At 40.0% G+C, this 130,254-nt stretch overlaps 4 protein-coding genes and 1 long non-coding RNA gene across 10 annotated transcripts in view; 3 read left to right on the top strand and 2 right to left on the bottom strand.

Moving 5' to 3' along the window:
• Positions 1 to 821: 821 nt before the first annotated feature.
• Positions 822 to 5,373, bottom strand: LOC121313674 (betaine--homocysteine S-methyltransferase 1). Of its 2 annotated transcripts, XM_041246462.1 has the most exons (9): positions 5,268 to 5,344; positions 5,036 to 5,053; positions 4,461 to 4,593; positions 4,233 to 4,351; positions 3,481 to 3,672; positions 2,931 to 3,078; positions 2,189 to 2,371; positions 1,447 to 1,675; positions 822 to 1,260 (listed from the first exon to the last, which is right to left on the bottom strand). In XM_041246462.1, the coding sequence occupies exons 1-9, from the start codon at positions 5,280 to 5,282 to the stop codon at positions 1,074 to 1,076; spliced, it is 1,224 nt and encodes a 407-aa protein (XP_041102396.1). In that variant the 5' UTR covers positions 5,283 to 5,344; the 3' UTR covers positions 822 to 1,073. The 2 variants fall into 2 exon arrangements, with proteins under 2 accessions (XP_041102396.1, XP_041102403.1); XM_041246469.1 differs by lacking the exon at positions 5,036 to 5,053 and having other exon boundaries at positions 5,268 to 5,373.
• A 7,816-nt stretch (positions 5,374 to 13,189) lies between these two features.
• Positions 13,190 to 19,625, top strand: LOC121313671. The gene is made up of 3 exons (XR_005950022.1): positions 13,190 to 13,478; positions 17,638 to 17,790; positions 18,896 to 19,625. It is a non-coding gene; the product is annotated as an uncharacterized LOC121313671 (long non-coding RNA).
• A 2,275-nt stretch (positions 19,626 to 21,900) lies between these two features.
• Positions 21,901 to 49,540, top strand: LOC121313665 (arylsulfatase B-like). Its single transcript, XM_041246442.1, has 8 exons — positions 21,901 to 22,342; positions 23,648 to 23,834; positions 24,208 to 24,398; positions 24,939 to 25,146; positions 31,853 to 32,096; positions 36,847 to 36,917; positions 47,056 to 47,187; positions 48,833 to 49,540. The coding sequence occupies exons 1-8, from the start codon at positions 22,067 to 22,069 to the stop codon at positions 49,096 to 49,098; spliced, it is 1,575 nt and encodes a 524-aa protein (XP_041102376.1). The 5' UTR covers positions 21,901 to 22,066; the 3' UTR covers positions 49,099 to 49,540.
• Positions 49,541 to 55,611: 6,071 nt separating this feature from the next.
• On the top strand, positions 55,612 to 121,502 carry LOC121313646 (LHFPL tetraspan subfamily member 2 protein-like). Of its 5 annotated transcripts, XM_041246389.1 has the most exons (5): positions 55,612 to 55,835; positions 73,548 to 73,638; positions 78,087 to 78,149; positions 107,187 to 107,978; positions 117,344 to 121,502. In XM_041246389.1, exons 4-5 carry the CDS (start codon positions 107,573 to 107,575, stop codon positions 117,598 to 117,600), a joined length of 663 nt encoding a protein of 220 aa, XP_041102323.1. In that variant the 5' UTR covers positions 55,612 to 55,835; positions 73,548 to 73,638; positions 78,087 to 78,149; positions 107,187 to 107,572; the 3' UTR covers positions 117,601 to 121,502. The 5 variants fall into 5 exon arrangements, with proteins under 5 accessions (XP_041102323.1, XP_041102343.1, XP_041102333.1 ...); XM_041246409.1 differs by lacking the exon at positions 73,548 to 73,638; XM_041246399.1 differs by lacking the exon at positions 78,087 to 78,149.
• A 6,436-nt stretch (positions 121,503 to 127,938) lies between these two features.
• The window catches only part of LOC121313639 (secretory carrier-associated membrane protein 1-like), a 23,750-nt gene continuing 21,434 nt past the window's right edge, over positions 127,939 to 130,254 (bottom strand). Inside the window, exons 6-9 of the mRNA XM_041246378.1 lie at positions 130,197 to 130,254; positions 129,673 to 129,774; positions 129,247 to 129,364; positions 127,939 to 128,684 (exon numbers count right to left, since the gene is read on the bottom strand). The exon at positions 130,197 to 130,254 is cut by the window's right edge and continues 102 nt beyond it. Coding sequence (XP_041102312.1) covers positions 128,532 to 128,684; positions 129,247 to 129,364; positions 129,673 to 129,774; positions 130,197 to 130,254 — 431 coding nt within the window. The 3' untranslated portion in view covers positions 127,939 to 128,531. The remainder of the gene's footprint in view (positions 128,685 to 129,246; positions 129,365 to 129,672; positions 129,775 to 130,196) is intronic.

Raw genomic sequence — 130,254 nt, 5'->3', positions numbered from 1 at the left:
ACATCTGCATCAACAAACTTAGATTTAACAATGTTTAACATCAATACAGTGAGGACCTAAAACAAAGTGATAAATGTATTTTTCATTCTGTAAATAGTATGTGAATAAGTTTCCTAGACACTGTTGTATCAGTTTAAATTGAGGGTGAGGTTTCTGTTCAAGTTTCTGACATTGTTTTTCATAGTTTCACCTCAGAACGGATGATTGGACAATTATATAAGTCATAGATCAACATCCATTATAATGTATACCACTGTGACGGGGTCAATATCCTCCTCCCTCACTAAAAACATTACTGCCGCAATGCTAGCAGGACTGTATAATGCAGTTTAAAAAACTGACAAAATGGGACACTGAGCATTTGAATATAATGGACTCGAGATTTCATTTCATTTGAAAATAAAATATTGGTGGCATTTGTCTGTGTGGGTTCAGCAAAAAAAAAAATAAAAAAACAGTGTTAGTAAACCAGCAAAGTAAATCAAAGTTTAAAGGGTTCGCACTGTTATTAAACTGATCTCGCAGGTGCGAATGTTCATGTTTAAATGTTCAAATGCCAGGGGTATATTTGCTTGCTAAATATGTACGATTTATACGCATGTTTAATATATATATATATATATAAATAAATATATATGAATGCGTTTCAAACTGCAAAACGTTTAGATTTTGTTTGTGTTTTTTTTTTGTTTAATAATAAAATGATGTACTTAAATTACATCTATTTGAAGTTCTTGTCTGCTTCTTGCAAACCACAAGTGCACGGCAATCCCTCTCAACCACATATCAACAACTAATACAGCAAGTAAATAAAGAACATGACAACTGAGATTTTTTTAATGAAACCAAATGTATTACATTTGGGTTCAATTGAATGGTCCAAGAATTAAACACAGAAAATCAGTCAGCAGTCAGTGCTTAATATCGGAACGCTGAAATGGGAATGGGGATGGGGGGCGGGGGGGTGGGGGGGCGTCATTCCCCTGCCAAGCCCCTAATCCAAGGAAAGCCCACCCCTCTGTGTTACTGCGCTCAGCGGCTGCTGTACAGCCCACCCCTCTGCATTACGACGCTCAGTGGCTGGTGTTTTCCTTCTGCTTCTGGAACAGGTCCTTCAGCTGCTGCTCAGATGTTGCCTCTTTCTGTTGCACCAGATCTGCATGTCCTTTGGTCACCCCCCAGCTGTCTGGATGAGACATGGAAGAGCAAAACGGCCGGCCAGAAGCAGGGGCCAGTTTCTCCCAGTAATCCCGGCGAGCCCTTGGAAAGGAGAGGTGGATTGAGTTGGTATTCTCTGAATGCAACTTCACATACAAAAATCTGTACAGTATATTAACAGAACAGCCCTTGTGCCATACCTAGCTTTGACCCTGGGCTCGTGTGCATTTCCAGATCTATACAGCATATTAACAGAACAGTCTGTACTGAAGAGCTCTCATGCCATACCTGGCTCTGACCCAGGGCTTGGTGTGCATTTCCAGGCCGCTGCCCCAGCTGCCGTGCTTCTCCGAGGCCTTGGGCAGGAAGCCCCTCTCTGGTGCCAGCTCCTCTGCGACGGCTCTGATGTGGTAGGGCTCGAACCCACAGCAGCCACCAATGTAGCGAATTCCCAGACTATAGGCCTCCCTGGCGTACTTGTGCATGTCCCATCTAGTGAGGACTCTTGGTTCCAATCCTACAGGATAGTACATATATCTATATATATATATACTATATATATATATATATATATACATACACACACACACACACACACACACACACACACACACACAAAGATCAAACATTCAGTTAATATATTACGTTTATTTAAACTACATTGCAAGTTCTACATAGAACCCCCATAGTTTATAACACTGTAATCTGTAGAACTTAAATAAAACCCACACTAATCACCATAACTTGATCCAACCACTTTATTGCAATCGTAGCGTGTCCTGTAAGAGCTATTTCTGTGAGCTTTCAGACATCCATGTGCTGTTACTTTAGAAAGAGTTTTAATATATTTTCATAAAGTAGCCTCTGAATGCTGGCCGTTATGCTCTGTACTGGACAGCTGCCCTTCCAGAGGAAATAAAGTGAATCTGTATCTTGAGCAGTGAAAATGTCACAGTGATGTCAAGCTAAGGTTAGGGATAGGAATATGGATATTAAATCCTTTGTGACATCACCTGTCAAGGTCTCTTACCAAAGGGGAACTCTGGCAGGTCAATGAAGCCCTGGTGGTTGCAGTCAGGGGTGTGGTAAGCAAGGGGCTGGACCATTAGGTGGGCTTTCAGTTTCGCTGCTTCCAAGCCTGCCTTCATGAGCTTCATGGTCTCCAAGCAGGTCATCGGATCAAAATGGCAATTGATTCCAACAATCTGAGCCCCTGGAGGAAAAAAAGATTAATTCTGCCTGAAGTTCACGGCACAGTTCAAGTTCAGGGTCACTGTGTGGTAGTCCTAGTACTGTACTTATCCACCCTGTTATAGTTATGGCTGTAACTGGGGGACAAATGCTACCCTGTGTCTCACACACAAGCACTCTACACACTACCCTAAAATAAGGTCTGTTTCCACCCAGCTTTGTCGGCAACACTGTTGGTGAATTTAGTTGTTTGCAAAAATCTGTTATGTTCCTTCCCCCAAATCATTTTATCTGTCATGTGTACCAAAGATCTGATAACATATTATAGCAGTCAAATGATACTTATTGTAAGATATTTTGCAGATCAGTAGTATATAATTATCTTTATATAATATAATCTTTTTTTTTTTTTGTTTTGCATAAGACAAAGTTTTAATAAATGAAAACACGGTTTTTCTGTCTAATCATGGGAATGCAATAATCCACTGTAGCAACTGATGGAAAAAAAAGGACGCCAACATACACAAAGAGTGGGGCAATGTTCTACATAACCGACATGACTGGCCAACAATATACCCTACCAGCTTTGACCAACTTGACGGCACAGTCCCCTGGAGACACTCCATTCAGGTCACCAGTAGGTCCAATGCACAGAGTGGCTGCAACTGGCTTCCCACTGCCCTTCAGAACTTGAACTGCCCACTCAGCCTCCTCTACATGCTCAAAATACTAAACAATGAAACAAACACACGGCAAATTAAGCATTGTTTTATGGTTAAAATATGTACTATAGGTGTAAGTATGATGGCATTCCAACATCACAACTGAACATCATTTCAAAGTGTGTTATTCTGCCATTTGCGCTCTATAATGTACAGCTTAGCACCACCTCATCACTCTCAATATATGGCAACCTGGTACTGCAGAGCAGGCTGCAAGAAGTGCTTTGATACATCAGTTTGACATCTTTATACATTCAGACCATGTCATTAATTAGCATCGTCTTACATTTTAACTATGCTAACAATCAACATTTTACAAAGGCTTCTCCTATAAAAACAGTCTGTTAATTAAACTTTCAGTTCCAAGACTACCTGAATTCAGGGATATGCTTTTAGCGTGCCGGCTCACCTCAGCAATCATGAAGTCCACATTCTTTTTCACAAACACGTCCAGTTGCTTCTTGAAAATGGCCTTCACATCGGCCTCGCTCTTGCAGCTCAGGTAAGAGGGGGTCTGGCTCACACCTCCAGCCACCAGTGCATCTCCTTCATCAGCCACCTCCCTGGCAATGTCGCAAGCAGCCTCGTTCACTTTTTGGCCCTGCGGAGAAATTAAAGTAGTTTTTACTGAAAGCTATTTTGTAATAGTTTCCAAGGAAGCAACACGTGTACAGTAAAGAATCATTAAAAAAAACAAAACCAAAAAAAAAACCACAAAACACCACAATACAGGTACATGAATACAAGGAATTTACTGTCTATCAAATGTCCAAATCAATTCCCAAGATATTACCTTCATTGCTCAGATGCTCCAGATACAGCAAAAATGCAATTATGCTACAGTAAGAACACACTTTCCTTTACCAGGGATAATGAACACTTACTGCAGTATGCATCTGCAGATAGGCCTATAGACAGTGACCAATACATACAATTATTTTTCTACCCTCATCCAGAATGATTTTTCTTTTTTTTTTTTTTTTTTTTGACTGATCATGTGGTTGAATGGTGTTGTCACCTCAATTGTCAAAAAACATGCTGCTGCTGCAAAAAGTAATTTCACATAAAAGTATTTGCATTCATCCAAATCACTGGATCTGAACACATAACCGGCCTTTGATTACTGAGCTAAACCTACAGCAGCAATGTGACAGCTCTCACCGAAAACTTCTGTGCCACATAATTGCCCCTGTTCTCCAGCTTATCATCACTGGCATAGAATGTGAAAGTCTGCATCACATCAGATCCAGATCTCAGGAACTCTCGGTGCAGCTGGCGGACTGCAATGCAACAGCAAACCAAAAATGAGTATCATTTTACAAGCCATCAGTACCTGTAAAATATTGCATACAGTGCTGGATTACAATAATGTCTACAAGCATGTCTTACCAGCTTCAGGGTGCTCCACTGCGGCCTCGGGGGTCCATGGCCCTGCTTTCACATAACCTCTCTTTTCCAGAGCAAACACAAACCCCCCGTCTCCAATAACAACTTCCCCTGCATCCAGACGTGCAAGAATCCCCTGGAATACACAGTTATGGAAGAAGGTCAGCATCGCATTGTGTAAACTGAAAGACAGTTCCACCTGCTATCCTTGCAAAGAAATCCTAGCACCGCTCTGGAAGCAGCAACTGTGATGCAGTACTGTAAATTAGACAGACCATAATAATCACCCCGTACAGCTACAGCACGTTACAGCATTACACAGTTCAAACATGTCTGTGTATATCCTCACAGCAAGAACCGTCTTATCACTTTCTTCAGTCGCCATATTTCAAGGGCTGTTTTCAATTTAAACTGAAACTATAAAAAAGAAAAAAAAAGCACAAGAATAACTATTTAACCGTTTGCAAAGTATTTTTGGTACAGTAGTATTACTGTAAACCTTGTACCTTATGTACACTGCATTCAAAAGTTGCTGGTACCAAATACAAATACATACAGTTAATTTAAAGTTTAATTACCTTACGTGTGTAATACACCTGAAAATCGAGACACAAGTTAGCATTAACAAACTGTCTCCCAGCTTTGCCTTATTCACTCAAGTCAAAAGCCGCTCAGTTTACCTTCCATACTCGACGATCTTTGACGGGTACTAATGTTAGGGGTTGACGGTTCTATTATGCAGTAGACCCGTAATGTAGAATTATCACCTGACAGTGACAATGCTAATCAGAACATTAAAACTTTACCTACCTTTTTAGGTGCCATTTCTTCCCAAGATAAGCGTTAATTGGAAGCACTTCAACAGCTGCTAACCCGAAGCCCTAATTTAGCTGTACTGTAAAGCAAACCGCTTATCTTCTATATATTGCAAGGGGCCCGGTGGGCGGGTCTGATGTCACCAGAAGACGTCTGTGTGATTGGTAATTAACATCTGGATACAAGAAGTGTACGGAAAACTATCTGTAATATATAGAAAACGTCATTGACATGTTTGAACCTGTTTACAAAATGGTATTGTATATGTTGTTAAATATTCTTTAAATAACTAAGCTGTTTGAATAGGAATCTTTATTTCTATTATACATGATGTACTGATGATGATGTATTATTATATTCAACTTTACTTAAGCCCAGCGATTAAAAAAACAAAAACAAAACGTTTTATTTGTTTAATCCGTTATCGTTTGATCTTGGTGTCTTGCTAATTAATCAAACGATTATTTCTGAACTTGGTTAAAGTCGGTGAAGCAGGCAGTGGGAAGGTTCAGTAAACTCTGAATATGTCAGTCGCAGTTCATAGTTCAGCATGACTATGAGTGTACGTGGAATCACGGTAGTTTTCCTTGCTTGTATTGCCCTGTAACACCTGTAAGTTGCCTTGGATAAAGGCATCTGCCAAATAATAACATTATTATTATTATTATTATTATTATTATTATTATTATTATTATTAATAATAATAATAATGCTTTTACTATACTTGCTATGTTTAGCCATGGAACACTGCATGCAGTTAAACTTACTAAGGACAGAATCATCTGAATTTGGTTGAACTTGCCAGATTTGTTGCGTCTATTGGATAACTATAAATCCCAAATTGTGATATCCTTGCTCCTGTTAGTTTGCCTTTACTGAGCCTTCAAAGTTCAACATTGTCACTGGAAAACTGGAAAATCAACAAGCCTACAGGACCACGTTTTGAAATTTTATATATATATATATATATATATATATATATATATATATATATATATATATATATATATATATATATATATATATATATATATATATATATATGTAGATATGGTTTTATGTTTCTGCAGGTGACAGATTGTTGCAGCAGGCATCACAATACCATATGAACTGTATGCTACAAGGGGTACCTACTGTAATGGTTTTTATATTAAAAATGAGCAGAGAGGACACTTAATCTATAACATGGCCTTTGCAGCAATACCCTGGGGGAATACTGTCAGCAAAAGCATTCCTTTATCAAACTCAAAAGAGATGACCATGTCTTTATAGTTCAATAAAATATACACTATTGTAATGTATACATAACAGAAGAGCTCAAGGTCAAGCAAATGTAAAAACAGGATCCCCCACCCCCCCAAATGTCCCGGTAGACTTTGGAATGGGAGACTTCAGGAGGGCATCACCCTTGTCCTCAGTTTATCTTTCCTTAACCAGTTCTTGCTGGAATTCCCAGACAGATTCATGAAAAGCCTATTTGAGGTTCATTCGAGGACCAACTCTGTGTCATTCACATAAAAATGGTATCTCACTTAAACAGCACCAAGTAGCAAGATTTCAAAATGTGCTGCGTTAGGGGTTTTCCAGTGCCAGAGTGCAGACCTTGAAACGTGAAGGTGCTGCAATTACAAAGTAACAGGAGCTACAATCCCATATTCTCAGTACATAGGAACAACAAACCGGTTTCTTAAAAAATGGACACGCCAAGAGCACCACACAGCTGCTTGTTTAAAAAAATGGACAAAAATAAGCAGAATATTTCCAGGTTTACTTGCAGCTTTTCTCTCCCAAACGTGCATTCTTCCCTTTTTACTTACATGGTAGGTACAGTATATCAAGTATACTGTAATATGAATAACCCTGAAAATGTGGAGAATATTTCATTTTAAGAAATCATTTTGCAGCATAAAATGATACATTTTCAAATCCTTCCCAATTCTAATTGAACTTTCACCCTTGTGGCTGTTTCTGAACACCACGTGGCTCCCTTCATTTGCATGTAACATAACATAATTGGATATCAGTTGAGTTTTGTATTGCCTTTAGGACTCTTAACATGAACAATTATTTTGTTTAGCATATAAACTTATTACCAAGGAGATTAACTGCAGAAGCTAAAAAATATATAGCAAGGGTGGTAATTAATTAGAATTGTTACAACCTTTTTACTGTAAAACTCTGGGCAAATTGTCTAGATCCTTTTCCAATGGAAAGTATTTGTGTCACCAGTGATGCCAATGGCTGGATCCAACTGGCATGCTGTATAGAATTCACTTTTTTCTGTTTATCAATGGAACCCTAGTCCCTGATTAGCCCTGAGAAAATACAATAACTCTTCCCTCTGCTTAACATGGGCAAGGTAAGCTTTAGCATTACCGGACATGCAATCAGGTAGACTAAGGCAGTGAAGATATATTTGAAATGTACTTCTGAAATGTAAAATACTGCTCTGCATTGCACAGGTCCTGGCAGGGCTCTATAACCCAGGAGATGGACACTTTGATTTCTACTCTCTGACCATGCCTCTAGCAGCTGGAGCTAGGCAGCATGGGGCCAAGCTCTACTTCCCTGCCCCAGTGACTGGACTCGCACCCACAGCTGAGGGGAAGTGGGATGTGGAAACTCCACAAGGGACAATGAGAGCCAACCGCATTGTTAATGCTACAGGTTAGTTTTTCATGCATTTAGTGCAATTATTCCTCATCTCTGAGGTTCTGTTTAGTAAATGTACTTGCATAAACATCCCAGATGCAGTACATGTTTTGTTCAGCGTGTTTCTTTGTAGAGAACCTATTGCAAATGAGTACTATTTTGATTGGTTGGAATGTGAGATAGTAGATGCTTCACCCTGGATTCCGCCTGTTCTTGTGTGCAGTGGGTGGGTGCAGTGTGGAGCGGGTGCTTAGTTCTCTCACCCATCTGTTCCTGCTTTGCAGATGTCATCTGACTGACCCTTGCACGATGAGAATGTTGTACTTTGAACAGCGTCACTTCTTTGTAGGTAAAATTTGGTCTGTACCAGTTTAGGGTGGACTTTGTTGCTCACAGTCCCAGGGACTTTTAGTTTGTTGACATAATGTCATAAGCGCAATTTTTTTTCAGAAAGGAAAAAGACACAGAACACAAAGTTACTAAGCAGAATTACACAATGGGGACATTTCATTTTGGGTCGAGTAAGCAGTCCTGAATTGTTGTTGTTGTTTTAATTAGGTTTTAGAATTGTAATTGGTGGGTTTCCCTTTCAGAAGAAATTGTGCTGATGATGATTTGGAATACATAGCTTTGAGAATCCAGCCCCTTCTTTGTTCATGCTTCATACTCTTGAGGTGGAGGGGCTTTCCATATATAGTGCCTATAGCAAGTCTACACCCCCTTTCAAAATTTTCACCTTTTGTTGCCTTATAGCCTGGAATTAAAATGCATTAAAACAGTTTTTTTTTTAATTTATCTACACATCCTACCCAACAACTTCCAAGTGAAAAAAATATGTAGAGAAAAAAATAAAAACTGAAATAGCTTGGTTGGATAAGTGTCCATCCTCCTTGTAATAGCAATCCTAAATTAGCTCAGGTTTAACCAATCACCTTCAAAATCACACACCAAGTTAAGTGGCCTCCACCTGTCTTAAATTGTAGTGATTCTCATGATTTCAGGATAAATTCTGCAGTTCCTGTAGGTTCCCTCTGCTGGGTAGTGCATTTCAAAGCAAAGACCATGAGTACCAAGGCGCTTTCAAAAGAACTCCGGGACAAATTTGTTGAAAGGCACAGATCAGGGTATGGGTATAAAAATATATGAAAGGCCTTGAATATCCCTTGGAGCATGGTCAAGACGATTATTAAGAATTGGATGGGGTATGACACCACCAAGACCCTGCCAAGATCAGGCCATCCCTCCAAACTGGATGACTGAGCAAGAAGGAGACTGATCAGAGAGGCTACCAAGAGGCCAATGACAACTTTGCAAGGGCTACAGGCTTTTAAGTCGAAGACTGGTCAAAGTGTGCATGTGACAACAATATCCCAAGCACTCCACAAATCTGGCCTGTATGGTAGGGTGGCAAGAAGGAAGCCATTACTCAAGAAAGCCCACCTTGAATCCTGTTTTGAAGTATGCAAAAAAACATTCTGTAGCCATGTGGCAAAAAGTTTTGTGGTCTGACGAAACTAAAATATCTGAAAGTATCCTTTTTGTCCTAAATGCAAAGCGTTGTGTTTGGCACAAACCCAACACAGCGCATCACCCAAAGAACACCACCCCTACTGTGGAGCATGGTGGTGGCAGCATCATGTTATGGGGATGTTTCTCATTGGCAGGGACTGGGGCACTTGTCAGGAAAAAAGAGAAAATGAATGGAGCAAAGTACAGAGAAGTCCTTGAGGAAAACCTGCTGCTCTCTGCAAGAAAGCTGAAACTGGGACGGAAGTTCACCTTCCAGCATAACAACGACCCAAAGCACACAGCCAAAGCTACACTGGAGTGGCTAAGGAACAAAAAGGGAAATGTCCCTGAGTGGCCCAGTTAGAGCACCGACCTAAATCCAATCGAAAATTTGTGGCATTACTTGAAGATTGCTGTCCATCAACACCCCCAAGGAACTTGACAGAGCTTGAACAGTTTTTTAAAGAAGAATGGTCAAACATTGCTAAATCTAGGTGTGCAAAGTTGGTAGAGACCTATCCCAACAGACTCACAGCTGTAATTGCTGCCAAAGGTGCTTCCACCAAGTATTAACTCAGGGGGGTGGAGACTTATCCAATTATGATCTTTCAGTTTTGTATTTTTAATATATAATTACACACACCACACACACACACACACACACACACACACACACACACACACACACACACACACACACACACACACACACACACACACACACACACACACTTCCAAGAAACCTGAATAATCTCCAGAGAACAAACATTTCATTTGAATCAGATGACATGAGCAAATGAATAACACATTACCAGTGGAAATAAAATGACAGCACCACAGGTATGCAGCACAAACTGTTTTGGAGTAAAAGGCTGGTTAACGTTGGGGGAAGGGGGGGGGAACGACCACTATTTGACCTCTCTGTAACTATTGACTCCTTTAAACTTGATTTCCTGAAATAACCCCAAGAACCAAGCTGGGTGTAAATCGGAGATGGTGTGATTTGTCACGGAATGACCCTAATACCAGATGCATTGTGTCTTCTGAAGCCTGGCTAATAATCTCCAGTGTATGTGCTTACCATTACCTTTTATTATTGTTATTCGTCTGGCTGCCTGATAGAAAGTTTTTCAAAAGCTGTTGTTTTCCAGATGAATTTTCGAGTACAGAGGATCAGGCAGCTTGCCACATCAAAACCATTGATAGTTGTGCAATGTATCTGTGCTCCACAGCATCGTTGTGTAGAAAAAAAAAAAAAAAAAAAAAAAACTTTTATAAACTAAAAACTGGAACAGAGTTGCTCAATGGAGTATTATTTGAGGCTTTTAACTTCTAGGTCGCTGGTTCAAATTCAACTCAAGGTTACTGCAAAAGTGATAAAAAGTCCTATTGATTTGATGGCTGTTGCAAAAGGAAATACTATTGTATTTGAGTAGTATTTCTAAAGGAAATACTACTCAAATACAATGCAAAGCCCCATAAACATTCTGAATTACATAGTTTGTTAAAAAAAACAAAAAAACTTGCATTGTTGAAATAATGCTTTAGTATGTAAAACATTATATAGTAAGTTAGTATGGTTCTCATTTGTCAAATAATCAAACAATTAATCAAATCAATCTTTATTTTATATAGCGCCTTTCATAGTGGACCACCATCACAAAGCACTTTACAAGATGCAGTAACAACAAGAAAATCCATAATACTTCAAATACAGATAAATGCATAATACATGATTTACTGTTTCAAAAAAAAGCATAATACATTAAATACACTGGAAAGTGCATAATACATGATAGTAGCATAATACATGAAATAGTACATTAAATACAGTGGAATTTGCATATGCATATTAATGTTTTACAATGTTACCAAGTTTTCTTTCCATACTTATCTGACATTATCCTTGCTTGCCTGTGCTTTACTGTGCTTTCACTGTGATTTACATCACTTGCTGTTTACTTTTATTGACTTGTTTTGCTTTAACAAAACAATATTGCATGCAGGAGTGAAGTGGTTTGGTAATAAATAAGCCTTGTGCTGCTTTGTAAAACATTAAATCGAAGCAGTTTTTGTCATACATTTAGTTACTCATCAGTACACAGAGACACAGGTAACTCATTATTTTTGTGTTGGAAATCAATTTTTGACCTAATTCTAATGGGAGCCAATCCTGGTCTGCCACAATATCCATTTCAGCCAACCTGGGGCCATGGTTTTAATCCCGCCTCCCTGCTCACAGTTAATGTGTGCTTCTGCAGCCAGATGTACAAGAGTGTACATTTCTGTGTCACCTGATCATCCAATCCCTCAACAGCAAGGCTCCCAAGAACCAGCTAGGTCCATAGTCCTTGGTTTGCTTGACATATGAAACTTTTGGTTAATGGTTGTGCTGCTTTCCTAGCAAAGTCTATAGAGACATTTCTATTATAATTTTTTATCACAAATCAGTTTCCATTGCTGCCGCTGCCATGTTTAACATGGACATGTGCTAATATTATTGGGTCCAGTGATAGAAGCTCCTTGCATTGTAATTATAGAAGGCTGTGTGGTGCAGTGGTTAAAGAAAGGGGCTTGTACCCATGAGGTCCCTGGTTCAAATCCCAGCTCAGCCATTGACTCATTGTGTGACCCTGAGGAAGTCACTTAACCTCTTTGTGCTACCTCTTTCAGGTGAGATGTTGTTGTAAGTGACTCTACAACTGATGTATAATTCACACACCCTAGTCTCATATCTTGTGAAGTGCTTTTTGATGGTGGTCCACTATGAAAGGCGCTACATAAAAATAAAGATTGTTGTTGTTATTATTATTATTATTGGATGCACTGATGAGTAACACCCAATCAGAGGGCTAAACAGTACTCTCTGGTTTCAATGAGTGTTAGGAAAGGTTCTTGTTGTTGTGGAAGAAAATCGTGGTGAGCTGCTGTTGTGTTGTGCTGCTGACACCTGTGCTGTGCTATTGACTGTATTTCCATGTTTGGTGATGATATGTAAAAGTCTGAGTAGACTTTGGAATGGGAGGTTTCAGGAGGGCATCTCCCTTCTCCACAGTTGCTTTCCTGAACCAGTTTTTGCTAGAATTCCCAGACAGATTCATGAAGCGCCCATTTGAGGTTCATTCATGTAAAAATGTCATCTCACTTGAAGCCACGCCAGGTAATAAGATTTCAAAATGTGCTGCACTGAGGGATTTTTCAGTACCAGAGAGCAGACCTTGAAACACGAAGGTGCCCTGTAAACAAAGTAACAGAAGCTACGATCGCATATTCTCAGTATATAGGAGCAACAAACCAGGTTCTTAAAGAAAAAAAAGGGCTTCCCAAGAGCTTTTCTTTTTCCATTAGCAAACAATATTCTTCAGCTGTCATATTGACTAAAGCACTGGCCATGGTATGTGCACCCTCTTTAGCTATAGGTCTGATCCCACCCCATCCTCCTTCACTGAAAACATTCAGGGATCATATATTTACCAAAGAGAGGCAAGTTCAGGGGCAACATCCCAGTGGGAGGTCCACTGACCAAGTTGAAATAGTAGATCCCTGACTGGACTAGCTGTTTGATCGCTTATTGCCTTTTATATGATACAGAGACATTGCTGTGGTTAAAGCTAGGTTTGCAGTAACAACTTAAAACACCAGCAACATTTATGTAGCCAGTGATTGACAAAATCCAACCCATATGCATTGCCCACAGTTCAGATACAGGGTTCACATTACACAGCGGGTTCTCCCAAGAAGAGCTGCTTGTTTCTCTGATGTAAGATGACCCAGAGGAACTTGCTTGCTATTTCACTGGCTCAGCAGGCACTGGGTTCAGAAGAAAGCAAGGCTGCAGCTGTCACCTTCACAGGGTGGAGTGGAGAGTAAGCAGAAAGACTGTGCTGCTTTGTGTTGCGGTTTATGGACTATGCCATAGATAACAGGATACAGTTCCAGCAGCAGGTTTCTGATATTGGATTGGGCAGTCAGAGGATTTGTACACTAGTTACTAGCTCAACGGGATTCAAGTTTAAATGAATGGAGGTGTTGTCTACAGCTAAAGTAAGTGTAAGCATTGATAAGAGGGCACTGCCAAAGTTATAAATGAATGGGAGGAGTGCAGCCCATATAAGGGGAGCTGTAGAATAAATCTGTTGGGGAGAGGGAATGCTAAGTTAGGCTGCTCATGCATTTTATTTCTGTCTTGGCTTCTCGATGTCAACATGTTCACAACCATTCCCAGGATCAAGTTGCAAAGTATAATTTCATGTACTTCAATCCTTGTTGTTTGCGCTCATCACACGCATAAATCACTTAGTTTCCTTCAAACGTGATGTTTGAAACACATATTCTCCTTGCTTTAACCGGGCTAATCTTTATACAGTGCCCTCCATAAGTATTGGGGACAGTGAAGTCAAAATTGATATTTTTGCTGTACACTCAAGCAATATGAAAATATGAGTAAAAGATGAATATGAGGCAAAAGTACAGAATGTCACCTTTTATTTCTGGCATTTTCAATACATACATGTTTTACCAACTAAGAATAACAGCACTTTCATAGTTACATCCCCCCATTTTATGTGAGCAAAATTATTGGGACAATTCAACTTAAACAAATATAAGAAGTATAAAAGTTAGTATTTGGTCGCAAATCCCTTGCATGCAATAACAGCAGCGAGTCTGCGACCCATTGACATCACCAAACCCTTGATATCATCTTTTGACATGCTTTGCCAAGTCTTTACTGCAGCCATTTTCAGCTGTTGCTTGTTTTGGGGAGTTTCTGACTTCAGTCTTCTGTTCAGCAAGTGAAATGCATGTTCAATCTGATTTAAATCAGGAGATTGACTTGGCCAATCTAAAACTTTCCACTTTTTTTCCCCAGATGAACTCCTTGGTTGCGTTGACAGTGTGTTTTGGTTCGTTGTCCTGTTGCATTGTGAAGCGCTGCCCAATGAGTCTGGTGACATTTCCTTGTACATTGGTAGCCAAGATGCTTCTGTACACTTCTGAAGTCATTATATTGCTGCCGTCATTCGTTACATCATCAATTAAGATGAGTGAACCCATTCCAGAGGCAGCCATGCATGCCCATGCCATGACACTACCTCCACCATCCTTCACAGACGAGGTGGTATTCTTTGGATCATCTGCAGTCCCTTTTATCTACACACTTTTGCCTTCCCATCACTTTGATAAAGGTTAATCTTTATCTCATCTGTCCATAAAACTATGGCCTTTCTGTTTTTGCTGCTGATCAGAGGTTTGCATCTTGCAGTGTAGCCTTTGTAATTCTGCTGCTAAAGTCTTCTGCAAACATTAGATGGTGACATTTTCACCCCAGCATTCTGGAGGTTGTTGGTGATTTCACTGACACTTGTTTGAGGGTTCTTTCCACAGTTCTGGTCATTGTTCTGTCATCAACTGCTGTTGTTTTCCTTGGCCGACCTTGTCGTTTCTGATTGCTGAAGACACCAGTGGTTTCTTTCTTTTTCAGGACATTCCAAACTGTTGATTTGGCTATGCCCAACTTTCGTGCTATGGTTCTAATTGAGTTCCTGTTTTCTTTTATACTTTCCAAATCACTTGCTTTTCTTTCATAGACAGCTCCTTAGTCTTCATGTTGGATTATGCCTACTGGCATCAAATGCAGACTCCAAAGGCAAAAGCAAAGGATAGAACTGAGACTACACATTCACAGCTCTTTTATGTGTGAACAATCAATGCAACAGCAAACACCTGATCAATTAGAAACACCTGTGAGCCAAATGTCCCAACACTTATGCTCACAAACAATGGGGGGATGGAACTCTGAAAGTGCTGCTATTCTTAGTTGGTAAAACATATGTGTGTTGAAACAGCCAGAAGTGAAAGGTGACATTTTGTACTTTTACTCATATTTTCATGTTGCTTGAGTGTACAGCAAAAATAGCAATTTTTACGTCACTGTCCCCATATTTATGGAAGGCACTGTGTATGTTTCAGTAGTTTGGGACAAACACCAATCACGAAATGTCTTAGTACAACTATTTATTGTGGAGAATGTGGAGTATGTGATTTTACAGAGAATTATGTTGTATATACACTTTCATTCATCAAACCTAACTTGGTTTGAGGGCTTGCTGCCTTGCCGAGTGGACGGGGGGGAGACCCTCACTGATAAAATATAGAAATAGTTTTTAAGAAAGGTGGAGAAGGGGAGGTGGCGGGTTACAATGAAATCGAAACGCAACTGAGGGAGGTAAGTGAAGAGGGTATTTACAGTGCTAACAATCTTATTTAGCTAATGTGTAAATTGAATGATTCAGTTTGGTGACGCAGAGATTGGTGTCTGACCCTCCTCCCGAACTTTAATTATAAATTTCATTAAGAAGCTTGCCCTTTTAAGCCTCTTCTCCTGCCCTTGTGCATGTTAATAGGTTACAATGTTGACATTCTAAAAGTGGGATGGAAGGCACACTCAGCAGACTTTCTGGAGCTATATCAAGTTTCCTTTGCTCCAAGGCTCAAGACAGATTGTTTATGTGTTAATTATAAAATGACAGTTAACAACAAATGGTGGTAATAATAATAATAATAATAATAATAATAATAATAATAATAATAATAATAATAATAATAATTTAGAAATTAACCCTACCCCAGCCAGTGAACCTCCACATTCTCATTGCTGGATCCATCCAGCCTCGAGATCCACATGAGTTTCTTGCATCATGCAGTCCTTGGTGTCAATGCCAATTCAATTCTTTCAATGAAACAAATGTTAAGAGGACTAATGAATTGCATACAATATGGTCCAGACCCCCATTCTTGGTTGCAGTGATTCTTCTTGGGACAGGCAAGTGAGTAGAGTGAGACGAAGGTAAAAAATGGGGGGTGTACCAGTAGATGTACCAGAAACCCTTGCAATGTTCAAAATGGGCAGTACAGACCCAGAGCAGGGATCCTCTGTAAACATGGGCTCGAACACTTTCAGCAGGTAGTACATGGTCATGGTCCTGGGGCTCACTCAATCCCAAGCTGATCTGGAATTCAGATACTGTCACCTGAGAAGACTCAAAATTGTATGACATTACCAGTCTACAACCTGGTGTCCTGATGTGTTGGCAAGAGTGGTGAAAAGCGTAAATCGATATGGAGCGAACTTCATATCCAGCTTGGCAGAAATAGCAACATGGCCCAACAGCTGTGACAAATGGTCACTGTTTCAGAACTGGTCTCTACAGATTTTTACCAGTGTTTTAAAAGCAAACAGCAGGAGTTATCTGACTCGAGGGCTTTCACAACTAAACAGGTTTACTGCCTGGGCCAGTAGCCAGCATACCGGATAGTAGCGAGTGCATGGAGACGTGTGAATGCAAAATATGGGAGCGGAGTGGCGGCAGCCGCATTGCTTGTTGTGTCTGTATCTGTAGCCATTTGTTTTCAATGTGTAATTCACATGAATGTTTTTCTTTGTTTATTATTTCATGTCTGGTTGTCCCCATGCCTGGTTGGGGTTGCAGTGTGTGGTCGGTTCTTGACCTGTGTACATTGTGAATAAAAGTGCCTGTTCATTTTACACACTGACTCCTCCTTTACTTCTCAGCTCTAGTCTGTTACAATATGTTAAACAAGACGTTTGTAGAGTGACAACCATGGGATGAGTCATTGGTAGAATTATACCACAGTAATAATAGGTATTAAGCTCATATTTTGGACATTCTAATGTTGGGAAAGAATACATATTGTTCTAAATCACTGACCTCTGAAGGACCAAATGACCATGCTAGCAATGCTGTGGCTTGCTGATGGTTCTTCAAGGGCTTTAGCAGGTTTATAATGGTCTCCCAATGGTATATGTTTCACCATTTCTGTAAGGTCAAACTCACTTTAAATCTGGAAGTCCCTGTTGATGCCTCATTGCTCTCTCTCTCTCTCTCTCTCTCTCTCTCTCTCTCTCTCTCTCTCTCTCTCTCTCTCTCTCTCTCTCTCTCTCTCTCTCTCTCTCTCTCTCTCTCTCTCCCTCCCTGTGTGTTGTTAGGGTTTTGGAAGTCCTTGTTGATTTCATATTGCTCCCTGTTTCTCTGTGTTTGTTAGGGTTTTGGAAGTCCTTGTTGATGTCGCATTGCTCTCTCTCTCTCTCTCTCTCTCTCTCTGTCTCTCTCTCCCTTGTGTGTTGTTAGGGTTTTGGAAGTCCTTGTTGGTGTCTCATTGCTCTCTGTCTCTCTGTCTTTAGGGTTTTGGCCTCGTGAAGTGGGGAAGCTGGTTGGGTTTCAGCATCCTGTCATTCCCGTACATCACCAGTACGTCATCACAGCGTCCGTCCCCGAGGTGAAGGTGCAGAAAATGAAGCTGCAGGAATCCTGGGTAACAGACCGTGTCCCGCCAGGTATGCATGTAAACTGCTAATGATTGCTTGTGTGATTTGTGCATCATAAAAGAAATAAGAAAGATCAGAACAAAGTTTCTACCTTTTGTGTAAACGTTATTTGTAGGTAATGTTGAAACAATTCCTTATTCAGAAGATAATTTAAAAATTAAACATAGCTATTATGTCTGTGACATTCCTTCCCTGCCACAGCTGTAAATATCAAATCAGTATATTACTATCAGTAACATGGAAAAGTCTCACCATGCAAACCGATGACATTGATCCAGAGGGGAACGAAACCGTGTGGCACAACGGCAAGGTCAGGGTTGTATTTTGTTTTGTTTTTTAAACTGAATTAGGGGTACTGTGACATCAGTGGTTGGGTTTAAAAGGTTAAACAGTCAAGGAAAGATGTTTGCTGCTCAAGATAAAGAGCCTACAGCTGAGTAGGGTGTCGGAACTGGCTTTGGTTGGAACACTGCTGACACAACTGGAAACACAAGGTTTAGCTGCTCACACACATTTAGGCAACCTATATAAGACATGCATTTGAGAATGCTTTTGAGAAGTATTCAGGATCCTCCATAAACACGCACCAGCCCAATGCTTCCCCAGAGGTTAGGAACAGGGTCAAATGATAATGATTATGCTGTTACTGTGTCACTTTATTATTGGAATCAATAAAGTAATCGTGTTATATTCTGCTTGATTCTTTGCTGTATGTGTGTGTGCTCCTTCACACAGGAACACATACATAATTTAGTTTCCTTACAATCTAATAATCATTTTCAACCTCAAGATGCTGTTTCATTATATACAGTACATACAACAATCCTATGTATACATACGCACGCGTATATAATATATATATAATATATATATATATATATATATATATATATATATATATATTATATATATAGATATATATTATATATATTATATATTATATATATATATTATCCTAACGACATACATGTGATCATATTTGTTAGTCTTCTCAGTACAGAGTAAGTTCGTAAAGGTGTGGTCCGAAGTGGTTGGTTCGTGGTGTGAAGCCTTCCAATAACTGTTCTATTATACATTTTCCAGTATTTGAACTTTAGTGTCTATCTCGTTTCAGATTGTTGGTAACACGACTTCTGGAGCCTACAGCTACTCCAGTCAGCAGAGTGTGGCCTTTGCCTACGTCCCCACAAAACTCAATTCAATAGGCCAGAAGGTAGAGGTTGGGCTTCTGGGCAAAAACTATGAAGCAACTATTACAGAAGAGCCACTGATACTCACAGAGCCCACAAGAACCCGCCTGCAGAAAAAGAGCAAGGCCACCAAGTGAGAGAGAAGACTAGTGTGTCTCCAGCCTGAACGAGTCTATCAAGGAAAAACAACAAGGAACAATGTGTTTCCACAACACTGGAAACTGGGAGCGGTTTTTAAAGGAAGCTTCTTTTAAACAAAAAACAGAAGGAATGATATTACACACTGGGAGTCCACAGGATTGGAAGGATGGAAAAATAATATTTTCACAATGAGTAAAATCTTACTGTAAGACTGGGATTGGTAACAAAAAAAAAAAAAAACTTATTTCAGTATCATAGTAATAAAAACCTAGCATTGCAGTGGCCCTTGTGCTAACTTAGCTTCTTGTCTGTAGTGTCACTGCATACCTAGTGATGAGAGTCTGGGAAGGACAGTCAGAAGCTGGATATGCACCTTCAATTGTCAGGATTTGAACTGTAAATACAGACCTTCAGTGGGGAAAGAAACTAACTGAGATCCATTGTTTTGCATAGTGAAATAAGCACACATGAATGCAATTAACTGTATAGTTTGAATGCAGTATTACAAAGTGGACCCTATTTCTTGTAAGTTAGTCAATAAAAATAAAAAGTTTGCTTTCCTTGAAATTAGCTACTGATATAGAAAGTACCATTTTTGTAGAGGAACAAAAGTGCTTCACAAAACATGTGTGTTACATAAAAAGGGTTCCAGGACAGATGATTGCTGCAAAGATAAATGAAGTTACAGTAATAGACCATGCACAGTTCAGTCTCATTTACAAAACGAACGTGTGTGTGTGTGTGTATGTGTGTGTGTGTGTGTGTGTGTTTCACCATGAAGGCAGAAAGCTGTACAGAATTTAGTGTTCAATGTTTAAAGGTTTGGATGAACTGAAAATCTATTTCACATTTTAACTGAGTGATGCAAAGTCATATCTTCAAGGAGACATTCCTGCGGTCTTCAGTTTGTACAGGATTTGGAAAAAGTGCCAAGTCTCAAAGTGTGCTTTGTTGCAGCGAGTCTCCTCAAAGGGAAGGGAACTCATATCAGTGAAGTGTACAACAGCTTCTACACTACAAGAGCTAACCAGTACAACAGCTTCTACACTACAAGAGCTAACCAGTACAACAGCTTCTACACTAGCTCTAACCAGTACAACAGCCTCTACACTAGAAGAGCTAACCAGTACAACAGCCTCTACACTAGCTCTAACCAGTACAACAGCCTCTACCCTAGAAGAGCTAACCAGTACAACAGCCTCTACACTAGCTCTAACCAGTACAACAGCCTCTACACTAGAAGAGCTAACCAGTACAACAGCTTCTACACTACAAGAGCTAACCAGTACAACAGCTTCTACACTGCAAGAGCTAACCAGTACAACAGCTTCTACACTACAAGAGCTAACCAGTACAACAGCTTCTACACTAGAAGAGCTAACCAGAACAGCCTCTACACTAGCTCTAACCAGTACAACAGCCTCTACACTAGAAGAGCTAACCAGTACAACAGCTTCTACACTAGCTCTAACCAGTACAACAGCTTCTACACTAGCTCTAACCAGTACAACAGCTTCTACACTAGCTCTAACCAGTACAACAGCTTCTACACTAGAAGAGCTAACCAGTACAACAGCTTCTACACTAGAAGAGCTAACCAGTACAACAGCATCTACAATAGCTCTAACCAGTACAACAGCCTCTACACTAGCTCTAACCAGTACAACAGCCTCTACACTAGAAGAGCTAACTAGTACAACAGCCTCTACACTAGCTCTAACCAGTACAACAGCCTCTACACTAGAAGAGCTAACTAGTACAACAGCTTCTACACTAGAAGCTCTAATCGGTGTTACCCTGTGATGCGGTAGTGAAGCGGCACTAGTTTCCCAGCTCAGCTCCTGACTGGTAAGATGATTGGTTATTTGGCAGTGATGTGCTGGAGAAGGCTATTTCAGGTCCAACTTCTCACTCAAAGCTGCTGCTGCTGCACCTCATTTCAATGTCCTATAAATTCTCAAAGTGCAGTCAGTAAGTCAGCTCTCTTCAATATTTTTCAGTTCTGAAGAAAAAATGATTGCATTAAAATACATCTGCTGAATGCATGTCACATACTCACACAACTGAGACATCTATTAATGTACCTTTATATCTGTAAAGCTATTTAAACACATATCATATGAAACTGGTTCTGATTTAACAATGACTTTTCTTTTAAACATTATTTTCCCCACTATTCCATATAGTATGCATGCACTTGGATTGTGTTTTATTTCAATCTCCCACAGTCACCTGTTGCGTTCTCTCTTCTAAGCTCTGACTATATCAACCGACTGAGCATTACCTACAGTACCTACTTCTAAAAATGCACTTCCTTCTTTTGCCATCAGCTGCCCTTTGTTTTCTTGATTGTGTTTATTGCAGCGGGAAAAGAGGCTATTGGTCACCATGGAAACTGATTCAAATGGTCATGATGACCAATATTCAAGATCGTCTTGCAAACCACCAACTATTTAAGGTAAATATAAAAACAAAAAACAAATAAGAAACATATATGTACACACAGAAACTCTCAGAGTTTCTGCACTGACCCAGTTGTAGCAAATAATACAATCTTATTAGATTTTTCATTATTTGTTACCATATTGTAGTTAAGCATTTTTTTATTTTTTTTTTTGCATTCAACTTGATCAGACGGCAGACCTAATTTACTTTCTAGTTTTGTATGAGCTCCTTCGTACCTTTACAGCTGTTTGCCGATGTCTTTCTAGAAGCCTCCTGCTCCCATCACAGCAGTCATTTATTTACAAGTTGCAAAACACTATATTATAGTGCGGAGCTCACAGCCTTTAGGAATGCACAGTGCTTCTGGACAGTCCTACTAGGTTAGTGTTTTTTACGCGCATACTCAGGTCGTGTTTGTGTACGCCTGTGTCTTTAAGATTGAGGCAGTGGAGGACGCAGCGATTTCCTTGTTCAGTTTTAGTTCAGGAAGAGCACATCTCGAAAGCAGTATGCAGTCTGCCAGAGAAACTAAACTCACGGTGCTAGCGGTTCATTTACTGTACTGTTGTGTGCTTGTCGTTTCAAAAGAGGGTACACCAAAGCCGCCTCACGTGGTTTTCATCCTGGCAGACGACTACGGGTGGAATGATGTGGGTTTTCACGGATCGCAAATTAAAACTCCGAATCTGGACAAACTGTCCGCTCAAGGTGTCCAGTTGGACAACTACTACGTGCAGCCACTGTGTACACCGTCCCGAAGCCAACTCATGACAGGCAGATACCAGGTAAGAATCAAACAACGCTACCGGTCTGCGGTAATAGGGTTAGTTAACGGTTCATCCTACGGTGCTGCATAAATCTAACATTGCAACCGCGCAAAGCATAAAACTGAATTCAAAGCTGAATAAACGCAGGTAAATAAAACTATAACTGTTTTGTAAACTGATTTCGTGTTACCCCTTTGTTAATGTAAATGTACGTCTTGGAAGGGCTCCGTTTCATTGAGTGTACGGTACAATCGTTAAGGCAGAACAGCGCAGCTGCAGTCATGTGATTAGATGCAGGCTCGGCGTCCTTGAGTTAACTCTTTGCTAACCAGTGTACTGCGATGCAGTTAGTTTGCACAAAAACACGGAGTAAGGTCATTAAAAATGCACAGCAAACAGATCACGCTGTGTATTTCTATTCATGAGACATTTTTAACAAATCCATAAATAAATACATACATAAATAAATAATGCTGGTTGTCCAGTCCTGTCATGCGATAACCCAACACATTGATGATTACTACTCTTCAGCTTTCCCTAAAAGTATTCCAGTAAAAGCCACCCTATAGTTAGGAAAAAAGCAAAATGATGTAATAAGGTGAGGGTGGTCAATCGCAACCCTGGCTGAAAAACTTTAACCCTTTCATGCATGGCAACCTCATATGTGGATGGATAAAAACAACTCTCTTCTAGTCTTTATATGGGGACATATGGGAAATGCAAATGCGAACAATAACCTGCTAAAATATGTGTACAGCAGTACATGATGAACAACGTAAGGTTAATAAATACTTTTCTACATACTGTAGCGTTCTGCGCAGACAAGCAGGGAACATAAGAACATAAAGTTTACAAACGAGAGGAGGCCATTCGGCCCATCTTGCTCGTTTGGTTGTTAGTAGCTTATTGATCCCCGATTCTCATCAAGCAGCTTCTTGAAGGATCCTAGGGTGTCAGCTTCAACAACATTACAGGGGAGTTGGTTCCAGACCCTCACGATTCTCTGTGTAAAAAAGTGCCTCCTATTTTCTGTTCTGAATGCCCCTTTGTCTAATCTCCATTTGTGACCCCTGGTTCTTGTTTCTTTTTTCAGGTCTTTTCATTGTGAATACCTTTTTATTTTATATAATATATAAAATAACATGTTAAAAAGGATCACTGTATTGGAGTGGTTCTGTTTTTAAGCGTGTGTGTTGTACCTTATGCTCTATGGACGGGATGAAATGTTGATGAAACTGATTTAAGATTTTCAGATCTCGCAGCCTCATTGGTCAGCGAACACCGGTCCTGCTGGCTGCTGACTTGCGCTCTCTTCACTGACAGATCCACACAGGCATGCAGCACCAGATCATCTGGCCCTGTCAGCCATACTGTGTTCCCCTGGACGAGAAGATGCTCCCGGAGCTGCTCAAGGAGGCTGGCTACTCCACACACATGGTGGGCAAGTGGCACCTGGGCATGTACAAGAAACACTGCCTTCCCACCCGCAGAGGGTTCGACACCTACTTTGGTAATAAGGGCACTGCCTCACAAAGCTTTACCTCGTGAACTTTTAAAAAAGGTTTTATTTTTAAATGAATCAAATGTTGATGAACTTGTTGTCGACTGCTGTTTTTTTAAACAGTAGAACAGTTTTATGATTTTCAAACTCCGTTTTATTCATAAAAACTCATGCAGCTTTTTCTAATCCTCACACAATAGCTGGGAAGTAGTGTCACTAAAGAACAACCGTCCCTAACAGAGCAACTGAGAGTGAAAGTGGGATCTCCTGGTTTGCAGGCCAGCGTGGTGTTGGCTGAAAGAGCCAGGCTTTATCAGCAGAGCATCTCTCAAGGAGCCTGTTCCTCGCTCGGCTGTTGACAGCTCTTGGTCTCTGGTTGCAGGTTATCTAACCGGAAGTGAGGATTACTTCTCTCACCGTCGCTGCGCATTCATCGCTCCCCTCAACGTGACCCGCTGTGCTTTAGACCTCAGAGACGGAGAGGAAGTGGCCACGGGATTTACAGGCATGTACTCAACACACATCTTCACTGAGAGAGCCACAGAACTCATAGCCAAGCACGACCCTCACAAGGTAAATCTGCACTAAGCTGTGGGCTTCCATGTTAACACATACATGTAGCTAACGACAGTAAAGTAAGTGATATTGTGGAATTGAACTGAACACTGGTAAAACAGTGATTCCCATTTGCAGCAGTGAGCAACACAGAATGTACTGAAATAAAGTAGGCAAGTAACAACAAACCAGTTTAGTAATGTACTGGACAGATTTCGTAGTTTCCATTTCTGAGTTGCATTGAAACGTTATTAAATGGAAAAGTGTTTAGTGGTAGTTAAACTCGATTCCCATACACTACATTGTAAGACAGTGTACATTTGATTTGTGCTGCCTGACTGGATTGATAACATTTTGTTAGTTTAGCATCCAGAATAAGCTTAGCAGTTTAATTTCGGTGCACATTGCAGTTAAAGACCCTAAGGAAGCTGGCCACCCCTGTGCTATTGCCTCTCATTAATGAGACATGCCTTTATGAGATTTACCAGTTACTAATGTTTTACCAAAATGAAATGAATGAGAACTCAGGCCCTTCCTTCCTGTGGCTTGTCCATGCAGCCTCTGTTCCTGTACGTGGCAATGCAGGCTGTCCACGCCCCCCTGCAGGTGCCCGAGCGCTACCTGGAGCCTTACCGCTTCATCCAGGATGAGAACAGGAGGCACTACGCTGGCATGGTGTCTGCGATGGACCAGGCTGTGGGCAACATCACTGAGGCTCTGCACACCAGTGGGCTCTGGAACAACACTGTGCTGGTCTTCTCTACAGGTACTGCACAATATATGCACTGTAGATGTTTATGCAGATCTTAAAAAGCACAAATGAGACTTCCCCAGATGCTTTGTTGTCATTCACTGGATGAGTTGAGGGGCTGTAAGGGAAAGCATTATCGTTCAGATAACACAGTTGCACAAGTGTTATACAGTATGTGACAGGATTTCCAACAGGTGCTGTGTCAGTTTCCTCTAGGTTGTTTTTTGCATTATGTTTTACTGTTGGGACACTGGACAAACACCACTGAAACATGAAACTTTTAACATTATCTCATGCAGCTGTTGCATGACCAAACATAGCACTTCTCCAGTCCCATTAGTGTATTCATACTGAAGTAAATGCAGTGTAACAGTAGTTGTCAACCTGAGGGCTAATCTGTAATGTTGACTACTGTTAATAACTATTAACTGATTTGAGTGCCTATTCATTACGATATTGCTGAAACAGTAATTGAAACAGTAAGACAGTGTGGCCCACAGGACAGCTGGGTGCCTCATGTATCTGTACAATAAAAAAGAAAAACAATATTAGTTATTTGTTATTAGTTATTATTAATATAAGATTTGAATATCAAAAGTAAAATTTTCTTAAATCTACACACTCAGTACTGTGTGTGTGTGTGTGTGTGTGTGTGTGTGCGTGCGTTCGTGTGTGTGTGTGTTAATAGCAGGGATATATTCACAGGATTCTGGCAAAAGGCAAAAGCTGCTTTGTGTCTGGAGAGAGTGTCACAGCTAAACAGAAGGCAGAACTGTCTGTTTACCTTGTGAAAAGGCCCATCCAATTGTCTTGAAGCACAATAATCCCAGATTGTCCAACAGCAGTTCAGCATGTTGCTTAAGGTTTGTGCAGTGATGTGTAATGCGGTTTTGAAAGTAGACCACACATACTGCAGTCACACCAGCGTGAGGCCTTCATCTGCACCATTCGCTCTGCATTTCCGCCACATGCAGGCTTTGCCCAGTACCGAGGGAGGTTAACATGACCCACAGAGGGTCTCTGGAGAGACGCTTGGTTCTCCCCTTCTTTAATTCAACACAATGGACTCGGTGCTAAAAGTGACCTACCTGTTGCGGAGGACCAACACCCTTTTTGGGTTATGAAACCTAGTCTTTCTACACAGGTTGGTGTTGCAGTTCAGTTTAACCGTTTCCTGCTGCAGCGTTATGAACGCAGTGGTGAAACCCAAAGGAATGCAGTGTCATTGCTGCAGCTGACATCTGTCTGTCAGACATGCAGAAGATGGCTCATATGAGGATGACATATTTTCCCCATATCAAGCAATGGAATAAAAAAATGTAAAGAAGAATATGCTTGTGTCCCAAAACTACTGTTTTGTCAGTTATTTTCAATATTTCATGCATGAAAGGGTTACAGTGGCTTTGCCTCAGAAGCTGTGTGTAAAGTAAGCCTTCTCATTAGAGAAGTGACACTTTCTTTCACAAAAGTGGGGTTGTTACCAGCACAGCAGTTGTCTTTGCTGAATCATAGCAAGGGAAGGAAGTGGTACTTGGGACACACACAACCACAATACCCCAGAAAAGATGCTATTAGTATTACCAATGTATTCCCTTTAGATACATTTAAGAATGAATTGAACCAGCTTCCCCTTGTGGTCTTGACCCCTGAAAGTACAGAAGGACTGTGTTCAGGTCAGGAAGGAGCAGTGCTGTACTTGTCCTCCAGCAGAAACACTGCAATCAGTGCCAGTGCTTTACCTGTCCTCTCCAGCTGTCCTTGTATTGGAAGTATCATGGCAACTAACTGTAGTCTAATGCACATGGACATGGGTTTCTTTGTGCAGTTAGCTATGTGCACAAGCCAGCAGCACGCATGCTGTTTTTATGTGTTTTATTTGGTGGATGTTTGTTTTTATGAAAGCTTGTGTCTCTTAACTTGTAAACAACGTGTGGGATTGATTTTAAAATGTATATATGTAGGTGCAGGTATTTAAACAGGACTAACAGTTTGTTCTAAGCAGTCTACAGTCTGTAAAGAGAGAGGCTGCCATTGTGAAGAGAGCTCACCAAAGGTAATGTGTAAACCTTTTTGTTTGTGTGTGAAGAAAAGTTTCGTTAATACTCCATGTGTGAGTTAGTTTTATGTCCTGTTTAAATACCTGCCTGGTAATTCCAGACAGGTAACACAAATTAAATTAAATAAATCAAACACACCTACACAACATATTTCTCTGGCAGGGACAGAAATTAACCCTGAACTTGCCAAACCCCAACATTTTCCTTCCAGACAGGGATCTGCCATGCTGCACACTATAATAATAATAATAATAATAATAATAATAATAATAATAATAATAATAATAATAATAATAATGCCTTTATAAATATGTTCAAATAATAATTTTTAGTAAAGAAAAAACACTTTTTCCCCACAAGAGGTCTCATATAGCCAAGGCTACCCACATCAGGGGACTGTTTCTTCATACTAGTGCCCTCTAGTGGTGTATTTACAGTTCAACATTGGAATGCAATCTTTCATACTGTATGTGGTGTGTTCAGGGTACTTGTGGAGATTTCATACAAAAGCAATTTCAATCGGTTACAAATCACTTTTTATTATTGTATGAAATAAGAAGCAATACATAATCCTGAATGCAGATCTTTGTTTTTGATATGAACCTTTTAAATTTCCTTTAGAAGAATTGAGGAGTTAGATATTTCTTTAGTTGAAACAAGTCAGCTGCTGTGTACAGACACAAAGAGCGAGACCTACAGTAGCAGTCTGGGTGGGTATTTAAAGACTCTGATCTGAGGTCTTTTAACCTTTAAACATACTCACTATTTCTCTACTGATGCCCAGCAATGCTAATATTTCAACACTACATCTGTATCCTTGCTTTAATTTCACCCCTCAATTCCCACTTCCCTGGTTCTGTATAACTCAGCAGTCACACAGACCTCTGTTTGCCATGGCTACAGTACTGCTGTTCGCTTTATGGACAGCCAAGTTTGCAAGTGACCTAGAAAAGTAACTTAAGTAACGGGGCCTTTAACTCTTCGTAACCTTCCCGTTTCCATCTTAAACAACTGAAGGCATCATAAGTCCCATTTGTTTGAAAAGAACATTTGAATTTACTAATGATCTGTTATTGTAATAAGAATGGTCCTTCACTGTTATACTGTAAGTCTATTACACTGTAGCTCAATATGAGTGAGGAGCAAACTGGTATAATGGGGCTGTTCTTACAAATTTCCCCTGGTCTTTAATTCACTCCTATTTTGTGAACGAGTTGAAACACCAGTTTTTGAAAACTAGACCCAAACAACTAAGCAATATAATCCAAGTTTAAAGCACTTTGTGATGGTGATCCACTGTGAAAGGCGCTATATAAAGTAAAGATTGATTTGAAGTTCTCTTAAGCATTCTGAAGGTGTTTGTTTCTCATGGTATAATATGTATGTGATTTTTTTTCTCCTTTCAAAAACTAGGAGTTAATTAAAGACCAGAGGAGGCACTTTGAAAACATGGCCTAGCATCCTAAATGTGTTGGTGACTGTGACATTGAGTGCTGGCCTAACATGGCAGATATATTGAGCTTTTTAAGTTCCTGCAGTAGAGACAGTACCTTGTCAGTTATTGTCCTGATGTGTGGGCCACATCTGTATTCTTTGATTTTCTTAGTGAAGTTGCATTATCGGTACTGTCCAGAAAACCGCTCCTTTACCTGTCGTACACTCTGCAGCTCTCGTGTGGTTTTGAACATTCACATTTATAAATAACACCCGGTACCATAATACAGCTTGCATACTTTACTTTCAGTAGTGTGTCACTAGCTCACTGGCTGTAAACCATGTCAGTCATTATGGGAAAGCAGCTTATTGGTTAATGACAGGAAAGGCAATGTTGAAGGGGCATGGACAATTTCACGCTCCAGCTGAAATGACAAAAGAAGTTCAAATCTTCACAGCAGTAAGGCATGCCATCAGATCTTTCTTTAAACTACCAACTGTTTGTTTAATGTTTGACCTACATAGTGAATGGAGGATTTCTCAAATAACTGCATTAACCACTTTTATCATTTAAGGTACAAGGGACATATGTGTCCCACAAATAAAATGATGCTAACTTTTTCTTATTTTTTTTTGCAATGAGGTGCATGAAACAGGGTTTTGTACTGACAGGTTGGATCTGGTCATCCAAATGGTCAGTTTCCTCGTGATAGTTGAGTCACTCTCAAATGTATTTTTAGAAGAAACAGTTTGAACAATCGCTCAGTTCCTTGTGCACCTTCAAAGGTGAACCTGTTGTCATATCAATGACACAGACAACATGTTTAAATGGTACACAGTGACAGCTTGCTGCTTTCATACCAGCTGTTACAGATGTTTTCTTATGGCAATTCTTTGTTGGAACACCTCCATTCATAGCTGTTGCTCGAGTAAAAGGAGTCTTTCAGCCTATCAAATCGCACATGCGCATCTGCACACGTTCACTATTAGTTCAGGAGTGATCAGCCAATGTCTCAACATTTCCAAAATCAAGCATATACTGAGCAGATTGGTTTAATTTTGCTGCCAGCGGCTGTTAAAATGGTTTAAAGCAGGACAGCTTGGTTTATCGTCTAGTCAAATGGATATCTGGTAACGCATATAGCAAAGACGTTTTACATTCAATACCTTGTGAGTGAGCTTTCTCTGTCTGTCCAACAAGCATTTGCACTTGATTACAACAAATATATAATGTTTTTTTTTTTTGTATACAGTAATTATACCAATAAAAACTTTTTCCCTTTAAGCCAAAGATGTGGAACAAAAATGTAAAACAACTTTTGCTTTTATGTAATGTTATTTTCAGGCTGGGAGCTTTCATACAGCTCATATGTATTGTTTGAGAATGGGAGAGGTTGTAATAACTAACTAAGATGGCATGCCTTGTTTTGCTAGGAGGTATCTTGATTTGAAGCAGTGTGTTCTGATCCTCCCATGTGTGAGGTCTTTCATAGCAAAACAACTGGAAGACCACCCAAGAAAATCTATAACACTAGCACAGATACTACACTGTTAGTCCACACTGCAATCTATCTGCGTTAAAAAAACTATCTTTAATCCTAAGGGAGGAGGACAGGCTGGGGAGCACCTCCCCAGTGTTTATTTAATGCCAGTATTACTCAAGGAAAGCCTATTTTACACTGCTCACTGTACTAGTTCACTAAAGTACAGTGAGCAGTGTTATCCTTGCTGACAGTAATGTTGGAAATATCACACTGCTGAAAGCAGCACATGATTCAGATCTGTTCACTGCTCATATCTGAGGCATATTTGAGAGAGACATCTAAAATGTGATACATCTTAAGTACTAGTATCACGTAGTAATATTACAGTGGCATCCCTATCATTATATTTGGACACCTGACTTAAGCAGGTCTCTTAAAGGTGTTATTGACCATTAAAGAATCACTCGCATGTATAAGTTGCATGCAAAAAGTTGTGCTTTGTATAGATCACAAGCCAGTTGTCAATCCCACCCTAGACTGGATGCTTCCCATTTCCTCTGTTTTCCAACACAGTGGAATGGTACCATACTGCACCGTAAGACTCACTAACACCACTACCGTTTAAACATCACTGTTGAAAGCTGATTGTTCATGACAGGAATCCGGTTGTTTTAAGCTGATACTAAAGCTGCATTAGTAAAGCTGTGACCTTTAGTTTGGAATTGGTTCCGTGCCTATTGGTTATGCAGCACTTCAGCCAGTACTGCTTTGTTTTTAGAAACAGCGCATGCTTCTGGAAGCTGTTTATTTTTACCTGTGGTTTGTAGTAAAGTCACCAGAATGAGGGGATTGAAACAGGGAGATAAAAAAGTGAATCTAAACATCATTCAAAATAAATGAGTTAAAGAACTCCGATACTTCATCCCTGAACCAAGTAGGTCTTTTAGGCATCTGGACGTTCCTAAATGTAGAAAGACGTCGTAAAAGAATGTAACCGTGCATGACAGCAATAATACAGTGCTGCCTCATTGCTGTCTTCCTCCCACAGGACTGAGATTGTGGTCAGTGTGGATGTAAGTGAATCTGGTGTCCAGAATGCACATCATGACTTGACATGACATGTCTTGTGACATACAGCCTCTCTGCAGTTTCACCTCACAGTTATTGTTCACCTCCTGTCATTTCTCCCCTAAAATATTTCCAGCTGTGTCCTGATAAGGTATAAAAAATTTCACAACATTTTCATGTTTATTATATATGTGGTTTCACTGTTGCTAACTATACATGCTAATCTGAAGCACTGATCACATTCCAGGACCAAAAATAAATAAATGGCCAGAACTACTTCACCCAGTTCATTCTGAGGTGCTCTACTCTCTAAAACAAATGAGTACGCTTGGCAAATATAGAAATGCAAGCCAGCAGGATATGAGGTGACAAAGCATGATAAAATCAGTGGTATGCCGGGAAGCACTGAATGTAGTTTCTGTTGTAAACCCTCACTCACACAGTCACTTGTTTTATTAGAACTCTTGTTTACTGGTATACTTTGTTTAGTCCTGTGCACTATTGGATGTGTTCATTGCATTGGCCCTGTTTTAATGATCTAAATGTTCTGGCTCTGGTCAGCCTGTAAACACAATGTCCAGTTCCGGTTTAACCATTTAACTACCGCACAGAGTATAACATTGGCTGATTGCACTGAAGGATGCTTTTTAAAAAGCCAGGTCACCTCTTCCCTGACAGATAACGGAGGGCAGACGCTGTCCGGAGGGAATAACTGGCCGCTGCGGGGCAGGAAGTGGTCCCTGTGGGAAGGAGGAGTGCGAGGGGTAGGCTTTGTCACCAGCCCTTTACTGAAGCAGAGCGGCGTGGTCAGCAGGGAGCTCATCCACATCTCGGACTGGCTGCCCACCCTGGTGGGGCTGGCCGGGGGCTCCACCAACGGAACAAAGCCCCTGGACGGGTTCGACGTGTGGAAGAGCATCAGGTGATTCTCAGCTGTTCTCTTTTCTCCTCTTGCCTTCCTTTGCGTTAGCAATACTACTGTAAGAATCCAAGTTTTACTATCGTCTGGGGGCGTTTGATTTCCTAGGACTTTAAACATTAAGATTAACCATGTTTCAACATTTTACATATCTGCAATGTTGTTAACCAGTCTGATATACAATATTAATGTATGTAAGACTACAGGTGTGCACCTCTAATTTTATATGTCATAAATTATGAAGCAGTGAATATTCAAGTAATAACCGTACACTCTATAGTTACAGCTGTATAAACGCTGAAGCCAGCATCTGTGCTTCACATTGAGACACAATTTTAAACATTTGATGTCTGAGCAACGTTTAAACTTTCATTGGACATACATGAATGTACCACGATAGATCCTTATATCTGTTATTTTTACAGCTTGTACCATATTGTCTTTATTATTGTCGGGAGCCCAAGATACTTTAATGACTGACTCGTGTTCTAGAGGAATACTTTAATGACTGACTCACGTTCTAGAGGAATTGCTCGCCTTGCAGTGTAAAGGCTGCTCTCCAACCCTTCTTCCTGGTCACTGTAAAAGTCATTACAGGAACTGCCTGCTGCGAGCTCCATTGGTGATTAGCATTGATGTGAGGCTATGCATGCAACAAGAGCCTTGGGACCGTTGCCAAGGTTACAATGCCTCACAGTTTGAGTGTGTTGTTTTCTGGATGCAGTAATCAGATTCATGTCTTCAAGGACGTTAGGTATTTGTTTTATCTCTTGCCCGTGTATTGTTATTGCCTGGATCATATCAAAGTGCACACTTCCCTGTAATGATATTCTGCCCTCTGTGTAAACTGCTGTGACATTCTTGACTCCTGACATCACTGGCAGATTCTTTAGTGTGCATTCGTGATATGAAAACATTTAACCCTGTTTTATATAGTGGCTGGTAAAACCTGTTATTCTCAGCCTGCCTTGGTCAATGGCCCTTTTATGTGTCTTGGGACCGATGATGTGTCTGAGAAAAGGAAATTCCACAAGTCATTTTCACAGCAGTTCTCCTCAGCACTTTGAATACTGTATATACTTTTTGATGTTTCAACTTCTTTAAAGAATAGTGTTACCCTGTGGGCCTGGTAATTTAATCTTGCAATCATCTTAGTGCACCAGTCCTCTGAGGTTGTCTGTACTTTTAGTGCTGTGATATATACCTGGAAGAAGTTCATGTTTTAAAACAAATGTTTAGTTCCTGGTTGAGACAAAAAAAACACTGTACTAGAGCCCTGGTATTTTCACAGTGTCTTGAGGCTACATTAAAATAACCCTATATCCCAATTCAGTTAGGGGCTATCCACTGGGACCAAGCTGCCTAAACCCTGTGCCTCCATACCTTTTATGTGTCCTTCTTTTAATTTGGCAACACAAATGAGTTTTAATTGTGTAATTGATTATTTCTAATTAACATATAACATATATGTAAAACAAATTTCAGTTAAAAAATACATAAATACACAAAAAAAAATATTCTAGTTTCACACTAAATCTGAAGCACTATTTAAATTTAAGTCAATATACAAGCTATTAGTCTATTTGCTGTTTGTTATGCAGATATTTTACCATCGGGTTAAAGTGATTCACCCTCAGTAAGCGATGGACGGTATAAATTCCCACACAATAACCTGTCATTCAAAATGTCCCCCAATCACCAGTACAGTGATCAAAACAAACAAGCGTGTATGCGGATCAAAATCTTTATTAAGACACTCACTACACTAATAAAAAATATGTAGCAAAACATATGAATGAACTAAAAAGTAAGTGCAAAAAACTAATGCAAATGCAGACATGTACAGTGCAGGTAGGCTGCATTACTGCAAATTGCTTCCAGCGAAGAACTCTGTGATACGCATTTGGACTATCTTTATTTGCAAGTATGGACGGCAAACCTTGTCAGCATTTTATAAAAAATTCCAATTCGGCTCTAGATCCTGATGCTGCTCCATATTAGCAGTGTTATAAGCGCAGCACGCACGCTTACGTCTTCGGTTTCTGTTTCAGGCAGAGCGTCCTGGTCGTTAAGGTGACACAGCTGAGAATTCTTCCTCTGACATCCCCTCTGGTGTTGTCAGAGTTTCAGTTTCGGTTGTATTTTTGCCACCACTTTCCTCCTCAACTACAGAAAACCCAGCTTTTTGAAGCAACATTGCATTGTTTGCTGACTGACAGTTGCAAGTATGCTTTAGCAAGCACACAGTATCTAACAGAGACGTTTTTATTTACACACTTGAGTTTTCATGCTAGTGCTCATGGCTTTCTTCTTTCAAGTCATGCTTGCTGCTGCAGTCACTGGGATGTGATTAAAAGGCTGTTCTTAATCTGAGAGAACACAAAGCCCCTTAGTGGCTTGGAATTTAGTTTCAAGAGACTAGGGCCTTGAGCTTAGAAGTTAATACAGGTTAGAGGTCAAACAGGAACAACAGTTAGGTGCAATTACCAGCAGTTTGGAATAATAATAATCTTTATTTTTATATAGCCTTTCATAGTGGACCACCATCACAAAGTGCTTTACAAGATACAAGACTAGGGTGTGTGAACTATGCATCAGTTGCAGAGTCACTTACAACAATGTCTCACCCAAAAGACAGAGCACAAGGAGGTTAAGTGACTTGCTCAGGGTCACATAATGAGTCAGTGGCTGGGCTGGGATTTGAAGCGGGGACCTCCTAGTTACAAGCCCGTTTTTTTAACCACTGGACCACGCAGCATCCTATAGGACTAATTAACAGGTCAGGATCAGAAGTGAAATGAGCAAATATTTTCTATCTATGAAGAGAGCTGGAGGGCAAGGGAAGGGTCTCCAGGCACCAGATATGTTACACCTTATCTGGAGGCAACAGTGGTAGGAGGCTGTCCCTCAGGATCATGGGGCTTATCGAAGCAAATTGTGGAAAGCCTTGGCTTTTATTACCCCCTGTGGGGAAGCATAGCTCCAGCAACAGGAAGAAATGTTGTTCTGCAATTTGGTAGGGAAATTTCTCAGCACAAATTTTCTGTTGTATCCAAATCGAGGACCTGCCATAGCTAGTGTTATTCAGGCGATCCAAGGGTAGATCACAGATATCTCTTTCCCAATTTGGTGAAACATGGACAGAAATGTGTGTGTTCCAATCAATCCACAGTGAGCATCTGTCTTGGTGACCTATATTTTAAACGCATTTCTAAACTTGTCAAGGAGCATGATCTCTCATATCAGTGCCCTTGTTTCGTTCTCCTCTTACTTTTATTGATCTTTCATTTGTGCTCTCTCGTCGTTCTTTTAACTGTCATCAAAGATCATCCCATTTCTTCCTGTGGGTAGCTAAGCCATTCTCTGTGCTTCTACAATCTTAGCACAATTCCCCTTTGACTTGTATTTCACACTTGGTTATGTAAGTTATCATTCTGTTTGCTCCAGTTGGGAAAGATGGTTGAAAACCCCATTCCACATACACAACAGCTGTGTCTAGCGAGGACCTCTTCCAATCCATTATCGTAGTTTGGCCCACTCCACAGTCTTGTCTGGGAATTTCTGATCACTATGAATAATATTCTTGCAGTCCCTCCTTGTTCTCACTTGTAAGCAGCAAACGATTATTGTAAAAGGATAAATTGCAGTACCTGGAATTGGACCTAGATGTCAGTCTCACGTGACCTTATAAGAGCCCTGGTCTGGCATGCTGAAATCCTACCTTTTTAAACAGCTTGAAAACAACAGCTATTTGTGTTGAAGTTATTGTCAACATCCAACATTTATAATACCAGTATTTGTGGTAATAGGAAATTCCATGTTTTACACTATATTATGAAAAGGTCGGAAAACCTATACCACATTGACTGTCCTATATTAGTACTGCATTTGTATGTTCAGGTCAATGCTTAGCCGTGTTCGTCGATTTCTCCATGGTTTGATGTTGTTGTATGTGTTAACAATTGAATTTGCTGCAAAGGTTTTGTTCGTTTGTTACCGCTGTGGCGCAGTTGCTGTTTTACATGTATGGTTTTGTTTTTCATTTGTAGTCACACAAAGTGAGTCACAGTATCCTAAAGTTAAGCATTTCCATCCACAATCAGTCCCATCTTCTGTAGTGAACTTTCTAAAAAAAGGGGTAGAACCGACTTTGGTTCAGTGTTGTATAAATACACTGTTATGGAAGCACACTGGAGAACAACATCATCTGTGCTGTGCTTAGTAGATAGTAGATGTGACCTACTTCTGTTTAAAGAATTTCCTTGAAAATAAGCAGGAATCAGGTTTGTATCAAACTCTGCATGTGTAAAGCAGACCGTCTGCTTTACAAAAGATGGTCCTATTGGCTGCAGATAATTTAATAAAGCAGCCACACATTTCAGTGTTATACTTGGCTTAGTTTTCACTTAGAACCTACAATTGTGCGTTTTTAAGTTGTTGAAGGATAACAAAGCTTTTCTTTATTCTATCAGTCAACACTTATTATCCAGCCACATCAGCCAGCCTATTTATAAATAGAGGCTTGCAAATGCATTTTGCAGGCCCTTGCTTCGTATTTAGCCTTCCTGTAAATCAGTCTAGCTACCAAACAGTCTGTGATATAAATAAACAAATATTGTTTAAGTGCCCCCATTCATGCTTCCTTTGGGTCACAGGAGATAACAGAGGAAGTTTTAAAATAGTGTTCATACACTCGCTGCATGGAAGGAAGCTAAAGTTTATTATTATTATTATTATTATTGTTGTGTTTCAGTGAAGGAAAACAGTCACCGAGAGTGGAGTTGCTGCATAACATTGACCCGCTGTACGTCGACATTGCCCCATGTGAGTACAGTACATGTGTTATGATTAAACATCTTTCTGTTGCAGGTCGTCTTATCCACAATTAGCTCAGTTATGTTTTTTGCAAAGGAGAATTAAAGGACAGGTTGCCCACAGGCTGGTAGATTCACAAGTAGCCTTGGAAGATGGCGTCCAACAGGTACTGTAGTGCAGGTGCGTAGATCACTGCTAGCTCATGAATGGCAGACATGCACGTAACCCCGTGGGAAATAGCCCCATGAGATGTTGAAAAATACATTTTGATTTGGGTAAAATTAGTGAGCAGAATATAAGATACTTGCTTTATGATAAACAGCCGTTGTGGGTATGGAATGTAAAATAAATACAAAAAAGATACATGCGACATCACTCTCTTACAAGACTAGCCCCCCTAGTTACCTGTCTGATTCAGTGTTCATACAGTGTACACAGCATTCTGGAAACGTGTAGACACTAAGTAAGAATAGCTTTCATAAGGTCCATTCAGAAAGTGTGTTGTTTTTTAAATGCCTGTGAGTGATGCATCCTTCAGTTTGTACTAAATATTTCCCCCTGTGGTGTGATAGCCCTGCCTATATGATAGCGAGTAGATATTAATAAAGAATAAGAAGCTGCAGTGTCTCCAGCCAATATGCAGTGAGAACACAGAGCACTTTCACATTGATGAGCAGTTACTTTGAGGCATTGTTTCTTTAAAACAGGCAATGCGTTTATTAGTGAGCTGGGAAATATTAAACCCGAACCCTTCAGTGTGTCCTGAATAGTGGGCATGTACACCAGCTACCAAGTAATCCTGAAATGTAGACTTCGCTATGATAGCCTGGGAGATAAAGGGTCGTTCGGAATGCTTTTTGAATGCGTAGTTTGTATGATCCCTTGGATTTTCATTTTCCCTGTTTAACAAATTGAAGGCCACATAAGGTTAGCGTGTGCCATTTTCTGGTTCTTGCTAGTTTGGCACCAGTCTCTGCCCTATAATGCCCAGAATTTAGCCCACAAACAAGGGTGCCATAGTATTTATGGAATGATGGTTCATCTCATAACAAACTGCATTCAGCCAGGTTTTAGTTGCATAACTAGGCAAGCTTAAAGGAGTGATTATGAGCAAACCTGTCTCCAGCACAGCTGTTCCTTGCTCGTTTGTATTAGTGTTGTTTAGACACAGGCACTCTCACTCGGAGCAGACCCAGGAGAATGACATGGATTCTGAATGAATGCTGATGAAAGAGTTGAACTCACGTTCAAGCACAGTACAACTTCCACTCGCACATCATCAGGATGGTTCGGTTCACACGTTTCCTGTACAGCCTCCAGCGAAGCTTAATCACAGCCCTTGGGTGGCGATGTCAGTAGCAGTGCCAGCAGACAGCTTTCATTTTCACGACATCTTCAACATTTTCACAATTATAGAAATAGAACAAATGTTAGGACTTGAACAAAAGATCTCAGGGACCTGGATAATTATATAAAAAAACGTTCTAGGATTCTGGCATTCTAAAGGACCAACACAGCTAAAACCATTCAAATTCAATTTTATTTATCTATGTTTCGTTGTATTTATTTATTTTAATTGAGTGTGTCTTATTACCATTTAGCTGATTGGACAGTGCGGTAATCTGTTAAAAGGGAGACAGAGGGGCAATGCAGCTGGGTGATGCCCATTTCATCAAGCAGAATAAACACCGAAGAAGTATAAGTCACGTCCCCCTGCTGAGAAGCTGCTAATGACACAGTCAATACTGGCCTGCTGATTACCATTCGCTTAATAGTCTAGTGCCGCTAATGAAAATGTTTGAGAAGAAGGAAAAGCAAATTTCCTTTCCCTGCTGGGTTTATGGGACTGTGTGTATTGGTGTGCCAGTTTCTGACTTGTCTTGCTGAATCCACTCTGTGGTTTTTACAGGCTTCTAATTATCAGGCAATCAAGAGAGGATATGAGGCAGCCTTGCTCAATTTATAGTAGTTCTGTCCAAAAGCTGCCTTACTTGTTTAATTGCCATGGTTACGAACACAGAAATGCCCTTTGTTAAAATTCTTTTTTGTTTTTAAGAAAGAGTCCCTGTAAAAGAATCCTGTGCTATTAAAGGTCTTGCTTTAGCCCATAAATAACCCCGGAGCCTTTCAAAGCAAGGATATTGACTTTTCACTGTTTCACAAAAACAGCTCCTCATAGTTATTGATTTCCTCTGACCTAGTTTTTTGTAGTGCAGTGGTAATGTTTTTGGCTATGAAATATAAAGTGTAAAATGGTTGTTAATAAGCCCATGCTGGAAACTTACAGGTGTTTCCTATAAAAATATTGCTGATAAAAACACTGTTAATTGTTAAGGGGAAGAACTGTATAGAGAGTTAAACCAACTGCATGATCAGCATAGTCTGATTTCTAATAAAGCAAAGTGCAGAGAAAGTGGAATTACATTATTGTGTGAAGTCCAACACAATTGTGGGATACTGCAGCTTAAAAGTACTTATTAGGTCAGTCTAGAGTAAGCAGATGTATCATTTCTATATTTTCTGTATAACGAGTCTTCATCACTTTATATTACTAAATATATTATAAATATTTTTTTTTATTTTTTTTTTAAGTAATCGGCAATTGATTTTTCCCCAATTTTTCTCCCAGTTTGAAATAGCCAATTGTATTTTAGGCTCAACTTGATGCTACCACCCCTGCGCTGATTCAGGAGTGGCACAGACGAACACACACTGTCCTCCGAAGTAGGTGCCATCAGCCACACGCTTCTTTTCACTCTGCAGGCTGCTGACCAGTCTAAAATGTGCTAAAGCAGAATTACAGAGCCCTCTATTGCTGCGTGCGCTGCTGTAGGGTGCTGGTATGTCCACTCCCATTGTTGTTGTAAATGTGTATTTTCAATTAGAAACAGTCATTGTGCCCAACATTTAGGAACTTGTATGTGGCATTCGAGTTCTCCAGTTCCCTTGCGTGGCACTGTGTGTGTGTGATCGTTGCATTCTGGAGTTCCACTGGAATAACTCATGGTAATGCATCCAGGTAATTTGGCAACCACCTGACAGTATAACATGCATTCTTTGAAGTGCAAAAAGTACTTCTGTCCAGGGAAAATGAACCATTTCACTGCCACATTGATTAATGTTACAGATATTAAGGTCCACTTTATTTCATAATTACACAATCCTTTAGGAAATTACATTCTTCTTACACTATACCCCTGGGTGTTTTTGTTCTTCAATTAAATAGTATTTTTCTTGTGATATAATGTTACGCTGAAAAAGAAGCTGGCAAAGCCATGTGCTCTTTCTGAATTGTAATTTGTGGCACACCTCATTCTATTGTTTCGTGTGCCAGAGACCTCTCTAGTTTCGAACAATTATACATGAACAAATTGCAGTGCTTTGGACGACAGAGTTTATTCTGCGTCCTAAATCGGGTTTTCTGAAGTCAATAACGTAACTGTAGGTGCTGCCGTCTGAAGTAATGAGCAATCATTTTTGTGCTGTTAAATTTGGTCTCTTTGTATAAATCTCTTTTAATTTTTGTATGTACAAACTTAACTGACAAAATAGAATAACTAAGGGTAACTGAAGGTTTTCACATTTTCACTTTAGATGAATTCTGCTCATTCCCTCTCACTAGGTTCCTGTAATCATCGACACAAGGGAGTTCAAAAAAGGTGCCTTTGGAACACACTTCAGTTATGTCAGGGTAGTTTAGTACATGTCGCACCATTTGTTTTATTGATGACAGTTTCTCACGGACTGTTGTTTTTTCTCCTGTTGCCGTGGAAACAGGCTTTCTGATCGGTTCTGCTGTCTGCTCACACAGCTCCAATGGGCTGAGGAGCATATTGGACCAGTTCTGGGTTAGGTCTCTGCATATTTCAAAGTATTAAATTAGTCTTATTTCATCCCTGTCCAAGAATGTTCTCAGAACCTAACAATCCACTGACTGCTCTCAGAGCAGGAGACCACACTGCTGTGAAATGCTGCAGGCTTCAGTCCCTAGCTGCTGCTACTGCTCCGGACCATCAGGGCTAGAAGTGGTTGCTGTTACAAATAAATGCTAAAAAACGAAATCCCTCTTTCATCCTCTGCCATCATGGGCTGCGCCTCTGGGCTCCCATTAGTCTTAATAGCATGCTGTGGCTAGGCTTGTCAAGGATTAAGTAAAACATAGTGTGTTTTCCTCCCTGACATTGTTAAGGAGGAGTTGTGCTCTGAGGTTTGTGTGTTTACAGAGCTATGCACTTCAAGATGTATGATATTAAAGTGAGAATTTCTGTACAAGAAGCCCCGGGTCTGGGGAATCATAAGAAATAAATGGTCTGGTTCCATCTGCAGGTACATTGACTTTACGAGTGTGTGGTGTTAACACCCAAATTAAAAACAATTTTTCTCCTTTGGAAAAGAGGAAGGGAAATATGCCTTTTTTAACATAACAGCCCTCTAAGACATTGTGTCTCATTTACAGAAGCTGGGCTGATCAGTTCTGCTTTTGTGTAATAAAGCATGAAAAGGTCTGTGAATTGAACCTTGCGGTCCTTCATGAGTCACAGAAAAGCAGTAGCAGTTGGAGAAAAAAGTAAGAAAGCAATTTATGATAATATGGGGAGACTGGGCCTCATTTTGATGACAGTGCTGTTTCTGAAATTTATAACAATGATGGAGATAATAACCTATGAACTGCTAATATAAACTGTTATTAACACTTTTAGATTGAAACTTGCAACCCTGTTGCCTAATAGTGTTTTGTGACCAAAAATAGTTGGCTGTTGCCCTAAACTGGCCAATAGTCACTTTAGTGGTCAAAGAACTCTTGTGCTCTGACATCACGTGGCAGTTAACAGTCCAAACACAATTGCCCTGTGACAGCACAGAGTAAAAAAAACAGGTATAGACTGCAGTATAGTGGAAAACTGTTCCCCTTGGCTTAAAAAAGTGGCCCTGGTGAGCAATAATCGACCTACTGTCTGTCACTTTTTCAACACTTTTCTACTATTAGCCTCAATTCCAGTAAATATTTGTATACTGTTCCCCTTGTGGCATTTATTATGAAACAGCAGTTACACAGAGCCAGGCTGTTGAAGGGGCTCGAGGTGGGGAGCGACGTCCCATTCAACAGCAGTGCATGAACCGTCTCACCAGGAGCTTCCTGCAACAATTCTGAGCTGATAGTGATGCACATAGATCACAGAAGGAATTAAAAATGACTGAAGCTAGCCATACCCCATGAACAAAACCAGTTTGCAGACTGTATCGTCTTTCACTTTATTGTAGCGATCAGTTTTATCATTGTGCAATTTTATGTCTTTACAAACCCACTGGGAATGAAGTTGCTTCATGAAATGTAATCAAATTGCACAACCAATACGTTTGGTGATATCTACTTTCTGTTGTTGAGCATATAGTCTATAAGCAAGCATCTTCCTCAGTTAACATTAGTAACCTTGATTCTGCATCATCAACTTCACTAGTGCAGTGTCTTTGAAGGACTTGAAACTTCCAAGGAAAATAGAACTAGACACTTGCATGCTTTTGTATTGTTGTGATTTTTCTGTTCATGCGGATGATGTCTAAATGGGCTGAAGGGTATGGGCTCTCCTGTGCTGTATTTCTGTGCAGAAGTGACTCTGAACTGAACCCACAGCAAGCATACCATTAAGCCCCACATGTCTGCAAGCTTGGATCCAGATGTTTGAAACCGTTAGCAGTTGACGTTATTAATATACGGACAGACGAGTTACGCCCCAGGTTTAATAAGATAGCTAGCTGTTATTGTGGAGAGTGATACCAAAAGCCAACACGTTACATTAGACCTTCTGTGCCGCTAAAGTTTAAAAAAAGCTAATCAGGCAGAATATGGGGACCATATGTGTTATTATAACTGGTGATTTTATAGATATAAACACTTAACTAGTGTATAGTGTGCAAAGTTAATAAAACCTGATTATGCTACTCTTTCTCGTTATCTTTGATGAGAAAATACCAGCCTTTTGTTTTTAAGGCCTTACAGTACATCAGGAAAGTTCAAATTAATTAGTTTGCTAATTATCTTGCCAGTGTTGCTAGTACCAGGTAACATGATCTTGGAAAATCTTGCTTGCAGGCTGTTAAAAGATACCACATTGATTCAGTGCAAGTAACTTTTTGGACCAGAAAGTTTGGAGCTACAGTGTGGGACACTTACTGGTGTGATCCATCCCTGAGCAGGACTCTGCATTAATATCTGGGCTATGCAAATATTTCATTTTAATGACCTTCACTTGTTTATGGTGTGAATTATGATTAGACACATTGATAAAGGCCATTGCTGTATGATGTTACTATACAACTACTGTATTTAGAAGAGAACACAACATACATGTTGTATGGCTGTTTATCTCACATAGTCTGGTAAAAAGCATGAGAAATGTTCTTTGTGATGAAATTAGGAGTTGTTTTCAAAGATCAAAGTAAAAATTGAAGTTTTGTTAAACACTAATCCTTTGTTGAAGTTGATGAAAGGATATATATATATATTATATATATATATATATATATATATATATATATATATATATATATATATATATACATAATTTTTTCACACCTGCCTAAAACTTTTGCACAGTACTGTATATATATATATATATATATATATATATATATATATATATATATATATATATATATATATATATATACAGTACTGTGCAAAAGTTTTAGGCAGGTGTGAAAAAATGCTGTAAAGTAAGAATGCTTTCAAAAATAGACATGTTAATAGTTTATATTTATCAATTAACAAAATGCAAAGTGAGTGAACAGAAATAAAATCTAAATCAAATCCATATTTGGTGTGACCACCCTTTGCTTTCAAAACAGCATCAATTCTTCTAGGTACACTTGCACAAAGTCAGGGATTTTGTAGGCATATAGTCAGGTGTATGATTAAACAATTATACCAGACAGGTGCTAATGATCATCAATTCAATATGTAGGTTGAAACACAATCATTAACTGAAACAGAAACAGCTGTGTAGGAGGAATAAAACTGGGTGAGGAACAGCCAAACTCAGCTAACAAGGTGAGGTTGCTGAAGACAGTTTACCGTCATTTGGTCAGAATTAATGGTCTCCTCAATGCTGAGAAGTACAGGCAGATACTTATTCATCATGCAATACCATCAGGGAGGCATCTGATTGGCGCCAAATTTATTCTGCAGCATGACAACGACCCCAAACATACAGCGAAAGTCATTAAGAACTATCTTCAGCATAAATAAGAACAAGGAGTCCTGGAAGTGATGGTATGGCCCCCACAGAGCCCTGATCGCAGCATCATCGAGTCTGTCTGGGATTACATGAAGAGAAAGAAGCAACTGAGGCTGCCTAAATCCACAGAAGAACTGAGGTTAGTTCACCAAGGTGTTTGGGCCAATCTACCTGCCGAGTTCCTTTAAAAACTGTGCAAGTGTACCTAGAAGAACTGATGCTGTTTTGAAGGAAAAGGGTGGTCACACCAAATATGGATTTGATTTAGATTTTTCTTCTGTTCACTCACTTTGCATTTAGTTAATTGATAAATATAATCTATTAACATGTCTATTTTTTAAAGCATTCTTACTTTACAGCATTTTTTCACACCTGCCTAAAACTTTTGCACAGTACTCTGTGTGTGTGTGTGTGTGTGTGTGTATATAAAATATGTACTTTTTTTTTTTTTTTTTTTTTACAGAATTTATAGGGCATTTTAACATTCCATACTGGTATGACAAAAGGTGTTTTCATGTGTACTTATTGTTCATATTGATTGTGAGCTCTACCAACATACTGTATTTTTCTCTGCCACAATATTAAAAGTTGGCTTGAAAATGAAAATTGTTATTAAATGGTTACAGTCCTGCCCAACTGATCAGCAGCACTTCAGCATATCAGCAAAGTGAAAATACTCTGCTCTTTATAAAGTAAAGGCAATTCCAATTAAAATGCCCTCTGAAATTACAGGTGCACATGCCTGTGCTGCCATCAATTAGAGAGAAAGAACTCACTGTTGGTTAGTGTGAGATGGTAACAATAATGCTGATTTTATATTTAGAAATAGACAAGTAAGGTTTAGACACTTTTACTGGTGTAGTATAACAAAAGGAAAAACAACTATTGTATTCACTTTGTTGTATCCATGACATGTTATACACAGTGTGTTGTACTGATTCGAGTATAAGGAGCTGCATGACAGTATTAATTGATTTGGAGAAGACGTTGGCACATGTCCTTGACTTTCTGTTTTTTATCAAAAACCAACTGACTGACTATTTATTTTATTTTTAACATAGTGAAAAGCATATGTGCGAAGACTCCACTGTCATTCTCTTGAATTACAGTGTGTCATGTGCTGTACAGTGTATGGCCTACGCACTAATTGCATTCACATTTCTGGGCTCAAGTTACACTGTAAGCCTCTGTTACCACAACAATGCTTCCCACATGTTGGGTTATTTTACAGGGATGTTTCTCTTTGGTGTAATTGCAGCAGAGCACAATTGAAAATTAACAGAGAATTCACTGGGGAAAACACATGTGTTTTAAACCCTGGATTTCTGCTTCATTTTAATGTTGTTACTTGCTTACAGCACAGTAGAATGTATACTTTGTAGCAAACACTTTAGCTTTATAATGTTACTATGACAGCCATTGACGTGAATTCCAGAATAGAGATGATATAATAATCTCAGTTTGGGGAAATAAATTAAAAAAAATAAAGTATGTTTTCATTTGTGCTGAAATACACACACACACACACACACACACACACACACACACACATATATATAAAATATATATATATACACACACAGGGTGATTAGAAAGTATATATACATTTACCACATCAATGATATGGTGCGTTGATGTGATAACACTACTTTCTAATCACCCTGTATATTATAGAGGTCTAAAATGACATATTTTTTACTGAAATACCATTTCATGCAGTAAATAAACTGTGCTAAAAAAATATTTTTCATAGCACCCAGTCCATTATCACAAAGGGTTTTTATGTGTTGTCTTTGATTGTAATTGGTTAAAACAAGACACTAAAACTCTGAAGTTGGAAATCCAGTCTATAATAGGTGTGTAGAGCTGTGTATTACTGTGTTCTTTACACATGCATCTCGGTTCTTTTAAGTGGGTGGATCTGAAATTTTAAAAAAAGTATGTTTTCGTTTGTGCTGAAATATAAAGGCATGATCTTCAGCAGTGTGGTTTGGTGGTGAACTCAGAGTCAACGTTTGGAGATGCTGCTTGTTTTTGGGATATAGAGGAGGCTGGTCACGGCTGGTAGTTATTTTATATGTTTCAGCAGACAGCTGATAAACTTTTATTAAAGTGAAGTGTGTGGTTATGTAAAAATGCATACAGCAGTCGTGGAGTTGTGCTCTTGAGTAATTGAATGAAGTATTAGACTAATGGGGAAGCACTGCCATAGTGTTACAGAATACCCTGCTGGTGTTGCACACCTATGAATGAGGTGGTGTGGAATGTCACATGTGGGTTAAAGGGTTGCAACAGAACTCTGCTGTGTTACAAGAAACACATTCCTTTCCCTCTGCCGTGTCCTGTGTTGTCCTATAACTTGGAGATCACTGGATCGAATCCAAACTATGCCACTACCGACCGTGGACGGGAGTTCCCAGGGGGCAGCGCACAATTGGCCGAGCGCTGCCTGGGCGAGCTAGGGGTTAGGGTGGCTGATGAGTCCATGGCTCACTGCACACCAGTGACTCCTGTGGCTGTACGCAGTTCAGAACTGCGTGGTCCTCCGACGCTGTAAGTTCTGGATATGGCTGTACCGTGGGCTTGCAGAGTGAAAAAAAGTGGATGGTTGACGCCACTCGTTTCGGAGGACGCGAATGCTCATCTTCGTCTGTCCTGAGTTAGTTCAGGGGGTTGCAGCAGTGAGCCAGGTTGAATAATAATTGGACATTCCAAAATTGGGAGAAAATTGGAAAATTAATAAAATAATTGTTAAAAAATACACACATACACTGCTGATTTACCAACAACACAGGCAGGATGCATCTATTGTAAACCCTTTAATAAAACGTGTGACATACCACACCACCTCATCCTTGAAACAGTTGTAAAACCTTGGAGGGTATTTCAGTGCTCATCTGGTTTTTCTGCAGGTCCTGACAGAGCCTATAACTGGACTTCAGCCTCAACACTTGCTCAAGGTTCTTGGAGTCACTTCACCTTCAACATTTCTGTGCACGCCGCCATTCGATCTGGGGATTGGAAGCTGCTAACTGGAGACCCAGGTACACTTTGCTAATTCACTTCAGCAACATTGAGGCTATTGCGGTTTTACAAAGGAATCTGGGAAGGAAAGAGGGGCTGTTGCCTGACCTGAAGTACAGCCGTAATGTTTTTTCACAGCCCCATACAAGAGCACATCATTGGAAAGTTGGGAGTCTGTAGAATATGTGCATTTCATGCATTTACTACAATGACATAGTGAGAGATCACAAAGGAAGGGCTGAGGATTGAAGAAGTGGTGCAGTTTTCCCTGTCTAAATCCTCTCTTGAAATAAAGCCTTGCCTATTTCTATGTGTTTGCCATCATCTTAATAACTGAAGGGATGGCTTTGTTATTACAATGATGCCTATTAGGATTGCAGAATGAAAACACCAACCTCCAGGCCCTCAAAGGACTCTTTGCCCTTTGCTGGTAATTCATCATAAAATCATTCCCTGAGTGGTCACTGCAGCAGTACACAATGGTGTATTATATACACGCTGGGGTATAGCATGTGTCCTAGCTTTAGCAGTGAGGCCATAGCAGTGAGGCGTTATTCTGTGGGTTACCTTGTTTCTCGTGATTTAATCCCATTGTAGATTACAAAGCCATAACTATTTATTTAAAGACAAGTATACAGAATTACTGTCAAGTTGCGCTGCTGGTGTTTTTTTGGTTGCTACAGTTTCTAAAGGCAGGACTTTATATTATCCAGTAAATCAGTAAAATTCATGCAATTAATGTTGGTTGATGGTAACAAGTTCTACAGCTCTGGCCAAAAGTTTAGCATTACGTTGAATTTTAGGATTGTGGCACAATTAAAAAACAACAACTATATGAGCATCATTTAGATATTTTATTTAACATCATATAATCAAAGAAACCACAAAATGATATTGCAAAAGTCTACCGGAAGCCATTATAGTAGTACAGTATTTCATGTTTGATTTTGAAATGTCACATTTTTCAATTTTGGCCAGTTTTTCGTTAAGTATAGGGAAAACTACAAAGCGATATGTAATTTAATGTAATGCAAAATTAGTTCATTCTCGAGGGTGATGCAAAACATTTGGCCATAGCTGTATACTCTGTTTTTGATTTACTTGTATTGACTTCTAAAACTGCTTTTTTTAAATTTAGTTGATGCCAATTGAAATATCCAATTGTATTTTAGGCTCAGTTCACACATGCTGTTCTCCGAAGCGTGTGCAGTTAGCCGACCGCTTCTTTTCACTCTGCAGGCCCGCCATGCAGGCACCCAGAGCTACAGTGTCGGAGGACAGTGCAGCTCTGGGCAGCTTACAGGCAAGACTACAGGCTCCCGGACAGTCCACAGGGGTCGCTGGTACGCAGTGAGCTGAGGACACCCTGGCTGACCTAAGCCCTCTGCCCCGGGCAGGGCTCGGCCAATTGTGCGCCGCCCCCTGGGAACTCCCATCCACGGTCAGCAGTGGAATAGACTGGAATAGAACCGGCGACCTCCATGCTACAGAGCTACAGGGCGCATCCTGCACTCCACGCGGAGCACGTTTACCGGATGTGCCACTTGGGAGCCCCTTAAAATTTGGATAGATTCAGATATGTGGAGGAATTCAGAAATAATATGTTTGTTCCCTGTTCTCTTGTTTGATTGATTTTCTTTATGTTTGAATGAATCTTTCTCTCAGGTTGTGCCAAGTGGTTTCCTCCTCCAGAGCTGTTCAGCGGTGCAGAGCTGCTGTCGCCTGACTCACCCAAGAAGAGCGTGTGGCTCTTTAATGTTGTTTCTGATCCCGAGGAGAGACATGACCTGTCGCACAAGCATCCCGGCATTGTGGATAAACTGCTCTCCCGACTTCAGAAGTACCAGGAAGGCTCTGTGCCGGTCATCTATCCTGACGAGGATCCGAGGTGTGATCCCAAAGCCACAGGAGCCTGGGGTCCCTGGGCCTAGAGAACCATTCTCCACCAAGCAAAAGCACTCTCATCCTCAGTGGCATGCTTATATTTGCCCACAATCCTCTATTTTAACTAAGGTTTTAAAATCCACTTTAAGGTTTTAAAATCCACTTTATCGGCTTCAGTATCATTCTCAGTGCCGCGTCCCCGACGCATGGTTCTAGGCTTTATTCATATTGAAAGTACTCTGTATGTAAGACGCAATAGGGCAGCACTCTCCTCCATGCTGGCCTCCCTGCATTGGCTCTGTCTGCTCGGTGTATCCACAGCCTGCACGCTGATCTTCTCGGACTACGCCTTGAAGGAATGAAGCACACAGGGGAGCCAAGCACTTTCTGGAGTGGCATGTTTATAGCTGGGAGCACATCTTGCATAGCTTATGTGAAATTGTAGGTTTGATATGCTTTAATGATTAAATCATTAGTTTGGCATTATAAGCTTAGCTCATTTATCATTATTACTGCCATAATTATTACAGCCATTTTCCAATACACACATTTGTCTTTTATACAGTATGATCTAATAAAACAAAAAAATTCCTATGATAATGTGGTTACTATGGCTACAAGCTAATGACCAGGTGTGATCCCTGTTGTGATCCATTACATACAGTGTATGGTAACTCCAGTGATCCAGCTATGCTGGAACAGTTACCCATATATAGTGAAAACTTTTCATTAAACTATTAAGGGCCACTGTCTTCATTTGAGGACAAGCTACTTTGTAATTTTGTGGAGTATTTTTAACTGGCATCTACCTGTCATTTAAATGGTATCTCTTAACTATATTGTTATGATAATTTTGTCTACCGTAAAAGTCTAAATGTAATGTATCAAATTACATAAATACAGCTCGTGTTCTGATTTTGTCAAAGAAAAATACATTTGGTACTTAATGGGTTAAGGCCAGCAAAGCATCTTAAACTAATACCATTTATACCAGTTAGGCTCATTTAAGTAACTTTATTAAACAGCTTTTTATTTCCATGCAAACTGATTTCACTTGTAGCAGTGGTGAGTAACAGGACTTAAACAGGACAAACTTGAGTTGTTACCAACGCACTGATATTGAATGGAGGCCTGCCCTAGAATCCTCAGTTCCACTGCTGACATTTCTAGGGCTTGGGAGATGAATTATTAGCAATGGAGAGGGGCTGGTGAAGAAGCCATATGCTTCAAGAGTTAAAGCTAGAGCTTCAAGTCTCTCAATTGCCAAGTGTTTTGACTATTGCCTTTCCTGTTATGAAGCAGCACTGCAGATGCTCCACCTCCTCAAAGGGTATTCCAGTATGGGTCACACTTTTCCATGGCAAACGCAATGCTGATTGAACAGACTCAGTGCAAAGTAAGCCTTGCATGTGCTGGTTTGAGAGCTGAACAAGGTGCTTTTTATGTACTGATACATTTCACTCCTCTCTCGCCAACTGGCACTAACAGCTGGCTACATATCCTGGCATTGCCCATAATCATTGTAACCATACCATTGTAAAATATGTTGTAGTCTGCTGTAAAACACATTGTGATGCTTGCACGTGAAATGTATTGAATTGAATTGGACATTAAATTAATTTGTACTTGCCTTGAACTTAATTAGCTGAAAATCAATCCTGGTGTTTAATTCATGGTTGTTTTCTAGCAAAAAAGTGCCTTCAATTACACTTTGTCAGGAATAAAAATATGCAACTGACCTGTTATAATTATTGTATTTATCATGGCTTGAAATGCATCATATTTTTGCATAATTCTGGCTTGCACACAGAGAACCCAACAATAACCAGTTCATTCACCCTTGAAGAGGTGTTCTAAATTGTGGTTAATCTAACTGCTTTTTGTGACTGTCCACATTACACTGATTAGCTGTAGTTCTCGGTTCCACTGCCCTGCTCTACAGTGGTGACCATTGGTCTACGGAGTACTGATAACGAACAGCACATGATGGCCAATTGACTAGTTGTGTCCATCAGAAATGCAACCCTGTTGTGTGCTGTGGAGCTGGGGAGCTCCTCAATCAGCAGCAAGGAGTGTTACCTTGTAATAATCCACTGTGCACAAAAGAATACCAGGAGAAGAGTGGAACGACACTACTGCCTTAAGGAGCTACTTCACAGGTGTTGATGTAGATGAGCAGCAATCAATTACCAGAGAGAGACACTGGAAGATTCCAGATTTACAATGAGCCTGCACTCTACCATAAAAGCTCTCGCCACTTAGCTTTCACTGTGTAATCTCTGAACTGAGCCCTCATGCCTGGTCTTGATATGGGTGTGCTACAAGGGAACAAGTTTCCTGGGTCATTTTCAGTGCTTTCTCATGCGTGGGAGTTCTTAAAATGATGGCTGTCTTCTTCTCAAGGTGCGGACTTGATGAAACCCATGCTACCCTGTTGTAAATGTGTTCACAGACCTTTTGATTCAGAGATCCCATCTGTTCCACAAATCAAAGCTCATGCCCATTTTCAATACTGACCTGTTCCTCCCCATCCCACCTTTCAGCAATGTTATTAATATCATGGGTGTGCCCAGATCTCCACTGGGATGAGGGTTAGGGTTAGGGAAGCTTGGTTATGAACAGACTTGTGTCCCTGGTTTCTGTCAATGCAGGTTGTATCAGCCAATTCCTCTGCTTTTACAAGTCTGAAATTTAAAAGCATTTTAGGTAGCTGTACTTCTGAAAGAGGATCTCCCTTAAGGATTTTAGAGTAGCATATTTTGAGCTTTTATCACTTAATGTGACAGCTTTGAATTCGTTCTTCATTTTGGATCAGCTGCATGAAACTGTGTGACTGAGTGACTGTAATGCAGAGTGTGCACGAGTTGTAATCAATTGTTTATTATGACTCGTGTTATCAGAACAATTTTCCATGAAGTACAACAGTAGGGAGCTCATGTCCAGCTTGCTTACAGCCAATCAGAAAGGCCTGTCGTTCTCTAAGTCTCAGACATATACACTGTAAATGATGTCGGTATCAAAAGTTGTACCCCACCTGGCTGTATGTGGCGCCACCTGTCTTGGGAGCAAATCGTGAATTTTATCACGTGATGCATTATACCCACCTGTGGTAAATACCACCTACACACCATTATACAGTCCTGCAATGGTTTATTTTCATACTACAGATTGCCGCACCTCCTTACCAACTTTCTTTCAACTACCTGTATGCAATGTAGGAGTGTGTATTACGAGGTATTATAACTTTGATTTTAGATCTGATAACAAAAAAAAAAAAAACTAGAATAATACAGTAGGATTCTTTCAACTTACAAATATCAGGCAGATATGTAATGCCAGTTTTTGGATTGTGTATTCCTGACCTATGAATCATTTGAAGATAATCTTTGGTATGCCCCTGCCACATTGCATGCTGGTGCTCAGAGGAATCTTTCTGTCTTTGTGAATATTTCAGCTGTCACTGCAATGAGTGCTGGAGTCTGCCTGGCGTGTTCACATTGTGCTGGTTTGATGAAGTGCAGCACGTTAGTGGAGTTCCTTTAATGTTAATTCCACCCTGACCTCTCTGTTCAAGAGCAATGCCTCCTTACAAATGAAATGTAATCCACGTTTGAGTAACGGAAACATTCCGACTTGTGAAAAACTTCAACCATTGGGGCTGATCTGCCACTACATTATAAGTTTAAAATTGGGATTGTGCACATTTAAAGGAAATCAAATTATACAATATACCTGGTGAGAGTATGCAATTTCCATTTGCATTGTCTCGCATGGATGCAAAGAGTATGACTAGGCAGCTACACATTATGTTTGGCTTTTCATGCAGCATAAAATTCTGGTTGCAGATTAACCACTAACCTGATCTGTTAAAGGATCTGACTGTTCTTTGTTTTTTTTTCTTGTGTTGGTTGACACTAAATGGAAACTGCTTCTCATATTAAATTATAACTGAGAAAGAATTCAGGACATGTCTGCAGTGGAGTCTTTGTTGATTGCACAGTATTTTCAATCTTTTGCGTTCTGTGCCCATAAGTTGTAAAAAAAAATGTTAAAAGTTATGGATCCTAATAACATGATTATATTATCTGAAAAACAAAAAAAGCAGTTGCTTTTTATTGTTATTTTTGAGTTCTGAAGTCACTATATCACATTCTTTGACATCTAAGTCAGAGTGACAAGGATTTAACTACAAAGGGAGACCAATAGCATCTTATCGGATTCCCTATCCCAAAAATGTGGCAGTATTTCCATCTGTATCTGTAAACATACATACCTAGATACATTACTTTATATCTTTGAACCACTGTGCTTAAGACATCATAAAAACAGGGCCTTTAAGTTTTTTTTTCACCCTGAATTGCAAATGTTTTTTCTTTTATAGAAGTGAGTCTTTATTGCAAATCTTTGCATTGAAATAATTGCAGGAGTCCTGTCCTTGACCAGATGATCCTGTTTCCATGACACTAAGGACAATAAGGAAGGTAAGTGGTTATTCTTAGTATTTCCACTCACAGTCCTGCTGATCCCTCAACACTAACAATACTAGCACAAACCCGGAATCCTCTCAACAATCCTCAGCTTACCTTAACCCATGACTAACCCTAATAGTATGTCTTAATTTAACCTTAATGGTAGCATTTCCTGTCAATCACAACAGTTTCCTCCAATCCTCCGACAGCAGTGGAATGCTTGGTATGTCACTTGAGTGTGCTTTCAGGAGGATGTTGGCAGTGTGCCGTATTACTGACTCTTACCCTCAGGTTTGTAACAGTGCCCCCCCTCCCTTATGCTATGCATTTACCATACTTTACCACAGTTTGCATGCTTTACCATGCCTCTCCAGGCTTTACACTGCTTATCTATGCTTTACCATGCTTTCGCTGTGTTTAATCACACTTTGTCATGCTTTTTTCTTTCCACCTTTGCTGCTAGGGGTGAAACAGTAGCATAGCTTTGTCAGAACAGCAAACCCAAAACAAGGTTCTAAAAAAGAGTATTTTTAGAACCTATGCTGCATATTACATTTGCTTTCCCTAAAACTAAAAATGGTATGATATGGGAACATGGTTTTATTCCTCTCAGAAGCTGATTTTCTGACCCATCAAATCAACTAAAAGATATGAGAGTCTTGAATATTATGCTGTTTTTATTATTGCATTGTGTTAAGTACTGCTACTGCCAACAGGGCTTGAGTGTGTTAAAGAATGGAGTTTTTGCCACTGATCAACACAAAAAAGTGTTCTAAATTAATTACAAATACAAAACAGAAAATATTTGGTAGAGGCACCTGGATAAGTCTCTACTAGCTTTGCACATCTGGACACTACAATTTTTGCCAATTCTTCTTTGCAAAATTGCTGAAGCTCTGTCAAATTAGATGGGGACCTTTGGTGAACAGCAATTTTCAACTCTTTCCACATATTCTCAATTGGATTGAGGTCCGAGCATTAACTGGACCGCTCCAGGACATTGAACTTTTTGTTTTTAAGCCACTCCACTGTGGCTTTGGCTGTATGTTTAGGGTCATTGTCCTGCTGGAAGATGAATCTTCTCCCAAGTCAGCTCTCTTGCAGACTTCAGCAGGTTTTCTTCTGGGATTTCTCTGTACTTTGCTGCATCCATTTTGCCCTCTATCTTCACAAGCTTTCCAGGCCCTGACGCAGAGAAGCATCCCCATAGCATGATGCTGCCACCACCATGCTTCACAGTAGGGATGGTGTTCTCAGGATGATGTGCGGTGTTAGGCTTGCGCCAAACATAGCGCTTAGCGTTGAGGCCAAAAAGCTCTATTTTGGTCTCATCAGACCATAGAATCTTCTTCCACTTGGTCTCAGAGTCTCCCACATGCCTTCTGACAAACTCTAGCTGAGATTTGATGTGAGTTATTTTCAATAATGGCTTTCTTTTTGCCACTCTCCCATAAAGGCCAGTTTTGAGAAGCACCCCGGCTATTGTTTCCGTATGCACAGTGTCTCCCAGCTCAGCTGTGGAAGACACTTTGACATCATTGACTTTTTTTGTGTTGATCAGTGGCAAAAACCAAGGGGGTGAATACTTTTGAGAGCCACTATATATATATATATATATATATATATATATATATATATATATATATATATATATATATATATATATATATAATCTATTCTGAATCTGAGACAACAAAATGTGAAACACCTTACACCTTTTTCACAACCCCGGACTTATACAAAAGTTTGAACTATATATATATATATATATATATATATATATATATAATATATATATATATATATATATATATATATGTGTGTGTGTGTGTGTGTGTGTGTGTGTGTGTGTGTGTGTGTGTGTGTGTGTGTGTATTTATTTGTTTTGTTTTTTTGCAATAATAATATTGAGAAGGGAAATATTACATGGTGATGTAATTCTCCATCTCTAATAATCAGACACCATTCGATAGATTTCGTTCAACCTTTACTTTCGCTCCCTGACACAAACGGGCTGGGGGAAGGGACGAGGGGGGAGTGAAAGCTCCACGTCTGACGGTCTGTGGGCAGGAACTGAAGGCTGAGTTTGTGTGTGAGTAAGAAAGATCGAGCTTCTTTCCTTGTTCAGTGGTTACAGAGAGTGTGGGGGAGGGAGAAAAGCGAAGAAAAGAGATTGAAAGGGGGCTAAAACAACACAGAAAAAACAGTCACCCCACAAACCCTAAGGAATTAACAGTAAAAGAGCGTACGCATAGCGAATGTGGAGGGCTCGCATGCATTCATTCATTGCTGGAGTTCTGTGAAAGCGAAAAATTGTAAGTATGAAAGGAACAATTGGATGCATTACCTCTCTCTCTCTCTCTCTCTCTTGCACGAATCTCAGTCCACGTATATTAGATTTATACCGTAGTTTTTGTTTGTTTGTTTTTTAAATCTACCCATAGAGTTTAGTTCTATTATTTTTCAGGATCACGTAGCCTGAAATGACAATTGACTATTACATTCATCAATCACTGTATTGTGAATTTGTAGCAAACTGCGGGAATGGTAGCGCGCAGGCGAGCCCTTCCAAAATCTTAAACATCGTTTCTGCATCTGAAACCCATTGGGCATTTTACTGCAAAATGTAACAGCAATATGCCTAGATAACATAATGGTGATTTATTGCGTTTGTCCCCCATGCAAAGTCGCATGTAGTCTAGAATTTACAAAAGTAATAAAAAGTAACAAAAAAAAAAAAAAAAAAAAAAAACCTAGCCGCAGTCATTCTGTGCAGGGAATTGTTACTAAAACAATGTATTTAGATGATACATGATTACTTGATTCAGAATGCAGAGCAAGTCAATATCGAAACAACTGTGTTTGTTCATTCCACTAACAGTACATAGTTATCAACATTAAATGGATGTAAAAACAGCTTTTGTGGGTCAGGTTAATCGAATCGGAACCGCCAGTTCTTTTCACTCCCCACAGTGCACGAAGACCCAGGGGTGACCCACACGATGCTTTATTGAAAGGAGACCGTTAATAGGTGAAACAGTCCCAGTGATGTGGTAGTGGATGGAGAGAACTGTACTCTTTTGTCAGCTGGAACACCCGGCGAGCTGTGGGGTGAATGGTTATACTGGTGTGCTTTGGCAATGCTGTATCACCCATCTGAAGAAAGCAACACATCGTGCAGTAGTAATGTCACAGCATAGTTTGCTTTTTAATTGTTGGTATGAAAGTTAAGAGAATGAAAGTGACAATTACCTTGGAGCAAGGAAGACTGCTTCTGAACAATTGCAATGTGTTCTGTAACTGTCTGTTGTCGTTGTCTTATAATGAATCAGGTGAAGAAAACACAAGCTGACTGTAAATGAGAGCATTCATCTCTGGAAATAATTCAGGTTCTTGTACAAAAAACGAACCTCTGCCCTGAACCAAATCAGAATTCTGAATCTCTGAGTCTGACCTTTTTTTTTTTTACCTTTTTTTTTTTTTTTTTTTTTTTTTTTTATAAGTTTGTATATGTTGTCTTTTTCCATTGGGACAGTTAGTCTTGAAAACCAAAGGCATACCAATCAATCAACCAATATATGCTATCCAGAACTGTTTTTAGGATCTGTGGGCAGGCCGAAGAACTGCCACCAAAGTTATAAGAACATTTAAAGCAAGACTACGTTGTTGAGCTTTGAGACTTAAAATGAGTAACCTCTGACATATACTGTGCCAGCCCTGTTTCAATAGCTGTCATGTGCATGCATGTAACTTGAAGATTTTAGACATATGTATTGCCCTGCAGCCCCAAAACGTATTTGTCTTTGAATCAGCAATGCGGATATCTGCATTCCCCATGAGCCCTGTTTTGAAGCAAGGCTAAGGTGATATTGATCACACACTGTGATTGCTGCTTGGGAAGACTCAGGAGGGTTCCTAAGTGGTTCCTAATAGAAATGTTATGTGACTATCCATAGGCACTTCCTGAGAAGTGACACTGTTGGCACCTATGATACTGTTTCATGAAAGAAGGCACCCGACGTCTTTGAGTAAATGTATGATTTAAAGGACTAGGAAGTATGCTGGTTTCTGAGAAGTGGATTAAAAGGCACATTTTTATTGTTTGTCCAAAAATGTTATTGTCCTAATCAGGAATGCTGTTTTGAATCTGTATTGGTGTGACTAGACGGCAATGCATCGTTTTAAACCCAGGGATTCTACGTACAGTAGAAACTTTGAGTGAAAGTGTCCTTCAGGGCTGAATCATAAAGTATACTGGGACAGATAAAGATCATTCTGTGCATTGTTGAGAAATACTTCTGTCTGGAATGCAGATGCAATGTTGAGCTGGGATTGTTCGTTTTTGAAAGAACTGTACTTGAAAGCAAATCTGATCTGTGGGTTTTCTCCAGAGGATAACATCTCTCTGAATTCCCTTTGTCACTTGGAAGTTAAAGCACATGTATAGATAAGACCTGTTGGGTCTAGCTTTGTGTTCTTTTTATAATGCTAGGGAGCCCATTGGGTCACAGAAGCTTGTGGAAACACTTCTGAATAAGACTTTGTTCTTTTGAAGGTACTGACCTGTCTACTACTTGTGTAGTTTTACAGTTTCATATTCCTTGTCTCATAATGAATGCCTTTATTTTGTAAAGAACTGCTAGACATATCTGTTACCAGCCAGAGGGTGGATCTTTTTTGCGTACTTCTGGTGTATCCCACATTTATCTTTCTTCTTGAAATGGACTGCAGAAAGTGAAGAAGGTCATAGACATGCTTACTCTCAATATTTGGCATTGGTTCTGCATTTGCTCAGACTGGTTTGCTCTTTCATTGATTGTTGACTTGCCAGCATGTTGGTTAAAGTTTTACTCTGAAAAGGAAACAAGCCACTACAAGTAAATTGCAGTATATCATTCTGGTTTTGTAGCTTTCGTCAGAACTTAAACCAGGTATATGGAAATAACCACAAAACTGCAGCCTTTACTTGTAAGCTTGGAACTTCAGGGTATTGAATGCTGTTCTTGTCTCCCAAGTTGTGTGAAGCAGAATGAAAGCATTAACACTAGCCTTTATGTTCTAGTGATTAAACGTCTGTTTGCTAAATGGTTTCTTAAAGGAATCCTGACCTCCAGAACCTCTGTCTCTCTACATGGAGATGCGCACACTTGCTGCCCCTTGTCAATCACCCCACTCGCTGAACACATTCATAAGAAAGATGTATCAGGAGTCAAATGAGAGTAAGGAATGGACAGTCATATTTATAAAGAGAAAGTAAAATCTATGTCAGATTGCTCTACCTTAGTGTGAACACGATAGCATCACGGCCCAGGATGTTACTGGCAGGAGGAGGACTCGGACGCAGAGGGTCAATTGCAACAAACTTGTAGATTTAGTATGGAGCTGCGTTCTAAGTTGCACACTAGCTAATACAGTACTATCTCAGGGTCATCCCCAGCTGCATACTAACTTGATACCCATTGCAATGAAAAAAGATGGGGAATAACGTTGGGGACTAACTGATCCCCTGCTTTAGTACAGAGCTCAGGGTTAAGCTTTTTATTGTAGTGTGCTACCAAACAGGAACTGAAGGGGGGGGGGGGGGGGGGGGGGGGGGGGGGGGGGGGGCTGAAAATCTGAGTGGGGGGGGGGGGTGGGCTATTATATTTACAAGACTGATATTTAAAAAAAAAAAATAAGTTAAGCTACCTAGCATCTTAATTGTTGCTTTTTCATTTACATTTTTTTGAACTTAAGAAAATTATGTACGGAACTGTATTTACGCACGAAAATAAGTGCCAAGGCTAAATTGCATAAGAATATTTTAACATGTAATTCAATTTTCCTAAAACACCACCAAAATTAATGAAGCTGCGTTAGAGGAGAAACAAAACTTGTGTTAGTACACTATTTAATTCACACACAAAACAAATGCTTTCGTTTTATAGGACCACAGGTGTATTGTAAACTATAAAAGGTATAAATCAAATCAGAAAGGCAAATTACATATTTCAAGTATAGCCTGTAACAGTTTAATTTCCCAGTCCATCCATATGACAGCAATTATGGCCAGTAGGCGTGTGCAAAATTTGGCTCTGGAGACGGCAGTGCATCTTCCCCCTTCGGCACGCAGGACAGCAGCTCCTCCTTCCCTGGCCTTTGGGCAGGAAGCTTCTCCTTCCCTGGCCTTTGGACAGGCAGCTTCTCCTTCCCTGGTCTTTGGACAGGCAGCTTCTCGTCCCCTGGCCTTTGGGCAGGCAGCTTCTGCCTCTCCAGGTCCTTTGCTCGCCTCAGGACACAGCCGGTCCTCCCCTTCTTCCTCTGTTGGGTAGGTGGCAACTCCCCTTCACCCTGAAAGGGGCAGCACATTGTATAGTGCCCCGGCTTTGCACAGGCGAGGCACCAACCTTGGTTGTGGCACCATATGTGAACAGGTTAGCATCACGGCCCAGGCTATTGCCAGCAGGACAACGGGAACAAAGGAACAGGCACAAGGGCCAAAATAAACAGTTAAACAAAACATTAACATCAGGCTGGCTGGGCGTTCGCTTTCACAGACCAAAACACAGATACCAACAACACAGTGTAACTCGCCACTCCCTCCCTCTCACAACAAAGGATTTCCCCTTCCCATGTGCCACGACGCTGGAGCCTAATTAACCATAAATTATTCAATTAAGGCTCCAGCCACATTCTCACATGTATTTTGGCAGGGAGGGATTTAACCCCACTCCCTGCCAAACTTAAATACAAAATAAAAAACACACATTTGTTTCTGGTTCAGCTTTGTGTGCTCTTTGAAGACTTGTGCTTCTGGTTCTCTAGCTGTCACAGATGACGTTGGGAAGTATGACCAGAGCTTTCCTTGTGTTTGCTGGTTGTGTGGAGAAAGCTGTCTTTCTCCGGTTGGTGATGTGGAAAGGACACGTGGAGGACATGTACAGACAGAAATGCACGCATGAAAATATGCAAGATACTCCTGATGTGACTGGCTTTTTTTTATAAACATGGGATTACATTGTATTAATGGAGTCTGAGCAGTATCTTTACACGGTGAAAATACAGGGATGGAAATAAGACTCCTATTGCATAGCAGTTTCACCCATTCCAGGTTTTAATATATTGGTTCGTCCCAATGTATAGGTAACAGGATCAAGTGTCTCATATTAAACTCTCCAAAAAATCAGGAATGGATCAAACTGCTATGCAACAGGAGGGTACGAATGAGGGACTGCATTTGACTTAAACAGAATTAATGTTACAACAGCTATATATATATATATATATATTATATATATAGATATATATATTATATATATATATATATATATAATATATTGCTACCGGCATACTTACAAGATTGTAAGGGGGGCATGGTGCTAGCTGTTGCATTACAAGTGGCACAAATCGTAACCCACTGTCCACTGAAAAACCCTTAAATACTCCAGTTTTCTTTTTCTTTTGGTTCATAAAAACTAAAATAAAACATCTCTCTCATTAATTATGTACTTGCAAAAACCATCAACTGGTTAACTCTGTGTAGCCAAAAGTGGATCAATACCAAATGTGAGCCTGTTGATTCTTGCTTGGCAAGATCATGTGTAATTATGCTGGAAGGTTCTTTTATGTAGTTTTACAGAATGGTGGGCTTGGAGACGTTGCCTGCCCATTTAGTATAAACTATCCATTTTGCATGGGTGGAGTGATGCTTCACTGAAGTTTGTTAAAATGTGTAACCTGGCAGTGTGTGCCTACAGGCAGCAGGGTACCACTTTGGAACACACATCAGCTGTCTGGAAAGAAGTACAAGAAATAAAATAAGCTGCTGTTTAAATTTTAGTGACCCGTCACTTTTGAAACCTCATATATATATATATATATATATGTGTGTGTGTGTGTGTGTGTGTGTGTGTGTGTGTGTGTGTATGTGTGTGTGTGTGTGTGTGAGTGTGTGCGCATTTACATTGTGCTTTTACCCCCCACCCCCATTGCCACACATCCTTTTAGTGCTGAACCCAACCCCACCCCACACCTCTATCTTTTTCCAAAAGCTAAAATTGAGGCTGAGGTAAAGTATTAGTTTTGCTGAACATTAGGAATATTTTGTTTTATTTTGGACTATTAAACCAGAAAAGTTTGTTGGGACTTCAGTCTCGTTCACGTTTTAGGATGTCCTGGAAAACCATTAAGCTTGACCAAGCCAAACATTCAGTACATGAAGACGGTGCTTGATAAACTGCGGGCTGGGGCCTGTTAAATATTTAACACATAGTGATTTCTGAATGAACCTACATTTTATAACAAGCAAGTGTGGGCCTTAGGTCTTGGAACCTCTAAATAAAGAGATTACGGCATCTGGACTTTGAGGGCAATTGAAGTTTTAATGCCAATTTGCACAAGGAAATATTGACAGTGCCTTATGTATTTGCCCACAACCTAGTTACTAGTTGCTGTTTGAAAAGACATGTTTTAAAAAGACTATATAGGTTGGTTGAAATTATTTTCTTTCTGTCAAACATCTTGCAATCCCCTGAGCCTCATTGACACATTTCTATGTCGACTCACATAAAGTTGCAGCCTTCCTTTGGACTGCGTGACATGGCAGTCTTGAGAACTGAGTTACGGAATCTTACCGGTCTACTGACTAGAGAGTGACTGTGATTAAATTAACAGTGCTAGCTTCCCTCTTTAGTGCAAGTGGACTCTGCAGCTGGTAGCTTTTAAAAAAGTGTGTCTTATTGTAGGAGATGGGATGGAAATCTGAATACAGCCTTTCTAAAACAAGAAAAAGAGAAAAAAGCCCTGCATAGATGGGGCAATGCCATGGCTGCAGCTGACCGGCAGTGCTGGCCCTGTGTGCTACTACCTCCCACCCTGCCGGAACACACATCCGTGTGTGTGTTACTGAGAACCAGCCAGCTGTGTGGGGGGGGCGGGAGAGTGCAGGCTGCGTAAAAGTGTGTGAAAGTGTGCTGCCCACACCAGGTCTGCTATTGTTTTCACAGTGTGTAGATGGAGATGGTCACTCTGCAGAGATCTGTGATGAATCTGGAGCCCTTGCCTCGTTCTTTTGTTCGGGGGGCTGTCAGGCGTGCTGATCGGATTAGGGTATGCTCGGGTAAACTCTGTGTCTGCCCCCCCCCCCCCCCCCCCCCCCCCCCCCCCCCCTGCCCCCCCCCCCCCCCCCCCCCCCCCCCCCCACCCCCCCCCCCCCCCCCCCCCCCCAATGTGCTCATTCTGGATAGAGATAAACCCCATACAGATATCTGAGCTGACAGTTAAGCACAAACTCCTGGTAAATGTTTTGCAGATATGGCAGTTTGTTTATTTGTTTATTCCATTGTTTATTTAAAGTAATTAATCAGAAATGGTCTGCTGAACCTTAGCTTGTAGATGAGTTATTTTTCCATCTGGATAAAGAACTGTAGTGTTTGACCACTGTTCTAGTTAAATACAATGTGTGTTGTAAGTAATACAACCCATTGTTGAAGTAGACTATGGCTATTACAGATGTACACTTAGTGGGATCCTTGTATTTTTTTGTAACCCTACCAGCACCGCAGCTTTAAGTGCCAATAACTCTTGAACTATTTGAGATTCCGACTTCATATTTTCAGTGTTGTGGAAACTTTTCAGGAGAAAGAAAAACTAAATTAACCTTTTAAATAAGATGGCCTCCATATTGTGGTCTTTTTGGTTTACAGATGATAACACTTTGAGATACTCAGTACAGCCATACTCTTGTTGGCTTGATCGTGGGTTTTATACAAGAAATAATTACCCTTTCGTGTCCGTTTTACAAAGCTTGTCATCTCTGAGTCTATTTGAGAGAATTACTTCATGTCTTTAGTGTTGTTTAAACCCTGTGTGAACAATGTGTGACTTCATGTCTTTAGGGTTGTGTAAACCCTGTGTGAACAATGTGTGACTTCATGTCTTTAGGGTTGTGTAAACCCTGTGTGAACAATGTGTGACTTCATGTCTTTAGGGTTGTGTAAACCCTGTGTGAAGCCTGTGTTGGTGACCTTGGTGTTGGGCTCTTGCCTAATAAGACTGAATTATTGTCGTAACATTTGCTACCAAATACCGCATGCTTTCAGATTGTGCATTTACTGTTTGTAAATAGCTGTGTTGATTCTTTCAATAAACCCCCTTTCCAGGTGTCAAGTAAAAAAAGTTTCACTGCCACATTGTTTTAACCTCTGGACATATCTGTGATGAATAATCTTTTTCGTGTTTGCAAACCACTCGATCTGATACACCATTCCCCCTTCTTTTTCAAATTTTATTTGATTTGGTTTTGCCTCTCCTTTTAAAATGTTTTTTGCATCAGTGGCCGACTAAGTTTCAGGAGGAAAGGGGCCCAAATAACTAGGCGATGTATGGCTCTGTTCAGCGTCGTGTGTGGCACTGAAATGATTACTTGACATGACGTTACTCCACAGCTTGGTTGATCATGTGCTTCGCACTGGGGTCAGAAACCTGAAACAAAGGGGTGTAGTGTGCAGGAGGTGTTACATGCTGGAAGTGAAAAACAATTAAAAGAAAAATCCCACAGGCCTTTCTCAGGAAGTGTCCATATGCTTTAACTTAACTGAGAGGTTTCTTCCTACTGTATGGTCTTCAGCAGATAAATCGCTGTACTGATGACAGTGTTCCATGCCTATCATTGAAACCAAGCAAATACTTATCATTCATCTAATGTGGCTCACCAGTGCTCCAGGTGTACGGATGTTGATGGCTCTTTGGCTAAATCTCATTAATTTGTTAATAAAACTGAAAGGATGGACACTATTTCTTTGCTATACAGGAATACAGCCCAGAGAAACCTGCTTACCAAGGATGGTTTACTCCCCCTCATCACTTGATTGGTCAGTATTGTGACAGACTTCCACCAATCCCACTTTTGCCTGCTTTGGAAAAGGGCCAGAAAAATTAGGGGCAGCTCGGCTTGGCAGCTAATGTGAGTTGGCTGAATGAACATGGAAACACAGCATCAGGGGCAGCATGGTTCTCAACCTGGGCAGAGTGGTGCTTGGAAACGAGGTATTAGTGACCTTGGCTTTCCATTCAGTTTGCTGCTTTATGATGCAATGAGCAATTGGTAAATGTTTCTCAAGCTGCTGCCTTCGTCACAGAGAAATGCAGGTGCTGTAGCCTTAAAGACCTCTGAGATTATGGTTATGCTTCAAAAGTACAGATACATTCAATACACATTACCAGGCACATCATTATGTGATGGAACTCCATATATTAACATAATTTTAAAATGAATGAATTATGCACTAAAGATAAAGACTGTAGGAATAATGCTAACAAGTGTGTTTCTTCAATGGCTGCACATTCTGGAGTTCAGATGGTTGGCCTCCCAAGACCTCAGGAGTGCTGGCTGTTGAAAAGGTGGTTCAGTCAAAGAACAGTTGAGAGAACCACTATAAACATGATTCCCTTTGTTTTACAGTGAAATAGGTTGTTTGTTAAACTTGTTGTTTTCAGCATTGTTTGGTTCCATGGCAACCACATTTAACCTGAAGACCCCTTTTGGAGGAGCAGGTTGAACCCATTAATTGTTATCCTGTGGTTGCCAAGAGCAGTAAGCAATAAGAAGGCATTTACAATCTGATGTTTTAGTGCAAACCTATTGCTGTTCTGTGAACAAGTAAGGGGATTGCTTTTCAAGTCCATGAGTAGCTTACTGTTTTTGGGTCAGTGTGTTGACCCAATAGTAAAATGTTTTGACTAAACATTTTGTAGTAAATTTAATAGCTTATATTAAAATACACAACTCTGTCTAATGACGTGTTTAGCAAATGAATAGTCAGTTGTTACAGCCCAGTTAATCGCTTGCCATTCTCCTTTGTGGAGGTCTTGGTGTTCTAGAGTGTTAACAGTATTCCTGGTTTTGGTGCTCTGGTCTTTTTTCATGCTGCTGACTGATGTGTAGTTATTAATGTGTACACAAAACATGTATTACAGTTTCATTCTTGACCACTGGGTGTGGGGTTACAGATTTTACTCCTAAATTACATATACAATATGTTGGCTAATGTTGGCCCATTTCCTATTGGGCAGGTGTCTATACACAAACACAGTTGGCATTTATTTGCACTTTTGTTAGCAATTCCTCTGCTAGATAAGATTAGATGGGAACAGAGACTGAATGACCTCTTCCTCTCGGTGGGACAGTGTGTTAATGTGTGTGTGGAATATGCCAGAATTTGTAAAACCACCTATGAAGATGCACAATTTCTCGCCTAATTACCCTTAGCAATGCAGTTTGCTTTATTAAAGAGAAGATAAGTGAAGGCTAACGATTCCTAAGACTTTGCTAAACAACTACATTATATCATATAATCATTTTGCGAGGGGTAAAGCGGTGGCAAGTCTAAAACCTGTTATCAGAAATCCATACCTGCCAAGATTTAGAGCATGATTCTCCCATCTCCCGATATTGTAGATTGCCAATTCTAATGTATTATTACCTTAAGTAAATGTTCTCTAACAAGCACCCACATGGTAATAAAAGGTATGTATATATTATAATTTAGCAACACCAGCACCCCCCTCCACACACACTCACACGCACACACACACACACACACGCTTGCTCAACAGAGCCAGTATAGTGATTCTTATAAATCAAATATCCACCAAGATGCAACATATATAGGGGGGGTCGGGGAATTTCGATTTTAAATGTAGCCAGATCACATTGTTTGACTCCTAAGTGAATGTAATCAGGACACGAGAAATGCCCCCTGCTGCTTTGCTAATGAATGCGATGGAATCTTGGTTTAACCTTTCACCCCAAAGACAGCAACTGCTCACCTCCGTGTTGCTATTGGGGATTTTTGCCTCAGACGATAGACTGTCCTCGACTGAACCACTAACATCGCCTCTAGCAGCATTGGCTTGTCTAGTATTGCTACAGTGACTCTGGACAGCAAAGCATGCTCCTCTGAAACTGGGTGCTGAAATCTAGTGGCTATGAAGATATAACAAACATCTTGGCAATGAAATCATAAAAAGCAATACTTGTCCGAACTCTCAACCTGGCTGGCTGCTGTAGCAGCCTAAGAAATGTAATTCTGCTGCAGCAACAGACTGGTAAACCTCAGGTAAGTTTGTACAAAACATCTTTACAAGCTTTTTCATTTAGGGGTCTGCTTCTGTATACATGGTGTCAGAAGTGCAAACGCAGATCCAGAATCTTTTGCAATTTCCAGATTGTGTGTCCTGTAAACTGCTCTTCAGAACTTGGCACCTTGCTCAGAGTTAAGTCTTCCTGTTTAAAGCAATAGGAAAGGAAAACAATGTCAAATTTTAAGTCTCGATTAATACTGTGGTTTAGAAGGAGTAAGCTTTACAGTCACATTCAGATAAAACATCAGGTCAATGGTGTGTGCATGTGCATGCACGTGTTTTGGTAAATAACTTTACAGGAATATATCGGGTCAGACATCTAATTAATCTTCAGCTGAACGTTTTCTTTGGGACTGTTTTTCTTTAGTCTGGCGTGATATTGAATATTCCTTCTTTTATAATTGACGTTTATAGAGCATGTTCCTCACCTTCACTTTGAGAAGCCCACAGACAGCTAAATGTAAACTGTCTTCAAACTGTGCTCATCCAGATTTAATTGCATCTTTTAAACAACTGATTCTGTGTTGATTCATAAAACATACTATACAGTTTGTCACATAATTTTTAACAAACTGCACAATGCATTAGTAGACACTTTGTTTTTTTAATCAAGAAGCACACTTCCATCTTCCCGGTCTCTGATTTGAGTTGGGATTTGAACCCTCTCTGCTTTTACCACTAGACTATCTATTCATTGCTTGATTCATTGCTTGATTCATTTATCCTAGTCATCAGAGATGAATTATCAAGTTGAATCTTCTGTATTTCTATATATAGCCCTTGAAAAAAACTTGCTTGGTTTGCAGGTGAACTTTCAGAGCTTACAAAAAGCTGTCCTAGACGCGGAACAGGGTTGTTCTGGCTTATGTTTGGCATGGCACCATTATTAATCCTGTTGTACCCAAACACTTTGGCTTACCAATCTCTTGTGCAATACATTTCATCTCTTGCTATTTTAAATTGTAAGTCACATAATTGTTCTTGCAAACTGAAAATAAAGGACTGCATTTTCTAAGGCTACTGTTTCATTTTTAAAGCTGTTTGCATATCACATGGATCTGTTTTAATCAATCAATCAATCAACATCTATTTTATATAGCGCCTTTCATAGTGGACCACCATTACAAAGAACTTTACAAGACAGTGAGGAACAATGCATAATACATGAAATACAGCACATAGTACAATAATTACAAACAGTAAAAAACAATGCAAATACATAACATAGAAGGCTAGGATGTGAATTCTAAACATTGTGGATGCATGTGTCATACGAATAAGATAGCGTGAACAACCTGAAATAGCATTTAGACGACAGCTAATAACAGATATCAGGCTTAAAGAGCATTTAAAGCAAGAGAGAACAAGTGGGTTTTGAGTTGATTTGAAGCAAGCGACTGTGGGAGCTGCATGCACTAAAGCTGGGAGAGGGTTCCAGAGTTGGGGCCATGAAACTAAAAGAACGCTCTACCAGTGTGCTGGACTTTTTCTTGGGTATAACAAGCAAGCCAAAGTCAGGTCAGAGGACCTCCGCTTGCATGCAGGGATATAGCGGGTCAGCAGGTTGGAGAGATACTCTGGACCTGTGTGAGGAGTGTGGCACCAGTGCTTTGTTTACTGTGGTCTATGTCAAGAACTACTTCAAACATAGAGATACTATGTTTACTGAATGATGCCAGTGCCATAATGTATGCTGTTTTCTTCACTGTCTTTAAAGAGTCCACATGCTTTGATAACTTTTACACTTGTGTCTTGTGTTCACGCCCAGTCAGCAGAGGGACAGGAGTGGGGTTCAAGATGAATCTTTTTGAAACGTGGAAAAGTCTGTAGAGCAAAGCAGCATGCAGTAAAACAAGGCAAGTCGCCCAGCTGCAAAATGAAACGGTGGTTACATTAAAGGGATTCCTTGCAAGTGTATTTCACATTGCATCATTACAGGGCAGTCTTCTCTCATTTCAGGAATTCAAGATTTTTTCCAGCTGAATGGCCATTCCTTGGTTTTCCTTGCAAGCTTGTTCAAGTGTGTTTCACATTGCATCATTACAGGGCAGTCTTCTCTCATTTCAGGAATTAAATTTTTTCTCTTAATCAATGGCCATTCCTTGCTTTTCCCAAAACACTAAAAACATGATTTATGTAACAAAAATAAATAACCAGGGGATGGAAATCAGAACGAGCAAGTTCATTAAACTTGAACGTCCTTTTAAGGGTTTTCCCCTAAAAATAGTCTGTTTCTGATGTACAGTAACTTAATTTCACACGTGGTCTGCCAAGCCTTAGCAACATAGACGTGGTTTCTCTAAAAGAAGACACAGCGTTTTATTTGAAGTAATAGGCAGGAGTCCCTTGTGCTTTTTCATTTGTTTAACATCTTCCACAGCACAGCCTTAGGGATGGAATCCCCATTAGCCAGCAGCTGATAAGAAAACAGGAAAATAAGAACTTTAAAGGATGTGTACACGTTACAAATTAATACTTACCACAAAAGCAAGTCATTAAAATAATAACTACGCAGTGATGTAATGCAAACACACGCCAAACAAACCAAAACACTCTGGACTCTGGAAGTGTGTCCTTTGTATTGAAGACTAGGCTGGTATTGGAGTGGGGTGTCTGGGTAAACCCCTCAGGCCACACACAGCGATGAGCAGCACAGTCAGCAGCAGCAGCTGCAGCAGTTGTTTCTGTGGTCAGAGCTGTTACTCCTGTCCCTTTGAAAAGCAAGGGAGGGGTTACGACAACTCACGATTGAGTGCTTGCTTTTCCTAATTGTGCCTTTTATCAAAATGTCAATCTATTCACTTTTTTTGCTAAATGTTAACATGGCAACACCCAAAGCTTTAATTTGGAAGAACACTATTAAAGGTGTACCACAAATGCCTGGAAAAACTTCCAAACAGATGTGTTCAGTCATAATCTTTTAAGGGCCTTGGTCACACAGAACAATGGCGCTGCAGTTGCTCTTCTTTGGGTCCTATTGCTTAATTGCATTACCACAGGAATATCTCATTGTTGGAAAATTCAGGTATTCATTCCGTGGTAAGTGACCTTCTCAGCATCTGTGCTCCATTTTCATATTGGCTGCTTTCTCAGACTGAATTCTAACAATGTTTTTAAATGGCTAAGCCCACCCCCCACCCCCTCCCCCTAGCTTTTCTCTCCAATTTGGAAAGCCCAATTACTCAGCGAGGCCACCAGTCCTATAGTGTCGGAGGACAACACTGCACAATCGCAGACTCCATATCGGCCACAGGGGTCGCTGGTGCGTGGTGAACCGTAGATTTCCCTGCCAACCTAAGGCCTCCCTACCCGGGCAGTGCTCAGCCAATTGTGCGCCGCCCCCTAGGAACCCCCAGTCACGGTCAGCAGTGATGTAGCCTGGATTCAAACCTGCGATCTCCAGGCTATAGGGCACATTCTGCACCTTTAAATGGCTGTTTGCGTAGGCTTCCCCAGTGTATTTTTTTTATTGCGATGTTTGTTTCCACTGCTGTGAAACACTACCTGCATCGCATTTCAAAGTATCATTCACAGACCGATGCTTTCGTCCGGTTATGCTAGTCATTTCACAATGTTTTCTATGTGCTGCTAAGGAACAAAGTAAATGACAAAGAGTTTATTTTAAAACTTTTCTTTCTTAAAGTAGTAATTACCCAAGCCTGATTCTTGGAAGACTGCTGTCATCTGCACAAGACGAACTGGAGCTTGCCAGGAGCTGCAGATGGAAAAGTCGTAGCGTTTCCCTCCTGTGGTTTTAGGCTAAATGTGATTTCAGTTTCTAGAAATCCCAGAGTGCTGTTTTAAAAATCTGAAAAAGGGAGCGCTTCACTCATGATGATGTGTTTGTGGAAAATGTAACCGATCCTTTTTCTATAACAACAGATGTATATCGGTGGAGTGGAGTTCCTCATGCTGGAAATGCCTGCTAAGTGTTTCCTGTAGTGGTAATACTTTCCATACATCAATGCTCTGTGTGTGTCATTGCTTCTACACAGAGGTGATATATATATAATGCGCACATACGATGTGTAAAGAATATCATTTTGGCCAGCCTTGCATACCACTGCACAGCAGTTGGCACAGTATTCTCCACTTTGTGTCTTAGTTTGGAGTTCTGACCTCCCTTCTTGATGTGAGTTCGGAATCCCTTTTTTGTTGGCTCCTCTCTAGCAAGAATGCAAGGTGAGCTTTTTCAAAGATCTAAATCCAACTGCAACCGTATGGGTTAACAAATGTATTATTTTATAGGGCAACCCTCAGCCCTGCCACAGAGTGGAATTTGGTCAAGTGGTAAATTTAATAATTGGAACAGCGCATCTGAAATGTCTCATTTCTTGGGTGCGGCCTTTTTTACATCACACTCATTGAGAATTCTTGTAGCCTGCCTTGGGGCATTTTGATGACTTTGTGGTGGTTTTGTGATGTGGACAGCTGTGGACGATTTGTGTTTTGCATAATATGCAGAGTGTCCCGTTTCAGCACTGCAGGCAGGTAACACAATTGCGTTTGGGTGAGTTGGTCTCATACTACTTTGTAAATTTGGCACAACCATGAATATCGAACTTTAAACCAGAATGTTTCGGTTGCTACAGTTGGTTAGTTATTTAAAAAAAAAAAAAAAAATAATAAAGTTGCAGAATTACTCTCTCCCCCCGCTCTTCTTGGTTCTGGAAACCTGTCGGAATCCTGATGGAAGGAGAATTTGAAGTTGTCGAGAGATCAGACAGAAACCCTGACATATTTCCTTGTGTTTACTTCAAGGGCTGCTGTTGTGGAACAGAAGTACTGGAGAGGCTGTGTCAAGCTGTAGTAATCAAGCAGAAGAGCGTACACAAGCTGCAGTTTTAGTTACTTATATATATACACACACACACACACACACACACACTGTGTGTGTGTGTGTGTGTGTGTGTGTATAAATAATATGGCATCTTAAACCAAGAAAAGAGAGCTTTCTCATCTGCAGCAAATATCACAAAGATTCAAAGTAAATTCACTATGGACAATGACATTTTTTTTCATAAATTTGGCAGTAAAGAGGTTTGTTTGAGGTTTTTTTTTTTTTTTTTTTGCTGGTGCCCCAAATAAAGGCATCTGCTTTACATTACAAGCTGTAATACAAATTGACTGCATTCTCTTTAGAATGTATCTATTCTGAAGTAAATATTATGAGAGGGAGAGTGCCTACAAATGGGATGGTTTTTGTAGTTCTTTTGTGAGGGACCGATAGAACCCAGGAGCATTATACAAACACACTTCAGATGCTGTGTTCTGTGCTACCATTTTTATATATTTTATTTTTCCTTTCTTTTTTCCAGCTGTATAATTTCACTGACATAAATATTGTCTCTGTGTGGACTCCCGAGTGGCGCATCCAGTAAAGGCGCTCTGCGTGAGTGCAGGATGTGCCCTATAACCTGGACGTCGCCGGTTCAAGTCTGGGCTATTCCTCACCTGACCGTGGACAGGAGTTCCCAGGAGGTGGCGCTCAATTGGCTGAGCGTCGCCGTTGGGGGGAGGGCTAGGTCGACCAGGGTGTCCTCAGCTCACCATGCACCAGCGACCCCTGTAGTCTGGCGGGGCGCCTGCGGGCTTGCCTGTTGGCTGCCCAGGAGCTGCGTTGTCCTCCAATGCTGTGGCTGCATGGTGAATTTGCCATGTGTAAAGAAGCAGTCGGCTAACGATACCTGCTTCGGAGGACAGCGTGTGTTCATCTTTGCCGCTCCTGAGTCAGCGCAGGGATGGTAGCGGTGAGCTGAGCCTAAATAATAATTGGGCATTTCAAATTGGGAGAAAATAACAAAAATAATTGGCAATGATGATAATGTAAATCTTATCAATGTCATAATGTAAATCTAGGGCTGGTCGATCACCCTAGGAGAAATCTCATAAGCATGGACGGAAAATGAATGCCTAAACTAAGGGTTTTGAATAAATGAACTGAAGTTGTAACCAAGGCCTTTGAAGTTTATAGTATGTTGCCAGCCCATGAACGTACACATTTGTGGCCTCTGTATATACTTTAGACTGGGGAGTGCCTCACCCAAAGAGTGTGAATTGCATATCCCACCCCTGTCATTAGAAACACCAAATTGGGGGAATATTATTCGGCGAGGGAAGAACTTGATGAACAGGATACATTGCAGGTCTTTCTTTGATCCACCCCAGCAATGGTATGGTAGCTTACCGGTATGTGCTGACAACTGCTCTGACGAACTATCTGTACAGTCACTATACATTTCTGCATTTCTTTATTTTGAGCATTGACAAGGCTTTGCTTTTTGCTTGCGAGATGTGATTAAAAAGGGGAGCATGTACGCTTTGGATTAATGCCTGCGCTGTACTGACTTGGATACTTCTGCAGCAAAGATTTGCATTGATCAGAGGACTGGCAGTCAAAACTTAAGGTTCATGTGTTAAAACATATATTTAAGATGCAACTTGGCAGGATTGTTTTACTGCTGGAAGAAACAGGACACATGACTAATATTATAGAGCCTGCTGTGAGCTGTCTGTTGTGTACTACATGATTTATTAAGAGCTGGTTAGAATAGAAGGGTTGTTTTATTGATTTTAGCTGGACTGGCACAATGAAATGTGATCATTGACGCAGAGTGACAGAAAGAGTGACCACATACTAGGGGAAAAAACCTCAGGCTTCAGCTCATATTTGAGTGTTCTGCTTCATATGGCCTATATATCAAAACTGAGGCATTCTCTTATTGACTAGTACAATTTACATACAGGTTCGTTCACAGCACCCAAAACAAAATGCCTCCTGATATTTTGTTCTTTATGTAAGGTGATTCCCTAACATTCAAATAATTTTTCTGTTCAGTTTTGCATTCCTTACATTCTTGATTATTTATTTATTTATTTATTTATTTTTTGGTTTTGTTCTGCAGGTTAGACAGCGCAGCCCAGTAGAAGAAAATAAAGTCAAAGGAATCTGGGCAATGTGAGGAATGCTGCTGAGAGAGGCAGAGACGATTGCTAGTGAGTCGAGTTTATTTATCGATTTGTATCGTCTTGACTTCAGGGATGTCCCCATTCATTGTAACCTGCCGCTCACGACGTCAGTGATGTGTTCTGTGACGTGAACCTGGGTTGTAAGCATGTCTTGTAGCCTGAGCTTGTGACCTCTATCGTTAGTCTAATTACTCACATGCATGTCTGAGGCAGTCCTTGGTCGTGTAAATCTCCGGCTCAAACTCCTATTCAATGAGACTCATTTTTCCACTTCTTTAAAATCAGCCTGTTAGCCCAATTCACTCTCCCATTTAAACTCCCTGTAAAGTGTTATCTTAATGCTTTTATGAGGTCACAAACTTGATGTGCTTACCCCCGGAGTCATGCTAGAATCCTATTCTCAGTACAGAGCTGGTCTCGTGGGTAGCATCCGCTGTGTTGGATAATAGTGCTTAGTTATGTTCTACTCATAATTCATCCATGTGGTATGTACAATACATTTAAAAAAAAAAACTGTGTGTCTTTAATTTTTCCCTGTGGTTGCCCACTCACTAATGTTATTTCATTGTTTGAGTTGGATAGTCTGCTGGCCAGTGGGATCCTAATACTATAAGTAACGGACCAGAGGATAAAGAAGGCACGTTCTGAGCCTTTTGAAGCACTTCTGGCAAGACCGTCAAAACACAGCAGTCTTCAATCAATCGTTCCTGTAACAGAGCTATACTTTTAAGCCAGCCACTGTCTATTGAGTAATGCCAACATTATTCTTTTTTATTTTGTAAAAATAATTGATCTTGTTTTGGTTGACTTTGTTCGGGTTTCAGGTGGAGTATTTTCTGGCATGTTTTCATGATACACTATTTCTCTGAGATTGCTGTTCTCACATAAATGTACAAAACAAACACAGCAGCGAGTCAATCTGGAGTAGAGAGGCTCTGCAACAGGACATGCCAGTCTCGAGTAGAGAGGCTCTGTAACTGGACATGCCAGTCTCGAGTAGAGAGGCTCTGTAACTGGACATGCCAGTCTGGAGTAGAGAGGTGCTGTAACAGGACATGCCAGTCTGGAGTAGAGAGGTTCTGTAACTGGACATGCCAGTCTAGAGTAGAGAGGCTCTGTAACAGGACATGCCAGTCTGGAGTAGAGAGGTGCTGTAACAGGACATGCCAATCTGGAGGCTAGAGAGGCTCAGTAGCAGGACATGCCAGTCTGGAGTAGAGAGGCTCTGTAACTGGACATGCCAGTCTGAAGTAGAGAGGCTCTGTAACAGGACATGAAGACTAATGTTTGCCCTGGTCATATGTAATCATTCCTGTGGTGGCTGCAATGTGTATGGAACTTTAATAACCAAGATTCGAATCCGAGATGTTCTGTGTTTCTGAACTGAATGGTTGAAATGACCTTTGGCATATAGATTTGTACTCATCATGCTGGACTCCTTGTACAGGGAAACCAGGCTACCAACAGATCTGTTATATTGGCAGATGGCAACTTAACCAAATTTCTTAACACCATAAAATTGGATTTGTTCTGTAACTGCTGCTTAAACAGGAAATGGCACAGCAATGGGATTCCCTTTGTGCCATTAACTTGTATCCATTAGCCTGGAACACTGTACTTGCATGCGCTCACAATCTCAGTACGTGTAATTCATAAAGACTCCTCTAACAGGGACTGCAATGTTGTGAACCATACACTTCCCTAAGTGAGCAAGAACAGTCTTGTCTTTTTCAAGCAACAGCAGATTGAAAAGTATTTAAACAAACTAACCCTTAATGTGATCTTCACAAAAAAAGAAAGAAAAGAAAATGCTGAAGAATGGTCTCCTTTGTGGTGAGCAAAACCACAGTGGACATGCCTGCAGCAGAATTCCCAGAGTCCCCCGGGCCAGCTTGTTTCCCAGCTGTGAAGCTGCTGCAACCTTTAACCCAGACAGACCTCTGTGGAGTCCCAGGGATGAGGACTGGATATTGAACCCAGACAGACCTCTCTGTGCAGTCCCAGGGAGGAGTAGATATTGAAACCAGACAGACTTCTGGATCAGGATATTGGATGTTTTAGGGTACACAATGTTATATGTTTGAAATATGCATCACCCTCTTTAAATCTAGTGAAAATATACCATACTTTCAGTAGGTGATAACATTTTTAGATGATTCAATTCCAGTGCAGAAGTTGAGTTCTATACTGTAGCCACACTGTTTTACTTTTCTTGAGTGCATATGAGATTTTTACATCAAGCTATATTGAAGTGTTAGCCTTCTAAAGGAAATCTCAGAAAATCTGTTTTTCTTTCCAGGCAAAGTGCTCTTGCAGCCCCTTTCCTGCACCAGTAGCAGACAGCTCTTCGAGCATCTGTTTAGTTGTGTTAAGATTTGGTCCAGTTCATTCGTGAAATGCGCTTGAACTTGAACTGCTGTGGTCCTCTGCTGTTATGATATTTGTTTGATAAATTTATTTTTGCTTTTCTTCATTTATGCTTTGATCCTGTACAGAACTGCGTAGTCTGGTGACATTTTCAAAGTCTGTTGTGTGTTTAAAGGTATGGAATATATTACATTTTGATTTACACATAGAAATGAAGCCTGGACTGTCCGAGTAGATAAAGGGCCTGAGATTTCAGTTTCCTAATTGTGCAAATGAAAGAAGAAAACCTCAGAACAAAATCCACTAAATCAAGGTCTGGAGACTTCTTTTAAAACATGTTAGGAGGACATGTGTAGGAATGTGGCAGAAAAAAAAAAATCATACTGTAATAGTTTTATAAAACATATGGCTGTGATCATTAAACAGCAAAATAATGACATTTTCACATGACCTGTGAATAACTGACCTGAATTTTTCACAATGGCATATTTATTGCTCCAAATCTTAAATGTGTAACATTTTTTACACCACCAAAAGTCCAAGAGTGTTTTCATTAGTAATATTTTAATGTCTGTGCTTGTGAATTGCACAGTGTATGAAAGGGTTTGGAATGTGCACTGTGTGATCTCCTTGTACAGTAACTGCCTGTTGGATTATTATTTGCAAATTAGGAAGTAACTGACAATTTAGAAGACCAGATCCAACCCTGTTTCATGCACCTTTGCAATAGTAAGCATAATTTTGTTTGTGGGGCACATACTGTATGTCCTTTGTATCTTAGTGAGCTAAGACACAGGAATTCATTGAGTCCTAAACTAGGGAAGCCTGCAGCTCCTGTGCACTGCTGTTTTAGTTATCAATGCACTTGGTTGCCCTCTTTCACTATAACGGTGCATTGATCAAACAACCCGATTTGAAAGCCTTTCAGCAGCACTGGAGTCTGAGAGGATTCACTGAAAGATGTCTCTAGGAGAGGGGGTTTGTGGTTCATTTGTGAATTAAGTGTTTGCTTTGGATGGGGGCGCTACAAAGCATTATTCTAAAACTGTTAGGAGGCTGCACAGCTATTGATCTAGTAAGAAAAATATATTCTGATGATGCTGGTTATTATTTTCCAGATGGGGTCTGATTTTTCTTTGAGGGGGGAGCCACGTTTCATATTTTGACTCCTAGCCACCTAAATACTCTTCCAGACCTATACAGTACAAACCCTTTTTGTAATAATAAAACTGGAATTCCCCCAGCATTACCTTTCCTGTTATTCTGACATTTATCTAGACCTTTTATTATAATGGCAGACCCCAAGTTCACAAATCCTCATTGTTCTCTTCCTTCTGCCTCCCCCCGATAGCGAGCCATGGTCGGGATGTTGTGTATCCTATGATGTTGTGTATCCTCTAGTCTCTGGCTTATTCAGCTGCTCAATGCGATGACCCTCCTGTGCGATTCTCTTTTTAAATCTTTACTTTGGCCTTCCTGTAGCAGGTCGCCAAGCTTCAGCCAAGATCCCTGCAGAGCTAAGGAGATTACAAATGCTAATTGTAATCTAAACCAGTCGGATTTACTGCTGGTTTCTTTTCATTTGTGGCCAGATTGTCCCTGCCCTATAAAAAGGTTGTTCCAGAGCTCTGAGTTCCCCTTTTGACCTGAAAGCTCCAAGCTAATTACACATCCCAATGAAGAACAGCTGAAATTCTGTTTTTGTGTTCATGACCATCTCACAACGAATTGCATACATCTCTGGGAATATTTGTTTCATAAACTTTAAGAATTGTAGGAACCCTGATTTGGTGTTTTTCAGGAATAGCTGGAGTATCACCAGTCTGAATGGGCAACTTGTCATGAACAGAGAGCAAGTTAGTGGTTCAGCAACTGCTGTAACGATCAGCTCCCAATTTCATGCCATGCTTTTCATCCCACAGTACTTGAGTTTTACAGAAACATCTGTTGCCATGCGTAAGGTGGGGAATGTATTTCCCCTTTTGTGCAACTGCCAGAAATCATAAAACTCCAGCCGCTACTTAGAGAAAAGTATACATTGAAATGACGGTGGGGTTTAACAATTTTAACTGGGGGGCTGCATTAATATATTATTATTGCCTTTGCAGGTGAGGGAGAGCTGGTGTTTGGATAGCCTGTCCAGTTGGCCGCTGTGAAAAATTATATAACCGGTAACTACCTTTCCACTCATTAAGCATTGCCACTTAAACTGCTAGAACTTATTGGGGTTCTCCAAAGAATGAACAGCTGTAAACAAAAGTTATTTGCTTGGCAACCCAATAGTTTAATTGGCTTAATTGTGAACGGAAAAATAAGAGGATATGGTAAGAAAAGAGAAGGGTTTCTTAATGTATAATATTACTGTAAAAAAAAAGTTACAAAGAAAGTGAAATATTCATGGATGCATATTCAAGGCACATTTAAGGAATAAAAAGAAGATGGTGGGTGTTAAGAAGTGTTTTAACTGTATAGTGGGTCCATTTATCAAATTAGAATGGAGTAGGTCCTTTTTAGATAAGTATTTTGCTTTAAGAACTCACCTGACAGTGTTTGAGGCACCTTTCTAATGGCAGGGTTGTTCAACAAAAGGGATCAAAACTAAAAGTTATCGGCCATGTTGGAGTCATGAAGGCGTGTGTTTAAATTTATTGTAGAAACAAGAAAGGTGTCTTAAAGACACTTATAATGCATGATAAACTGTACAAGAATCAGAGTATTTATCAAAGAGCAATTCTGTACAGCCGCTTACAGTACAGAGCACAGTTTAATGGTAGTAAATATATATAGGCTAATACTGGTGTAAAAATGGTCATTCATTAAAAACCATGCATTAAACAAGCTTAAAAATGAGTGGAGCAAGACCTTTAATCGTCCCTATACAAGAATTCGAACATGTAAACAAAAAAAAACCAAAACCTGGGGGCAAAACAAATCTTCACTGCCTGCGATCCTCACCCCCTCGTTACCTTGGACAGGGCCGTTTCTAAAAAGACATTTTCACCATTTTCAGCAAAATGTTTTGATTTGCTAACGAGGCTGATGTAAGAAGCAGGGATGATCTCAGCGCTGCAGGCTATCTAATATTTCCGACAGTCCCTGTTGATGGTTATTAAGTGTGACAGGTAGTAGACTGTGCTCCCCAGAGTGTGTTTCAGACAATATCGCATGATAGCAACTGGCCCAGTAACGTTCAGCTGAAAATGACAGCAAATAAATCAATAGGTCATTTTGAAACACATATCAACAGTGTTGCTTGATCTGGCAAGCTACCTGTTCACTAACGCAGAGCAGGAGCAAAAGGATGACATCAGCTTGCTTTACATAATTGTGAAGAATAGTTCCAGCAGGCTATATTAAATCATGTGCAGCAATAATAAAAGGAACTTCCCAGTGCATTCGCAAAGGTTTCCTTTCTTAATCAAAAAGGCCTTCATACACGGGCTCACATGTCTTTATTATTAATAATAATAATAATAATAATAATAATAATAATAATAAATATTACTATTATTATTGATTTTATCCATAACTCTGTAATGTAGGAATACAAAAAGAACATTCTCAGACATTGATAAACACTTCTAGTCGAAAACATTTCTTTCTCTTAGTATTCCCACATATTCCCACCCTTGGGTGGTGTTTTTATAGTTTTGTTTGAAATAAAGTAAAGTTTTAACACTCAATCAGAAAATATGTGTCTGTCTGCTATATACCCAGTTCCTGCTCAATTTGACTTGATAAATTTGTACTCCTGTTTGGTTAATATGATTGTTTTATTATGTCATTGTCTCGTATTCCGCTGATTCATTCAGTATATCCCATCCAAATAGTCTTTGCAGTGCTAAGCGTCAAACATTTCCAATTGCATTACAAATAGTGTACTTTACAGTCCAGACACAATGTTAACAATGTATGAAAATGCTCATGTTTCCTGTTGCAGTGAAGGCAGCCAAAAATGATCTACACGGAGATATAGTAAATTACTCGCATAAGCGTACATAAACACTGTCGTGTTGTCAGACTGACCTCTGTATGCATATCGGCAAGTAGCACAGTAGCATCAAAGCTTAATAGCGCACTATAAGCACAGGGCTTGACTGTTCCCTCTCTCTTCTACTCTTGTAAGATGTACAAGTACAGCTAAGAGTCTATTATGCCAGTAATATGACTCTGTGACCTTCTTATACTGTGCATGTGTTCCATTTTATCCTTTACACAAATATGAATCCGTATTTTAGACACAGTACATTGCAGAAGTATTGCAGAAGGAATCTAATACTGAGTTACTATTGCAGTAATGCTGTTTTTTTTGAGGGATTGTTTGTATTAAGTGGTAATTGTATAAAGATGGCAGTGGTGCATTTTCATTTTTGTGGTCTGTGGGGGGAGGGGGGTGGATAGAAACAGCATGGAGAAGCTCAGATTGGAGGCTATCTAAGGGAAATTGAATCTATGAAAAATGTATTCCATTTCTTCAATGTGTTCTGATTTAATGTGTGCTTGTCCACTCGGTTTTGTTAATGAAAGGAAGTTTTGGGGTAGTGCTAGCAGCTCGGGTTTCAGCGGGTCCCGGAGGGGCTGTGAGGTAATGGCTCGGAGGCAGGCAGGTCTGGAATAGGAGCGCTGCACATTGCTGGAGATGATGCTCCTGGACTTTGCCTTTTAACAACACTGCCAATACTGGGTCCTTGCATTGTCCAAAACAAGATGGTTGCCGGACAGAGCTGGATAGCAGATCTAATCATTAATTGGCATCATTCTGCTGGTTAAATTTAATTCTACATGATGAGTAATACCTTCTGGCTTTAATAAAACCCATTTCAAACAATGCATCTCTGAATGAATCCCTGTGCTGGTGTTTTGTTGATTTGCTGTTTAGTTTTCTTACTGGACTCTATGAATCCCAGTGGTTTTCTGTACAATGTGGAATGCTGTATACTAGATGGGATCAGTTGCTTCAGGATTCTATTGAGATCAGTTTTTGTCGGTGTGGTGCAGGAGAATAGTTCAGATGGTGCCAGAATTGCTTGTCCCTTCCCTTGTCTTCCCTGCAGGCAGAGGTTTTTCAGTATTTCAGTGAATATTCCTGGAATGCCGTGCTGCTGAGCTGTGTCTTTTCAGAGGCAGAGTGTTTACAGAAAAGATCAATCCGGCCCTGTACTGTTCTATTTAGGGGGCACAGGAGGACAGCCAGTGGTCACTGTGAAATATCTTTTTACCAATGTCTTCTTTTCTCCCCACTTTCCGTCTTGTCTATTTTAATAGTCTTTGGATGTATTTTAAGTTACCAGAAGCACTTCTGTGGTTGGTTTATAAGATAACCCACCAATTGTTACCTCAAAAGACCTTTTACACAAACATGCGCTGTTAATGGATTCATGCAACAATGTGCATTCCAAACAGATTGTTCTGAGCTTAGGTTCTTCTTCTTTTATTTATTTTTTTTGCTGTATTGTAGATTGAATATCGTACAGAATTGAGATCCTTTAATGAGTTCTTATTAAAAAAAAAAAAAAGAGCATGTTAAATATTAAAGTTCTAGAATAGTTGTCTGTAAAATGATTGTCCTCCTGCGCTGAATAAAAACTGCATACTACCAACGATCGTTCAGTATCCTCTAGAAATCTTGCCTAATATGCATACGTCCAACGTTTTTTCCTTACTCTGTATGGATACTTTGCATATCCGCTACGTACAGTGAGTGAACACAGAGAGACTGGAAACACACAAGGCTTTAGAAAAGAAGTTCTTGGAGGAGAGTACCTGTGAGAGAAGCAGCTCGGCTCCTCAGCACCCAGTCAGTGCGTTTGAAATGTCTCATGGGTTTCACATACACACATAGTTCCTGCCTGTGGCCCATTTAAGCAGTATGTGGGGACTAAAATGGAGGTGTAACATTGAAATATCTAGATTTGAAATATTATGAATTGACATTTCATTATTCATGTGTTGATTTCAAGGGCCCTGTGCACATCCCTTACTGTTTTTTAGTTTGTTGCTGACATTGCAAAATGGAGTAGAATCTTTGTAGATCTGGCCTATTTATGTCGAGGTCTAGGAAACCTGGGGTGGAAAAGGCTGTCGTATTGATTTAATTAAAATGCATTTGAAATTGGGAATGTACTCAAATGCCAACACAAATGACTGTAGTGATTAATAATATACCAATCTTGGATTGTCTGTCTTAAGGTATAAAGCCTATAGGCACTTTTCAAAGGCATCATCGAATGGCTGCTCATTAGTGAGCACAATAGGTACCTAATTGAAGCCCATCCATTGCTTACAGATTCAATCTGCATGATGTTTTATTTTATTTTGAGATCCTGCTCCTAATATCCAAATTTTAACCAAATTCAAAAAACCACAAGAAAGATGCTTTCAACATGTCAAATCATTATGGGGGAACAAATCCCACTGCATGCTTTTCAGTGCTGGGAAGCAAAGAATGCTGCAGTTTGTTCCAGTTGCTTATTCTAAAGCTGTGTCTGAAGACTTCAATATTCCATACTAAATGCCTGCAGTGGGGAAGCATTTGGAGAAACTTGCGCTGGCAAACATCCATCAGAAGCTTTCTTTTTAGTTGTGGTTTCTTCATTGCTGAAAGTTAAGGGCAGTGGTGTAGTCCTAAATCTTAAAGTACCGGAACGACAATTAATAATAATGATTTTTCTGAAAACAAATTATCCGAATTCATGTTTTTATTTGTACATTGAAATTGAGACAGTGTTGTAATAGAGTCACAAAAACGTCATTGGGGGGGGTAAGAGTCGCGTCACTGGGGGGGTAAGAGTTGAGTGATTGACATGCCAAGCTCGAGTCGAGTCACAGAGTTTGCTCGGGTTGAGTCGAGTCACCTGCTGTATCTGGCTTGAGTCGACTCGAGTCATTAGTTCTTGCAGTGTGATTTAATCAGATTAATTTTACAGGAGATTTTATTAAAGGTCCACGGTTTCTGCCTTGTGTTTTGTCTCCATTTCAGTGAATTTGTGATTCCTCTGCCTGTTTAAAAGCAGGTTTTGTTATTGACCATACAGAGACCCTTTTACCTTTGCTAGGTTGAATTGGATATACAGTAATGGATACCACAAAACAAAATAATGCATTTAACCATTTATTTACAATTTTACTGATGTTTTTCGCTTTTTCTCAACAGTGAAACTGGTAGTTTTTTTTTTGTTTTTTTTTCCAGATACCTTAACTATATGAAAAGAAATCGTGAAATTTGATATGTGATATAGAGATCTTGCTTCTAAGCTTAAAACACAGCAGCTACATAGGAAAGAAAGTCCAAGCAATGCAACTGAGGCAAAATCAGAGTTTTAAAACCATTGCATACTCGCACATGTATGCTCCAGTTCAAAATCAATAAACTCAACCTAATTTGCTTAATATTACAGAAAGAAATGTATCTTGAAAGGCTAAGTGTTTAGCATAATAATGCATGTTACAAAATACCGGTAAGTAATTTTTGTTATTTTCAGATTTAAAAAAGGGTTCACATGTGCTTAAAAAAATATGTTTCACACGGAACACATTTGAACACATCTGAAATTGAAAACTATACTCAGCACAGTAGAATCCCAGTTGTTTGTCAAAATAAAATCATCAATGTAGTTAAAATGCTCAACCGTACAATAATACTAAGAGGCCACTAGTATTCTGAATAACCCTACTCATGTAAAACGCTGGTATTGTAGCTGCTGTTTCATAGACACATGCAAAATACCCCACCAGCATGTAATAATTGATCTGTTCACCCACTATGACAAAATCCACAGACCGCTTCCTAAAAATTAGTTGAAAACAGCGCAGTTACGTCCTCAACCTCCATTTGTCTGGCAGTGTTGATTGGGCCTGTTCCCAAAATGAGTTTGGATTCGCAAGTGGTAATTTGGATTTTATAAACAACTTAGAATTTTAGCAAATTATGGCTTTTTTGCCAGTTCTTTTTTGTTTTCCAAAACAATTATTTATTTTTTAAACATAAATGATGTTAGATCAATATACATTAAACCAGACAACACACTCCTAAATGCCTTTTCTACTGCATTTAAGTTTTAAGCTTATGTAAATAAAAAATCTATTGATTGAACCACCAAGTAAGTATTGATTAGTAAGAAATAATTTAAAAGACCAAAAACTATGGAAGTTATTTTAGACACAGTTTTTATATTAGTTTGGCATTTCTCAGTGCTGTCAGGGTGCTTATTTTTCTCCCTGTCTATTTTATAGTTCTTGCGAGTTCGATGAGTGCTGGTCCTCTCGATTTCCCTTCATGCTGCTGACGCTCTTCTATCTCTTATCACGTGTTCCTCTCACTCATAAAGAAGCAGGGCTTGTACGTATCCAAAGAAGATGCATGTTTTTTTCTATTCCTTTCGATTAAGCGTGATTCACAACAACTGCTTCCTGAGTAATTGGGGAATGACCAACTGCCAGAGCTTTTGGCCCGTGGCCGGATGGACCAAGGCCGGTAAAGCAGCCCTCCCAGGAGTCCCAAGGCGTCCCACTGCCCACAGAGAACTCCCTCACCTGCCGGACTGAAGTGGGAGTCTGACAGTCCTGGAAGAAAAGCAGTAAAAGACTGCACAGTATTTTAAAAACATTTTAAAGGTGCAGTTGCAAAGCAGAATTCCATTCCCAAAATGACAATTCTGTGATTCTGCCCGTGATTCCACGATCGTGGAAAATCAGTAGCCCTAGGTAAGGTGAAGCTGCAGCTCTGAGCTGCTCCATCAAGTGCAGTAATCAAGTGTCCTCTTCTTTTTTTTTCTTTTTTTCTTTCTCTGACCATCTGTTTACTTCCGCGATTGCTTCAAAGGCGCTGTGGAAATCTTCCCAGCTACCCCACCCATCAAACCTGTTGACCTTGACCTTGATACTAACCCTGCAGCACTTTTCCTGTCGTCGCAGTCAGGCATTTTTACTTAAAAAGTGATTAGCCTTCTTAAAGTAGTACTGTAGTTTGTAATAGGAGTCCTGGAATGTTCTCTTCATTGCATCACCAAGGACGACTGACTGAAATCAGACAATTGTGTGTGACTCTTGACTCTGCAAACATTACAAACGCCGCAGTTATCAGAGACTCTGATTAGGAGTGTACCATAAAAACTGGTATGTAGGGAACTGAACACCTGTTTTTTTTGTTCCTAGTGCCTATTCAATTGAAAGACTAATTTCATTTCCACATGGAAAATAGATCACTTCATTGGTGTCCATGTACCAAAATTAGACCGGTTGGTGCCATATGAGCATTTTCATAACAAATCGGTAAAGGTTTTGAAGTTAATTCTTAAGTCAAGATTCTGCCTGTAGAAGAAAATACTGGAACGGCGTTCCGGCTCAACTACACGACTGGTTAAGGGTGACTATATCTGCGTCTTGGCTGGGTAAGATGGCTGACTAGAAGCCATGTTGCCTGTGTGTTGTGTCTTCAGCCTCCATTGTTGGGAACACAGAACTTAGACTTCAGAGACCAGCTGCAGAAAACATTAAGTTAAATGTTTAAGGGAAAAAAATGTTTTTTCTCCTTAAGTGTTCCTTGACTTTTTAAAGGTATTACAGAAAGCAGCTTAACACATTTTAAGTCTATACCCTAGTTAAGGGAAAATGTAAATTTTAGAAGCTAGTTTCACAGACCGCAGTTTTATAAGGAAGCTGAAGACTCTGGCTAATCTGTCTCTGTGAAACCAGCCGAAAGGAGTTTTATGCAACCAGACCAAACACTGAAAATAGAAAGTAGGGTTGAATCATAGAATTCACTGAACTTGAGGGAAATCGGTCACTCCCTTAGTAGTAGTGTGACTGGTTTGTGAATAATACGTCATTTAAACACATTTTCTCAATGTTTAAACTGTAAGCACTGAAAGTTGTCATTGTTCATTTTGAGAAACAAAAATACACAAAGTTTGCTGACTTGCATACTGATGTGCCCACAAATACAGATACCAGGTTAGTGCTAACACAGATACAAGGTTAGTTCTTTCAGTGTTTATGGTCAAATACATTCCAGCAGTTTACCTTCATTGGCTTTATTTTGCTAATAAGTGTGTGTGTGTGTGTGTGTGTGTGTGTAATTGAGAGGGCTTTCTTTAGTTCAGGGTAAAGAGGCGATCAATAGGGGCTTGTGTAAGGGTTTATATTTCACCCAACCTGTGGTTAAATTAGAAGGCTTCTGTTGCCAGCAGCTCCAGTTGGCCAGCTCCACTTAATTCATAATCACAAATATTAAAATAATAAATAAAGAGAAGTTTTAGGTAAATCAAAGTAAAATGGAAGTATGGGAGACCTTTGACTTGGGTTATAGGACAGTGAAAATCTGTTTGGCTGAAAGCTGAGGTCTGTAAGCTGAAAATGATTTTATAAAGCAGGTGACAATGCTGATTTGGAAAATGGACCACAGTTAAAAAGGAAGTGAAACATGCGCTTTGATTGGCTGAAGGATCCTGAGCAGTCTATAATGACCTTTATGTTCCAAAAGCCTTATGCTTACGCTATCTTTAATACTAGTGTGTGCGTGTGTGTGTGTGTGTGTGTGTGTGTGTGTGTGTGTGTGTGTGTGTGTGTGTGTGTGTGTGTGCAAAATTAAAAGCAATGCAGCTTCAAAAATATATTTTTATTATTATTATTCATTAATAATGTTATAAAATGATAAACACAGTGGGGACCACGTTAACTGATTTCATTAAGTTTAAGAGCTATTGCTCTCCAAATCAAATTATTTCTTCTACTGGAAAAATATGTTCATTTGGGAAACAAAGGAAATCCGGTACTCTCGGGGTTAAACTCTTGTTCCATATCTGACCGCATTTTTCCAGTTCAGGCTGAGTATTTTTCCTCCTGGAGTTTGGAATCTGTTCAAGTTACTTTCTGGAGATGTGAGACAGGCAATGTAAATAGGTTCTCCTAGCCAACCATGCCAAGAAATCATTTTATTTTAATATAAACATTTAATCACACTGAATCCCCAAAAGACTTTTTGTTTTGGCTCATCCCTCTGCAAGCTGATGCAGGATATCTATAGCTGCAGGTATAGGTTCTTTTGAAGTGATGCGTTGAGATCTGTCAGTTCCCATTGAAGCCTACAGGATCTGTCCAATCTTGGACTGAAAAAGGAGAACAAAACCATGAACTAGAGCATAAAGCCTGCATACTGTCCTTTTGAAAACAGAGCTGTAGGTTACCAGGAAACACAGTGGTGCATTGGCAAAACAATAAAAAGAATGATTGGGTTCCATTTTCATTATTGTCATTTCTTTCTGGATTCTTAGATATGTTTTTTCTAGCTAGTAAACAGTCTGTCAAAGATTCAGAAGACCAGAAAAATAAATAAATAAATAAATAAATAATAATAACAAAATGCTAAGAAAACAATTTTGCATAACTCCCAGTATGAATGCTTGCTGTAGAGGTGAATTGAATTGATTTCTGTGGTGGTCTGACTGCTTGCGGCTGCCCTGAGCCTCTGTTCCATGACATTGATTGACAGCTGTTCCACTGGAATGAAGACAGCAGCTGGCTGATTTTGTGGCTGTCCGTCATGTTTAGGAAGTCCTGTCAAGGGGAAACTGAGGTGTAAACATAAGGCTACAAGGATGCGTTGAGCCTGCTGTTGATAAACAGTAAAAGCATCACCCATAACCTCAAGCACTTCAATTAAAAAAAAAAAAAAAAAAAAAAAAAAAAACCTATTCTAATAGACAAGCTTTAACCCTTCCATGCATGGAATATTAACAATCACTGATAAAACGTAATTTTAGACACATAATAAATATATTGTTCATTTATTGTTTTTTCAGTATTTTATTTTATATGGGGGAAAATGGTTTCCTCGTATGTTTTTTGTTTTTATCAGTGCACTATTTTAAATTAATTGCATGTGTGGCCTATTAAAGTAATCAATTCAATTATACAATCACTAATTTGCCTATTTTGACAATTCTCCATGCTTTTCAGTTCCAGTGGTTATGATTTCAAATGCACAACAAATCTGCACAACAGAAGCAATGGGGTGTTCTAATTCATGTGCACACTGCTGCATATGAAAATGTATTTGCAAGAACAGTTAACGTGTGAATATGCTCCCCTTGCATTGTTCGCTTGATAGATGAATAACAAGTTGGGACACTAAGGGAAAGCCTCTCCTTTTAAAACAGCCACCAGAAATCTTGTGACACCCAGACTGATCCCAGCTGTGATCCTTTCTCTTCCAGCTGCCTCCTCCTCCCAGCCCTTGAAGGTGTCTGTAATCCTGTTTGTTACCCCAGGTTGAATGAGGTGACCCAGGTTCCCATAGCCTCACTTTCTAATATGATAGACCATTGTTAACCCATTAAGTATCAAATCCTTTTTTCTTTGAAAAGAAATCACAACACAAGCTGTATTTATGTCATTTGATCCATTACATTTAGACTTGACTGTTGTGGTTAACAAAAGTAAATTTATCATAACAATGCAGTTAAAGAGAGAATTAACATAACTGGTAGATGCCAGTTAAAAATTCTTCAAAACATTGCACAGTAGCCCATCTTCAAATTAGGACAATGGCACTTGTGTGTTAGCGACAGGGTTGGGGGCAGCATCACTGTGTTCAATTGAGAGTGAACAAGGTTGGGTTGTATCCCGCAGTGTAAGAAGGAAAGAATAGGAAAGCAGATTTTGTGAAGTGAAGCTCCGGAACAGCCCTTCAGCATTCCATGGAAGTAAGAATGTAGTAAACAGTTAAACCCTGGTGTCCTTGCATCATAAAACACTGACAAAACACTTTGCAGCCCTCTTACAAACAGAGAGTGAATGTGATAATTAACCACATTTCACACTGACTTCTCTGTGGTGTGCAGCATTCCCACATCGATTCTCACCATAACATCTTTTCCACGCTGCTTCAAGTCCTGCACTGACATTAGGAGTGCATGAGGAGCTGTAGGGCACTGGGCCAAGTCCCAGCTCTAACACCTGCTCCGCAGGACTCATTGTGGGAGTTGGGGATGATTGGTCTCATTCCCTTAGCTGAGGGAAGCGGTTTTGATTTAGCACTCATTCACACGGCCTGCTAATTCGATTTCAAGGCGGGTCATTGACTCTGATATAGTTAATCTGCTCGGGTGAGTGGCCAGCCATGAGTAAGTGAATCTCTTTAGGCTTTCCCCGTTGCTCAGCGCAATGGCAACGTTAATTGACAAAGACTGTGCCTTGGTCTGCTTAACAGATGTGCAGAGGGGGAGGGTGATGCCCAGCTACACCTCCCCAGCACATGGAGTGGTAATGCGAGAAGAAAGGAGCTCGCCAAGACCTGATTGATTGGGAGAGATGGAGAAGGAGAGCTGGGATGTTGTGCTCGGGGGTGGGCGAGTGCATGTGGAAGTAGTTATACTGCTGGAGAGGAGAGCATGACGCTGCATGCAGTAGAGGGACTTGGGGCACCACTTTTCTGTCTTCACAGTTCCGGAGATTCACTTAGAATTAGTGTGAAACAAGTCTAGATATTTTTTATAATCAACCTCTGTACATTTGCAGCAATGCAAAAGCATTAGATATCCTGTGATGCTGTGGTGCATATGTAATGGGCAGTGTTATGTGATCCACTGCCGCTCCTGGTTTTAAACCCTGTTAGGGAAGGGAGGCTAAAAGCTCTATACCCATACGTGCTCACAAGCCTGGCTCTCTTGCAAAGCCGTTCAGACGTTTAAACCCTATATTGGATTATATTCGTACAGCAGTTTTTTATTTAGTCATTGGAAAGTTGTTGTTTTTATTGTGGCTTTTGGTTACTTACTGAACTGCTCCACCTTGGTTTGTTTTGGCTTGTAAAGCTATTCTAATCTAAATAAAACAGTTTTAAAAAGTGCATATTTTCAGACCTTGTAAGGACTGGAGCTGTCAGGTTTTTTTGTTTTTTTTTTAAATTGCATGTGTCTGCTTTTTTTTTTTCTTATTTGGAGCATGACCTACAAATAAGCATTACATGTGTTTAGACTGAAGCAGTGTGATTGGATGAGATTTAGACTGGAGCAGTGTGATTGGATGATATTTAGACTGGAGCAGTGTGATTGGATGGGATTTAGACTGGAGCAGTATGATTGGATGAGATTTAGACTGGAGCAGCATGATTAAATGAGACGTGCTGTGTCAGAGGGGTTGTGCATCTTGCAGGGTGGTATGCTCCACCCACGAATACACTCACCTCGTCCATCTGCAATCACCATTACATTACAAGCAGAGTTAGACATTTGACACAGGTCCTTTTTACTGTGCCTTGTCTAGTTGGATGAAATTCTGTCTCTCAGTGTTATGTGCATAAAATAACAATGCTTGTGCTTTCACTGAGTAGCAGAAACTTTGTTATTTGATTAAATGTAGTACTTGAACATGTGTAATCACAGACAGACTGTATACACTTCCCAAAGTGTATGAAACTGAAGTGGTGTAGTGGTAGTTTTAATTCCAGGATGTGTGTGTATGTGTTTTTGTATATTGATCAAGAGTTATACCTATTTCTATAACAACCTTTCTGTATGTTTTTTTTGTTGTGTGTGTGTGTATACGTATACGGGAGACTTGCTGACCGTCTGTGTACTGCAAAGAGTATGGATGCCTTGTACAGTTTTAATACAAACATAAGAAAGGTTACAAAGGAGAGGAGGCCAATCGGCTCATCTTGCTCATTTGGTTGTTAGTAGCTTATTGATCCCAGAATCTCATCAAGCAGCTTCTTGAAGGATCCCAGGGTGTCACAACATTACTGGGGAGTTGGTTCCAGACTCCCACAATTTTCTGTGTAAAAAAAGTGCCTGTTGGTTGGGGGGGGGGGGGGGGGGGGGGGGGGCACCTCTCCTTAGAAAGTTGCTGTCAGAAAGACATGGCCCTGTTTTTAAAATATCAGGTGCTGCAATTTAAATAATACAAACCCTAGAACAACAATTGCAACTTACTGCAGCATACTATTGCTCCAGGATCTGTTTTTGCAGTCTGCCCTACATTTTCACCGAAGACAGATCCATATATTCACTCAGGACTATGTTGAGACTGTGCTGAGTGAATATATAGATGTGTTTTCCTGCTGCAGTCATTACATCTTGTTTGGTAATTGCTGTGCTGTGTAAGTTTAATTGTCCTTTAATCCATTAAGTACATTTTACTTTGAAGAAAATCACAACACAAACTTTATTTATGTAATTTAATACTTACATTTGGACTTGGCTTTTGTAGTTGTCAAAAATAAGTAACCATAACAATGTAGTTAGAGAAAATGTAAATAACATATAACAGGTTGAAAAATGAACCAAACAATTGCAAAGTAGCCTGACCAAGTGAGGACAATAGCAATTCATGGATTAAACCCTGTATAAATGTAATTTTAGATGTTTGTATTGTATTGTATTCTATTGTATTGTATTGTATTGTCAGGCTCATCCATCAGCTACAAAGTGAAGTCAGTTATTACGTTATTCAGCCTTGTACTTTGTTTAAACAGCAAGGTATGGAACGTTGCATTCAGAACCAGTAAGATTAAAAACATAATGTGTTCATTTGTTAGATTTTAATAATGACAAGAAAATCTTAAGCCAACATTTTGGAACACATTTTCTTTTCTTTTTTTTAATTGTCGTCGATTTTGTTCATTGGGTTGACTGTCTTAGTGGAAGCAGCTGTATTTAAACAATAGCTGTTAATGTTTTTGTTTTGGAATGTTTCTAATGAAAGGGTCTTTATTGATATAGTCGTCTCCCAGGATAGCCTGGTGGAGGTGGCACACCTTGAGCCTCTTCCTGTGCTGGGCTTTACAGCTGGAAGAGAGTGGAACACAATGAGACAGCGTGGCCTTCCTCTGAAGAGAGGCCAGTGCAAGGAAAGGGGGTAGAGAGCAGATGGACTGTGTCTTGCAATGTATCACTCTGCAGAAATGTGCTCCAACATTTTAAACTTTGGGAATACATTCAACAAGAAAAAAAAAAAAAAGGCTTTATGAATTTCACCACACTTTTAATAAACAAAGTGTTGAAGAAGGACTTTGCTATCACTTTACATCTGTCAATAACACAGTAAGCATCCCTAAGCTGAGCACCATGCATGTCTCGGGGGTTCTCTGGGAGAGAAACTCAGACCTGTGTGTGGAAACAGACCTCCGCATGCTTTGGTTCTTGGTGGTCCTGTCTAGCTTCAGCTGGGGGACTGTGAGGAGCAGTTTTGTTTTCCTCAGTGGGTGGTTTTGGTGTTGGAGAGCTAATAGTGGAGGCAATGGATTGGGTTCCAGAGATGTACACCTCAAGTTACAGCCCTTTGGGTATTATTGCGGGGGCTTACTTGATGCAGGAAGAGGAGATTAAAAAGGGAAAAAAAAAAGAACCGGATGTCTTCAGACTTAAATGGGTTACAATAACCCTTGTCTAACATTCGTGTTCTGTGTTTATTTTTTGTTGCGGGTGGCATCTGGTGGTTGTAATGGATCCCCAGCCCTAGTCTCTAAAGTCTGTAGTCTCTCACTGTCCTTGGGTAGTTAGGTTTCCCAAAGGTTTTAATATATTGTGTTAATTAACCACTATGTCGATAACCGGCAAGGATTTGTCTAATTTAAGATAGTACAACCTTGGGCTTTGATCAGTTGTGAATAGATGCCACACTAGTATAACAAAGTAGTGAACAGTCAACAAGTAGGGCATGTATCTGAAACGGATATTTTAATGATTAACAGTCATGTGTCCTCCATGTTAAGTCCACCAGAAATTGCCAGCGTGCACAAAAACAAGCCTTTCTTTCAGGGCCCCTTAAGCAGACCCTATGCAGTAAGTGCAGCAATAAAGGGTTGTCATGCATAAACCTCTGTGCATAAGCGCATAATTTAGCACTTTTAAAACAGCAGAACCTATGCTATTGCACTTGAGTACTAAAAACTGCTGTAAACCTTGTGTTTATAACATCCTTAACATGTTTACTTTCCTCTCAAACTCTGTTTCCCTTTAGTGCATGGGTAATGTGGAGGTGGAAAATATTAAACAGTGTCTTTCAAATCCAAAAAAGAATGAGTTGAGATGAGTTTCACATGTGTGGCATTTGTCCTAACACCAAAAAGCTTCAAATTTATTTCCATCAGCTGCTATTCCAATGTATTGTATGTTTAAGTTTCAGTAAGGAAGCTGTTTTACACAGAGGAATGTATATGCAAATGTAGAAATTTGTAAGTTGGATATTGCTAACTTGTTTAAAATGTGCAATAAAATAACTTTCAGTCAACCCCATTAGGTGTAACTTGATCCGTTCCATTTGGTGGGTATAGATTCCGTGAGTTTTGCTTTCACAAACTGGTCCTGCATCTGTGTTGTAGAGAGCCTATTAAACCCCAGGTCAGAGCTGCTGCTATCAGAATTGGTCTCTGACAGGTTAAACCCCAGGTCAGAGCTGCTGCTATCAGAATTGATCTCTGACAGGTTAAACCCCAGGTCAGAGCTGCTGCTATCAGAATTGATCTCTGACAGGTTAAACCCCAGGTCAGAGCTGCTGCTATCAGAATTGATCTCTGACGGGTTAAACCCCAGGTCAGAGCTGCTGCTATGAGAACTTATCTTTTGCAGGTTAAACCCCAGGTCAGAGCTGCTGTGAGAATTAATCTCTTGCTGGTTAAACCCTAGGTCAGAGCTGCTGTAAGAATTAATCTCTTGCAGGTTAAACCCCAGGACAGAGCTGCTGCTATGATAACTGCTCTCTTGCAGGTTAAACCCCAGGTCAGAGCTACTATGAGAATTGATCTCTTGCAGGTTAAATCCCATGTCAGTTCTGCAGCTATGAGAATTTATCTCCTGCAGGTTAAATCCCGGGTTAGAGCTGCTGCTATGAGAATTGATATCATGCAGGTTAAACCCCAGGTCAGAGCTGCTATGTGAATTTATCTCCTTCAGGTTAAACCCCAGGTTGGAGCTGCTATGTGAATTTATCTCCTTCAGTTTAAACCCCAGGTTGGAGCTGCTATGCTAGCTTTCAGTGATTGATTTGCTTTCTCAAGAACAAGATACAGTAGGGTCTCTGATGCTGTGACCATGTGTCATTTGCAATGGATTAAGAGAGACAATGTAACCCTTTAAGGTACAAGGGGACATATGTGTTTCATAAATAAAATTATGCTAACTTTCTTATTTTTGCAATGAGGCGCACGAAACAGAGTTTGAAATGTACTGAGTCACTCCAAATGTATTTTAAGAATAAATAGTTTGAACAAGCGCTCAACTAATTGTTTACATTAAGGGATTAACAAAGTATGGAGAACCAGGGACCTGTTGGGCTACCTTTGTAATGGATGATCAAAATCCATAAGTTTAAGCGCGGAATCAAAATCATTATTCACTCATAAGACAAACTGTACACCTGCATTGTAATATCTAGCCAGCAATCTGTAGTCAATTAGGTTCTTTTTGCCACTGGAGTTTAGAAAATCATTTGGAGAGTGGTGAGAGTGAGTTCTGTACAATGACCTTGTGGTTCTGAGCAATTTAGCTGTGGATTTACCAGTATCTGTAATCCCTGATAACAAACGGGATGTACAATTTATAAAGCCACAGGTTTCTAATGCATACTGTTTTTAAAGTAAGCTTCGCAGGAAATGGATTTGCAAGAGAATGGGAAATGGCAGGAGCCAGTGGAGCTCACAGAGGAGCAGTGTGGGATTGTGGGGGAGTAGCTTTCCTGCCGGTGTTAATGAAGTTTAAGATGTTCTTTTTAGAGCCTCCAATTGATGCCTATTATTATTATTATTATTATTATTATTATTATTATTATTATTATTATATATTTTTTCCTTGTGACATGAAATCATCCTTCCTGTTAAATGCATCCAATAATGTGAAGGTTTATTCTTTTTTTTTTTAAGCAGTACAGCTTATATTATCCAAACTAATTGGGTAATCACATTGTTCTGATTTAATTTGATTTTTTTTTACATGACTTTCCATATTCAAGAAACCTCGAAGCCAAGAAAAAGTCACCCCTTTACCTGTAACTATATAACCTACCGCACTGCACTTTTCTGTATATACCAGAAACTGAAGGCTGAATAGCACATTTTCTTTGCAAACAGGGCAGAAGAACACAGCACTCAACAGGACAGGTTAACAAGGGGCTTTGGACAATTGGGGTTCAGATAAAAACAGTTTTACTGTATTTATTCTTTTATATTGTATACTGTTTGTATACCATTTCTTATTTTTAATTAAATCCTTGTCATCACTCATGCAAACGTCACAGATTTTAGAAATTAGACTAAGGTTGCTTTTTATATGATTTATTCCTTAGATGCTATTAGGTCAGCAGGTTTTGTAATATTAGCTTGCAAGACAATAAACAGTTTTAAACAAGGCATTTAGTCATTCCTTACGCTCAGTGTTGCAAATCATTTTGTTCAGGGGAATGTGATAAAGAGACCTAAACTATGTAACTGATAGAGTCTAACGCGATCCGAATAATAATTCACTTCCTGTTTTTAACTAATCTGTTTCCTGTTGAACTGCATTGCACCATGTAATAAAGTGAGCTTGGTTTATGGACCTGGATAATTCCATCATGGCATTCTGTCAGCTTTGGGGCATACAGCAGTTAATTCTAACTGGCTCAGTTTGCTATTACCTTTTGGTCAGTGACTGACTGTAGAAGTTTGCGATTATCATTTGCCCCCCAGTGTAGCTCTGTGCCAGAAAGCAGCTCATGTAATTCCATAGGAAGCTTCAATGGACTGCATCTCTGCCTGAAGGACCAGCCCAATACAACTTCATACCAAAACATACAGCATGGGTCTGTTGTGATTGCTGTCAGAGGTGCATTGTACTCCTGCCCTTTTCAAATAAGCTTGATCAGAGTTGACATGGTGAAGGTAGCAAGAGAATGCAATAAGATAACCTCACTGCAAATACAACGAAATGTGGCATTGAAGCGGCACTTAGCATTGACTCTGTGTTTTTTTTTTTTTTGTTTGTTTTTTTTTAACCCTTTTATGGTCTGTAGCCAGTAAAGCATGTATTAGTAAAAGTGGAAACAGCAATTTGAGAAATGTTATAGAATTGGGAAGGGTTACTAGTTGTGACGGTACAGTCTGCATATGTTTTGTAGAGAAAGTGTTTTTTATTAAGATATGCAATAAGACCCTGTTGGAACACCTTAGTAATAAAGGTTATCTGTTCTTTTTAGTATACTTTCTGGAGAGTGTATGCTTTATTTTGATGCAAACTCCAAGGAAAGGCTATTGGTGCCCTTTACCCTTTCAGTAAATTGAAAACGATGTAATAATTTCACTGTGTTTTCCTTATATCCTTGTTAAATGTAAAGGGTCCGTGAAATGTCATGTTTTTGGTTGGGCCCCAATACATTAGCAAGTTGGAAATAAAAAGGTGATACATTGTGGTCCTCAGAGAGAAATGTCTGTTAGGTAAGACTGCTCAGCTGGTTGTTGCTGGTGAAAAGCCAGCATGTCCCCAGGATCCATCCCTTCTACTCGTTGGCACATCTCCCATGTTAGGTCAAACTTGGCAGCCCTTTGGAGACGAAAGGCAGCTTGTAACAAGTCAACTTGATTGCACTTTTGGTTTTGATTGTAAAAATAAAAAAATAAATAAAAACTTGGAAGCAAGTCGTGTCTCGCAGCTGGCCTGACCGCTGCAAGTCTTTGCAGGGCAAGTGCAAAACTGCGCCAGGCGGGGATCGAGGATATAGACAATCAAATTGCTAGGATAGATGCAGACAATCAAATTGCTAGGATATCACAGCAGAACCACACCACGTGACAGGAGGATTTTTTTAACAACTTATTTCTCTGTACCAGTTTTAGTTTTTGCTGTTTAAAATGCTTTCTGATAGTTTTATAACCTCCATAGTAAACCTCAAAACCTCACTCATTAAAAGTAGGCTTACAAGTCTGGAATATAATTTGGGAGTTTCTGACAAAGCTGTTTTTCTGTTGTGGTTCTGGCACCAGAAACTCTGGGGTTGTGTTACTACTGACTTGTAACACTCACCATGGTGAGACATTTGGTGGTGACTGTTGTCATGGGAGTTGAGATCAAAGTAGATTGAAGCCTAAAAAAGTCTACCTTGTTTTTCATGTTAAGAAAACAATGAGTAGAATTGAATAAGCATATACAATTAAACAGTTTTAAGAGGTATTATTGGGGCTTTCAGTAGCAGTTAAATATTATTTTATTGGGATGATTCATGTTCAAATACTTGTCTAGTATGTATATGTTGTTATGTTAAATGTTACCACGGTAGAAAATCAACCGGATCAGAAATATAGAATAAATGTTTACCTAAACCGCCAGCCTGTCAACCCTTGATCTTTACAAGCAGTGATTACAAATGTCTGGATATGTTTAACAATATACTGTCTTTCTCAGTGTAGCTTTTGTGCTTTTCTCCTTAGACATGATCTCATTCCTCTGAGATTGCTATAAAGAGTTCACTATCAGCAGTAACAGGCATGTGGTGTAATTATGTCAAGAAGACTGGTCATCCACCATCTGAACAAATACTATTAATTGGTCTCCTAGTATGACTTGTTAGTGTTGTATTCAAGTAGCAGGTGCAGTATAGTACAACAAACGACACACTTCACGGTAAACATCATGCAAGAAATGGCTGCTTTCCTAATGAACATGCTGACATGTTTAAAAAATCTTTTGATGACAGATTGCGGACACGTTGTTGACTCCCTCGTCAAGTCTAAAGCAAGGAAGGGGTAGAATATGGTCTTCCAAAATAGTTTACAGTTGCCTTCAATGTTGTTTTTGAGAAAGACTTGTTTACTGTCTGCTTTATTTACATTCCTTAATGGTAAATAGAGCTATAGTGACTCTCTATCTCTACACCTGTTAGCTGTTAACACATTGTTTAATTTCTAAGATCGCATTGAAGTCAGTAATTAACATGATTGAAAAGTCTTCCTCACAAGTGTACATACACATTCCAGGTGTCTAGCGAACTTGGCCAATATGTACAATTGCACTACCTAAGGTAATAACTGGAGCATAAAAAGTAATTAGCTTGTGCAGCAAAATCAGATTTAAATGATAATGGGGAGACACACTTGGTTGATTTCTGTAAATGTTGGATACATGTTTCAGAGAGGCTTGGACTTATGATTCATGCTGGGAGGATGGCTTTGAAAGGGCAGTTCAAGGTAACCATAAGCTCAGTATTAGGTAAGCGTGTCACTGGGTTCATTTACATGAGTGTTTGCTTTTTCTTGAGACATTTCTGCCTCATGAAATAAACATGGATATGATACCTTTTTGCATTTTCATTTCTGAGTCTAATTGCTCGATTTTTACAAACTGGCATTTTATCTTAGATTTTCTAAATAAAAAAATAAAATAAATATGTATTTTTAAAAAAAAGTGGTTCCAATTGTATTTATATTTTGTTTTAGACTCTTTATTCTTCTATTTTCTACAAACTAGCTTTTTATCTTCGTTTTCTAAAGCATCTCTTTTTTAAAAAATTCTGTGTTATCAAATTTTGTATTTTTAATGTAGTGGTTTAATTGTTCATTTGTGATGAAAGGCGCTATATAAATGTGAATTGATGTTGTCAATCAATCTTTATTTTATATTGCACCTTTCATAGTGGGCCACCATCACAAAGGGCTTTACAAGATGCAATAACAACAGGAAAATCCATAATACTTCAAATACAGAGAAATGCATAATACATGCTATACAGTAAAAAATGCATAATACATTAAATACAGTGAAAAGTGCGTAATACATGATAGTAGCAGAATACATGAAATAGTGCATTAAATACAGTGGAAAGAGCAGAATACAGGATAGCAGCAGAATACATGAAATAGTACATTAAATACAGTGGAAAGTGCCTAATACATGATAGTTGTATAATACATGAAATAGTAGCAGCAACACAACAGCTAAAGGGGGAGGGTAAGGTAAGGATCCTGGCAGCTGCATTCTAAAATAGAGAGTTGCAGTGGTCGAGTCGAGAGGAGGCAAATGCATATCTCCGCATCTGGGAGGGAAAGGTAGGGATGGACTTTGAGGATGTTTCGAAGATGGTAGAAGGAAGATTTGACCACGGAGGAGATGTGGGCATCAAAGGAGATGTTGCTGTCAAGAAGTATACCAAGGCTTCGTACTGTAGGTTAAAGCAGCAGATGACAGTTCCAGAGGTTCAGGGCAGCTGCATTGAGATTCTTAAGTTGAATTTTAGATCCTACTGAAAGGAGTTTGGATTTGCTAGTGTTCAGCTGAAGAAAATTGACAGACATCCAGGCCTCGATGTCTTCAATGCAAGCCAAGAGCCAGACAATGGCAGAGGAGCTTCCAGGGTCGAGTTTTAAGTAGAAAGCTGGGTGTCGTCAGCATAAGAGTGAAACATGAGGTTGTGTTGGTGGATGAGGTGACCCAAGGGAAGCATGTAGATATTGAAGAAAAGGGTCCCAAGATCAGATCCTTGTGGTGAGACACCACAAGTGACTGGGTTTGCAACGCCACTGCGTCCAGCATAGAAAACAGATTGCATGCGTCTGGATAGGTAAAAGGACATTCAGAAGAGACAGGTTCCAGAGATTCCAGCATACTTCTGAAGGTGGTCAAGAAGAATGCCATGATCTGTGGTGTCAAAAGCGGCTGTTAGATCAAGGAGGACAAGCACAGAGGGAGCACCAGCATCAGCACTGAGCAGGAGATCTTTCAAAATCAGGAACAGAGCAGTTTCAGTACTGTGATGTGGCTGGAAGCCAGACTGTAGAGATTCAAGCACATTGTTATCCTTAAGATGTTTCATCAGTTGACTGACTACAGCCCTTTCGAGACTTTTGGAGACAGTGTCGATGATATGAGTAAGGGTGGCATCGTAGAGGGTCACTGCATCATCAACTGAGTACCAGTTAGAGGGGATGCAGAGACACATTCTGAGAGTCTCAGAGGATTCAGCAGATTCTTGGGACAGACGGAGATAACAGTATCAGTAGCAGAGGAAGGTGCAGGGAGATTAATATTAGCAGTGATTTAAGAAATGGTCAGAGAGAGATATCAGAGACAGCGAGATTGAAGATGTCAAGGCCCCTGGTGATGAGCAGATCTAGGGTGTGTCATCGGGTGTGACTGGGGACGTTAACAGACTGAGAGTCCAAGACAGTCCAGAAGCATGTTGAAGTCGGTCACTATGGGGGAGGAAGGCAAGGCAGCATGAATGCTGGAATTATCTAGGAGTAGGATTTTGTCAGTAGAAGTGCAGACAAGGGAGAGGAATTCTGAAAACTCGGCAATAAAAAGTCACTCTTAGGTGGACGGTAGATAACAGCAAGGGTGAGGGACATGGGAGAGGGGAGCTTGATGGCGAGATGCTCAAATGAAGAAAAAGCAGGCAAAGAAACAACTGAGGAAGTGGCCTCGCCTCGGCCAGTGAGGCGAGGTTTGTCAAAGAGGGAATAGCCCTTCGGGGTGACCAGATGCAGCAAGTGCATGTCGTGTACAGAGTGCTACGTTTCAGCTAGACGATTGGTATTGGTTATAAGTTTGCTGAGAAGCAGAGATTTGTTAGTCAGAGAGCGACAATTTAAAAGTTTATTGTAGGCAGCATAGGGGGGAATGAGTTTGTAACGGTATGTGCAGCAGGTACTTACCAGTGTTTATTCTGGGGTTGGAGGAGGAGTGAGCCCGCTTTGTCCAGGGGATGCAGACGTATTGTGTCACAGTAGGAATGAAGCCTCTAGTAGCCAAAGAGAGGCATTTGGAAGAGGTCCTCGCTCCACCTGTCCTCACTCGGACTACCACAGCTCAGACTGCCCTTGGACGTGTGGCCCTTAGACGGCCGGCGCGTACAATGGCTGCCGTTCTAAGACACTGATTGCCAGTTTATACTATCCTGTCAGCCCGGAGCCGTATACTTAACACATATTTCTAATCAGCCTCCCAATTCAACACAGCCCAGCACACAAAGGAAATCTAAATGACTGTTTTTAAGCGCAGTCAGGTTACCTTAGCAATCAATGATTTAAACTATTAAATTAACTGAAATTCACTTACCTATTTCAATGTTGTTTTCCCTAATGGCTGGAAACACACACATTGTTGTTGTTGTTGTAATGCACTTCAATGGAAGATTCTTTACAGAGCATAGAGGTTGCTAAGTGTCATGTGGGAAGTGTTTCTGTATGAAAACAAGCACAGGCAAGGCTCTGACAGGTGGTGCAGAAATACACAGCTGCTCCCCTGCTGTGCCTGCAGTGTGCTGCAGTGAGGCATGTAGTGTGAGATGCACAAGATACCCTTTATATTAGAGTGCATAGTGATAAGACAGCCAGCTTTTCATTGTAGCCATGTCCGTCTCTCCCGCGCTTCCTGCCACCTGCGCCGGGCAGATCCTCGGGGAGACGTTAGATTAACTTGACCAGTCAGGGTGTATTACCATGTCGTCATTTTAAACTTTTTCTCCCCCACTTGAAATACTTGGATAATTATTGCTGAGGAAGTTTCTCATAATGTGCAAATAGTTTTTGACATGCAAACAGGTGTTCTTTATTTATTTATATATTTATTTATTTATTAGATCAAAGCAGCTGGTGAGTGAATAAAGGGCTTTTTTATGCCTGTGCCATAATATATTCCACAGTCTTCTGAATTTACATGTGCTATGTTATTTTTATAGCCTGTCATTGATTGCCATAGCAATGCACGACAGTTTAAACAAACTCCTAGGAGGAAGTAGAAAGGCTTTGTTGTTCATGTCAAGCCGTTGACATGAACAACAAATCTTCTGAATGTTTCTGATAAGAAATGTCCAGGTTCTGTGTCTTTTTTTGATGGCACTCGCTGCAGAGTTTATGGCACTAGCAGCCAATGGTTAGTCATTTGGAACAGATGTTAACTATGAGGGCAACTAAACATTTGCAGGCTGCAATAGTAAACTTTACAGCCTTTCTTGTTAGCCTGAGCCAAAGCACACTGGAATGGGGTCAGAGTACAGAAGAATATATCAGTGTTATTCACTGAACAGCACCAAAGCACAGGTTACAAGAGAAACAATACTAGTGGCAACAGTGGATACTGCACTTCCAATGAAGACTGCATGGCAGTATGGGAGAGGGGAGAGGGGAGAGGGGAGAGGGGAGGGGGGGGGGGGGGAAGTGCATACTACATGTATAACACGATTTTAAAACTGCAGTGTGCTTTCCAAAACTCCATAGTAATACTGGCTCTTTTTATGGCAGAGGCTGCCCTTCTGTTTGAAAAGTGCACTCTGCAGTTGAGTGAAATCTCATTGATTTTGTGTGTGTGTGTGTGTGTGTGTGTGTATATATATTATATATATATACACACACCTCATGTATACTAAACATACTTTCTGACATTTTAACTGTTAGATTTGTATTTTGGACACACCTTAAAAAATAGCGTCACCGGATATCACAAGAGTGCATGACGATTAATGTGGGGATTACTCAGTGCTGGCATAGTACCACTTCAACTCCAAATTATTTTTGATTGGAGTAATCATTTTTGTGTAGTGAAGGGACCCTGGCAGCAGAGGGCTACTTTACTATTGTTATAGTACAATTGGATCTGTTGCGCTGCCACCTAGTGGCTGCCTTGTGGAAGTGTTGACCCTAAGCACTCCGGCGCTTGTAGAACTCCATTGAGGTCAGGCCTGTCAAAACAAGAAGAGCAGCGCATTAATGTTTCACAAAGCGGTTAAAACAGAGCTCCAGCCCTAATGTGCTTAGAAGGAGGAATATGTTCGAACAGTTCGTCCTTCACAGGCAGGTTGAGATCTGTGTAGAGGCCCTCTGTGCTGTCAGGGGAGATTGGTTGCTTTCAAGGGCCCCCTTTTGTGCCTGGCTCTGGCCCCTGTGAGCCTGGGACTGAGTCGGTAATTATCCAATTATTGTGAATCGCTACAGGAGAAGTTCAAGGGTCAAAGCCTCGATGTGTGCCTCATCCATTACTCTTCGTCTACTGGCACTTTCACCTATGTACCACTCTGTGGTACTGTGATGTGTTTGTTTTGCTCAGTTTTATTGAAGGACTTTGCTTTTGTAGACTTAGTCATACGCAATTTAACAGTCCCAGTGGAGATAGTATGTGTGACCTCATCACACACCAAACAAAAAAAAAAGATAAAGGAACTGTACTATACACTATACTAGTACTCAAACAATGATCCTTCTCCAGTACTTTGTTTGAAGCTGTTAAAGAAGACTTGTGATAAAAGTGTTCGCAGCAGTGAGGCATGCGTGTGGTAAATGATCAGTTTTGGATTTAGCTGTCCTGTGAAATCCTGGTTTAGTCTCTGTGAAGATGATCTCATTCCAGCTTATGGGAATTGTCACTCACCCGGAATAGCATTATCATTGAACGGAGACTGCGGTTTGGCTGTTTATTCATTCCTTCATAGACCCCCACGGGGTATTACAGAAGATGAGGACCAATGCATTGCTGATTACTCATCAGAAGGAGCACAGTTGTATCAGAGCTCATTAAGGCTGGTAATCCCTGTGCTTCATGTGAGTTATGCGTTTGAACCTTGAATTGAAGGGTCAGAAAGTCTGCATTACCCAGACCGCTGAAGCCTCCGCGGAATCACACAATGTTGACTTTATGTTTGTGATTTTCATTAAGAAAGAGAATTTAACCTTGTGACCCAGTCTGAGCATTCCTGAACCGTTACACTATGGAGGAGTCGTGGCCAACTGAATTCCCTGTAATGTAAAATCTGTTTTTTTTCCCCCCTTTTGATTCTGTAATAAAATGTAATTTCTGTTAAGGTGCTGAAAGTAAAACCACAAACACAAAAGTGGTCCTGTTCTTTGTAAATGTGAATTATTTTGACAGATGTTAATATACACAGTACTGTCTGACACAAGGGACTGGCATGCCAGAAAGGATGCTGTGTGAGAATGCTCTAAAGCATATTACAGTACAGTCATGTGGATCTGTTGGCTAAACAGAATTCATCAGTGAGTCATTTTTCCATTAAGTCACTAAATTCATTAAACTGCACTGTTTGTTTGTTTGTTTGTTGACCATGACCTCTGTTTTTGCACACTAAATGAGTTGGCTTCAGAGCCCAGATTACAGTACCTTGCAAGACACCATTGTTGTGTTTGTTTTTTAATGATCCAAAGATACTGTAAAGTCCTCTTTTGCACCAACCAGTGCACAGCGCTTTATAACTCCCATGTTTCAGGCTGATACAGCACGTTCCTGGGGAATCAATAACCAGTATTAGATGGTGTAGACATTAAAGACTAAGTAGCAGGGTTCTGAAAAATATAGCGTTACACGTCCCCACGTGCTGCTGCAACTGTTTAAATAACATAGCTGTCATTTTTCTTTTCATTGGTAACATCCTGATAACTTTTTGACACTTCATAACCTTTTAAGGTCTGTTTCAAAGCTCTTTTCTAAATGCCCCCTCTAGTGCACTAGGGTTTTAGATCTCTCCTCACAATAAATCACTGCAGGGGGAATAAAAAAGTGCTCTGGCTTTTCTGTTCCGTACCACATCATGGATCATTATGGCTGTGTTGCCTGTTTGACAATGTGGGCAATAATCCTTATACTGTCAGTGCACTAGAGCAGACATTTTGAAAAGAGCTTTGAAACGGACTTTAATGTTTTAAGTTTAAAAAGTTGCCAGGAAGTTAACAATGAAAAGAACAATCACAGGTACTTTATTTAAACAGTTGTAGCAACACGTGGGGACGTGTAGTGCTATATTTTTCGGAACCCCGCAACTTACTCATTTAATGTACTGTAAATGTGAGCTGAAAGGACAGGAGGTGGTGTGTTTGATAGAAGCGTCTGTGAGGCAGCTCTGAATGTGTGTTCCCACCGGGGTTTGGGGGTTTGCCCATGGAGCCTGTGTTTTTGAAGTCCTGGCCACTTCTGGATATCACTGTGGGATGTATAAAAATAAAAAACACTTGAAGAAAAAAAAGTGTGTGGTGCACACCATTCAAACCTGCAATGTAAGGTCCGATTGAAAAGTGATTCGGGGAAATCCACAGTAACAATTACATGCAGGATTACAATTGTACCTCCGCACAGGACTGTTACAAGCCCACTCTGTATGTGCTGTGTGAGACATGTGTGGTGAATGAATGGCCTTGTTTGCTTTTGAGGAAAAGCAGGGTTATTGAACTTGTGTTGCGAAAGACTTGAGTGCATGTCAAGTAAGCGTGCAGAGGCTTATGAGTACAGTACATCCGCAATGCAAACTACACTGATACATATTTCATTCCCTGAGGAAAGGGTGGGATCCTTTACATTCCTCATATGAGATGTTCAGTGATTTTTGTTGGGCCATGAATAAATGTATCATTATTTGTGTAGAGTACATGCATTCAGTGTGAACGGGTGAAGGCATTGGCTGAACTTGTCTCTATAGTTTTCCCTCAATGTATAATTGAGTGTTTTTTAAAGAAGTACAGTACTTGTTATTTTCTCTTTCTTACTGTAGGGACACCAAGTGGACCCAACCCCCCCTTGGAGTCCGACAATTCATTTGAAAAGCCTTTGAAACATACTTCTTAAAAGGGCAGCATTATTTGTCTTGGTTATCCCCAACATGGAAATGAAGGAGGTAAAAGGTCATCCAGATGGGCGTTTTACCTCCTTCACACACTCTCACACAGCTCTTTTTATTTTTTTTTGCATGTGCACGACACTTGCCCTGGCACCATTTTCTCCATCACATGTGATCTATGTATCACCACCTCAAATAGAGGAAACACCTCCCCAGAATGTGGTGCACTTGAGCTGGAATGACGCAATGCCTCTTTCTGAAGCAGTTTTATCTGGACTGTATTGTACGCGGTATACAGATGCAAGGCACCTGACCTTATCTAGCAGCTAGATGGTAAAGTTAACAGGTTGGTGAACTCCTTCTGTAAGCATGTTGTGGAGGAGGAGGGGGAGGGGGGCACTCCTGCTCCGTGTGCTTTATCTTTTAATCTCTGCTTGAAATTACATTTAAAAAAGCTTAATCACTCGCTGCCTGTAAGAAAAATCAGCAGATAAAAGCTGTGCATGGCGTCTGTAATGTAGAGATCTGCTGATTTCAAGTGAACTCCCTAAGCCTTTGTTAAGGGGCTGTGATTTTCATGCTGCTCTGTGGTGTGCTGGTGTCTCAAAGGGAGACAGGTTTTTTATGTAATATGAGGTGCAGTGCCAACCAGATTTTATAGATCTTAATCATTACTTCACAAATTAAAACCAAGTTTAATTGCGGGCCCGGTTCAACATTACAGTTCAGGCCTGTCATTTTGTTTCAGACAAACTGCTTTTCTTTTCCTTTTTTTCTTTTTATTCTCATTTAAAGTTTCTCATAGAATGAAAAAACACTCAATTTCTCACATGTACAGTACAGCCTGTTTGTTTTGTTTCCCACTCTCAAGAACTTGAATTTGCATATCTTCAATTGAAGAAAAACTTCTAGTCGAAGCCTTTGTCAAAAGCATTTCAACAGTGCTGGCACTTTCTGTTTTCATTTCCCAGTGGTTTCTTTAAGCTGTGTCTCTGAGATGTGCTTGCAAAACACATCTCAGCTCCAAAAGCTCTTACCAAGGTAATGAGCACACAGCACTAAGGCAGGCTGAGGGATGACAGTAGTTTTGGGGAATTACAAGGGTAATAAATGAAATAAAAAACTCAATTCCAATAAAAATAAAATGGTCAGATTATTAAGAAAAAATAAGTCGGATCCACTATATGAAAATTTAAGCTTAGCTGCATCCATTCTTTACTTGTGAAAAGTGACATGTTAATTGGCATAATTACTGGTACTGTAGATCCACAGAAGTTCATACAGAACTTGTTTTTCTGTTGGAGATTATATCCCTGGCCACTGGATTATACGGGAGATGTTTGTGTGTACGTTTGTTTTGTTTGCATTTAATCACTGAAAAAAACTACTTAGCTAAGTACTTAACTTCAGATATTAAACAGCTCACAGAGTTGTGGAGTTGCAGTGGAGTTGTGTAGTGGTACAGAATGCTAGTGGGTGTTCCTGAGCCATGACACATAAATAGCAGTTAGAGAGCAAAAGCTGGGTCTGTTCCAGCTGAACCTATTGAACAAGTCCTTATCGGAAGATTGCTGATGCAGATCTCTAAGCAAACCCCGGGACTATATTGCTCTGGGATGTGAGTTTTTTTACTCTGCTTCATATCAGTCTCCTTGTTCATATCTCTCTCTCTTTTTTTTTTTTTTTTGTAGGTGTGTTCAGGAGTGATGTAAGAAGGCATTGGGCGTATCTCTGACGTGCTTCTGACGTGCTTCTGTAAAATGTAGTATCATGTACCGGTGTGAACGTTAACACAGAACTACCCGCTCCGCTGCTCAGGAAAGCCAGCAGAGAGAGAGAGGGAGAGAAAGGGAAAGGGAGAAGAAGCTGAAGTAGCTAAAGGAGTTATTCAGTGACGAGAGCATTGAGGGATTCTTCGAGCAAGTCTGTAAGTAAATGAATTCGGTTCACAGTTTGCTTCCCTCTGAAGTGAAAAAAGAAGAACAAACCTATTTTAAAGTGTATTTAAAACAAAACTGAAAAAAAACACCGCTTCTGCTCTGGACCTGTGGAAGTGTCACCAGCCTGGAACAGCACCATGTGTCATGTGATTGTAACTTGCCGCTCAATGCTGTGGACTCTGATGAGCATCGTGGTGGCCTTTGCTGAACTGATTGCCTTCATGAGCGCAGACTGGCTAATCGGGCGAGCCAAGCCCCTTGTGAACGACATCAAGACCAGCGCTGAGCCCTACCGGCCCACCTTGGGCATCTACGGGCGCTGCATCAAAGTAGCCAACCTGAGGAGCATAACCCTCTGCGGCCCGTACGCCGAGAACTTCTGGGAGATTGCCAGTGGGTTCTGGCAAGCCACTACCATTTTCTTGGCAGCCGGACTCTTGCTGCTCTGCACTGTGGCTTTTATTTCTATCTTTACAATGTGCTTTCAGAGCATCATGAAGAAAAGTATTTTTAACGTCTGTGGATTACTACAGGGAATTGCAGGTGAGTGGCATGCTTTTATTCACTCTGTTTTTTTATTTTATCTATTAATTTATTTTTATTAGTAAACAATCAGGCTTGGGTTTGTCTATCTGTTTCAGGGAACCAAAAGGGAAGGTGGTTTTCAGGGAACAAACAATTTCAATGAAAATAAAAATCTGAAAGAAATACGTATTTAACAATTTAAATATATAACCTGTTCATTCAGTTTGTATAGTCGACTTATTTTGGCTCTCTCTTGCACCCTTTGTTGGTGATAACACTGTTACTATAATAGACAGGGTGAGCTGTACATATATTCTCATAGGAGTTGTGACTTTATTATTAACAATAGTATGTTTAAGGCACCTTCATATATGTGCCATTCTAAATGAAATCATGTATAGCATTATATTTTTTTAGAATGTGTTTCCTGAACCCCTTGTTTCATGAAATCCTTGGTTTCCTGAACAGAATTGGGCCAATTCCACATTATGTGTGTTAGTTACAGTTACAGTTTGGGGCATACACATGCACTGTAATGTAGTCCAGGAACTTTGTTCTTGATTCAAACTCATAAGGAGTGATTTCCAGAGTGCTTAATGTTGCTGTAACGGGGAGTGTGCCATTGACTCACTGCAGCACTCTCTCTGCAGCTCCTCATTCTGTTTGACACGGCTAATAGTAGAGACTTAGAAATTACAAAAATAAAAGCTGGCATCAGCACTCGAGCAGGGTATTGCAGTGTCCGTTGCTGTGTTTAACTGTTTGACAGGCGAATTTATGGACTTTTTTTTTACCACCTATTATTGAAGCCAGTTAGTTGTTTTATATTATTATTATTATTATTATTATTATTATTATTATTATTATTATTATTATTATTATTATTATTATTATTTTTAACCAAAAGAACTATAGACATCAGGAGCTGGCTGCTTGGTTTATTAGTGAGGTCACTCCCTATTGAAAGGGTTGCAGCTGGGGATAGCTTCATGTGTGCTCAAGAACCAGGTGGCTTGTGCTTCCCTACTTCAGTGTATTGAACTGAGGGGTGAAACAAAGCCACAACCCACACTGCAGCATGCTCTTGTATCTCCTCAGAGTCCTGTCTCGGTCATGGCAGCTCCTTGGTTGTACTGTTGGCTAATGCAATATTGAAGTGTTGCCTCTCTGAATGGTTGACAGATGCTAGCTACTCCTTTATTTTGGGAGGGAGTTTGAGAGGAGTCTGTTCCCACAGCTGTTCGGGAACTTGCTCTGAGTAAGTCAGAGATGCCAGTTAGTCAGCATTAGTGACCTGCATGTGGGCGGGTGCTGTTTATTTAATCTGCTCTGACACAAGTTTGTGAGTTGGAAATGGAAATAGTCAGGGAGGCTGAGACCAAGGTCATTGCCAGGAGGTCACCACTTAGCGCTAGTGTGGAGAAGGAGTAGATTCATTCCTGTGATTTTATAGCAGCATGATTCATGAGTGTGGATCTTTTGAATCATCCTCAGATTTTTACTGATGCAAATAAAGTGTGTGAATATGTCTAAAGATAAGGCAGTCCAGTTATCAGCACCCTTTGTTTTTCACTAAGTTTAAAGGCTATGAAACACCAATGCTTTGATGTTAAATGGCATGTGACACAGTTACTGTCATTTGTGTTGTGGCAGCAGAGCATGAGGATAAATATGTTCCATATTGTATCACGATGCTGAAACCTGATTAGCTTCAGAAAGTAGTTTTCCTGAAACACTGTGTCCTTCAATTGGCCAGTCGCTTGTGCTTTGCCCGCCAACGCCCATGAGGTGCTGTGTAACTGGTGTACAGTAGTTCAGACAATGTGTGATACCAAAACATGAATTGGCTATTGAAATGATTACAGGAACAATTTACAGGAAAAGCAGCTCACAAACATGTTGGCATGCAGGATGAGATAAGTTTCATACGTGTAATAATAGCAAGGCCAGGCTTTGTCTCTTATCACATCATATGCTGTGTGCTGCTTCGTATCTCATGGGGATTGTTTGAGTTGTGGTGCTTGTGAAACTAAAAGACCAGTTGGAATGGATATGTGAAGCTATATAACCATTTACACAGGTCTCCTTCAGCTAGATTTGGTTCTGTGCGACTTGACCAGAGGTACAGTATATTCACAATAATGACGTACAAAAGAGCATGTACTGTAACACAAAGGGATTACACGACAACAACATAATAAAATAAGCAAATGTATAGATGATAATGTGTTGTAAATATACAGTAGCGGTAAAGACATTGATGAAACAAATCACCAAATGCATATACAGTTGTACTCAAAAGTTTACGTACCCCAATGGAAATTTATAATTTCTAGAAATTTCTGAAAACAAAGAATTTTAATAGAAATCTTTTGTAGCAAAAGTTTTGCTTTTGTAGATGAGGAAAAAAGTTACAAGAAATAGATGTCTACAATTTATTTCAGCAATTTTTTTTGCAAAACTCCAAAAATGCTAATTCAAACACACCTCTTCAGACACAGCTGTAAAACTCAACTCTTCTCTTCTGGACAATACAGCACTCTGCCTTTAATGCACTTTAACTTGCACTTATCTGCTCCCTATTTTACTATATTTAATCCTGCACTTAACCCAATCTGTAGTATTTCGTATTTCACTTGCCCTTGTATCTAACCCTGATGTAACTATCAACACTTATCTGCTCTTGAACTGCCCCGATATCAAATCATACTGTGTTTTATATTTGCTGTTATTAGGACTGAAGTCATTGTATTTTGTATCTTACTCTTAATTGTACCGTAATTCTTGATAAGTATTTTTTGCATACAACTGTAAGTCGACCTGGGTAAGGGCACTCTGGATTGGTGCAGGTATCAAAGTGTAAAAGGCCTCGCGGCTCGTGCTGTTAGCCAGCGAGTAAATGGAACCCGACATGCTTTGCTCAAATTGTTTTGCTGAGCACAAATCTGTCAAGCCATTCATTTAATGTTGAGTAGCAGCAGCATGCTTAAGTGAATTTCCTTTGGAAAACCCCAAAGAGCTCATTGTACAAGCACCTCACAATGAAAGAGAACGAAAAAAACGTTCATAATGAGCACAATTGCCATGCCATGCCATAAAAAGGATGAATTCTATCATTTTGAATCCTATGATTTCAGGCTATTGAGCACAAGTATGGAAGTTAATTTTACTTGAGCCTCCAGTTTTGATTACATTATTCCAAATTACAAGCTAATGTTAAGGTTTATATCCTCTAAACAAAGAGTGTTTTGAATGTACTAAATATATGGCAGAAGTACATTTAAATTGAAATTGAAAGCTTGGAGAGACCTACTCATACTGTGATGAAGGCACATTCGTATTCTGATTTGGCTAATTATTTATTATTTATATTAATTTTTTTTTAGTTTTTTTTATACAGCCTCTTTGTAAATAAAAAGTCCTTCTCAAGAAAGGTTGAATGGAGGACAGTGAGATTACATCAGATGTCTCGATGGGAGCTTTTGCGTGAAGCTAGTATAGGCAACTGAACCAGCGCCACACACTGTCTGCAGCGGTGCTTCTTCATAAGCTCTTTGATTAGGCAAGCCGATTGGTCAGTGACCACTGATAAGCTCTTTGATTAGGCAAGCCGATTGGTCAACGACCATTTGCCATAATGACATTAAAAAATAAAAAAAAATGCGTTCCCTGAAAAATAAATCTCCCCTTGAACTAAGCCTAGGCTTAATAAGTAATCTTGAAATATGTGGGCATGTCAGCTCTGTGAAGGGCACACTCTGAACAGCTGAAACAAGCCACTTATCAGGGCTGGAAATCCTTGTGACAGGATGGCACCGGACCAATGAAAAGTTTGATCTTGCCAGCAAAGCTTAGTACCTTTTTAGCAATGTTTTACCAGCAAGCAGATTTTATTTTCAGTGATTTTTTTTTTTTTGTTTTTTTTTTTTTTTTTTTGGGGGGGGGGGGGGGGGGGTCTCTTATCAGAGGTTCTGGGTGGTTGTGTTTTAACTAAAAATAAATAAAAGAAGAACTGAATGACCTTGGGCATTTTTGGAACTGATATTGGGTGGCTGTATGAGTTGGCTTCTTCACCCAAGTCAAAGTGAACATGGTCTAAGCCAGGGGTGTCCAATCACCGTCCTGGAGGCCGTTCTTCTCCAGGTTTAACAGGTAAAATGAGATCATTAAAGACTTCGAGGTCTGGATGGATGGAGATTTAATTGGTTCAATTAAACAATTTTTAGTACAGGGTTGGAACAAAGAGTGGAATGGCTCTCCAGAACTGTGATTGGCTACCCCTGTTTAAAACAATCTACTGCAAAAGATAGGGATGTGTGAGAAAGGGTTTGTGACATGTAAGGTGAGAGAGAAGGCTTGATTATTACCCAGGTATTATTGTGTGATCTTTTAACTAGTGAATGCATGAGAAAGAAGTAGTGGAGTAAACATAGCTTTTGGTTGCAGATGAAACTATCTGGAATAGTAAAACTCACTGAGACCATTATGCTGTTACTGCAATGGTGCACAACTCGGTCCTGGAGGGCCCGTGTTCCTGCAGGTTTTTATTCCAACTTCACCTTAAAGTACTTTATTGGACCTTATTAGAAGCTTAATTGGTCTAATTATCTAATTTAGGGGATTGTTAAAACAAAAACCAGGAGGGACACCGGCCCTCCGTGGCCTGAGTTGTGCACCACTGTGTTACTGTGTCATCATGTACTATATACTATAACCATGAAGCCTCAGCGGACAGTCCCAGCCATCTATAGATGTGCACTTAAAAGATTGTTTTGGATGGTCTCCAAATCATTTAAAGCTGCTAAGAGATGACCAGTACAAGCTGAGGTAATGCTTAGGAATTAAGAGCTCCTTGTTTTTTATTTATTTATTTTTTATTGAATGCTCTGATTGGACATTGCTCTTGGACATGACTGTTGCTTTTGGTGGAGCAGAACATAAACTCTATACAGCTGCAGACCTGATTCAGAGTGATGGATGGGGAACAGATGGAGAAGTTGAGATGTCTTCCTAACCCACAACTTACACTCTGATTCTCATTCACTAACCTGTCACTCAAACCTCCCTATTTCAAAAGTTCTGGTCTACATTCATCAATGTTATCGGGCCTGTGGATCTTAACAATCCAATCATGACACACGCATACAGATCCAGTTTAGGGGACTGTATGTTTATAATTACTGGGTACTGGTCCTCATGAGATTTGAATCGATAGAAAGGAAAGAGTTTGCTCAAAAGGTTGTCCTCTTCTACCCATGTCTTGAAGGCAGTTTTTTTTTAATCTTGTTTCTTGTAATAAGGTTTATCATCATATTTTAAAAACTTTTGGCTTTGTGCCTGACAGTGAAGGTACCACTTTTTCTAATGGGAAGTTCTGTGCCTAAGGCAGCAGGTAACAGTGAATAACAGTAGTGTCTGAGCATGTTAAGATCTGAAATGCAAACAGCCTTTCGTTCTACCTGGTTTGACTCGCACTATTGCTCAAGCATTTGAGAGAAGCAAACTGTTGAAGTATGAAGGAGAGCTAGCTAGTGAAAGGTAAAGAGCGTTCAAGAACTGAAGTGAATTAAAGAGATCCTGTATTAAACTTCAGGCACAATATGACCCTGGTAACAAATGATGTTACAATTGTTTTGTGTCTCAGCAATTGCAAAACTTAGTCCTGTAAGGAGATGTGACTCGTCTAAGTACAGTTCAACAGAAACGGGCAGGTGACTGTGTTGATCAATGAGGAAACCTGACTCAATTATCACCATTACCAGATCTGTTTTTCTTCCTTTTCCTTTTATCACTTGTTTTTCTTCCTGTCGATTAGGACTGAGGTGCTGCTGTCACAAGTGTGTGTTTTTTTTCCCATAAATGTAATTTCCCAATAAGTTTAAAATGTCCTTGTTATTAGAAGCTAGGCCAGTCAAAGTACACAAAGCCTGTCTGGAATGGAATGGAGGGTTTGTGCTGATTCTAGAGGAAATTGCTATTGAGTTTGATGGATCATAAACAGAATGTTTCATACATTCCAGTCTGCTAAAACAGAACTATTAATAATCCATAGGAAATGGAAAGTTGCTGCAGTTCTCCTAGAGAAGTGGTTTCCTCAACAAATTACTAAAATATATTCCTGCTAACCAGAAATGAATAGGCAAGCTGCACAAGAAGACATCTGTGCTAGCTTTCACAATGTGGTCACGTTGAGGCATGATCTGAGGGTAACTGAAGGTACGATGGAGAGGGCTATTGGTGGTACTACTTTCTGCATGGTTTAAGTGGTGGATTAGGTCAAGCAGATCATCCTGGATCAAGATTGAAATGGTTCTGTCCCATTGCAGACTTCCCGCGATCTATTGCACCTCACTGAACTTCGCTTGAGTCTAGGTTGCCACACTTACACCAGATGGAGAACACTGATGAGCCACCTAATCTCTAGATGTACTGTAGTGTATCTAGCAGGTTACTCCTCACCAGTGAGCTGAGAGTCGCATATTCTGAGAGGCTGACTGACCTCTGGCTTGCTTACAGAATACTGATCAACCCAGATGGAAACAGAAGTACCGATCCACACTGAATGAGGTTCAATAAGAGCAGCTTGCTACCAGGGCTAAATGTCCTGCTCTGCTGGTCCCACCATAATGAGGCCATAAATATGCTTTAAGCCATGTGCATTTTCACTGAAGTAATCCTGAATTATCGATCTGTTTGAAATAAATATAATTTTGGTAAGCAATTATTTTCTTTTTTTTTTATTTTGAAATGTAATGCAAGGTCTTGTTTGCAGCGAGGGCTCTGTGTGTTATATAAATGTAGGTATTTTCCACTGACAAGACCTTTCCTGTTTGTTTCATTTTATTGTTGTTTTCCCACACAGTATCTTCAGGAGAATTGATATTGTAAAGTTATGTTGCAATCGCCACATCATTTCCCTCAAGCTGTTAGTGTGGGAACTTTTCATCTCCAGATAAACTTGTACAGGATTTGACTTGCCTGTCCACATCTAGGTTCCTGTTGACTCAAGCGATAAACACTGAAGCCAATGATTGAGAAATCTGATTTACAACCTGTCAGACTTTCTATGTGTGTTGAAGCAAAGCACCCCCTGGCAATGTTTCTTCTCTTTGAAATAGACAAGTTGGTTGGGGGAAAAAAAAAGAAACAACACTAACCAGAAATCAAGGAGTAGGTCCTTCAGTGAAGAATAAAAGACTACTTTGTGTACTTAATCAGTGTTTCTTCTTCTATAGCACTATGTAATCCTGGTGTTTAGCACAGCTAAGAAGATAGCAAACCAGCTTTCTGAATTGTACAGTTTATCTTTTAAAAGTACTGGGACAAATACTCCAACAAACATTAAAATGTATATACTGAGAGGGCAGTTCAGTCTCCAGATTGTTGCAACCAAAAGACCGGCAATTCATTTTGAGCAAGACAGTCTTGACATATTTCCTCAGCAAGCGTGCCGTGTCTCAGTAATATAAATCCTAGTATTCATAACAGCTCTCCGGTGTGCGGTGCTGTTTCTCCTTCATTAAGCTGCAGAGAAGCGGTAGCACAGTTTTCAGTTTGATATGAATTGACGAGATTGTTACAGTGAGCAACATCAGTCAGAACCAGCCCTGTTTAAAACTCTGTTTGAACTCTGCTCTGCTGATTTTGTAGAATGCCTTTTTCGAGTTTGTTTGCCGCACTACAATAAGCAAAATCCTTCACCAGGAATACATGATGATAGCTGATTTGGAGATTTTGGATCTGTGAAAGTCAGTAATCCAATAGCCAGACACTGGTCTACGCTTTACCCAAAATTAAAATTGTGTTCTGCAAAAGTTGTACTACAGTTCACAGCAAAGATTTTTTGTGCTCTTTTTAGTTTGTTTTATAGTTTAGTTCAAATCAGATGTTTGTTGCGGGTCTGTACCCCCCTGCACTGCCAGCAGATGGAAGTGGTCTCAGAATTGTGTTGATCACCTGTGATCCGGGCTGGAACTAAATGGGTGATCTAAAGGTCAAAGGGGTCATGTCCCACTGCCAATCCGAGCAGCTGCCGCTCATTCTGGGGAAACCTAACCATGTCAGTGAGTCTCTGGTAACTCCATAATGTCTAAAATAACATTAATCCCATCAGTGTAATAATGTCATGCTTGTCTGGTAAACAACAAAGTCAGGGTATGCCCGTTTAAAAAATAAGCAAAACACATGTTAACAAGAAAATCCCCAATTCATCCAAGTGGATTGTGGTGTCAGCGTTTTTTATAGTATCGACCTACTGCACACTTTGATGATAGAATTTCTCCTTTTTAATATTATTGTGTTAAAATTCCTTTTTAGAAAAAGGAGCCGATGTTTGCATTGAAACAGACCCACCATGTATTATAGTAGCCCTCTAATACATTGAGATATAGAAAGAGAGACTGAAACAGGGCCCAGTATGTGACACACCTGTCCTCCCAAGCAGTACAGGTTTTTCTCACAATAAAGACAAATATTTACACACAAGGTCGTGGCAAAAGGAAGTCCAGACCATAAACCATAGTCTCTGAATGGTGACACTGTCATCAACGACCCTCAGCCCTGCCCACAAGTCTTTTTAACCAGAGCTCTTACTGCTTGGTGCTGTCACTTAGCACCCCAAGCCTTCCTCAGCTCCACGTTGAACGTGAAACATCAGGCGATTTGTGTTTTCTGGTGAAGAAAAGTTGAACCACATCATCATCCATCTGATGCCAACAATCTCCTCACTGCCAGGCTGTTTCACATGTGGAAAACATTCAGGCCCTGGTTTCTTTTCCTGCTTTAATACACTTGCAGCTGAAATGTAGGGCAAAGATTATACTGCCTGAAATGAGTTTTGTGATTCATTTATTTTGTACAGATGCCCTGTCATATTCCTGAGTCATGGGAGATTAAGCCCACCTATCATTTTAAATGGGTTACTTTTACTTCAGACAGACCTGTACTCAGTTTATGAAAGATCTGACTCTTTTGTCTGACAGTACACTTTCATGCTTGTCTTTTTTTTTTCTTTTGGACCCTTACTATATTTTTGTATGGCTTTGGTGGCTGCTGGTGTTGGGTCTGTAATGTTATGCACTCAGTGTTTGTGTTATATTAGTCTTTGCAGCACCAGGCCATAGCGTGCAGTAGTCCAGTTTATCAATGGTACTTTACTTTTGAGGCTGCGTGTGACATGGGACTATATTCTTTGTTACACAGCCTGAGCTCTCAGCCATTCTGTTCCAACCTGTGGATGCAAAGTAAAGAGGCTTGTTTACAAAATGCATGTTTCTGTGTAATCATTTTCGGGAATAATATTGGTGTCCAGTTGGTAAAAAAATATACAGAAATAAAGAGTCTTCCTGATTTTTAACATGTGTAATGTCTTTGTTTTTGTTCAGGTCTTTTCTTGATCCTGGGCCTGATGTTGTACCCGGCTGGCTGGGGCTCCCAGAAGGTGCAAGATTACTGCGGCCACGACGCGTCTCCATACAAGGTGGGGGAGTGCTCGCTGGGCTGGGCCTTCTACACAGCCATCGGGGGCACTGTGCTCACCTTCATCTGTGCCGTGCTGTCCGCACAGGCTGAGATCGCCACGTCAAGCGACAGAGTGCAGGAGGAGATCGAGGAGGGCAAGAGCCTCATCTGCCTGCTGTGAGAGTGCTAGGGAGCCCTCCTCCTCCTCCTCCTCCATGCCTGGGAATATAGGATCCTTCCCAAGGAACACTCCTCCTCCTCCTACTCCTCCTTGCTTGGGAATACAGGATCTTTCCCAAAGAGCACTCCTCCTCTTCCTCCTCCTCCTCCATCCATCCTCCTTCTCACCTCGGAATACACGATCCTTCACGAGGAACACTCCTCCTCCTCACCTGGAATACAGACTCTTTCCATCATCTCTGCTCAGTGTAGAAAGGGAGCACAACATTGTTTACCACTAAGACTGACAGCATGTGGTCCTTAGGCTGCCGTGGCCTTGTTGTTTTTTAGTTTAATAATCGTCGTTGTAAGCAGCATCAGAAAAAAAAAGACTCGCCCTGTGTCAATCCATTGTGCCAATCTTGTGCCACAACGAGACAACATGACTTGTATATACCTTGTAAATAATGTACAGAACGTGTTGCATAACAGACTGATGTTGAATTTGTTGAAACTGGGATGACTGTTTTCAGTCTCATTAATTTTTTTATTTTAATCTAAAAAACCAGCAGTTTTGTACATGTTTTCCCTTGCTAATAGAATCATTGTATTCTCAAACCACTATGTGCATAAAAACAAAACTTTGGTAACAACTTCAGTGCCCAGCATTGTGCTCAAAAATACCTTTTCACAGTTTTTTATTCTTTTCCTTTATGTGCACAGTACTACCAACTGGGATCAGTCAATATACTGGGGCAGCTAGTGAAGTTGGCTGTTGGATTACCAGTACAAGGTGCTTTGCTGGAGCAAAAGCACATGATTGAAATATATTCGTTATCCCTCAACAGCCCTACCTTGGCCTGAAATCCACTCCTTGGGATCTGAATGTAAAAGATGCTCTGTGCAGGTTCCAAACCATTCTGTGAAGCATGGTTCTTCAGAGAGGACCACGCGTCCAGAGCATAAAGGACAATACCAGATAGCGGTGCCAACAGCTACTTCAAATAGCCTCTGTCTTCAAATTCTTGCAGGATCAAATATCTTTTTCCCACATGCCAGAGCTTCCAAAGTTAAAAACAAAAACTAAAACCTATATTTCAGCCCCCACCCTACCCTCTGGGATGCCCCGGTGCCAGCTGCTGTCACTCCCCACACCAGCCAGGTGACCTGGCCAGGGCTGCCTTCTCTTACACAGGGATGTGTTTTCCATCATTAACTAACTACAGGCTTGGATTGTAGTTTCCTGGGCAGTCTGCAGCTTGGGGTAGCTAATGCCAGAAACAATAGTGCTCTCAATAATGTTCTCCCAGAACAAACACCTGGGACTGGCTCAAGCAGTCATTGTTCTGAGTCCTTCAAGCCAGGGTGTGCTGTTATCAATGACTGAATAAGCAGACGTTTTCTGTTTATTTTGAATAAGAAGTGCACAGATGCATGAGTTTAAGCTGGAGTGGTGTATATCTGAGAAAAAAAAGAAGAAATCTAAAAGGTACTGTAACAATATCTGTTTTATGGAAATCTTGACTAGATTCTGTGGGAAAGCAATTGCATGGGCCAGTCCCTGTGTTCAGAGGCTGTGTTGTGTAGAGATACAAGCAGGTTTCCACACTCTTAATCAACAGTGTCAACAGATTTGTTCACCTCACACCCACCTTTACAACAGCTGGTAAACTGCAGAAACCTCCCTCATAATTCACTGAAGCAAACGGCAGCTTGTGATTCCAGCGCACGTAGTTCAGTGCTCTACAGAGTGCTATTGGACCTGGCTGTATCATTTTTTATTATTTCCAGAAAGATGGCTCCGTTCTAAGTGGGTTACTTTTTCTTGTTAACAAGTTTGAGTTATTATAATAATAAAAACGATGCCCCCACCTTCAAAGGAAATTAAGTTATGAGAGCCCAATCATCAACCAGCTATTCAGTCTCAATTTACTGGCTTTCAGTTGACAATCGGCCACGCTTCATTTACAAGGTCTCCGAAGTGCCTTGACATCAGGACAGTGAAAACTGAAAGCAGGATGGCTCACACGAACAGTAGAACCATCTAAACAAAGGCCTACTGTGTTTTTTCCCACCAAAGGAAACTGGAAGGTGCAACTTTTTGGTTTAGAGTGACATTAACAATGTAAAGAATGAAAGGGTGAGCACCTTGCTGAGTGATCCTGCTGATGTAAGCAGTCTTGTGAAGAGTTCTGCCGGGAATGCCAGTGAAGCAGTGGCTGAGAGCCAAAGGCAGCTACAGTAGTATCATGTCTCAGCAATGTCGGGTTTATGAAACTGACCCTGCGAACTCGGTTCAGTCTCTAGGGGAGGAAAAAGAATATGTTCAGTACAATATTTCATTTCAGCTTTTTAACAAACAGTGGAACTTTTATGTTGATTTCTTCGGCCAGGAATGTCACTACCTTCTAATTAAAAAAGAAAGCTGGTGTGCTTCTCAAACGAGACACATTCTTTAGTTTGCTTTACCTTCACATCTGTGTCCATTTCAATAATGTCCTTGGCAAAATATAAAATAACAGAATTTCACTTTGGCAGAACAGTGAAATCTAATGTTGGTATGTTTACAGAAGTTAAAATATATATGAAGCAGGTCCCTTCTACTAGCCAACAGCTTTTTTGAATCCTTCATTTCAAATTGTGGGGAAAATGGCAGATGTTCTTGTATAGTGACTGCATGGGTTGATTGTTTTGTTTGCCTGATTGTAAGCAGGCTGCTGTTGAGCCTGTGTACCTACATCAGATACATGTTGTAGGGTTATTTCCCACCAGCTTTTCCAATGTGTTCAATGTCTGTGGTGGTGTTTTTTTTTTTTTAAATGTAATGTATGTATTGCAAAGTGCCATAATCTTTCCTGTAAATGTAACCTATTTAAATATATATATGTGTATACTCCTAAGTATGTGAGATATGTGCAATATCAAAACAAAACAAGTGTGAAAATGGACTTTTGTCCTTGTACTCCTTCCTCTGCCCTAGCATGCCTTGAGTGAGTTTTAAAATCACTACCTATTTACAATCAAACCGGATGACTACCCAACATTACTGCAGCTGGAATCCAATGTTTATCCTGCGTTCTTCGCTCCAGTGAACGGAACAGATACATACAGTGCATCACAGAATGCACTGAAGAGATCTGTGGCTGCTGATGTCAGAGGCTAATGCCTTAGTTTAACCCTTTAATGACAACTTTTGACTTCACCAGACATCCGCCAGAAGCCAATAATTACCCTGCTAATGTGGTTTCTTCTTAGGAGAATTCCTTTCTTTGGGAGCTCTGTGATAAATGTGGTGTTTGGATGGATAGCCCTGTAAGAAAGCTGCTCACAGTGCTGTCTATTATCACCTCTCTTTCAGCTCTGCATATACAGGCATGGTGTGAGTGTGTGTGCTTGGAGCAATGGGGCTACCTTCTGTATTACAGCAGGAGTCCTATGCTTTCTGAAGTCTCCCTCTACATCAATAACCAGGTCATTCGGCATGACAGCTGCAGTGCTATCTCTACACACTTCCTTTTCCTGTTCCCAGCTCTCCCATTCCATTCCATGTGCCTTTTATGGAGATTATTATTCAACCAGTGATGTCTTAAAAAAAAAAAAAAACACCCATTTTCAAACCCACATGCTCAGCACTATCAAAAATTAAAATTGGTTTTGTAGGGCAATGTGTCGTTTCCATTGTCAGTCTCCCTTTGTTTGTCAAATCATCGAATTACTGCTGTTCTGTTTATCAGGTGACCTGAGAGCTTACTGGAGGGATGCTGGAGTTGTATTGTAGAGGAAGACTCCTCTGAGTTTCCTTCCAGTTGACCATGTGTTTGTATGCTTCTGTAACAAGGGAATTCAGCAGCAATGCATGCCAAGCTCTTATGACATTGAAATGAGCGACGCCACTTTGAAATAATAAACCTGGTCTTGTTTAAATGTCGTCTTCTTCATTTCTCTACTGAATGCACACTTACACATTTGGGAGCTGTTCTTTACATTGTTGGCGAAACAAATGGCAAACAACAGGTCATTAAAAAATGGTGGCAGTGAATGGGAATGTGTGTCAAAATGGAGAAACTAAGTGTCTTTGCTGGCCAGTAATGTTCTGAGGGTTATTCTATGCAGACATTTAAATGGCATTACTATAGTTACTTATGTAGTAAAGCCCTGAATGGTCATCGTTTCCTGTATTCTGTATACTAGCTGCTTTTGCACTCTGATGATGTCCAAATTGGTTTTGTTCCAGATCAGAGGTAGGCATTTACAGCCACGTGTGCCATTCCACAGCAGGTGTATAATTAAAAGATTAAGCACTTTAAGTCCAGCTCAGAGGTTTGCGTGGTTCAGTTTATTATACAGAACACGTTTGGAAGGAAGTATGTGGCTGGAAGAAAATTTAATCAGAGCACAGTGATGCTGGGCAGTGAAAATGAAGGGTGGTGTATAAAAGAAGCACATCCCTTCAAGGTCAAATCCCCATCTGTCATGAGTTCTGCTTATTGCTTTGAGTGTTTTAGGACCATGTCTTGAGAGTAGCAACACAATATAAAACACTGTGTTTCAGATTCTGCATCGCCTTGACCCTCAACCACACTATAAGCAGTGCCTCATAGTGACATTGTGCAAAGAATACAAAAGCATGACTTGGTTATGGTTGCAGATTGTGGAATGGACTATATCTTCAATTGTCCAATTACAATAAGATGTACAATTATCAACTCCACAGCTATGCAATACCAGACAAGCAATGTACAATTCAAACACAAATAAAACTAAATAAAGTAATATGTACTATTAAATACATTTTTGGCCAGACAATGGGACCAAAATCAGAAACCTAGTGGACTAAACAAAGTCAAGCACTTCTACTGGCCTTCAAAGTTGGCTTCAAAGGGGAGTTGAGAATGTACAATCCATCAGGTTTTCAGAAGTCCTTCACACCTCCAGCTGCCTGGACTGCAGCGGACAGTATCTGTAGACATGGTGGTTGCTGAAGGGTTTGCTTTAGGAACGGCCCTTCACGTTCCTGTGTTAGTAATGCTAGTGTCACCCTGCTCTTCAAGAAAAAAGAAGATAACACCATAAGTGACGGGTCAGGCACTGTTTCACGAAAAAAAAATTGAATGACAATTTAAGTTTTTTTCCCGATTAAAGTGATGGGGATTGACTCCCTGGTATAAAATTCCCTGACATTTAAAATGATTATAATTAAGATATTATATTCAAGCCATTGATTATAAGGCAGGCTATGAAGATGACCCCAATTACCTCAAGAGATGTTAGTGCTAATCTTAATAAGCGGTGCCTTCTTAATGATGCTGAGATTAAATACTTCAGTTCATGAAAACTTTAGTGCAGACTTTAGAGCATCCCTGCTGGGCAAATTGGCAGCAAGTTTATCCTCAACTGAAACGTTTATAGAACAAGTTACCAGTTAGATCCTAGTCTGTTCCCTAGGAATGCATTATCTAGAGCAGGGCTTCCCAATCCTGGTCCTGGGGACCCCCTGTCTGATGGTTTTCATTCCAACTGAGCTCTCAATTACTTAACTAGACCCTTCATTGAACTAATCATTTGCTTAATTAGACCTTTTTAATTGTTCTCAGCTCCTAAAAAGTTACATATAAAATGTTACAGCAACTTGACATCTGTAACTGTTTAGAGCTGAAAACGAGTAAAAATGTCTACTTAAGCAAAGTATTAGTTCAATTTACTTAAGGGTTTAGTTAATGGGAGCTCAGTTGGAATTGAAAACCAGACCACACATGGGGTCCCTAGGAGCAGGGTTGGGAAGCCCCGATCTAAAGGTTTAGTGAGGAAGTACGTCCTAATTTAGGAGTGTGCAGTTCTCTCATACAACACATCTCACTGGTGCTTCACCAATTCCATTTAGGTCTGAAGAACTGATCAACCTGTAATTAAGACATATACATCTGCAGTACTAGTACTACTTACTTACACACCAGAGGATGTAGTGCTTGCATTGGCACATGTCAGTTTATCCAGTCGCTGTGCTGTGTCCATCTGGTACACTTATTGCATGGCTCATTATGTCTTAATACGACAAAAATGCCCTGCAGCATGCATAGCAATGGCTTGAGAAATTAGAGGTAGTAAAGCAGTATTATTAAAAAAGTGCAACAAACTCGTGTACTGCATGCCTCCACCACTTCAGGAGCAATCAGGAGCTAGGGTCCCAGCACTTATTACCTTGTGGAAGGGCACTCAGCTCCAATCAGTGGCTGCTGTAGAGCCTCCAATTACAGGACAAGCTGATGAAAACCCTACAGGGTTCCATACCAAAGCCCATCACCACGTGTCAGCTTTCTATGTTCTTCAGGGCTTGACTTTATTGCAAGTCCACTCCAAGACCGGCAGATTAACCCGGGAGAACACTTCATTGTAGGAATACAACTTTGTTTATTTAGAAAGCGACTCAAAACATGTAATAAAAACAAAACAGAACTGTCTGGTGCTAATGAGTAAATGACAGTGTGAAGCAAAGGGAAAGTTACCAGAGCTCCCTGTGATTCACTCCCGACCCCAATCCTAACACCAAGGTACTGCTAAAGGATGTTGCACCTTAGGTGGGCCGTGCTATGAAAGACAGAGGCTCAGGGAGGTGTATTTAATAACTCTTAAGTGCACTTTATTTTTTTCCAATTCTGTTACATCATCAGGTGCACATTTTGCACTGCAGCATAATCTTAACACAGACGAGCCCCAACAGAGATTCCCAGGGTGGCTAAATGAAAATGTATAATTTATTGCTTTCAGAAAGGCAAGAGATGGAGAAAATAAAAAAAGAGCTGAACCATTTTCCCCCTGTTCTATCAGTCGTACTGCGACACCTGCTGGAGTCACAGGAGAATAGTCCTGTCCTGGAGGGCCGGTGTCCCTGCAGGTTTTTATTGCAACTGCACCCTGAAGTACTTAATTGGACCTTATTAGAAGCTTAATTGGTCCATTTAATTAATTTAGGGTATGGTTAGAACAAAAACCAGAAGGGACACTGGCCCTCCATGACCTGAGTTGTGTACCACTGATGTAGATCAACCCAAGGCTCATAAGATTAGTACCAGCACTCAAGTAAAGTGCAGGTAACTGTAATGAACAGTAAAGCACAGACTTGTATTTCATTTTAAACATGCACAATCAGAAATAATAACAAAAGAAAGTTTACAAACGAGAGGATGCCATTCGGCCCATTGTGCTCGTTTGGTTGTTAGTAGCTTATTGATCCCAGAATCTCATCAAGCAGCTTCTTGAAGGATCCCAGGGCATCAGCTTCAACAACATTACTGGGGAATTGGTTCCAGACCCTCACAATACTCTGCGTAAAAAAGTGCCTCCTAATTTCTGTTCAGAATGTCCCTTTCTCCAATCCATTTGTGACCCCTGGTGAAGTGTGCAGTATAATAGTGTGTGTGTGTGTGTGTGTATATATATATATATATATATATATATATATATATATATATATATAATTTGACCTGACCTCAAGTCCTGTGTTCTCATTCAAATGTTTTAGTAACCATTCTTGCTGAGACCTGAATGAACGAGAGGACGGGGAACAGCACAGTGCTCATTGAGAAAGGTATGCAGATAGGGGTTTGGGAAAATATTGCACAGATAATCCACAGGACGGCAAGGTTCACTGAAAACATAGCAGATGGACGACTCAATGAAAACCGTGAACTCACTGTTAAATGAGAAGGAACCTAGAGGCATGCAATACAAACAGTAGTTTATGGTTTTAATTTTTATTTGAGACTTTGTGTTAATACAATAAATATACAAAACTCAAACTACTTCACATGCGACATTAGAGGAACAGAGGGAAAAAAAAATGCATTTGTACAGCACAATGAAACTCAAACAATGACAAACCATCAGCCATTTTTACAAAATATACAAATATCCCTTAAAATCTTTAAATACATTGGAATCCTTTCACATACTGACCTCTACCCATTTTTGTTTTCATTAGTATTACTCCACATCTTTTCTTTTTTTATTAAAGGTTTATATGCACAGCACACAGACAAAGAATTCACATTGCGTCAACATGTCGATTCTCAAATCTGTACCATCACTTGATTTAAACCAAATTCAATAAAACACAAACAAATCTACTGAGAGCAAGTGAAGAAAAGCTATCATGACCAACTAGAAATCACTGTCACTTTCATAAAATAAAACAAAATCACTCCAAATTCTTGAAACATTTTTCAGCCTTTTATAATGAACATGCGTTGGTGAAGCCCATTGATTGGATGGATGCACTGTTTGTGCTTAAAACAAAACACATGTGTATTAATCAGTTATTCTGATAAATCACACTATAAATATCAAGATAGAAGTCTGACAGCACACACTTCACAAAGGTTAATTTCTGATCACATTGATCTCCCTTTGATTAGTGGAACACAAGTTCAATATAACAGAACTCCAGATAAAACAGAATACTGTGAACTATAATTGCAAAAACCAACAGACATGATTAAAAAAACCTGGGCAGACAGAAGTCACACACCATGTATATTTACTGAATAAAAACACCATATTTAAAAAGAGAAACTGAATGAAAAAGATAATAAGTACATTTTGAGAGAGGGGTAAAATAACAATATGAAAGCAGCAAGAACTGCTTGGAGCAGTAATGTAACTGGCCCTGCTCTCAAGTGATTTCCTTGCTCATTTTATACTGTTACAATGATCCTATTACTCTCATAGTTTGTCTTTGCACTCACTTCAGAATACGGCCAAATATATTATAATGGACTGGATTCAGACTGTGCATTACTAAATATTTCAAGAGTATCGTCTGGTAGTCCAAGGTTAGTGCTAAAATCACGGGCCAGAGTAGAAACATTGGGTTTAGTTGAATTTATTACAAATTAATAATAATAATAATAATAATAATAATAATCTGTAAAAGATTAAAACGTGTAAATACTCCCACATTGCCAGATTTCTTCCTAATAAAGTACAGTACTGGAAATGTTTCCATCATATCACCAATCTGCCAATGGAGGGGGGGGGGGGGGGGGGGGGGGGGGGGAAATACAGAACCAGCTAAATAAACCAGGATATGGATTCCATACCGTTGCAAAGCTACTGTAGTGGTTAACTGGTAGAACAGGGGATATTGTAAGAAACAAACCTGAATAGTACAGGAGCCAAATAGATCAACTGTAACATTTCCTTTTGTACACTAGGCTTGTTCTTCAAAAGGTCAGTTTCAAAAGTACCCCAAAATAAAAAAATACAAAGCCCCCTGAAGTAGATTAGGTACCTGCTCATGCATCTGAAATTATTTATATATATATCTCCTGAGTATTCATTACTGGTTAAAGTACCTCTTAGGGAGCTTTCATTGTGAAAAGGCTGGAATATTTTTCAAAAAGCACTTTAGCATTTATGTATTATTTTTTAAACAAGTGTGTTAAGGGTTAACTTGATTCCAGGATGACTTTTTGTTGTTGCTTAAAGTCATTCTTATTTATTTATTTTATTTTTTTTACATGAAGGAATAATGTTGCGATGCACTTTTAAAAGAAAGGTAAAAGGCAATCAACACACAGACGCATGCTCCCTGAACACAACAGAGATCACCAGCAAACAAACAAGCAAGCAAACAGAGCAGCACAAACACTGGAAGGTATTAAAGTGACCTCCTCACCCTCTAGCCTGATGTATATTCAGATACTACTAGAATGAAATGTAAGAGAACACAGAAAAGGAGATACAGACAGGAGTCTGCTTTTCAAATCCAGCATCATTCGCTACAGGTCAGCTTTTATTTGCATGTACTGAACATACCAAGCCACAATGACTGACTGGATAAAGATGCTCACACAACGCTGCTTTTACTGGCACTGCATTGTTGACTCTTCTCATCAGATGCATGCAACGTGCCAATGTGGATAACCTGTAGGCAGACGCACCTTTTAACTGCTTGACTGCTTTCCTTTCTTGAAGGTGCATTTACTTATTTATTTATTAGGCATAATATAATCCTCCAAACACCATATCACTGTTAAAGCTGCTGTAATAGGCCAGTGTTTGTTTTTTGCAGCTTTAAAGTAAAATTGAAGTTTTTAAAATGTTGCAAGCAATAACACTGTACAGGTGTAACTGGGTTACACTACTCCCTAAGCTGACTGAAGGATATTAAGGTTAAAAAGATTAAACATGTGGTACTTACCTACCTATATCTATCTATGTATCTATCTAACACATATATATATGCACATACATAAACACACACATATAGGCAGATATATATATATATATATATATATATATATATATATATATATATATATATATATATATATATATATATATATAGAGATAGAGAGAGAGAGAGAGAGAGAGAGAGAGAGAGAGAGAGAGAGAGAGAGAGAGAGAGAGAGAGTGTGTGTGTAAATCAAAAATGAAAGATTGCATGTATTGTACATGATAAATGAAGAGCGAGCAGAAAAATCCTAACACTCAATGGAGGTTGTGTTAATGTAGCATTTTCAGCCTGTTCCATTGTGTGAAACAGCACTCTCTTGTGATCTAGAAGAGCAGGAACCACCAAGAAGGAAACCCATAGAGGCCGGCCCTGGACATTCGGAGGGTAACTATGCAGCTGTGTGGAAGCTATATGTTCTTACAGTGAAGCTATTCAGAAAGGTAAGGGATCACAGGGTGGCTATTGGTTTCAGCAGTATTGTGTAAACTGTTCTTGCTCTTCCCCTATGAGACCAATTTGGAGAGGAACCCCCCCCCCACTCCCCAATAATTAAGAATGTCAGTTCATCAGTTAGATAGGGCAACAGGGAGGTTGTTCACATGCATGCTGTGTGAGGCAGAGGGGTTCACTCAAGTTACCGGAGTGCATTAAATAAAAGTCTCGCTACAGAGAGGACCAGGCTGGTGGCTGGGATTAGTGTGGCAATGCATTCAGTGTGCTCAGATCTGCTGTCCCTTGAAAGCGGTGTGTGCTGCTCCAGAGGCGGCGTTTGCTGCTGCAGTCTGTACAGTTTTGTTTGCCATGACTCCAGTAGCAAACTCCTGCTGCGCTTTCTCAAAGCTGGCTCCTGTGGTTCGGTAAAGTCCGTGCACCTGTGAAAATGGAGGGGCTCATTTTATTTCAGCACTGTCATACAATAGTGTATCTTATTACACCAAGATAGGCCCCAGCAGAAAAACAAATTTAACAAAAAAAAAAAAATTGTAATATGAAAAGAAAGTATTGTTAAAATCCCAGTACAAGCTTGTACAAAGAAATTATGGAGGATTAAGTGACAAAATCGAGGGAAAAACTTGGTCGGATATTGCTTTTACAGTACAAACATGCACTGTTTTTATTTTATTTTCATATAATAGTGCCACGCCTTGAACTGTATCTTCTTCAGCTAAATCTGTGTCATACTGGTTTTACTTCCCTGTCAGTGCTTTCTGGTGAGAACAGTCATCCACTGGGATCACAACGTACTTCTAGCAAAGTCATTCTGAATAAATCCTAGACTCGTTTTGAATGGTGTATTGCTGTCCTAATCAGAACTCACGAATCAAGACAAAAATGTGTAATCAGTACAACAGATATCTCAGCAGTAAAAAGAGAAGAGCAGTACAATGATATTTATGAATAGAGATTCATTCAGCAGCTCTGTGTGGTTCCTACCTTTTTAAACATGATTAATGAAATAACCGCAGAGGCTGTGAACAGGGCTGCTATCAGGAGCATGATTATACCAACTGGAACACTGGTGTTAAGACCTGTGAGCGCAGAAATCCAGCCACTGTTGAAAAACAAAAACACAAACAAGATGAGCAACTACTTATGCTGCCAATGCTGAAATTCATATACAAGTACTAAACAACTGCATTACTTCAACAAACTAGACACAGATCTACAGGAACAGCCACTAGACAAACCCTCTGGATTATTCTGACTGTGATAAGCCAACTTAAGTGTCTCTATATTGAAGTATAGCTTAGTTCACTAGCCAACAGGTAAAATCGCCCACCATGTGAATAAGTCTTTGGTTTAAAATCCCTATTTTACCAGTCTGATTTTTTATTAAAATCCAAGCAAAGGCTCACTTACCAGTTGCCCCATCCTGTTATGCCAATAGTCTGTAGCACATGTACACCAAACTGACAGATATATACAAAGAAGAAGACAAAGAACCTGAAAGAGCTGTCACTCCTGCAAGGAAACAGAACAGATTCAGGGAGAGAGCAAACTTCCATCTAGCTTTGAGAAACATTAACAGGAGCTCTTAGATTCAAGGTGTGTGCATCCAGCCAGCCAGAGAGACGACGGTAATTAGCCAGCTGTTTTGAAGCTTGCCTGTGTTTGGGTGCCTGAGAGTCTGGGATTATAAATGAACTGCTGGTACCCTAATTATTTGTTTGTTAGAATATTGGCCTGGATAGTAATTAGAACCAAACCAAATTGGAAAATGTATTTTCAAAACTACATACAAACACACACTGTAATCAAAGATCAAACACTACAAAACCTTATTAATAACAACTTAAGTAATAATATGTGTGAATTAAAATGATATAATATTGCTGGCCACCATAGTAACCCTGTCCTTTAAGATTGAAGAGCTCTGTCCCTACCTGAATGCCCCATACAGGGGTCTGTACCAGCAGACGAACGAGCATGGAGTAAAGATCA

The sequence above is a fragment of the Polyodon spathula genome, chromosome 1 (assembly GCF_017654505.1).
Source record: "Polyodon spathula isolate WHYD16114869_AA chromosome 1, ASM1765450v1, whole genome shotgun sequence".
In the NCBI taxonomy this organism is placed as follows: Eukaryota; Metazoa; Chordata; class Actinopteri; order Acipenseriformes; family Polyodontidae; genus Polyodon; species Polyodon spathula.
This window is presented reverse-complemented; position numbering and strand designations above follow the sequence as displayed.

Bases quoted from the DNA above. Each gene is read 5' to 3' on its own strand.
- LOC121313674 (XM_041246462.1), bottom strand. The intron at 4,352-4,460 runs GTAAGACATGCT...GTTGCATTGCAG, and splicing joins AGTGGAGCACCCTGAAGCTG to TCCGCCAGCTGCACCGAGAG. The intron at 3,673-4,232 runs GTGAGAGCTGTC...ATTTCTCCGCAG, and splicing joins ATGTGGCACAGAAGTTTTCG to GGCCAAAAAGTGAACGAGGC.
- LOC121313665 (XM_041246442.1), top strand. From the start codon at position 22,067: ATGCAGTCTGCCAGAGAAACTAAACTCACGGTGCTAGCGGTTCATTTA. The intron at 22,343-23,647 runs GTAAGAATCAAA...CTTCACTGACAG, and splicing joins TCATGACAGGCAGATACCAG to ATCCACACAGGCATGCAGCA. The intron at 32,097-36,846 runs GTGATTCTCAGC...GTTGTGTTTCAG, and splicing joins GACGTGTGGAAGAGCATCAG to TGAAGGAAAACAGTCACCGA.
- LOC121313646 (XM_041246419.1), top strand. From the start codon at position 107,573: ATGTGTCATGTGATTGTAACTTGCCGCTCAATGCTGTGGACTCTGATG. The intron at 107,979-117,343 runs GTGAGTGGCATG...GTTTTTGTTCAG, and splicing joins ATTACTACAGGGAATTGCAG to GTCTTTTCTTGATCCTGGGC.